The sequence below is a fragment of the Rhinolophus hipposideros genome, assembly GCF_964194185.1.
Source record: "Rhinolophus hipposideros genome assembly, chromosome: 13".
In the NCBI taxonomy this organism is placed as follows: Eukaryota; Metazoa; Chordata; class Mammalia; order Chiroptera; family Rhinolophidae; genus Rhinolophus; species Rhinolophus hipposideros.
Window position 1 is genome coordinate 31,364,353 of NC_138059.1, and position 144,179 is coordinate 31,508,531.

The 144,179-nt window shown below is 40.2% G+C and overlaps 1 protein-coding gene across 2 annotated transcripts; it reads left to right on the plus strand.

The window, feature by feature from the left end:
* The first annotated feature begins 1,017 nt into the window (after positions 1 to 1,017).
* On the plus strand, positions 1,018 to 53,674 carry ANKRD46 (ankyrin repeat domain 46). Of its 2 annotated transcripts, none has more exons than XM_081069992.1 (5): positions 1,018 to 1,189; positions 42,883 to 42,983; positions 45,254 to 45,591; positions 46,802 to 46,960; positions 51,662 to 53,674. In XM_081069992.1, exons 3-5 carry the CDS (start codon positions 45,281 to 45,283, stop codon positions 51,876 to 51,878), a joined length of 687 nt encoding a protein of 228 aa, XP_080926118.1. In that variant the 5' UTR covers positions 1,018 to 1,189; positions 42,883 to 42,983; positions 45,254 to 45,280; the 3' UTR covers positions 51,879 to 53,674. The 2 variants fall into 2 exon arrangements, with proteins under 2 accessions (XP_080926118.1, XP_080926119.1); XM_081069993.1 differs by having other exon boundaries at positions 1,052 to 1,189; positions 46,805 to 46,960; positions 51,662 to 53,673.
* The last annotated feature ends 90,505 nt before the right edge of the window (positions 53,675 to 144,179 follow it).

Consider the following 144,179-nt stretch of genomic DNA (forward strand, 5'->3'; position numbering starts at 1 on the left):
ATAAAAGCAGTACTTCATGAAGATGGAGAGATACAGTTGAATACAAGTAATGAATAGGCTCTCAGATTGTTTAATAAACCAATTAATGAAGAAGAGTGAATTGTATGAACACACTGGGAAAAGGGTGAAATTCTCTGCTGATTTGACATAATTTACAGGTATAATTGAAAATATCATAAACTCAATACACAACCACAAGAAGGACATCCATGACAAATTGCTTAATAAATGTCATTCGTTTGAAGAGTATTTAATATTTGTGATTAGTTACTAATGTTATTAGTTTCTAATAACATTAGTTATTAGAAAATGTGAAATTCCCTGAAATTTTATAATTCTTATATGAAAGAAATTTGATAGAGGTTTTCTCAAGTTTGACAATCCTGAAAATTTATATGACATTTTCAAGAACAAACTGTTAGACTGAGTAATGGCCCTTGAATGGATGGACATGAGATATCCAAGAGGGTGCCTTGGTTGGGTGAGTATACTGGAATTCAGAGGAGCAATGATCATTGTGCAGAGGAAGTCTTCTTGGCTGTCTTCTTAGCTGTAGGACTGGATTTGGTAAACTACAAAAAGAAAAAAAAATTGTTTCCAGTAAATGACTTCCCATCACCTACCACATTTTTAATATACATGTATGTTGCACTTAGTCGGGGAATCCTAAAAAGAGGGATGTAAATATTCAAACAGTTTTTTGAAAAAAAGAAAAACTCAGGGTCATATTTTAGAGCAATCAGTCGTTCGTTGCTATTACTAATGTATCAATTTGGGTTATAGAGATGATTTTACTTAGTGTCCAGCAACTATTAATAAAACTATCCTTGCCTTTGAAGCCTTCATTTAGCTGAGGAGCGGGATGTATATTTAGAAAAGGGCGTGAACATTGAAAAATGTTTCTGGACTCAGATGGGAGAAAACTCTTTTAGGGTTGTCTTCCCCTTCTTCCATGCTGTGCTTTGATACTTTGCCTAATTCAGAGCAGCTGGCTGCCGTGCGGGCCGCCCGCCTCCAGGGGGCGCGCCGGCCACCGCGGCGTGAGGCCGCTCTGGGCCAGCTGGGGTTTGGCTCGTCTCTCCGGCGGGCCTCTCCTCCCTGGCCGGCCTTTCACGTCCGCCCGCCGCGGTCGCCGCCGCCGCCGCCGGGAAGGTGCAGCCGCAGTCACCTCTGCTTGGCCGAGTCTAAGGTACCTGGGACGGGGGCCCGTGGACGGCCCCAGGGTGGAAGCCACTGACACCTGCCCCGCTGACCCCCGAAGCACCGCAGAGCCCAGGCCCGGGGCTTGGCCGAGGGGGCCTAAGGGGCGAGGCCCCCGGGGCTCTCCGCACCTACTCGGCGGCCGGAGGGAGCCGTCAAGGTTGTCGCGAGCCCTGGGGCGGGGCGTGTGCTGCTCTGGAGGGCTGGTGAAGGCCTGCGGGGCTTCTTGTTAGCTTTTGCGGGAGGAGGCTGTGGTTGTCTGCAGGAGGGTGCCAGCCTGGATTTGCCCGCCGCGCGGGCGGGCGTGGGGTGGGCACGCTGGCAGTTAACCCGGAGGTCCGAGCGGAGGCCCTAGCCGGCCTCGGGGCATGAGGCCTGAACGAAACGTGTGCTTTTGCGGCATCGGCACCGTCCGTCTGTGGCACATTATAAGGAACCCGCGATCTAGGCGTAAACTGGAGCTGCTGAGATGTGAGGGGACTGCCCTGAATGGCACCTGGCCCTGGGGTGCGCGCGTTAAAGGACAGCATTTGCCCCTTACTTAACATGCAGTGCTCAGAAGCAGGTTGTTTACTTGCCAGATTTCCAACCAGGTACTCTTCCTCGAGGAAAAGACATATTCTTCAAAACGTTCCACAATATTCAGATATGAACATAATAAGGTAAAAAAATATACCATTGAATAGTAACAGTTCTCGTTACTTAGAAAATAATGGTGGTACCAAGGAGCTCCTAGCTTAAAGAGTGGTAATATCAGTGGTACAGGAATTATAGCAATAACTATCTTCAGTGCTTACTGTATGCGAGACATTGTGCTGAGTGCTTTAAATACGTAGTAACTTTATTTAATCCTTGCAGCAATCCTATGCGGTACCATTTCCATTTACAGATAAGGAAACTGAGGTAGAGAGAGTCTAATTTGTTCAAGGTCAGACAGCTAGCAAAGGTGAGCTGAGATTTGAACCTCCTCTCCCTTACACCGGTGTCCCTGCTTCTGTTGCCTATCCAAACATGTTCTATAAGATTCTATTTGTTTATTAATTTGTTTTGTAGCTTGAACTGATTTCTCTCAGGCTTAATTTTAATGGCTATATGTAAGAGAGTCCTATACCGACTCCTTTTTAGTTTAGAAGGAATTTTTTTTTTTAATTTATTGGGGTGACAATTGTTAATGAAATTACATAATTTCAGGTGTACAATTCTGTCTTACATCATCTATAAATCCCATTGTGTGTTCACCACCCAGAGTCAGTTCTCCTTCCATCACCATATATTTGATCCCCCTTACCCTCATCTCCCTCCCGCACCCCCCTTACCCTCTGGTAACCACTAAACTATTGTCTGTGTCTATGGGTTTTTGTTTCTCATTTGTTTGTCTTGTTCTTTTGTTGTTTTTCGTTTATATACCACATATCAGTGAAATCATAGGGTTCTCTGCTTTTTCTGTCTGACTTATTTCGCTTAGCATTATACTCTCAAGATCCATCCATGTTGTCACAAATGTTCCTATATCATCTTTCCTTAACACCGAATAGTATTCCATTGTGTATGTATACCACAACTTCTTTATCCATTCATCTATTGAAGGACATTTTGGTTGTTTCCATGTCTTGGCCACCGTAAACAAAGCTGCAATGAACATTGGAGCACATGTGTCTTTATGTGAAAATGATTTCAAATTCTTTGGGTAGATACCCAGGAGAGGGATTGCTGGGTCATATGGTAATTCTATTTGTAATTTTTTGAGGAACCTCCGCACTGCCTTCCATAGTGGCTGCACCAGTCTGCATTCCCACCAACAGTGTATGAGAGTTCCTTTTTCTCCACAGCCTCTCCAACACTTGTTACTATTTGTTTTGTTGATGATAGCCATTCTGACTGGGGTGAGGTGATACCTCATTGTAGTTTTTATTTGCATTTCTCTGATGATTAGCGATGTTGAGCATTTTTTCATATGTCTATTTGCCATTTGTAAGTCCTCTTTGGAGAAATGTCTCTTCAGGTCCTCTGCCCATTTTTCAATTGGGTTGTTTGTTTTTTTGTTGTTGAGTTTCATGAGTTCCTTGTATATTTTGAATATTAGACCCTTATCAGAGGCACTATTTGCAAAAATCTTCTCCCATTCAGTCGGTTGCCTCTTTATTTTGTCGATGGTTTCTTTTGCTGTGCCGAAACTTTTAAGTTTCATATAGTCCCATTTGTTTATTTTAGCTTTTACTTCCCTTGCCTTTGGAGTCAAATTCATAAAATGCTCTTTGAACCCAAGGTCCATAAGTTTAGTACCTATGTTTTCTTCTATGCAGTTTATTGTGTCAGGTCTTATGCTTAAGTCTTTGATCCATTTTGAATTAATTTTGGTACATGGTGATAGATAACAGTCCAGTTTCATTCTTTTGCACATGGCTATCCAATTCTCCCAGCACCATTTATTGAAGAGGCTGTCTTTTCTTCATTGTATGTTTTTAGCTTCTTTGTCAAAAATTATCTGTCCATATTTATGTGGTTTTATTTCTGGGTTCTCAATTCTATTCCATTGGTCTATGTGTCTGTTTTTCTGCCAATACCATGTTGTTTTGATTATTGTAGCACTGTGGTACAAGCTAAACTCAGGCATTGTGATACCTCCAGCATTGTTCTTTTTTCTTAAGATTGCTTTGGCTATTCGGGGTGTTTTGTGGTTCCAAACAAATCTGATGATTTTTTGTTGTATTTCTTTAAAAAATGCCATTGGGATTTTGATGGGGATTGCATTAAATCTGTATATTGCTTTGGGTAATATGGCCATTTTAACTATGTTGATTCTTCCAATCCATGAGCATGGAATGTCTTTCCATTTCTTTGTGTCTTCTTCAATTTCTTTCAAAAATGTCTTATAGTTTTCAGCATATAAATCCTTCACATCCTTGGTTAAGTTTATTCCTAGGTATTTTATCTTTTTTGCTGCAATTGCAAAGGGAATTGTTTTTTGTATTTCTTTTTCTGAGATTTCATTGTTAGTATATAGGAATGCAATGGACTTTTGTACGTTGATTTTGTAGCCAGCAACTTTACTGTATTCGTTGATTGTTTCTAACAGCTTTTTGGTACAGTCTTTAGGGTTTTCTATATATAGCATCATGTCATCTGCAAAGAGTGATATTTTAACTTCTTCATTCCCAATTTGGATGCCTTTTATTTCTTTCTCTTGCCTGAATGCTCTGGCAAGGACTTCCAACACTATGTTGAAAAGCAGAGGTGATGGGGACAGCCCTGTCGTGTTCCTGAACCTAGAGCAAAGGGCTTCAGCTTTTCACCATTTATTATGAGATTAGCTGAGGCCTTGTCATAGATGGCTTTTATTATGTTAAGGTATTTTCCTTCTATACCTATTTTATTAAGTGTTTTAATCACAAATGGATGTTGTATCTCGTCAAATGCTTTTTCTGCATCAATTGATATAATCATATGATTTTTGTCCTTTATTTTGTTTATGTGATGTATCACATTGATAGATTTGCGGGTGTTGAACCATCCTTGTGTCCCAGGAATGAACCCCACTTGGTCATTATGAATAATCTTTTTAATGCATTGTTGTATTCGATTTGCTAAAATTTTGTTTAGGATTTTTGCATCAGTATTCATCAGAGATATAGGTCTGTAGTTTTCTTTTTTTGTGTTGTCCTTGCCAGGTTTTGGTATGAGGGTAATGTTGGCCTTATAAAATGAGTTAGGGAGTACTGACTCTTTTCAATTTTTTGGAAGAGTTTGAGCAGGATTGGTATTAGATCCTGTTTGAAGGTTTGGTAGAATTCACTAGTGAAGCCATCAGGTCCCGGACTTTTGCTTTTGGGAAGGTTTTGGATGATTGATTCAATTTCTTTACTGGTGATCGGGCTGTTTAGATTTTCCAGTTCTTCATGGTTCAGCCTTGGAAGGCTATATGTTTCTAAGAACTTGTCCATTTCTTCTAGGTTATTGAATTTGGTGGCATATAGGCCTTCATAGTATTCTTGCATGATCCTTTTTATTTCTGTGGTGTCTGTGATAACTTCCCCTTTTTCATTTCTGATTTTGTTAATTAGTGTCTTCTCTCTTTTTATCTTAGTGAGTCTAGCCAAGGGTTTGTCGATTTTATTAATTTTCTCAAAGAACCAGCTCTTTGTCACATTAATTTTTTCTTTTGTCTTTTTGTTCTCTATTTCATCTGAGCTCTACTGATTTTTGTTATTTCCTTTCTCTGCTGACCTTGGGTTTCACTTGTTCTTTTTTTTCTAGTTCTTCAAGGTGTAACATGAGGTTATTTGGGATTTTTCTTGTTTCTTCAGATAGGCCTGTAATATAAATTTCCCTCTTAAAACTGCTTTCGCTGCATCCAAAAAATTTTGGTAGGATGTATTTTCATTCATTTGTTTCTGTGTATCTTTTGATCTCTCCTCTAATTTCTTCTTTGACCCAGTCGTTCTTTAAAAGTATGTTGTTTAATCTCCATGTATTTGTGTTTTTTCCTGCTTTCTTTTCGCAGTTGATATTCAATTTTAAAGCCTTGTGATCAGAGAATATGCTTGGTCTGATTTCAGTCTTCTTAAATTTGCTGAGGCTGCTTTTATGTCCCAATATTTGGTCTATCCTTGAGAATGTTCCATGTACACTCGAAAAGAATGTATAGTCTGATGTTTTAGGATGAAGTGCTCTATATATGTCAATTATGTCCATTTCATCTAATGTGTTAGTTAGGGCTGCTATTTCGTTATTTATTTTCTGTTTGGATGATCTATCCATTTAAGTCATTTAAGTCACATATTTCCATATCTTTAAGTTTCATTTCTGGAGACTGAGTTGTCTGGTTGCCTTGGTTATTCACAGCAATTACTGATTTATTATTTCTCTTCCTAGACATCTACAGGAGTGGCTTCTGCAACAGGTTGATGGGAAGAGGTCTTTCTTTGTTTTCCAATACTTGTTGGTAGAATGTTTTATTTTCTCTCCGACTGCAGCCTTTTTTTCTCTCTCTGAAACAGTAGTGCTATGTTTTCTCTGCCCTATTCCCGCTTCTCACACAATGGGGGGATTCCCTGGGAGATGGAATTCTCCTCTGTTAATAGTTCGCCTGTGTCACAGGGCGCAGTGTCCGTGTGGGTATGCGGAGAGCTTTTGAAGTTCCAAAGCTCTTCCTGCACTAGATTCAGAGCCTGTATGTTTCAGCAGTTCTGTTTACTTCTGCCGGGATCCGCCCAGATATGTGGGGCCAGGGGCGGGGTGAGTGTGAGAAGTGGTCCAGAGCAATGGCGGCGACCACCACCACCACAGCCAGTCCTGCTTCCACAGCTCCCTCCCTTTTGCCGGAACTAGTTGGGCTGCGAATCTGTTTCTGCGGTCCACAGTTCTCAGAACAGCAAATATCCTGTCCTTTTGATCTGACACTGCTACTTTATCACTTCTGGCACCGGGCAGTTGGGGGTGGGGCGAGCTCTGGGATGGTAGGGAGGGGGCAGCTAGTCTCAGTGCCTAAGGCTTCCGTTCTCCCCTTAGGAGTGAGGGCTTAAACCACCGTTTTTAGCCTTCTTCCCTCAGTCTTTGCTCCGAGGTCTCTGCCATGAGCGTTGGGTTCAGCCGTGTTATATGCTCAGCCCTGTGGGCTGTAAGCGGAGCCCTAGCAGTCCGAGTTGTTCCCTCTCCCGCAGCTGCGGTAGTTCCGGCATGCAGTGAGCTCGGAGCACTGAGCTAGGTATGCGTCCTGTGCCCGCGCGGCTCCATCCCCGCACTTCTCCCTTCCCTCTTCCCTCACTTGTGCAATTCGCCCACCTGGAGGTGAATTCAGTAGTGGGCCTCTTCGTCTTTCCTGTCTGCTGTGCAGGGAGTCCTTTGTGGAGTTATTGTTGTCCGATTAGTTGTCAAGTCCAGGGGAGCTTTACAAGAGGCTCACCTCACGCCGCCATTTTGATCAGCATTTCTCAGTTCAGAAGGAATGTAATGAGAAAAAATGTTTACTCATCAAAGATTATAATGATGATGAAGTTAAACTTGGACTAGGGACCTCACTACTCCAATAGTTTCATTTGAAATAGAGATAGTGTTATTTGGTTGTTAATGAGCTTCATTTCTTCATTATTTGTGTTTCAATACCAGTTTTAGTGAATTTGCAATGTTTTAACAGTAGTGCTCAAAGGGAAGATTTTTTTCAATGACAGTATGATAATATTTTACAGGATGTGGGAAAGGCATTGGAGGGAGACTGAAGAAAAGAGGAATGAAGAGATTTTTGGCATGTTATTTAGAGCAAATTGAGTTAGTTACCATGGAAGATAAAATTTTCACAGTTCTTATCAATATCAGAAGAGAAATCCCATTGTGGGAAGAGGTTGTATATTATAGTATCTCAAATCTCTTAGCCTTATCATGATTTAAGAGTTTGCATGTTCAGCATCCATATAACAAATGTATATTGAGTGTATTCCATGGCCAGGCACTGTTCTAAGCTCTTCTGAGATGCAAGAGTGAACAACAAAAAACAAAATCGTTGTCCTTGTGGAGCTAACATTCCCCTGGTGGAAGATAGGGGTGAAGACAAAAAATAATAATTTTTTAAAATTAAAGTAAAATAAATCCAGTCAGATGGTAACAGCTGCTAAGAAGAAAAATAAAGCAGTGAAGGGTCAGGTGGCATGGTAGGAGTACCAGGGAAGAAGCAGATGCAGTTTTAAAATTAGGAACAGTGTCATGGAGATGACTGTTGAGCAAAACGTGAAGGAGTACAGGACAGCCATGCAGCTCCCTAGGGAAAGACTACACAAGGCAAGTGCAAAAGCCCAGAAACCACCTGTGTTAGTGGAGGATCAGCAACGAGGCCAGTGGGTTTGAGCAGAGTAAGGAGTTGAGGGGTGGAATCTGAGAGCTAACTGGTCCTGGTAAAGACTTTGGCTTTTTCTGAGTGAGGAAGGAGGAAATTTGAGTGAGGAAGGAGGGTTTTGAGCAGAGGAGTTGGGGATTTGACTTTATATTTTTAAACACTCCAGCTGCTATGTTTAGAATCGACTGTGGGGCAAGAATGGAAGCACGGAGACCAGTTAGGAGGTTGGTTTAGTAATCTAAGAGAGAGATGATTGGGGCTTAGAGTAGCAATAGAATAGTAAGAAGCGTTCATATTCTAGATAGAGCCAACAGGATTTGCTGATAGATTGGGTGTGGAGTGTGAGTAAAAGAGTGAAGCATGGTTCCAAGGCCTTTGGCCTGAGCTTTTGAGAGGATGGAGTTGCTGTTTACTGAGATGGGGAAGACTTGAGAATGGAGAGATACAGGGAAGTGGGTGAATTGAGAATCAAGAATTTAGTTTTAGCTATGTCAAACTTGATATGCCTGTTCACGTGGGGTTATTTGAGGCTGGAGTTCAAGGGAAAGGTCCCAACTTGCAATAGAATTTGGGAGTCATTAGCAAATAGATGGTATTTAAAGCCATAGGATTGTATGAGATCTGGTACAAAGAAATAAAAATTGAGCTTTGGGAATTTCCATGTACAGAGGTTTGAGAGATTAAGGACCACAAAGGAGAATGAGGAGGAGAAGGCTTTGAGGGCAGAAGTATGGAGTACAGGAATCAAGTGAAGAGAGAGTTTCAGGTAGGAGAACGTTATCAACTGTGTTTCCTCTTGCTGATTTGACAAGTCAAGTAAGATGAGGACTGTGAAATGACCATTGGATTTAGCAATGCAAAGGTCGCTGGTGATCATATCATGCAAGAGCACTTTCAGGAGAATAGCGGGGTTGGGGAGAAAACCTGATTGGTATGAGTTAAAGAGGGAATAGGAGGAGAGGAATTGGAGTCTGCAAGTATGGCCAACTTTTCAGAAGAGGTTAGCTGTAAATTTTCCATGTATAAATTATGTGACAGCACTGTAGTCATTTCCACAGTAAATTTTATTTCCAGCTTCAGCTACTTATCACTAGACCTGGATTATTTCATTAATGACTGGTGGAAATAAAATAACTACTGCTACTACTGATAATAATAAAGTATTATTAACTTTCAAAATCAATACACAATGAAGCTTGTCCTTTTTACATAATACATTTCAGGGCTTATAAAAGTGCTTTGGTGGAGTGTGTTCCTTTGTTACTTATCTTTGTTCTTAGGTTGAAAATAGAATCAGAGGTGCTACAAAGTGCATTTAAAAACAAAAAAAACATACATATAGAAATTGAGAACTCAGATTAATTTTGAAGTATGCTATGTCAGTAGTATTAAGGACAGTACTGGTGTACATCATTTGTATTGTAAGAAACCACCAGTCTTAGTGAAGGACTAATTAATTCATAAGTAACAAAATAAAATTACACTTGTCTATCCTTATTTGTAAAATGTTGACTAATATTTCATAGAAAGCAAATAATATGGGTTAAATAAGGCAACATGGTTTAAAAAGATAATAAATGCATAAAAAGAGAGTGTAATTTTTATCTGAAGACATGAATTTACGTTCTTATTTCTGTCCTCAGCAAGTCAGTGCTCAGATTCAAATACAAAATAATCTACAAGGCCTACAGTATATACCAGATTTACACCATCTTGACTTTACAACATCTTGATTGTTTCTGTGGTCTTCTCATGTACTTTTTCCATAGCAAATACATTTATCTGTTGCATTCTAAGGATTTTAAATGATTAGATAAAATATTTTGAAGTTTACTGTTATATCTACTGACTTTTTTTTTTTTAATTAATTTTATTGGGGTGACAATTGTTAGTAAATTTACATAGATTTCAGGTGTACAATTCTGTATTACATCGTCTATAAATCCCATTGTGTGTTCACCACCCAGAGTCAGTTCTCCTTCCATCACCATATATTTGATCCCCTTTACCCTCATCACCCACCCCCCACCCCCTTACCCTCTGGTAACCACTAAATCATTGTCTGTGTCTATGAGTTTTTGTTTCTCATTTGTTTGTCTTGTTCTTTTTGGTTTATATACCACATATCAGTGAAATCATAGGGTTCTCTGCTTTTTCTGTCTGACTTGTTTCACTTAGCATTATTCTCTCGAGATCCATCCATGTTGTCACAAATGTTCCTATATCATCTTTCCTTAACGCCGAATAGTATTCCATTGTGTATATGTACCACAACTTCTTTATCCATTCATCTATCGAAGGACATTTTGGTTGTTTCCATGTCTTGGCCACCGTAAACAAAGCTGCAATGAACATTGGAGTACACGTGTCTCTATAGAGAAATGCTTTTATATTTTTGGGGTAGATACCCAGGAGAGCGATTGCTGGGTCATATGGTAATTCTATTCGTACTTTCTTGAGGAACCTCCACACTGCCTTCCATAGCGGCTGCACCAGTCTGCATTCCCACCAACAGTGTATGAGAGTTCCTTTTTCTCCACAGCCTCTCCAACACTTGTTACTATTTGTTTTGTTGATGAAAGCCATTCTGACTGGGGTGAGGTGATATCTCATTGTGGTTTTCATTTGCATTTCTCTGATGATTAGCAATGTTGAGCATTTTTTCATATGTCTATTTGCCATTTGTATGTCCTCTTTGGAGAAATGTCTCTTCAGGTCCTCTGTCCATTTTTCAATTGGGTTGTTTGTTTTTTTGTTGTTGAGTTTCATGAGTTCCTTGTATATTTTGGATATTAGCCCCTTATCAGAGGAACTGTTTGCGAAAATCTTCTCCCATTCAGTTGGTTGCCTCATTATTTTGTCAATAGTTTCTTTTGCTGTGCAGAAGCTTTTCAGTTTCATATAATCCCATTTGTTTATTTTAGTTTTTACTTCCATTGCCTTTGGAGTCAAATTCATAAAATGCTCTTTGAACCCAAGGTCCATAAGTTTAGTACCTATGTTTTCTTCAATGCAGTTTATTGTGTCAGGTCTTATGCTTAAGTCTTTGATCCATTTTGAATTAATTTTGGTACATGGTGACAGATAGCAGTCCAGTTTCATTCTTTTGCACGTAGCTATCCAATTCTGCCAGCACCATTTATTGAAGAGGCTGTCTTTCGTCCATTGTATGTTTTTAGCTTCTTTGTCAAAAATTATCTGTCCATATTTATGTGGTTTTATTTCTGGGCTCTCAATTCTATTCCATTGGTCTATGTGTCTGTTTTTCCGCCAATACCAAGCTGTTTTGATTATTGTAGCCCTGTAGTACAAGGAAAAATCAGGGAGTGTGATACCTCCAGTATTGTTCTTTTTTTTTAATATTGCTTTGGCTATTCGGGATCTTTTGTGGTTCCAAACAAATCTGATGATTTTTTGTTCTATTTCTTTAAAAAATGCCATTGGGATTTTAATGGGGATTGCATTAAATCTGTATATGGCTTTGGGTAATATGGCCATTTTAACTATGTTGATTCTTCCAATCCATGAGCACGGAATGTCTTTCCATTTCTTTGTGTCTTCTTCAATTTCTTTCAAAAATGTCTTATAGTTTTCAGCATATAAATCCTTCACATCCTTGGTTAAGTTTATTCCTAGGTATTTTATTCTTTTTGCTGCAATTGCAAAAGGAATTGTTTTTTCTATCTCTTTTTCTGAGATTTCATTGTTGGTATATAGGAAAGCAATGGACTTTTGTACGTTGATTTTGTAGCCAGCAACTTTACTATATTCATTGATTGTTTCTAATAGCTTTTTGGTGGAGTCTTTAGGGTTCTCTATGTATAGCATCATGTCATCTGCAAAGAGTGACAATTTAACTTCTTCATTCCCAATTTGGATGCCTTTTATTTCTTTCTCTTGCCTGATAGCTCTGGTGAGGACTTCCAACACTATGTTGAAAAGCAGAGGTGATAGGGGACAACCTTGTCGTGTTCCTGAACGTAGAGCAAAGGGCTTCAGCTTTTCACCATTAATTATGAGGTTAGCTGAGGGCTTGTCGTATATGGCCTTTATTATGTTGAGGTATTTTCCTTCTATACCAATTTTAGTAAGTGTTTTAATCATAAATGGATGTTGTATCTTATCAAATGCTTTTTCTGCATCAATTGATAGAATCATATGATTTTTGTCCTTTATTTTGTTTATGTGATGTATCACATTGATGGATTTGCGAATGTTGAACCATCCTTGTGCCCCGGGGATGAACCCCACTTGGTCGTGATGAATAATCTTTTTAATGCATTGTTGTATTCGATTTGCTAGAATTTTGTTTAGGATTTTAGCATCTGTATTCATCAGAGATATAGGTCTGTAGTTTTCTTTTTTTGTGTTGTCCTTACCAGGTTTTGGTATCACGGTAATGTTGGCCTCATAAAATGAGTTAGGGAGTACTCTCTCTTCTTCAATTTTTTGGAAGAGTTTGAGCAGTATTGGTATTAGATCCTCTTTGAAGGTTTGGTAGAATTCACTGGTGAAGCCATCTGGTCCAGGACTTTTGATTTTGGGAAGGTTTTTGATGACTGATTCAATTTCCTTACTGGTGATTGGCCTGTTCAGATTTTCCAGTTCTTCATGATTCAGCCTTGGAAGGCTATATGTTTCTAAGAACTTGTCCATTTCTTCTAAGTTATTAAATTTGGTGGCATATAGTCCTTCATAGTATTCTTGGATAATCCTTTGTATTTCTGTGGTGTCCGTGATAACTTCCCCTTTTTCATTTCTGATTTTGTTAATTAGTGTCTTCTCTCTTTTTATCTTAGTGAGTCTAGCCAAGGGTTTGTCGATTTTGTTAATCTTTTCAAAGAACCAGCTTTTTGTCACATTAATTTTTTCTATTGTCTTTTTGTTCTCTATTTCATTTAGTTCTGCTCTGATTTTTGTTATTTCCTTTCTTCTGCTGACCTTGGGTTTCGCTTGTTCTTCTTTTTCTAGTTTTTTAAGGTGTAACATGAGGTTATTTATTTGGGATTTTTCTTGTTTCTTGAGATAGGCCTGTAATGATATAAATTTCCCTCTTAAAACTGCTTTCGCGGCATCCCAAAAATTTTGGTAGGATGTATTTTCATTGTCATTTGTTTCTATGTATCTTTTGAGCTCTCCTCTAATTTCTTCTTTGACCCAGTCGTTCTTTAAAAGTATGTTGTTTAATCTCCATGTATTTGTGTTTTTTCCTGCTTTCTTTTTGCAGTTGATATCCAATTTCAAAGCTTTGTGATCAGAGAATATGCTTGGTATGATTTCAATCTTCTTAAATTTGCTGAGGCTGATTTTGTGTCCCAATATATGGTCTATCCTTGAGAATGTTCCATGTACACTAGAAAAGAATGTATAGTCTGATGTTTTAGGATGAAGTGCTCTATATATGTCAATTATGTCCAATTCATCTAATGTGTCATTTAGGGCTGCGATTTCGTTATTTATCTTCTGTTTGGATGATCTATCCATAGCTGTCAATGATGTATTTAAGTCCCCTAGTATAATTGTGTTTTGGTCAATTTCTCCCTTGAGTTCTGTTAGTAGTTGCTTGGTATATTTCGGTGCTCCCTGATTGGGGGCATAAATATTGATGACTGTTATGTCTTCTTGTTGTATAGTCCCCTTTACCATTATGAAATGTCCATCTTTGTCTCTTGTTATCTTTTTCACCCTGAAGTCTGTTTCATCGGAAATCATTATGGCTACACCTGATTTTCTCTGGGTACCATTTGCTTGGAGTGTCAATTTCCACCCTTTCACTTTGAGTCTATGCTTGTCCTTGTAGCTGAGATGTGTCTCTTGTAGGCAGCATATGGTTGGGTTTAGTTTTTTGATCCAATCTGCTACTCTGTGTCTCTTTATTGGTGAGTTCAGTCCATTTACATTTAGGGTGATTATTGATATGTGAGGATTTCCTGTCATTCTGTCTTTAGTTTTCTGGTAAGGCTGTGTCTCCATTGTTTCTTTGCCTTTTTGTTGTTGTCTGTTATTTCTGTGTGGTAGTATTCTATGATGTTTCCCTCTGTTTCTTCTTTTATTACAGTATATATTTCAGATTTGGATGTTTTTTGAGTGGTTACCCTTGAGTTTATGTAAAAGAAAGTTTGATATTTAGAGTATTCCAGTTTCTTCAGTACGCTTACTTTCTCTATTCCCATATTCCAGTTCAGGCCTTTACGCTCCCCCTTTTTATGTTTCGGTTGCCACAAGTTGTCCCTGTTGATGGTGGTCTAATAGCCTCCTTTAGTATTTCTTGTAGTGCAGGTCGTGTATTAGAAAATTCCCTCAGCTTCTGGATGTCTGGAAAGGTCTTTATTCCTCCTTCATATCTAAAGGAGATCTTTGCTGGATATATTATTCTTGGCTCATGATTTCTCTCTTTCAATAGTTTGAATATTTGGTTCCATTCCCTCCTAGCTTGTAGAGTTTCTGCTGAAAAATCTGATGATAATCTAATGGGCTTTCCTTTGTAAGTTACCGTCTTCTTTTCCCTGGCTGCCTTGAGGATTCTTTCTTTATCATTGATTTTAGACAGCTTCAATACAATGTGCCTTGGTGAAGGCCTGTTGGGATTGAGGTAATTAGGTGTTCTATTTGCTTCTTGGATTCGAGGATCCAGTTCTGTCCACAAGTTTGGGAAATTCTCATCGACAATTTGTTTGAATATATTCTCTGTTCCCTTCCCTCTTTCTTCTCCTTCTGGTATACCCATTATTCTTATATTGCTCTTTCTGATGGAGTCAGAAAGTTCTTGTAGAGTTCTTTCATTTCTTTTAAGTCTCAAGTCTCTTTCTTCTTCCCTCTGTGTAAATTCCAGGTTCCTATCTTCGATGTCACTGATTCTTTCCTCCATCTGGTCAACTCTACTACCTAAGCTGGATATTTTATTGTTAATTTCTTCTATTGAGTTCTTAATCTCCAGAAATTCTATTTGGTTCTTTTTCAAGATTTCAATCTCTTTTGTAAAATGTTCATGGTGTTCTTTGATTGTGTTTCTGAGTTCATTAAACTGCCTTTCTGTGTTTTCTTGCATCTCGTTCAGTTTTTTCAGAATTGCGATCTTGAATTCTCTGTCATTTAAATCACAAAGGTCCATATCTCTAAGTTCCTTTTCTGGAGACTTTTCACTTTCTTTCTGAGCTATCTTGTTGCCTTGGTTATTCATGGCAATCACTGATTTACTATTTCTCTTCCTAGACATCTACAGGAGTGTCTTCCGCAACAGGTTGATAGGTATGCGAAGAGCTTTTGGAGTTCCAAAGCTCTTTCTGCACCAGAGTCAGAGCCCGTATGTTTGAGCAGTTCTGTTTACTCCTGCAGGGATCCGCCCAGATAGGTGGGGCCAGGGGCGGGGTGAGTTGTGAGAGGTGGCCCAGAGCAATGGCGGCGACCACCACCCCAGCCAGTCCTGCTTCCACAGCTCCCTCCCCTTTGCCGGAACTAGTTGAGCTGCGAATCTGTGTCTGCGGTCCACAGTTCTCAGAGCAGCAAATATTCTGTCCTTTGATCCGACACTGCTACTTTATCGCTTCTAGCACCGGGCAGGTGGGGGCGGGGCGAGCTCTGGGAGGGTAGGGAGGGGGCGGCTAGTCTCCGTGCCTAAGGCTTCCGTTCTCTGCTCGGCATTGAGGTCTTAAACCACCGATTTCAGCCCTCTTCCCTCAGTCTTTGCTCCGAGGTCTGCCGGGAGCGTTGGGTTCAGCGGTTTTATATGCTGCCCCCTCAGCCCTGTGGGCCATAAGCGGAGCCCTAGCAGTCCGAGTCCTTCCCTCTCCCGCAGTTGCGGAAGATCCAGGCGCAGCGGGCTCTGAGCACTGAGCTAGGTCTGTGTCCTGCGCCCGCGCGGCTCCGTCTCCGCACTTCTCCTCTCCCTCCTCCCCGGCTCGCGCGATTCGCCCACCTGGAGGTGAATTCAGTAGTCGGCCTCTTCGTCTTGCCTGTCTGCTGTGCAAGGAGTCCTTTGTGGAGTTATTGTTGTCCGATTCGTTGTAAATTCCAGGGGAGCGTTACAGAGGCTCACGTCACGCCGCCATTTTTTTTTCATCCGGATATCTACTGACTTTTAAAAATCAATTTTTATCTGGAAGATGACAGGTCCTTCAGTCTACAGATTGAAATCTTTTCTTCAACTTTGGAAATTATTCTCTTAAATTTGCCTTTTGTTTTGTCTTTGTTTTATTCTCTGGGAATTTTTCATGGCTTGGCTCTGCGCTCTAGTTCTTATAATCATCTCCCTTGTCCTTTTACACTTTTATTTTTCTTTTGCACATCTTCTGAAGTTAGGCCTTTCCATCACTGATTTGATTTTCAGTGATATTTGTTCTGTTTCTTACTGCTTACAATTTATATTTTAAGTTATTTTTATATTTTTATTTAACATAGTCAATTTTTTTAAGCCAGTGTCCTAATACTATTTTTCCCTCTCACTCAGAGTTCTTAATTTTTTTTTATATATGTTTCTAAAAGCAGTTTTTTTTTTTTTCTATTCCTAATTGGAAATAAATTTTAGTGGTGTGCTGTAGAGCTAATGAACCTATTCTCTTCTAGTGCAGAATTTTTTCATTAACTCTATGGTGACTTTCTTCTGTTAGTCAACCGAACTGTTAGTTCTGTTATTCATGTCTTAAAAGTGAAAGATCTCTTGAGATTGTCATTATACATTTGACCCTTGAACAACACAGGCTTGAATTGCACAGGTCTATTTATAAGCAGATTTTTTTTTCAAAATATACAGTCAGCCCTTCATATCGGGGAGTTTGCATCCTTGGAATCAACCAACCATAGCTGGAAACAGTGTTTTTGCATTCCCAACTAGTTTCCCAACCGCAGATTACCAACCATGGATTGAAAATACAGTTTTTAATCTGCAGTTAGTTGAAACTGTGAATGTGAAGAGCTGGCCAACGGTAGTTAAGTTTTTGGGGAGTCAGAAGTTATATGTGGAGTTTCCGATCAAGATGGCGGAGTAGTTAAATGCTGTGCTTGCTTCCTCCCAAGAGCACATTAAAATTACAACTAAATTATAGAACAGTAAACTGGAGAACCACCTGAAGACTAGCTGAACAGAAGTCCCATAATTAAGGATATAAAGAAGCCACATCAAGACTGATAGGAGGGGCAGAGACATGAAATGACCTGGCCCCACACCCACATGTGACAATTGCAAATTGGAGGGATATCTCAGTGGCAGAAGTTCCCCCTGAGGGTTGAGGGGTCCCAGCCCCACACTGGGCTCCTCAGCTCAGAATACCAGTGCTGGGAAGAGGAGCCCCTGCAACATTGAGCTGTGAAAATCAGCAGAAGTGCCGTATGGGTGAGACAGAAGGCTGCTAAAAACCCAGGCATCCTCTTAAAGGGCCTGTGTAAAAACTCACTCGTTCAGACACATTCACCCTGGGCTCCAGCAGAGGGACAGTGACTTGGGGGACACGGAGGGAGAAACTGAGTTGTGTGGCTTTAGGGCAAGGGCTGGAGGGACAGCCACCATTGTCCATGTATTGAACCCTCCTGCTACACAGCCAGCAGGCAAGCACCATCTTTCCTGTGTTGAGCCCTCCCCACACACGGCCGAATCTCAATCTGCATCAGCCTAGTGAACACCACTCACCCCACCCTGATGACTCCCCGAGACCCTTCTCCACCCAGCTCACACACCATCAGAGGCTCTTTCACTGGTGGGCGGCAGCCAGCCCTGGCCTGCACATTGCTGGAGTTTCAGCAGCAAGTAGCTGGCCTCAGATTGCACACTGTTAGTCACTCTTTCAGCAGCAAGCAGCCAGCCTTGGCTCAGGGATAACCAGAGGCTCTTTCAGTGGCAAGCAGCTGGCCGCAGTCTGCACTGCTGGAGGTTCTTTCAGTGGTAGGCGTCTGGCTTTGGCATGTGCTGCAGTCTTTCTTAAAAGCCTCAAAAGGTCTTCATGCCCCAGGCAGGTGGCGACTGGCCTCGGTGTACTGTGTACCTCTTACTGAGTGTTCCCAGGCTCAGCTTTGGTGCCAAATCAGAATCTGCATTAATCAGGTGAACACCACTCTCCCCACCCTGGTGACTTCCAGAGCCCCCCGCCTCACCCAACTTGTATACTGCCTGAGGCTCTTTCAGGACCTGAGCCTTGTGTACAGCTGGCAGGCAGTGGGCAGAGGGCCTTGGGGCCCCCTGTGCCTTTGCCTGAGTGGACCCAGGCACAATACTGATGGCAGCTGGCCTCTCACACATGACTCCAGATCCAGCACAGGCAGCAACCAACAACAGATTGCTTTGCAGCTCCTACCAGGTAGTCCCAGGCTGGACACAGGCAGTGGCTGACCTTGGCCTGCGTAGGAGCTCCTCCCAAGAGGTCCCAGAACCAGCATTTGTGCTGCCTGGCTTCAGACCACAACAGAGTACCACCTGATTAGCCCCACAAGAGGCACGCCCAAAGGATGGTCTCGGCAGGCACCAGAGCCCGCTGGGGCAAATCCTTTTCCATAGGATCAGCCCCAACACAGCAACTTGTATGCTTTGGTCATGGCCAATCTTCACAGGCAATTAGCCTGAGGGTCAGTACCACTCACTGATGTGCCAGCAGCAGTCAAGGCTCAGCTACAACAGGAGGGCATACACAAGTGATACTTCTGGAACTCCCATCTCAGGTGATCAGGGAGACTGTGCCACTAGGTCCCATAGGTCACCTACATAAGACCACCCTTCCAAGACTTGGAGACATAGCAGATCTACCTAATATGTAGAAACAAACACAGAGATGCAGCCAAAATGAAACAAATATATCCTAAATTAAAGAGCAGGAGAAAACTCCAGAAAAAAAAACTAGGTGAAATAGAGGCAAGCAATCTATTACATACAGAGTTCAAAACACTGATTATAAAGATACTCAAGGAACTTAGTGAGAACTTCAACAAAGAGATAGTAAGCATAAAACGGACATAGAAACCATAAAAAAGAACAAGTCAGAAATGAATACAATAACAAATGAAGAATACATTAAAAGAAATCACCAGCACAGTAGATGAAGCAGAGGATCAACTAAGCCGATTGGAAGACAAGGTAGCAGTAAACACCCAATCATAACACCAAAAACGAAAGAATTTCGAAGATGAGAATAGTTTAAGGGACCTCTGGGATAACATAAACTGCAACAACATTCACATCACATACCAGAAGGAGAAGAGAGAGCGAGAGAGAGCAAGGGATTGAGAACTTATTTGAAGAAATAGTGACTGAAAATGTCCCAAACCTGGTGAAGGACATAGCCATACAAGTCCAGGAAGCTCAGAGAATCCCAAACAAGATGAATCAAATGAAGCCCACACCAAGACACATTATAATTAAAATTCCAAAGGTTAGAGACAAAGAGGGACTCTTAAAAGCAACAAGACAAAGGTAATTAGTTACCACAAGAGAGCTCCCATAAGATGGTCAGCTGACTTCTCAACAGAATCTTTGCAGGCCAGAAGGGATTGGCACGAAATATTCAAAGTGATGAAAACTAACGAACCTACAACCAAGACTACTTTGCCCCACAAGGCTATCATTTAAAATTAAAGGCAAGATAAACAGCATCTTACACAAGAAAATGCTAAAGGAGTTTATCACCACCAAACCAGTATTACAGGAAATGTTAAAGGGATTTCTTTATGAAGAAGAATGGGGAAAAAATAAAAGATCAAAAGTAGGAATAATACAATGGCAATAACTATGTGCCTATCAACAATCACTTTTAATGTAAATCGATTAAATACTCCACTCAAAAGACATAAGGTGGCTGAATGGATAAGAAAAGAAGGCTCATAGGTATCCTGAATACAAGAGACCCACTTCAGATTGAAAGACACAGACTGAAAGTAAAAGCTAGGAAAAAATATGCGAATGGAAAAAAAAAAGTTGGGATAGCAATACTTAATTTCAGACAAAATGGACTTTAAAACAAAGCCTGTAATGAGAGACGAAGGACATTACATAATAAATAAGAGATCAACAAGAGGATGTAACCATTGTAAACATTTATGCACCCAACATAGGAGCACTTAAACATATAAAGCAAATATTGGCTGGCCCAGTGGCTTATGTGGTTGGTGCACCGAGTTCCTAACGCTGAGGTCGCTGGTTTAATTCCCACATGGGCCAGTGAGCTGCGCCCTTTACAGCTAAGATTGTGAACAATGGCTCTCCCTGGAGCTGGGCTGCTGTGAGCAGGCAGAGGTTGGGTTGAGCTGCTGTAGGCTGCTGTGTGCTGCCGTGGGTTGCTGTGTGCTGCCATGGGCTGCTGTGGGCTGCCGTGGGCTACTGTGTGCTGCCATGAGCAGCCGGCAGTGTGAGTGGCTGGCAGCCAGCGCGAGTGGCCGGCAGCCAGCGCGAGTGGCCAGCAGCCAGCGCGAGTGGCTGGCAGCCGCCGAGAGCTGCTGTGAGTGGTCGACCGGTGACTGACTGCCTCAGCCGAGGTAGGGGGAAGCGCAAGGCTCATTATAGCAGCATGGGCCAGGGAGCTGTGTCATACACAAATAGGCTGAGAAACAATGCCTTGGACCGAAGTGGGGTGTGGGGAGGAGGCAGAAGAAGGAGGAAAAAAATATTGACTGACATAAAGGGAAAGATTGACAGTAGTACAGTCATAGTAGCAGACTTTACCACCCCATTGACACCAATGGACAGATTTTTTCAGACAGAAAATCACAAGGAAACAATGGCCTTAAATGACACACTAGACCACATTGATTTAATACAAATTTTTAAAGCATTTCACCCCAAAGCAGCAGAATATGCATTCTTTTCAAGTGCACATGGAACATTTTCCAAGACAGACCACATGTTGGGCCACAAGACAAATCTCAATAAATGTAATTTGAAATCATATCAGGCATCTTCTTCTACCATAATGGTATGAAACTAGAAATCAACTACAAGAAAAAAACTGCAAAACACATGGAGGCTAAAAACATGCTATTAAACAATGAATGGGTTAACAGTGAGATCAAGGAAGAAATCAAAAGATACCTTGAGACAAATGAAAATGAAAACACAATGACCCAAAATCTATGGGACACAGCAAAAGCAGTCCTAAAAGGGAAACTGATAGCAATACAGAGCTGCCTCAAGAAACAAGAAAAATCTCAAATAATTTAATTTTACACCTAAAGAAAGTAGGAAAAGAGCAGTAAGCAAAGTCCAAAGATAGTAGAAGTAAGGCGATAATAAAGATCAGAGTGGAAATAAATGAAATTGAATTTAAAAAATACACAAAATAAATGAAACCAAGAGCTGGTTCTTTGAAAAGGTAAACGAAGTTGATAAACCTTTAACCAGACTTATCAATAAATAGAGAGGATCCATATAAATAAAATCAGAAATGAAAGAGGAGAAATGACAACTGACACCACACAAATATAAAGGATTATAAGAAAATATTAAAATTATTTGCCAACAAATTGGACAGTCTGGAAGAAATGGATAAATTCTTAGAAACATATAATCTTCCAAGACTGAGTCAAGAAGAAATAGAAACTTTGAACCAACCGAGTCCTCCTAATGAAATTGAATCAGTAATCAAAAAATTACCCCTCCCCCCCCCAAAAAAAGTCCTGGACCAGATGGCTTCACAGGTGAATTTTACCAAACATTCAAAGAAGAATTAACACCTATCTTTCTCAAACTATTCCAGAAAAGTCAAGAGGAGGGAAGGCTCTGAAGCTCATTTATGAGGCCACCATTACCCTGATTCCAAAACTAAAGACATTACAAATACTAATGTGTGTGTGTGCATGCACACGTGCGCCAATACCCTCGATGAACATAGATGAACATATCCTCAACAAAATATTAGCAAATCAAATTCAGCAGTACATTAAAAGGATCACACACCATGATCAAGTGGGATTTATTTCTGGAATGCAAAGTTGGTTCAGCATCTGCAAATCAATTAACATAATACACCACATAAACATAATGAAGGATAAAAATCGTATTGTATCAATAGGTGCCGAAAAAACATTTGACAAAATCCAGCATTCATTTATGATAAAAACTCTCAGCACAGTGGGAATAAAGGGCATACCTCAACATAATAAAGGCCTTATATGGCAAACCACAGCTAACGTATTCAGTGGTGAAAAGCTAAAAGATCAGGAACAAGGCAAGGATGTTCACTTTCACCACTTTTATTCAACTTGATATTGGAAGTCCTTGCCACAGACAAGGAAAAGAAAACAAAAGGCATCCAAATTGGAAAGGAAGTAGTAAAACTCATTATTTGCAGAAGACATGATACCATGTGTAGAGAATCCTAAAGATTCCACACAAAAAAACCCAAAATCAGAAACACAAAAACCCAAACTATTAGAACTGATAAATGAATTCAGTAATGCAGCAGGATACAAAATTAATATTCAGAAATCGGTTTCGTTTTTATATACCAAATATCAGGAAGAAAAATTAAGAAAACAATCTTATTTATAATTGCACCAAAAAACACCTAGGAATAAATTTAACCAAGGAGGCAAAAGAAAAAAAAAACTGATTTGGAAAATTATAAGACATTGAAGAGAGAAATTAATGAAGATACAAATAAATGAAAGCATATACTGTGCTTATGGATGGAAAAATTTAACATCGTTAAAATGTCTATAGTACCCAGAGCAATGTGTAGATTCAGTGCATCCCTATCAAAATACCAATGGCATTTTTCACAGAACTAGGACAAATAATCCTAAAATTTATATGGAACCACAAAAGACCCCGAATAATCCCAGTAATCTTGAGAAAGAAAAACAAAGTTGGAGGTATCACATTACTTGATATCAAAGTATACTACAAGGCTATAGTAATCAAAACAGCATGGTACTGGCATAAAAACAGACACACAGATCAATGGAACAGATGATAGAGCTCAGACATATGCTCATACCTATATGGTCATTTAATCTATGACAAAGGAGGCCAGAATATACAATGGAGTAAAGACAGTCTATTCAATAAATGGTGTTGGAAAAACTGGACAAATATATGCAAAAAATGAAACTAGACCACCTTCTTATATTACATAGAAGAATACACTCAAAGTGGATTAAATACTTAAATGTAAGACCTGAAACCATAAAACTAGAAGAAAACATAGGCAGTCAACTCTCTTGACACTGATCTTAGTAATGTTTTTTTTCTAATATCTCTCCTTGGGCAAGGGGAACAAAGTAAATAAATAAATGGGACTACATCAAACTAAAAAGGTTTTGCACAGCAAAGGAAACGATCAACAAAATGAAAAGACAGCCTACTGAATGGGAAAAGATATTTGCCAATGATACATCCGATAAAGCATTAATATGCAAAATTTATAAAAACTCATAAAACTCGACACCAAAAAAACTAACAATCCAATAAAAACATGGGCAGACGGCCTGAATAGACATATCTCCAAAGAAGACATACACATGGCCAATAGACATACGAAAATATGCTCAACATCACTAATCATCAGAGAAATGCAAATTAAAACCACAATGAGATACAACCTCATACCTGTCAAAATGGCTATCATCAGTAAATTAACAAACAAGTTTTGGTGAGTGTGGGGGGAAAGGGAACCTTTGTGCACTATTGGTAGTATTGCAAATTGGTGTAGCCACTATGGAAAACAGTGTGGAAGGTCCTCAAAAGTTAAAACTAGAACTACCTTATGACCCAGTAATTCCACTACTGGGTATTTATCTGAAGATATCCAAAACACTAATTCAAAAAGATACATGCACCTATTTGTTCGTTGCAGTGTTATTTACAACAGCCAAGATAGGAGGCAACTTAAGTGCCCATCAGTAGACAACTGGATAAAGAAGTGGTACACATATACAGTGGAATTTACTCATAAAAAAGAATGAAATCTTATCATATGCAACAACATGGATGAACATAGAGGGTATTATGGCAATGAAATAAGTCAACAGAGAAAGACATACCATATGATCTCATTTATATGTGGAATCTAAAGAACAAAATAAATGAACAAACAAAACATGATGGTTGCCAGGTAGGAGGGAATTGGGTGTCCTGGGTGAAAAAGATGAAGGGATTAAGAAGTACAAATGACTATTTATGAAATAGTCACAGGGATATAAAGTAAAGCATAGGAAATGTAGTCAATATTGTAATAACTATAGTGCCAGGTGGGTACTAGACTAATCCGTGGAATCACTTTGTAAATTATATAAATGTCTAACCACTATGCTATACACTTGAAACTAGTATAAAATAATACTGAATGTCAATTGCAATTGGAAAAGTTAAAAAATAAAATTATTTTACTTACACAAAAAAGGTTATACGTGGATTGTCGACTGTGTGGTAGGTCAGCGCTCCTAACCTCCACACTGTTCAAGGGCCAACTGTACTATTGAATTTGTCCTACCAAATTGTTCAGTAACTTTCTATTAAAGACTTTTAGATTTCATACAAGGAAAATAATTGAAGAGTTGTGTTTTGTGTAGGTATACCATAAAGGACTCGGTTGTGGTATCTTTAAAAGATTTACCTATTTGAAATCATTTTTGGTATTATTAGAACTTAAGTTTATAGTTATATCTTTGTAATACAATCCTTTTTTTCCAAACCAGTAAACAGACATTGGAATGATCAACTTAACTCAAACTTTATATGTCAGTGTCAAAGGAACAGCTGATTTCCAAATTAAAGAGATACTTATTCCTTTTTCCCCCTAGCTTTATTGAGGTATTACTGAGAAATAAAAATTGAATATAGTATTTATGTTGTATAGCATGATTTTTTAAACCGTGTACAATGTGACGATTTAGTTCTTATGCACTGTGAAATGTATAATTTAGTTCTTATACATTGTGAAATGGTTATCACAATCAAGTTTATTAACACATCTATCATCTCACATAGTTACCTTTGTGTGTATGTAGTGAGAACACCTAAAATCTACTCAGCACATTTCAAGTATACAATACAGTATCATTAACTCTTAATCACCATGCTATGCATTAGATCCTCAGAGCTTATTCATCTTATAATTGAAAGTTTGTACACTTTAACCAACATCTTCCCATTTCTCTCACTCTTCAGTCCCTAGCAGCCAATATTCTACTTTTTAGTTTTATGAGTTAGACTTTTTTAGATTCCACAGTAAGTGAGATCATACAGTATTTGTCTTTCTGTGTCTGGCTTATTTCATTTAGCATAACATCCTTCAGGTTCATCTGTGTTGCTGCAAATGACAGGATTCCCTTTTTATGCCTGAATAATATATTCCATTTATGTGTGTGTGTGTGATTTTCTTTATTATTCATCTCTGATGGACACTTAGGTTGTTTGCATATCTTGACTATAGTGAGTAACACTACAGCGAACACGCAGAAATCTCTTCAAGATAGTGATTTCATTTCCTTTGGATATACGCTTACACCTAGGACAGAAAGCTTGTTCTTTTTTTTAGTGCTGTTCAGTTTTTCACAAGGATTATTAGCACTTCCTCTAAAGCAGTTTTTTAGAAACCTTAAGTAATTTAAGCTCTGACTTATCCATCTTTTATAGGTTATCCAATTTGTTGGTGTATAATTATTTGTAGTAGTCTGTCATGCAGGGACTCATGCAGGTCTCAGCTCCCACTCCCCACGTAGGAACGCAGGATATGATGAGGCCAAAAAGGAACACCAACGGAACCATAGATAGGGGAGTCATACCACTATATTCTCGCTGGCGTCTGGGTTGGAGACACAGGAAGCAGGAGCCACATGATCCGCAACCTGCCATCCACTTCTCTCTGCCACTTGCTAACTGCAATCCGTTCTTGCTAGCTTAGCCACCATCTTCTTCCTAGGCCCCATTCTTCTGTTAGCGTAGCCACGGCAGTTATATTAGTGGCCATTGGCTCACTGATTACAGCTGACGGCCAACTAGCCACAGTTGATGGCCATCCAATCACAGTTGATGGCCATTTACTACCTGAATGAGCAACTTTCCACATGAGGACGAGAGCCTGGAAACTGCACTCCTGGCTTTGTCCCCATCATTTTGACATGTATATTTCATATGTATGCGTGTGTGTGTGCACACAGGAAGCATACAGAGTAAGGCAGACAGAGAAAGAGCCAGTCCTTGATTAAACCCCATCTGAAGCTCATATTAACTCTAAACTTTTCAAATACAGGTATCAATAAAGAACTTTTTTTATTAAGACAATTTAAATTAGGTTTTCTGTTACTTAGAAGAAAATATTTAAATGACACAGAACCTACAGTGATCATTACTATTATCTACTGCTATATGTACCTGCCATTTCTTACTAAGAAGTAAAAAAATACTGCTTATGTTACTGTTTCTGCAAAAGACAAAAGTCAAAGAAAGGGTGGGGCACAATGACCTCTATTCAACTGCTTAAAGGAGCAGTTGAATTACTGCTTAGATGGGGCGCAATGAGCTCTATTCAACTGCTTCAAGGAGCAGTTGAATTACTGCTTATGTTACCCTTTCTTTTACCCACCCTTTCTTTGACTTTTGTCTTTTGCAGAAACAGTAACATAAGCAATATTTTTTTCTCCTTCTTAGAAAGAAATTGCAGGTACATATAGCAGTAGATAATAGTAATGATCACTTTAGGTTCTGTGTCATTTAAATATTTTCTTCTACGTAACAGAAAACCCAATTTAAATTGTCTTAATAAAAATAGTTCTTTATTGATACCTATATTTGAAAAGTTTAGAATTAACATGAGCTTCAGATGGGGTTTAATCAAGGATTGGCTCTTTCTCTGTCTGCCTTACTCTTTATGCTTCCTGTGTGTGCACACACGCACGCATATATATGAAATATACATGTCAAAATGATGAGAGCAACTTTAGATGTCATGTTTATGCCATATTTTCAGAAAAAAAGAAGAGAATGTATTGCTGTATCATTTTAAGCAAAGAGTCTTATTGGACTGGTTACATGTCCATGTCTAAATAAACCACTACAGCTAGGGAAATGTAATATGTTACATGGCTTAAAATAACCAGGGCTGACCCCTTCAAAGCATATGGGCAGCAAAGAGTTAATAGTGTTGAGCACTAATGGGACAGAACAATGTAGGAATGGCTTTCTAGGTAGGTAACTAGTCATGTCCACTACAGTGGCACTGGGCATCTGAGGGAATGAAAAACACATAGTTGGTTTAAGATTAAAATGGTACATTTAGTTCATGTTTTAGTATGTGGCAATAATTGACAAAACGTAAAAAGTGGAAACCCAAAGTATGTAGTCAAAACAATAAATTAGCTAAACGTCTCTATATAGCAGAAGCACAAAGTGATGAGTGGAGCTGTAGTTGTTCTGGAAGTGGGTAGTGGCAGCCAATAATGTGGCCTCATTAAAAGAGATCTGCACAAGACAAGACTGGAGTAAGTTTATGGCTTATAGTCAGGGCTCTGGGTACATATTCCCTAAGTATACAAGGAAGCCAAATAAAACTGCTCTTGACTGCTGCCAGAATCTAATGGCTTAAAGAAGTTGGACCTAGCAAGGTGCGAAGATGCAGTCTTACAGTCAGAAACTGAACCAAACTTGGCTCTGTGACTGGATCTGTAATAGCCCCATTGTCACTTGTAGACAAGAGCTCAAACTTACCTTATCTAAGACCTGGTTCTGAACTGCATTCCCAGATGGCAAGGCAGAGGAACTGTATGAGGGAATAAGCATAGGAGGAGGAAGAACAAAAACAAATAATTCTTTCTCCCAAAATAAGCTTACAGCAAAAATTCTAAAATGAATAAAAAAGATCTAGTGCCAAAAAACACACACCCATCCAGAAATATTAGCATTAGGACACACATTCAGTCCTGATGTAAATAAATTAAGAAACCATCCAGCAAAGACTTTTAAGTGTCTGTGCTCAAAGAGAAAAAGGACTCACATTTATTAAAAATGAAGAGTAAATTATGAAACCAAAAGTAACAAAAACAGGCGGATATTAACAACCAACTAGAGCTCTTAGAAATGAAAAGTACAAAGGTTGAGATTTAAAAAAAAAGTGTGATGAATTTGTAGACTCAATCCAATCAGAGAGGATAACTGAATTAGAAGATAGTGCTGAGAACTGCACCTACAATGTAGCACAGAAAAGCATTGTTTAAAAGAAAAGGACAAGTTGATAATTGAGTTTCCAGCATATATATAATACAGTTGAACAGCAGTATTTGAAGAGATAATAAGTTAGAATTGTCCAGAATTCAAAAAGGACATGAGTGCTTAGATTCCATGTACACTCTGAATTCCACACAGGATAAATAAATCCTCCTAAATAGATCACAGTGAAACTGTGAAACAGATATAAGTGAAAACTTGGAGACCAAACAAAGTAAAAAAGACATTCCTTACACAAGGACAATTAGACTGAAGCAAACATCTAGCAATAAAAGATACCCGGGAAACTGTAGAATAGTTTGCTTCAAAGTAACTATTATTTAAGAGTAAAGTCAAAATAAAGGTATTTTCAAATTTACAAAGGCTTAAAAGAGTTTAATACTCACAGATTCTCACTGAAAGAACTAAAGATTGTACTTCAGCCAGAGGAGCAAATCCAGAGGGGAGGCATGGGATTCTTTTTTAAAAAAGAGTGATCTGATTGATAAAATGTTGGTAAATTTAAACTTTTTTTTCCTAAGTTCTAGAAGGGAGGTTGATTTTTTTTTAAAGGTAAAGCTAAAATTCTATAGACAACTCTTATGAAGTGGAGTGTCCTGTGGTGGTTATAACATGTACTGGGCATTGTGTTCACAATAGAATTTTTACATAATTTTAGACTTTAAGAAAAATTATTAGCATGTATGTCAAAAAGTAAAAATAAGCAGTTGAAGAAAAAAAATATAATAGTATTTAAGCCAATACAGAGGAATGAGGAGAATATAGAAAAAAACATAATTGAGAGATGATAGGAAAGAAGAAAAAAAAAACAAAGATAAACAGAAAACATAAAATAGGATAATGGAAATAATCCCAAATAGGTCAGAAATCACATAAAATGTAAGTTGATTAAATTCACCTATGGAAAAAAAATCTTCAAAACAATTAAAAAGCACTTTGTTTCCTATTGTTTACAAGATACATACCTAAAACAAAACTGTACAGAATGGTTGAAATAGAAAAATATCCCCCCACAATGATAACCATAAAAAGCTAGTATAATAATATCATTAATGTCAAATGTTGAGGCAAGGAACATTAATAGGAATAAAGAAGATTGCAGTTTCTGCGAAAACAAAGTAATTAAAAGGATACAGATCTCAAAGAAGAGATGAAACAATTTGAAGATAAAGGAGTTGGAAGATAATGGAATTACATTAACATTGTGTTACCTCCAGTTGACATAGAGATATTTTACAGCATCTGGAAAATTTGTACAAAAATGTGCTCACAACTCATTTGCAGTGCTACTTAATGTATTTTGTGCTTTCAAAAAAAATTCATTTCAATTTTTTTGTTATTTTAATTTTTATTTTTATGTGGTTTGTTTTTAGGTAATATTTCACTGTATTTTTCTGCCAATTTATATTAGTATGACAACGTATGCTTAACACATTTTTATAAGTTTATGTTTCTATTTGATGTTCTGAAATGCTGCTAATTTTTTTATTTGTGATGTATTGAACACTTAATTTTACTTGTTAAAACATGAATTAGGAATTTTAAAAAATAAAATAAGCAGTATTAATGCTAATGTTTCCATATTATATAAAATAAATATTGAAATACGCATACTATCATTTTGCTTTAATGTTGTATTTCTTCTAGCTAGCATGGATCTGCTTATGGAAGGAGTCAATAAATGTTTTATTATTTGTAAATAACTTCTTCTTGGGCATTAAGAGACATTTAAGAAGTAGAGGTAGACATGATTTCTCTTTAAATGTGATATCAATTTTATTGGTATGTAGTTATATTTTATTAGTCTAGTTATATTTTTTGGCCAACTTCAATGAGTGTCTTAATGCCTGTTGTTACCATTTACTCATTAATGCCAACTTCCATACTCCATTGAAAGACTTATTTGAATGCATAGTTTTCATTTGGACCACGCATTCATTTAACTAAAAAAGTGAAAAGTATAGATTGATTACTTAGTATGTGATAGGCACTGCTAGATACTGTGGATCATGTTGAACAAAACAAGCTCCTGCCCTCAAAGAGCCTACATTCAAATGGAAGAGACATATGAGGTCTGACAATTAAGTTCATGAACTTGTTGCAATGATGTTGCTAACCTTTTTTTTATATCAGAGGGATTATTCATTATGAATTGGTACCAACTGTACAAAGAGTTAACCAATTTTTTTGATATCAGAGGGATTATTCAGTATGAATTTGTACCAACTGCACAAACAGTTAAGCAAGTTTACTATTTGGAAGTGCTGAAAAGGCTGCGTGAAAAAGTTAGACAACCTGAACTTTTCACCAACAATTCATGGCTCTTGGCATCACGACAATGTACCGGCTCCCATGGCACTGTCTGTGAGGGAGTTTTTAGACAGTAAACAAATAACTGTATTGGAACACAATCCCTACTCACCTGATCTGGCCCCTAATGACTTCTTTACCCGAAGATAAAGGAAATATTGAAAGGAAGACATTTTGATGACATTCAGGACATCAGGGGTAATACGACAACAGCTCTGATGGCCATTCCAGAAAAAGAGTTCCAAAATGGCTTTGAAGGGTGGACTAGGCACTGGTGTCGGTGCATAACTCTCCAAGTTATCAACTGTAGTGATATTCAGCAATGAGGTATGTAGCCACTTTTTCTAGGATGAGTTTGTGAACTTAATTGTCCGACCTCGTAAATGATTAACTAAATCAGAAAATTCTACATTGATAAGAACCAGGAAGGAAGTAAACAGGGTGATGTGAGAAATAATTTTGGGACATAAGTTCATTTGAGCTGAGACCTGAGTTCTGGCAATGAGCCAGTTGAGTATAGATCTGTCCAGGGGAAATACATTCCAGTAGAAGGAAAAGGAAGTGCAAAGACCCTGAGGCCAGAAAGAGCTTCAACGAACATAAAGGAGTCAAGTGGTGCTAGAGTACAGAGAACAAGAACGCGGTATGGTTAAAGATGAAATTAGATAGGCAGGAGCAAAATCATTCAGTGTTTTGTAAACCATGGTAAGGATTTTGAATGTTATTTTAAATGTATTGGGTTGCCATTCCATTGACTTATTTAAAACAGAAGAATGACATGAAATGATTTACAGTTTTGAAAGATGTTTTTCCTGTGGGGAGAAGTGAATTGTACAAAGGCAAAAGTGGAAATGGAGAATGGTTAGCAGTTTATTATAGTAGGCTCAGTAAAAGGTTATGCTTGGACCAGTGGAGCCACTAAAAAAATTTTTAGCTTGGAAGTGATGTTCAAAAAGCATGAGATGGAGGTGACAGAAGAAAGAATGAGACTGAGAGACCAATTAGGAAGGCAATGGAAAACTTCATGTATAAGACTATTTGTTAGAACCCAAATTAAGAGTGGAGGCAGTGTGAATGGAAAGCAAAAAGAATTTGAAAGAATGGGTTGCTTTCATCATCACCCCTGACCTCCTGTAGGGCAGAAATAATTTTACCTGCTGATACCAAGATGTGGAAATCCTTTTTTAAATTTTTTTATTTTTTTATACACACCTTTCCACACTCCTCGGAAATCCTTTTACCCTTAATTCAGGCTGAACTTTTTGAAGGGGAACTTTTGCTGGGAAACTAAGCAAAAACATTTAGCATCTTTTATTTGTTCATTGCATTATAGTTTTCAAAGTTCTTCTGTAAAAACACTGAAGTAAATAGGGTAGATAGTATACCAATTTTTCAAATGAGGAATGTGAGGCTCTTAGAGATTGGCCACTCAAGACTGTACCTTAGAAAATGGCAGTCAGAACCTAAGATATAAATCTTTGATTGGGATCTGGTTCTCAGTACCTATCGTAAGAATAATTCCTGGTAAATTCACAGAGCACAAATCTGTTAATTCAAGTCTTTAAGTCTGCATTCACTGTTTATAGCAAATAATCACCCAACTGGTTATTTTCCCTAGCTTCAACCTTGTCTAGATTGAGAGGAAAATGGTACTTTTGGGTTAACAGAACCCTGACACTGAGATTTGATCCAGTTCTCAATTCCTTCTAGAAGTTGTTTTTAATCTTTTCCATAATCATTAGTCCTCTCATGCTTTCATCTCTTACGTTATACTTACGCTCGTTGTCCTTGCTCCTATACTTCTTGGTCCTCTTGATGGGGAAGGCCTTTTCTGCCTTGGTAGAAGTGGGAATGCATCTTTCTTGAGGATTAGAAGGAACCAGAAGCTGGCTGAAGAGAGGGAAAGTTGTGCGGACAGATTTCTTCCTGCTTGAGGTAGTCAAAAGAGGGCTGAGAGATGTGAATAGGAGACATTTCATAAGGTGTGAGGGAATGGCAAAGGTCGAAGATTGGAGGTGGTCAGAAGCAGGAGTTATGTGTTAAGATCTGGGTGGTGGAATCAAGTTCCAGTAAGGGTGACTGAAGTGTGGAAATAAAAGTATTTGACATTGAGAAGTTTGCAGAACTCTTGGGTTAATCTTTTTTAAGTGATAAATTGACACACATGAAACCATCAAATAAAATATAATGAAAAACTAAAATTTGAGCCAGAGAAGATAAAACGGAAGTGGTAGAAAAGGCAATATATTTGGTAAAAATATTTTAGATTTATTTGCATTCGTATCACTGGGAGAGACATGCTATAGTACCAGTGGTAAATTTAATACTTACTTTGCACTTAAAAGTTGAATTTGTTTTTGTGACTGTTCTTATTCTTCTCTACCATTTAAGATGGTACACATTTAATAATCCTAGATCATTTTCCCAAGTCCTTAGCTGTGAATTCTGATAATGTACTTTGTTTCATTTATCCAAATACAAGAAATTTATTCTCTCATCTGTTGTTTGAAGACAGTGAAGTCATCTTTTGATAGCATTTTAAAGAACAGTTTTCCTATCATAATTTTCTTTGCTTGACGGTGTGGTTCTCTTGAGTACAAGGACAAAAGTTCAAAGTAGCAATTGTTCAAAGTTAAAAAAAAAAAACACGAAACTCTTCCTAACAGTTTTATAGTATATCATGCCCCTATCCACAGGTCATGTAAAAAATTATTTTTGAAATGCACACATGTGCTATGTTACTCCCAATCTTCTTAGTATTTGTCATAGACCAAATGACAAAATACAGTCATGTACCTCATGACGATAGTTCTGTCAGCGACGGACTACATATATGAAAGTGGTCACATGACAGTATAGTGGAGCTGAAAATTTTTTATCACCTGGTGGTATCGTCGCCAGCCATCATGACGTAGTGTAACGCATTACTCATGGGTTTGGAGTGATGCCAGTGTAAACCTCCTGCACTGCCGGTCGTATAGAAGTACAGACATACAATTATGTACAGTACATAATACTTGATAATCATAATAAATGACTTACTGGTACTTATAATACTGTCCTTTTTTTTGTTATTTCACAGTGTACGCTTTCTACTTATTAAAAAAGTTTGCTGTAAAACGGTTAACGCTGGCAGCAACCGCTTGCATCTCATGTTTACTTAAGTGGGTCTTGATTGCATCATTTCCTTTGAATCTGCTTGATTTTCTCTCATGTTGTACATGCTGTACAGGTGTTTGTAGTCTAGGTGTGTGCTAGGCTATACCATCTAGGCTTGTATGAGTGTACTCTATGATATCTGTACAAAGACAAAATCACCCAATGATGCATTTTTTAGAACATATCCTTGTCACTAGGCAGCACATGGCTGTAGTAAATAGTTTTGAGAGGTTGAAAATAAGGACCAGAAAGAAAATGAGGTTTGTATTTGCTAAATCTAGCAAGTGATTTTATGTTAAGAAAAAAACTGTTGAGAAGACATTTCCTGGAAAACAGCAAATCTAGAAGAACCATGTAGTTATTAAAATTTGAGATCCTTAGTCACTAACCACTCTTTCTTATGTTGGTCACAAGGACCTGGTAGGTCTCTGGGCAGTCAGTAAAAATAGTTCCATGGGAAACCAGTATAGGAATTTGCCAGCCTTTATTCCCATTTCTGAAAGATTCCCTAGAACTCTGAGTACATAGATGCAAACTGAGCCAACTCACAGATCTTCTGTTGTAATAGGAGAGGCTGTGTGTGGGCCAGGTCTCAGTCAGAAAGAAGATTCTTGTAATTCATTGCCCCTCCACTCAGAATTATTGTTCTACTGAAGAAGCTATCAGGACTGTTGATTCAGCTCTGCTTTAGAATACTGGCATTTCCTACTTCTTGCCCTACCTCTTAGGCTCCTAAGTGGCAGCATGAGGAAAGTTCCAGCCAAAAAATACAACTTTTGCCTATAATCCTCTACTTACACGTATTTTTATCCTCATAAACTGGGCTAGAAAACCTAGGAGGGAAATCCCTAGTTCTCTTTCTTGAACCCAGAGCCATTTCTAAGCACATAACTCCCTACTTTCTTTTTCCTGGGTATTACACGATATCTTCCCAAATTAAATTATCCCAGTCCAAAGGAGGGACAATGGGAAAAGACCACAGGCACTCTTTAAAGCCTCAGACACTCCTCTCAGCTCTCTTACTCAGACTTTACTCATTTCCTACCAAAGGTTTAATCCTTAATTCTTATTTTAGTGGAGAGAAAGAGGCAACTTCTAACACCCCATATGGTGGTCCTTTTGCGGCTATACATAAACGGGCCATTTTTAAAGGCTGGCTGGCTACGTTAGTTTCTTAGTCCTGTTTTCAGTCTTTTTGTTTGTGTGTTTTTTATTTTTTGTTGCATATCCTCATTTACCTGGGCCCCCAGAGGGTAAGAGTGAATGGGGTAGGGTGTGGGTATAATAATGATGTGTAAGGAGTTCTTGAATTTTAAGAGTCTACCTAGGCCATAAATGTAGGATCATGGAGCTCTAGACTAGACGAGTGATTTGCAAAGCTCCACACACAATTAGACCACACTTCAAAGAAGTCTTTTAGATCTTCTCTGGGTTGTATAGGGAGGGCCCTTGTCCACCCTGTGTCGCTAGAATGTTTATTTCGCATGAAGGGTGCAGTACATGCTAGTACCTGATCTAGCCCGTTATATAGAATGTGGAAGGGGACAGATTACAATAGAATTGTGAAAACAACTGTTATGTTGAGGATGTACCATATTTTTCTACCATGAATCAGGAATAGGGCTAAAACCTGGGGGTGAGGGGTAGTGTGTAAAGTTGCATATAAAGTTACAACCTCTCTGGTTCTCAGTATCCTTATCTGTAAAATAAGGAGATTGGGTTAGATGAGCCTGGATGACCATTCCAGCTCTAAAAATTTCATGGAAATGTTTGTTTTTCTTAAGATCACAATCATGTGCCTTCAAACTACTTCAGGTGAAGTCTGGTATACATTTTTTGGAATATTTAGAAATAAGGAATAATTTACAAAAGTTGTAGTTCCTGTATTTTTAAATGAAACTGAATAAATGAATAAGAATGTCATTTTTGTAGTACTTTATTCTATGTAAATGAAATCTGATAAGGTGGGTTCAATGAGGTTTAGATTTCGGAATAGGCCCAGAATCATATTTATGCTATTAATTTGCTTGGTAAACTTTTTTAAGGAAAATTTAACTTCATACCTATGCTGAATTTTCACAAATTCAGAATTAGTGAGAATTTTAAGTAACTATGCAATTAAACTGAGAGAAATTTCAGTGGCTCTTTTCTTGCTTTGTATCTGTACTAGATGCTAAAGTTGCACTTGAAGCCCAGGTAGACCACAAGGTGGCAACATTAGGCCATAGAAATGAAGTGTAGCTGTAGCTAGGAAAAAAAAATGATTTAAAAAAAAAATCAAAATAACTTTTTACAGAAGTAACATGTGTGCATGAAAGACTTCAGGTTGACCTCCCAGTGCTTATTTAATGTCTTTATTATTTAATTACAAATTAGAAACTTCCAGAAGTCCCTTGCTAAGAATTTTAAACATGGTAGAATTTACACAGTAAAGATTTTAGAAAATACTGAAAGGAATTAGAATAAAATAAAATATCCAGAATGACCAATATTCCCTTGTGAACAATTAATTTTTATTTATTTTAAGACAATATCTTTCTAAAAGTTGAATTGTAACTAAATGTTAATAATACAAATAAATAATAAAGTAATATGAATATTGCAGGAAATACATATCATACATCCTTCTTTGGTGTTTTTTGATCATAAATCCTTCTTTGGTGTTTTTTGATTTCCTGATGGAGAAAGAAAAATTTAGGCAAGTGTTTTCTCACAATCCCGATGAGTAAGAAATACTTGAGAATAATGAGTTAAGGAATTTAGTCACTTCCTGTAAAGTAGAAGTAGAAAACATTTCCAAATTTTTTATTGTTGTTTTCTCACATTTTAAAAAATTTGCTTCGTATGAGATGATTGCAAAGAGTTAATTCAGAGTTTATAAGCTAGACTAATGTTTCCTGTAAATTAAGAAACATTTCCAGATATTTATTGTTTTTCCACAGTTTAAAAAGTTTATTTTCAACGAAATGGTTCTAAGGAGTTAATTCAGAGTGTGTGGACTAGAACTAATGTTTACCTTTTTATAATTGATGAAAAGGTTTGCTAAACTGATTTCTTATATAAAGGAGAATCTTATGAGAACAAACTTAGTGACTTAATATTTTCACCCATAAAATGAGGATAATGATAATTAACACTTACCTTACAGAGTTTTTATGAGGATTAAACCAGTTGTTAAAGGAAAAATACTTAAACAGTCCCTGGAGTATCATAACTTAATAAATGTTAAATATTATGTATCTCAGATATTGAGACGCAGTTGTTTGCACAGTAATAGCAGATATATAAACAAATCCTTGTTTTCCCTTTTCATTAAGCTTTTTCCCTAAGAACTTCTACTGAGTAGTACCTAATTAGCCTACTTTTAATTATATGAACTTAAACATAATGAACTGGCCTTTCTTACAGTAACATTCTGTAATTCATATACTTCGAATTAAACTCAACTTTACTGCATTAATAAATTTTTAATTATGAAGTAATCGATAGCTTGGCATTGAAGAAATCCCAAAGTTACGAATTTTAGACCCAAATTACACTGAAATGTTGATAATACACAAAATGTGAATTCTCCACAAGTTTAGACAAAAGGTGACAATGTATCTGACCATGGTGTCTGGATCTATTGCAACATTACTGGTATTGCATGTCTATCAATTATTTTTGAGCCTTGAGAGTAAAATTTAGAAGATTCTACTTATAAACTTGATTCTTCAAATGTTCTTCATAGTACTGGGATATCCTGAAAGGATAGTATTCTCAGTTCCTTTTTTAAATTTACTTACTACCAAGCTTTCAAAAAGGGAGACACCTTTTTCCTTCCCAAGAACTCAAAGTAAATAGTAAACATTTGCATATTTTGTGTTTATTTTGGATAGTTATCTCAAAGGTTAAAAATTGGAGTGCTAGCCATATAATCTACGAGAATTCGCTTCCCAGGCTTTTCTAAGACAGTCTCCCGAAAAGCAGATAAATAACGATCCTAAGTGCAGCTTAGTTTAAGATGAACTATAAGGTGAACTGTAAACCAAAACCTTGGAAGTTTTAGAGTGAGCAAAGCAAGCATTGCATCAAGATTGCTGTCACAGTAAAATAATTCACCAATAAAAAAATGAGGCTGGTTCCACAGCCATAATCATAGTCAGATCCATCTGTCACATCTTTCAAATACATTGCCTGAGAATCCATTATGGTACTCAAATTTTGACCAAAAGTATTATTTTAAAATTATCTTAGACTATCTACATTTTGATTGTCTTAAAATATCAATAAATTTGAATCTCTGTAATAGGAAAAATGCAGGGCCAACTTTTTTAATGTGCTAACAAATTCAATAAGAAAACGATGTTACATACAATAGAAAACAACCATTAAAAATTGTAATAGAAGACTGAGAACGTAGAAGGATTTTCACAATATAGTAAATAGAAGAGTTTAACATTAGTATGCATAGTATGAATTAAATACATATATATAAACATAGAGAAAAAATGCTAGCAATCATAGCATCAAAATATAATAGTTATTTCTACCTGGTAGGATTATGGGTAACTTATTTTCTTTTTTCATATTTATTTTCTTACAAAATGTACGATGAACTGTAGAACTAGTCATAAGAAAAAAATGTTACTTGAAAATCCTGTTAAAATGAACTTGAGTGTGCACTCATCAAAGAATCATTGGATTTTTCTATGTGTAGATTTCAAGAAGCAATGTGCCAGCACTGTGTAATCTGCCATGTTGCACAGACAGATGAGACTCGTTTTTTTGCTATCTCGAGACATGGTCTGGCAGGAATTTTTGCAAACAATTGTAAACAAGCAATACATCTTTGTATGAACCATTTTATCCTGATGATCTTGATTACTGTATAGAGGCTGCATGGCATTTGGGAAATATTAGAGACTAAATTGGAAGCCCACTCTGCCATTTCACAGCAGTATGGCCTTAGACTCATTAAACTCTCTGAGCCTTGGAAATTATTTAAGACCAGTCTGTTAGAGAAATAGCTGATGAAGATAAGCAGACTGAAAAAACTTATTAATGTTTTGGGAAGTTTTAAATTGTTGTTAAAATTTTTACTTGCTCACAGCTAGATTTCTTATAGATATTGTCTTTTTTTCCCTTGCCTAATATCTGTGAATCTGTGCAGTGCTTAGGTTTTAAGAACAGTAATTTTAAAGTGCTAATAGTTAGGATTTAATGATTTCATTTGAAGTTCTTGTTTTATGGTTCTTTGAGGTTATTTTATATTTTAAAATAACTATCCTTTTAAAAGAGTAAGAATTAACCAAGTGAGGTATAGAGAATCCAGATTTGGGGGTTCCATTTACTGTATATCATTCTCAGTTTTTGTACGTTTCTTTGATGTTAAAAAATGTAGGCAGTAAGTCTGATAATATATTTCTCCAGCTATGCCATATGTTCCCTGCGTTTTGCTGAAGTGTCTCGTGTTTGATCTCTGATTCAAGTGGCTATGTAGGTAGAGTATAGTCAGTCCATTTGAACCAGGTATGTAGCACTTAGTCTTGCCTTGACCCGTGACCTTTCAAAATGAAAAATAAGTCAATATATTGTATATGGTTGGTGATATTGAATACAGAAGATCAATTTAAAGTTATGGTATAATAAGTTATACTTATTATATGGTATAATAAGTAACTTTAAATTATGGTATAATAAGTATATGTTAAAATAGAACATGTTTTCTCCATTAGTTCTTAACCATCAAGAATACTCTCTTAAAGTTGTGCAGATTGAACTAACATTAACATAAAAGGAAATTGGAAAAGAAAAAGAATATTAACTAGAACTTTCCATAAAGTCAGTGACTTACAAGCTTCTATTAAAATCTTATTTGGATTGGGACAAGTGCTATTTAGTGTAAGGAGCTCTTGTAACTGAGATCTAGGTGACTCCCTTGTCCCAGAGGATGAATGATTCCATCCTTACGAAGTTTCTCAGTCAGTGCCACAGAGCACAGGGTTAGGAGTTTGAAACGCTGGGTTGCACCAGCCTTGTAAGACCTGACCACCAGGGCGCTGTTTTTAACAATCCCAGCATGTAACTCTGAAACAGTCGGAGGACACTGTCCCTTAGGAACCAGGCCATGGTGGACAACCAGAGGCTTTCTGGGGCTTGCCTATTCCCACTATTGACTGTTGTGGTCTTTCCTATGCTGGGAACCAGTTCTCTTTTTCTTTCCTGGAAGTCTCTACTCCCCACTAGAGGTCACCCCAGTGTTAGAAGCTGCTGTTTCACCCGGGAATCAGTGTTCTACTACTATGCGAGCTGTTCTCTACAGTAGAGGACTGGTCTCCCTGTGTCCAGCCTTGGGAGGGTACTAATTGTTATTTTGGGGGTCCTTATACAATTAAGCAGGTAGCTGAAGTGGGTTTCAAACCCAGGCTGTCTGACTCCAGATACATTTTGGATGGAGTAGCCACGCTCTTTTAACAGCCTCTGGCTGTAGAACTACCTCTCTATAGAGTGTCATGCACTCCTAAAAGTAGCCCCTCCAAGGAGAGACAGACCGTATCACATCTGTCTCCCTCCGGCGTTTCCCACCTCTAGAAGCCACCTTCCTTATACTTCGCTTTCACACCCATTCACATGGGAACAGACTCCCTCTGTGAATCTGGAAAGATACCAGTTCACTGTGCGTTAGAGCACATTAGTGCCTCTAACTCAACTTGTGGAATGGTTCTTACGCCTCCCTCACTTGGGTAAATACCAGGGCCTCCATCTGAGCCTTTCCAAATGCTTCCATAAATAACCTCTCACTCTCCTGGTTGCCTGAGGCACCCAGACAAGGGACCACAAAGGAGACCTTGTATTCTTCCTTGTTTTATATGGGGAAATGGGCACCTTCGGACTCAAGTCTTGTTGTCAAAATCTTTAAGCCTCCATACAACCCAGCAATTGCACTCCTGGTTATTTATCCCAGAGAAATGAAGTCTTACATTCACGTAAAAATATGTACCTGAATGTTTTAGAAGCTTTAACATAACAACCAAAAACTGGAGACAACCAGATGTCCTTTAAAAGGTGAACAGTTAAACAAACTGGTGTTACATCCATACCATGGAATACTACTCAGCAATAAAAAAGAAACAGGCTATTGATACAGACAATGACCTGAACAAATCCCCCAGAGAATTATGTTGAATGAGGATTATGAGAATTATGGTTCCATTTATGTAATATTCTTGAAATGGCAGTAATAAAAGTGGAAGACAGAGTAGTGGTTTCCCGAGGATAAGGAGGTGTGGGGGCAGAGGGAAATCGGTGTGGCATGTAAAAGGGCACTCTGAGAGATGTCCGTGGTGATGGAAGTGTTCTATGTCAATATCAATGTCAATATCCTGATCATGATATAGTGCTATAGTTTTGCAGGCTTTTACTGTTGGGGAAACTGGTATACAGGATCTCTGTATTATTTCTTACAACTGCATGTGAATCTATAATTATATCAAAATAAAAAGCTTCATTTAAAAAATCTTTAGTCTCCTTCACCCCTTGGACAATAGTTAATATAATACTGATTTTTATTCACTTCCCTTACTTCTTGAGGGAGCTATGAATAGATTTCTAGTGATTAAGATCTAATTGAGGTCTTCGACATTTTTTTGGCAGGTTTCTAGGAATTAGGTCTAATGCATTTGTATAATAGTTGTTTGAAATCACAAATCTATAATTTGATCAAGTTTATTTTCTTATGGAGCCTTATATTAAAATAAAAGGCAGAAGTATTGCCTTGTGGATTTAAGGGAACATTAGGATTACTGGGGAAGGGGGGGTGTAACTATATAATCTATAATTCTATCTCTAAACAAGATAGAATTTTCACTTATGTCCTTTTCGTAATGTGATCCCTACTATCTTCAGAATAACCCCCCTACATCATTTTAACTTTGAAAATTGAAGCCAGATTATATATTAGAGAAAGACTTTAGTCATGAAGACTCAGCTCCAGGGGTCAGGAGAAGCAAGGAAAATTGAGGCTTTAGGTGAATCGGTATTTGTTCAAGGAAATTGATTAAGTGGCTCTGTGATAGGAAGTTTGTCTAAGTTAGTATTTAAAATCACAGAAAACTAAAACAGTTGAGGAGGGTGGCTATTTTGTATATTATCAGCCATTATGATATTTGTTAACACTATTGTTGGGACTGGTTCTCACATACAGTTTATCAACCCTGGTGTTCACTTTCAACCCAGCACTGATAGCCCTTATGATACAACCTGACTTACATATTGTAAGTGGAGCTTCGTAAAGGACCATTAATTATTTCTTTATGTAAGTTTATTTAAAGGGATTTGATAGCAGTGAACATGTAAGACCAGTTGAAAGGTTAACCTGAATTTCACGTGAACGTAAGGCTTCGCTTCTCAGCTGGAGCTTTAAATTTAGGACTTTATATTCCACCACTTAGCGCAGTACTGGCACATTTCGGTCACACAGTACATTTTTGTTCAAAAAATTAGTAATTGATTTTTTTGTGGTCCATTCTGCCTGCCCCTGATCCCCTCTTCTGGGACCCCTCCAGAGAAGAGTGCAGTGGGACAGACAGAACACTCGCAAAAGTCTCTCAGTGCACAGAGGGACACCTGTGTGCGTTCCAAGGAGAGCATGAACGTGGAGCAGCACCACACTTCAGGAGGAGTGGGGTCAAGCATGTGCGAAAGACTGCAGAGTTGAGCCTGTTTTTCTTTCACACTGGAAAGAAAAGGAGGGACAGTCTCAGAAGGAGATTTAAGAATCAGCCTTCCAGATAGTTTAGAAATATTTTTTCTTAAATGTATCCTGTTTGGTTTAAATATAAGTACTGATTTTTTTCTACTTTTCCTCCCTATTGCAAGTAGCATTTTTATTTTTAAAAGTTCTTTTGTGGGCTAATCAGATCTAGCCACCATTTCTGTGAAAAGTATGCTTTCTGAATTCCAGTGACTTCAAGTGAATGTTCAGAGCCCAGAATTTTTATCTACTGATAGCACATAATTTGATTCTTCTTTTATCTTTCTGACCAGGCTTTCTTGTTTGTGGGCAACAGAACCACTCTTTATTAAGCCCTTCTGTTTTCCTTTTTGATACTTTATTACTCGTCACTTACTAACCTTATAAGTTGATGTCTTATCCATAGATTTTTCTGGAGAATATGTACAGGTCCCACTTGCTTGTCTGTGTTTACTAGAACACAGCAAGTCCTTTTTCACACCACACTTTTGTTATAACTGAATTTTCTATTTACTCTAGATCCTTGCCGGCACATTTCTGGATATCCTGTTGAACCTTCTTAAGAATTCAGAGAAACTGTCAGGTGACCACTGAAAGAAAGATCTAATCTTAAGGCTTACGTGAGTATTTTCTACTGTGGCCTTGGTTTAGGGCAGATTCAGTTCTGTGATCAAGATGAAAAATGTTATCTACCTCTGAGCTTATTAAAGTTGGGGGTAAGGTTAGCAGTTTCTCAAGGACACAAAGAAACTCACACAATACAGCACACTTATTCTTGCTTTAAAAATAGACAAGAAAGCCTTTTTTTACTTAGCCAACATTCAGAAGAATCCCAGTCTGCAAGCCACAAGAATTCTTACTGTGTTGGACCAAAACACCAAGTAGATTGTTTTCATTATCTATTCATACAAAATGTAACAAAAACACATTACATCTTAAAAAGCACTTGATATGTGGTATTTTATTTTTTAAATAGTTCGTGATAACTTTGTCATTTTTATGATCCAACCCAATGAATGCAGTAGGGGAAAATAGGGAGATTATCCTCAAAAGAGAATTCTTGATTATTTTATTGAGTAATTTCATTGTGTTAATTTTTTTTAAAAGCATTATTTAGTGTCATAATCTGAAGTTTGCTTTATCTTGATCTCTGTAATTCTTAATCATAAGTATATTTTCCCCTTATTTAGAATTATCCTTTACAGCTCCTTCTCCCCCTTTATATCCAACAGGTCATTAAGTTGTGCTAATTCTATCTTATATATCCCTCCCCAGTATGCCCCGTTCTCTCTGCACTGCCTTAGATCAGGCTCTCATCTTTTCTTGCCTGGATTTCTGCAGTGACCTACTGATTGATCACCCTGTCTCCAACCGTAACCCCCGCCCCCCAATCTAGCCTCTCCATATTGCCAACAAAGTAATCTTTCTGAAAGACTAATGTAATAAGACAATGCCATTTAATATCCTTCAATGACTCCTTTCCATGGAATTGTTAGGAAGATTAAATAAAATTGATCACGAACCCCAGTGCAATGCCTGGCACGGCACAGCCCTCAGTATGTGTGAATGTTTCCCCTTTGCCCAGAGAACCCATGGCAGCAGCAAAGCTCTAAGTGTAAGGAAGCCCAGGTCTAGAGGGACAGTGTCTCTGCTGGGAAACCAGACTGAAAGAAGTAGGAGCCAAGAATCTCACCAAACTCCACAGCCATGCTTTTCTGAATCCCCTGGAGGTTTGGCACAAGAATAGATTAGTCTAGCATCCAGTTCAGTCGGTGTTCCAGAAAGACAGACTTTGACTGATAAATTACAAGCCGAGCCCATCTGTGACTAAGCTTTTGTAACCTTAGAGTAGGGGAGCGTCTCTGTAAACATCACTCTCTGCCTTTGTGTTTTCTTGTTTTGTTTTGTTTTCTCTTCAGTTTCTTAGTCAAGTTTCTTTTGTCAGCCTTTAACTTTTTCTTAAATGAACGAAGGGGAAGAGAGAGAGAGAGAAACAGAGCCCCACTGAGAGACTAGTGAGGTAGGGAAGTATCAGTGAAAGCGGTGTGGACAAACTGGTGAGCCTCCTTTACGCAAGTGGATGAAATATTAGAGTGGACACAGTTGAGATTGCTGCCTTTGTCCTACCTTTGTATTCCCACACAGACCTGGTTTTTCTCATCTCTCAGTCTTCAGATAATGGGAGTTTGATGAAGCCAGATATTTAGATAACTGCAGAACACAGCAGAATAGAATCAATACTGTAAGAAAGATAGACAATCTGAATTGATTTCATGGTATTTCCAATTTTAACTTCAGTTTCTTGCTTTCCTTATCTTTTTCTTTCTATTAAAATTTGAAGTTTGTGCTGTAAACACAATATTTTTAGCAGGTCCTCATCGAGTGTTGATTAAGTTCTTTTTTTTCATTCTGATTTGGTTAACTTTTGAACAGATAGTTCTGTTTACCATATAGAATATCTCAACTATAATAAGCAAATATGTGAAAGAGAATTACTTTGTTTTAAATAAAAGTATCAGCAATAGCATTTTTTGTGTGTGTGGGGGGTCTGAAATCTAAGGATCACGTATTTATGTCTTCTGACAATGTAGTAAACTTGAAGCAATTATATCTTAATTTTTAAAGTATCTCTTAATCTTTTTACATGATGAAAAGCAAACTGGAGCTTTATAGTAATTTTTTTGCAATTTTAATCCAGCAGATATGAAGAAAACAAGACATTTTAATGGAAAATAAAATATGATAACTCTGTTGTTGTTTCTGTTTGGTGAGATAATTTATTAGAGACAGGAGGCCAAGAAGGATAAGAAAAAGTGTTTCTCTAAATGACTTCATTATCTGGATTTAGTTTGGCTTCACTGAATCTCACTCATCTCATATTTCATTACAGGCATATCCCATCCACCACATCAGAACAATGTCCTACGTTTTTGTAAATGATTCTTCTCAGACTAATGTGCCCTTGCTCCAAGCCTGTATTGATGGAGACTTTAACTATTCCAAGCGGCTTTTGGAAAGTGGCTTTGACCCAAATATTCGTGACAGCAGGGGCAGAACAGGCCTTCACCTTGCAGCAGCCAGAGGAAATGTAGACATCTGCCAGTTGTTGCATAAATTTGGTGCTGATCTTCTGGCCACAGATTATCAAGGGAACACAGCTCTTCATCTCTGTGGTCATGTGGATACTATTCAATTTTTGGTTTCCAATGGACTCAAAATTGATATTTGGTAAGTTCTCTGTGGTTTTGAAGTCTAGTCATTTCTTCCATTTAGTCTCTCAACTAGTGGTCTAATCTTGGAGTCTTTTTTTTTTGTTTCCTCGTTGATCAGTTGAAGTGACACATTCAGAGAGGCATTGAGAACAACGGACTCTTAAGGGAGTGAGGGAACAAGGGGCTGATTTCCAGATTTATGCTGAAGCAGTGTAAATTCTATGAAAGTAGTGGCTAGGTTCTGCTACTAATTGTGTATTGTAAGACAAGGGGAAAAGAAGAAAAGAACTAACGTTTGTTGAAAATCTGTCATGGGCTGGGCACCGTGTTTACTTATGTTAGCTCATTCGTTCCTCAGAATGGTAACTCTTGTGGTATGTGTTATCTTCATTATACAGATGAAATAGTTGAGACAAGAGGGGTTAAATGGCTTAACAAAAGTCACACTGCTGGAATTTGAACCTAGTTCTGCCTGATTCCAAAGCTTGTTTGCCCCCTATCATATTATATTCCATGCTAGCTTCATAATCTCTCTGGGGCTCAGAGTCCTTTTTATACTGAAAATTTAGAGACATAGTCTTCTTTATTTTTTTTAGAGATACCTTCTCTCTTGAGTGGGAAAGATGTTGGGCCACCTTTAAAACTGAGCATGACCTTTAAATTACAGTTATATGTTGCCCTAATTTATTGGTGCATAATGTCCCTAAATCTGTATAAGATAGTAAATGGTTCTGCTACTATTAATGTAAGGACAGTATGTGTTGGGAATTGAATACAGGATTCAGTGTTATTCGGGCTCTCTCTTGTTATCAGTGTTAAATAGCTAGATGTACCAAAGCAGCTTATTTGATTGCTTTAGGGATTGTTTTTTTTTTTTAATTAGACATTTTAAATACAAACACTGTTCCTGTAAAATGTAAATGTCAAATAAGAATAAATCTAGAACTAGACTTTCCAATTAATTTCTGGGAAGATGCCCTCTTTTTCTTTTATGTATTCTCATTTATCTACTCTATTGCCTATAGATTCTTTTTCCTTTTTCCCTAGAAGAAAAAGAATATAGGTTAACTCAAAATTCAGTTTCCGTCTCTACCATTGGTTCTGCTCTGGGTTCTAATTTTGGGTTAATTGCTCCCATGCCTGCTTCACTTATCTACACAAAAAGGCACCAACGATATAACACAACTGCTGCAATGACCTCTTCATTTTTATGACCTTTTTTTCAGCAGTCATCAAGGTGCTACACCCTTAGTTCTGGCAAAGCGCAGGGGAGTGAATAAAGATGTCATCCGATTGCTGGAATCTTTGGAAGAACAGGAGGTAAAAGGATTTAACAGAGGAACTCACTCAAAACTGGAGACCATGCAGACAGCTGAGAGTGAAAGGTACTTAAGATATACTTTTTTAATGGGCAAGTCATTTTAAGTCCCTAGATCTTTTATGACAACTTTGTGAGCTTTATATTTATTTGCTTTCAAGTATAGGGCTTTGATATTTTCTTTGAACTTCATGTAAGCCCTTATGGCTCCAGATTACAATTGAGGAGCTATTAACAGAAAGTACTACGTGCCCACATGCACATAATGTTCTGTTAGCCACTGTGCAAGGCAGCCTGCTGTTTTGGCAGTACAAGGGAGGAGAGGTGGTTAAGAGCTGAATATGAGGGAAGGAAACAGGAGTTTGAGAATTTTAGTACCGGTCACTAAAAGAATAAAATTTCAAAACGGGAGAAAGATAAGTAAGGCTAAGAACTTGGACATTAGAAAAGACCAAAAAGGTAGTTTCATGAGTTGGAAAGTGGAGTGCTGAGGAAAATGAAAACAGGAGAGAAAGTAAAGACAAGATTTAACATGTACACAATTCAGTAATGTGAAAGTGACTTTCATATGAATTGGAACAAAATGAAATTTGGGCTCCTGTAAGTAATTGAAGCTAAGATGCAGTGACTTACAGGGTCTTAAATATCTCATCATTTCTCATCTAGATGCAGTTCAGAACAGTTTCAGGGAGCTCTGAAAAGGTGACAGTTTTTTTCTTTTGGCCTCACTGGCTCAACAGATTAAGTCAGTAGGCCAGACTTTGTTGTATTAGCATGTAGTTTGGTTGACTGTCATGGCATTTCAGCCTTCCAGATTATACCAGGTAAGAAAGACGATGAGCTTACTATGTAGTCTTCTCCCACAAATTTCAGTGGAATATATTTCAAGGGCCCTCATCAGCTGTGGACCCAGTAGATGATTGACAAGAACCTGGATTTAGGATCACATCGACAACTTAGACCATTGGTATCATTGTGTCTTTGAGTTCTAAAAGAAATCCTCTCTATTTTTCATAGTCCACCCTTCATTTGATTCCTTTGTGTCCATGATTGTTTTCATCCCTCTTCATTTGCTGGCTGGTGTACTCCTCGGGGACCACTGATTCTACTCTTAAGCTTAAGACTTTCGTTTAGAATACTTTCAAATACTTATTACTGTCCAACGAAATTAAAGAATTTTACTTCTAGAACAGTGCATACTTCTCATAAGTTACCACTGAAAGCTGACAAGTAGAGAAAATAAGCAGGAAGTCAAAGATGCATTTACAAGCCCTTTTTCTCTCACCTGTATACTTTGGATCGAAATTCAGAATTCCGTACGCAATTTAATAGCATTAAGTTATCTATTATTTGTTATAGATCATGTTCTTTCAAAATAACTTGAAATTTATTTTCATCTTTCTATAAAATAGTAGTAAATTACTTTAACCTTCTTTACCATGAGAAATGTTCAAGAATGTATTTTTGTTTTTGCTTAGTGTATTTTGGAAACCTAGCGTGGTATAATTTGTTAATAGCTAGTGTTTTGGCACCTCTTTATCAGAAATTAATTTTTAATTCTATTTTGCCTCAATTGTGATTACTTTAGAAGTAATTAGTCATTTGAGCAGCTCAGTATGAAATGTTTACTCCTGCTTCTTTCCATTCCTGCCATTTCACTTCAGCATGAGAATTTGTATTGTTTACAGCATTGTGTAAAGCCAGTTCTTCGAAAATTGAGTTAATATTTGTACCAGTTTGTCATATATTGGTTGTCCTGTCTTACTCCTGCCCCCTCAGCGTCATGATAGAAATGCAGTGGTTGAAGCTTAAATTTAAAAGTTTAAAGTCAACATAATTAGTCATATTGAAATGCAAATCAAAACCACAGTGAAATGCCACTTCATACCCACTATGATGGCTGTACTCAGAAAGATGGGCAATAGCAAGTGTTGACGAGGATGTGGAGCTATTAGAACCCTTATACATTGCTCGTAGGAGTGTAAAATAGTGTAACTGCTTTGGAAACCAGTCTGGCAGTTCATCAAAAAGTTACGCAGTGTTACCATATGACCCAACAATTTCACTTCTAGGTATAGACTGAAGAAAATTGAAAACATGTTCTCACAAAAACTTGTACACAAAATGTTCATAGCAGAATTATGCATAATAGCCAAAAGGTAGAAACGATCCAAAAGTCCATCAACTGAAAAGAATAACAAAATGTCATCTGTCCATCAGGAATATTATTACACCATAAAAAAGGAATAAAATACTGATACATTCTATAACATGAATCAACTTTGAAAACATGCTACATGAGAGAAGTCAGTCACAAAAGGCCATATATTATATGGTTCCATTTATATAAAATGTCCAGAATTGGCAAATAGAAAGTAAATTAGTGCTTGCCAGGAGCTGGGGGGAGGGGCAAGGGAAGTGACTGCTAATGGGCAGAGTTTCTTATAGAGGTGATAAAAACACTGTGGAATTGGATAGAGATGGTTGTACAACTTTGTGAATATACTAAAAACCACTGAATTGTGCACATTGAAAAGGTGAGTTTTATGGTATCTGAATTATAGCTCAATAAAAAAAAATGTGAGAAAAAAGCTTGAAGGGATTGGCTAGCACATGGCATTATGGCATAGCTATGTAACAATTAGCCTTTTCTAGAGCAGAAGATAAAGTAAGAGTTTGAATATATTTATTTACAATATTTTCCATTCCGTGAGACATAGCATAATTTCTTAAGGGCCTATAAATCAAGTTGGTGAAAAATATTTATCCACTCCCCCATATAGCCTTGATTTAATTTAATTCCTTTTACTTTGTAGGTACAGTAGGACAAAGACAGTGTAGATAACATATGTACAAAAAAATTACACACGAACAAACATGTCATGCTAGAATCAGATATTTCCTGGGCAGTAGAAAACATTTCATTAAATAGAGTCGCTACATAAAATTATGATTGGCAGAGCTTCATGAGCTCCTGGAGAATGCTCAACTGAATTCTCATTTTACATCTAACTTCTTTGAGTATGAAATCATGTCAACTCGGACATAGTCAATAAATTTCATATAAATCAGAATTAACCTCTCATGAGTTTCTTTATTTATGGTTTTATGTGTTTAAGCCTTCTCAACATTCTAGTCTTATTTTTGAACTTGCTTGAATTTTCTTAAATTTTTGTATTGCTGTATATTCCCACTGTAAAGGTTTTCTCTTATTCAGAGAATAAACATTTTTTTTTTTTTAAAGATTTTTTTTTTTTAATTGGGGAAGGGGAACAGGACTTACTGGGGAGCAGTGGGTACTTCCAGTTTTTTTCCAAGTCAAGTTGTCATTTCAATCTTAGTTGTGGAAGGCGCGGCTCAGCTCCAGGTCTAGTTGCTGTTGTTAGTTGCAGGGGGTGCAGCCCACCATCCCTTGCGGGAGTCGAACCAGCACCCTTGTGGTTGAGAGCCCACTGGCCCATGTGGGAATTGAACCAGCAGCCTTTGGCATTAGGAGCACGGAGCTCCAACTGCCTGAGCCACTGGTCTGGCCAACATCTTTTAATATGAAAAAAAAATTTGGATGTCAAACAGACAGGTGCATTAGGAAGTCAGCTTCCAATAAGAAACCTCTAACACTAGTAAAGGTAAAAGGACCTCTGGTTAACCATGTCAAGAAGTAAAATAAAATTGTAGGTTTTAAAAAAAACTGCCAATTTTGCATAGTGAACGAGACTCAAAAACATTGTTTTATGCTGTTTTCATTGTTCTTCACCCAGATGGGTGGAAGAATATGAAGAGAAGGGGTTTAGGGAGGGTAGTGATGACCTTTTATAAGCAATAGATAGTTGATACATCTGAGTATGTCCGTTGTGGCTTTAATCTAAATGATACTCTGTTATTGGGCCAACATGTTGTGACGTAATTATGGGTGCTGATCCCTTAGAGCTTTGAATTCATCGCAGTGCAGGCTTACAGATACTGAAGTCAGATATACTGTTTTATATTTATAGGAGTCATATTTCACATCGAGATAGCTCTGAAAACCAGAATCATTATTTTTATGGTGTTTGTACTACCTTATTTCAACTAGATTATGACTTTATGCAAAAGAGAAACTTATTTTGTATTATTGTACAAGATTGAACTAAAACCAATGGTGGGACTCTGTTAAGAAGTTTTAATGAGTAGACTTGTTCAAATGTGCAACAGACTGAAGAATATCCATTATTAGAGAATTACAGTCAAAAGAAGGACTTTCGTCATTGGTCCGATTATTGAACTAAACTAATAATAATCCCCCTTTAACTTTAGGATTCACATACTGTCTTTGCTTATTTTCACTAACATGAATTTCCAAATTATGAATCTTTGTTTTGAATTCTTCTAAATTTAAACTAACCAAATGGGTTTTGGTTTAGCATCTGATGGAAACAACTCATTTGACCTACTTCAAGACTTCTGCTTGGGACCTTTTTATTAGAAAAGGATTTTTTAACTTTGCTAAGTACAAAACCAAGACACTTAATCATTATGGTTTAGCAATTTGCAGTTTATCGTCCAGATGCATGCAGATAGACAAAGTAGATTGTCCAGATACATGCAGAGATAAGTAAATCAGTTCATGTGAGAGTATATGTATGTATGTCAGTTTTCTTTTTATGAGTGTTGTGTTGTAGGGTTAGTCTTTTCTAAGTGAATCTTTTCAACAGTTACCATTGTTTTATGTTTTTGAAATGGGTGAAATGTGTTGTTTCATGCCCGTTTCTGTTCTCTGTTTCTTTCACAGTGCTATGGAGAGCCATTCGCTCCTCAATCCCAACCTACAGCAAGGTGAAGGAGTCCTGTCCAGCTTCCGAACCACATGGCAGGAGTTTGTAGAGGATCTGGGCTTCTGGAGGGTTTTGCTCTTGATCTTTGTCATTGCTTTGCTGTCTCTTGGCATTGCCTACTATGTGAGTGGGGTGCTCCCCTTCGTGGAAAACCAACCTGAACTGGTGCATTAAAGGAGCTCATGGGAGACGAGGCAGATAGATGCCTGTTTCCTGGCTTCCAATGTTTCTCAGTTTCTCAAAATTGTTTTCTCAGTGCAAGGCAGTGAGGGCTGTATATTTTTTCTTTCTGCATTTTTATATATTGTAATCCTTTTAGAACAATGTGTAGTCAAGGGTACTGTATCCTAAAGCTACCTCTGACTCAACCTGACTTCTTAGGAAAGCCTACACATAGCCTTGTTTGATAAAAATATGGGAATGACTAAAGAATGTAAGATAAAGGAAGAAACTAGGAAGTCCTTGCTATAGAAACCTTACCATAATATAGGACCAACTAAAGTGAAGTGTTCAAAAAGAAAAAGATTTTCATTAGTTTTGGTTGGTGGTTTTGTTTTGTTTTGTTTTTTGCCAGAGCTTCTTTTCTCTTTTTATTTATGTCCTCTGGGACTAGGGGAGAGGATGAAACATTCAGTTTAAAATTTGAAGTGCTTTTTTCAAACCCTACATAGTAAATCAGTATTGTTGGAATCTGTTTGGTTTATTTTAATACTTTCTAGTCTAGTCACAAACCAAGTAGAACTTTTGAAAGTAAGCTATATTTTCTTCAAAAATAATTGATTTGATCTTATATTTATTTGTTTTTAGGATAATTTTAATTTTTTTTTTTTTTTTTTTTGTTAAACTGCTTTACTTGTTAATATCTGGGAAGAATGAACTGGAGGGGTTTATTTCACTTTTTAATTTCCCCTAGTGTTTATTTCAAAGGTATTCTATTCATCAAAAATATAGTCAGAAAACCCTTTCTAATTCAGTAGTTAGCAGGGAAAAATAATTCTGATATTCAACTGTGACCGTAATTTTGTAATGCTATTATTATTGTGAAAAATTCAGTTCTATAAGCTTGCCGTGTTGTCACCATTGTATCATAGTTCATAATTATTTTTATGTGCAATCCGGTTTAGAGGCCCTGTAGAATTGTAATAACAATCCCATCCATGTCAGTAATTTTCTGATAGCAAGAATGGATGGAGTATTTCTAAGTTAACAATGCTGAACACGATTGTACTGGGTTTCATAAACACTTTATGGATAGTAAGTTTATGTAAATTTAAATCTGGCCCCAAAACTATATTGTAGCTTTCAGCAGTACATTTGAAGTGCTCTTTTGTTACTGATTCTGTTATGTATAAATCATATTCTTGGGTTATTAAAAAAGAGTATGAAGACTTGATAATTATTCATTGGGTGTAGTGAGAAAACTGTAGTGAAAAACTAAATGGTTTTACTTTATAGAACAGAGGCATCTAAGCTACTGCTGATTGAATTGCTAGAATTAGAAATTATAGTTTAGAATAGAATTGGTATTATGGATTCATTTTGCTTCTTGTTATTTTCTCTGTTGCATGTATATATCTAGGGTTGAGGTGTTTTCTTTCCTGTGGTTTTATCCTCTCTTAAAGAGCTGTTTTAAAATTTCCTGATTTACCTGGCTGCATCAGTGTCAGCTCACAGAGTCTTGCTTTCAAGTTAAATTCAAACAAAATAAATCATACTTGGTATACAAACATCAAAAACAGCAGACTTAGAGTGGACCATACTAGAAATCAAAGTATATTCACACTGAAAGTTGCGGAATTAGCTTTACTTTTGTAAACCTAAACAGATATGCAAAATTGGTTAAACATGCATGTAAATATGTTGCATTTTTAAAATAGATGTTTCCTTTTAAGTGGTGATTTCTTTGTATTCTATTCTCTGCATTCAGAATTCATTAACACTACCAATAAATGTATTTATAATCAATCACAATCCATTTTGTAATGTATCATTGTTTTTCTTTTAAGTTTTTGTTTTTTTTGGTAAATAGGTTTCAATTGGCTGTTTAAAAAAACAAAGTTTATTTTCCAAACCTGGTATAATGGGTATATCATGTTTTTTTTTTTTAATTAATTTTATTGGGGTGACAATTGTTAGTAAATTTACATAGATTTCAGGTGTACAATTCTGTATTACATCGTCTATAAATCCCATTGCGTGTTCACCACCCAGAGTCAGTTCTCCTTCCATCACCATATATTTGATCCCCTTTACCCTCATCACCCACCCTCCACCCCCTTACCCTCTGGTAACCACTAAATTATTGTCTGTGTCTATGAGTTTTTGTTTCTCATTTGTTTGTCTTGTTCTTTTTGGTTTATATACCACATATCAGTGAAATCATAGGGTTCTCTGCTTTTTCTGTCTGACTTATTTCACTTAGCATTATTCTCTCGAGATCCATCCATGTTGTCACAAATGCTCCTATATCATCTTTCCTTAACGCCGAATAGTATTCCATTGTGTATATGTACCACAACTTCTTTATCCATTCATCTATCGAAGGACATTTTGGTTGTTTCCATGTCTTGGCCACCGTAAACAAAGCTGCAATGAACATTGGAGTACACGTGTCTCTATAGAGAAATGCTTTTATATTTTTGGGGTAGATACCCAGGAGAGCGATTGCTGGGTCATATGGTAATTCTATTCGTAATTTCTTGAGGAACCTCCACACTGCCTTCCATAGCGGCTGCACCAGTCTGCATTCCCACCAACAGTGTATGAGAGTTCCTTTTTCTCCACAGCCTCTCCAACACTTGTTACTATTTGTTTTGTTGATGAAAGCCATTCTGACTGGGGTGAGGTGATATCTCATTGTGGTTTTCATTTGCATTTCTCTGATGATTAACGATGTTGAGCATTTTTTCATATGTCTATTTGCCATTTGTATATCCTCTTTGGAGAAATGTCTCTTCAGGTCCTCTGTCCATTTTTCAATTGGGTTGTTTGTTTTTTTGTTGTTGAGTTTCATGAGTTCCTTGTATATTTTGGATATTAGCCCCTTATCAGAGGAACTGTTTGCGAAAATCTTCTCCCATTCAGTTGGTTGCCTCATTATTTTGTCAATAGTTTCTTTTGCTGTGCAGAAGCTTTTCAGTTTCATATAATCCCATTTGATTATTTTAGTTTTTACTTCCATTGCCTTTGGAGTCAAATTCATAAAATGCTCTTTGAACCCAAGGTCCATAAGTTTAGTACCTATGTTTTCTTCAATGCAGTTTATTGTGTCAGGTCTTATGCTTAAGTCTTTGATCCATTTTGAATTAATTTTGGTACATGGTGACAGATAGCAGTCCAGTTTCATTCTTTTGCACGTAGCTATCCAATTCTGCCAGCACCATTTATTGAAGAGGCTGTCTTTTCTCCAATGTATGTTTTTAGCTTCTTTGTCAAAAATTATCTGTCCATATTTATGTGGTTTTATTTCTGGGTTCTCAATTCTATTCCATTGGTCTATGTGTCTGTTTTTCCGCCAATACCAAGCTGTTTTGATTATTGTAGCCCTGTAGTACAAGGAAAAATCAGGGAGTGTGATACCTCCAGTATTGTTCTTTTTTTTTAATATTGCTTTGGCTATTCGGGATCTTTTGTGGTTCCAAACAAATCTGATGATTTTTTGTTCTATTTCTTTAAAAAATGCCGTTGGGATTTTAATGGGGATTGCATTAAATCTGTATATGGCTTTGGGTAATATGGCCATTTTAACTATGTTGATTCTTCCAATCCATGAGCACGGAATGTCTTTCCATTTCTTTGTGTCTTCTTCAATTTCTTTCAAAAATGTCTTATAGTTTTCAGCATATAAATCCTTCACATCCTTGGTTAAGTTTATTCCTAGGTATTTTATTCTTTTTGCTGCAATTGCAAAAGGAATTGTTTTTTCTATCTCTTTTTCTGAGATTTCATTGTTGGTATATAAGAAAGCAGTGGACTTTTGTACGTTGATTTTGTAGCCAGCAACTTTACTGTATTCATTGATTGTTTCTAATAGCTTTTTGGTGGAGTCTTTAGGGTTTTCTATATATAGCATCATGTCATCTGCAAAGAGTGACAATTTAACTTCTTCATTCCCAATTTGGATGCCTTTTATTTCTTTCTCTTGCCTGATAGCTCTGGCGAGGACTTCCAACACTATGTTGAAAAGCAGAGGTGATAGGGGACAACCTTGTCGTGTTCCTGAACGTAGAGCAAAGGGCTTCAGCTTTTCACCATTAATTATGAGATTAGCTGAGGACTTGTCGTACATGGCCTTTATTATGTTGAGGTATTTTCCTTCTATACCAATTTTAGTAAGTGTTTTAATCATAAATGGATGTTGTATCTTATCAAATGCTTTTTCTGCATCAATTGATAGAATCATATGATTTTTGTCCTTTATTTTGTTTATGTGATGTATCACATTGATGGATTTGCGAATGTTGAACCATCCTTGTGCCCCGGGGATGAACCCCACTTGGTCGTGATGAATAATCTTTTTAATGCATTGTTGTATTCGATTTGCTAGAATTTTGTTTAGGATTTTAGCATCTGTATTCATCAGAGATATAGGTCTGTAGTTTTCTTTTTTTGTGTTGTCCTTACCAGGTTTTGGTATCAGGGTAATGTTGGCCTCATAAAATGAGTTAGGGAGTACTGACTCTTCTTCAATTTTTTGGAAGAGTTTGAGCAGGATTGGTATTAGATCCTCTTTGAAGGTTTGGTAGAATTCACTGGTGAAGCCATCTGGTCCAGGACTTTTGATTTTGGGAAGGTTTTTGATGACTGATTCAATTTCGTTACTGGTGATCGGCCTGTTAAGATTTTCCAGTTCTTCATGATTCAGCCTTGGAAGGCTATATGTTTCTAAGAACTTGTCCATTTCTTCTAAGTTATTAAATTTGGTGGCATATAGTCCTTCATAGTATTCTTGGATAATCCTTTGTATTTCTGTGGTGTCCGTGATAACTTCCCCTTTTTCATTTCTGATTTTGTTAATTAGTGTCTTCTCTCTTTTTATCTTAGTGAGTCTAGCCAAGGGTTTGTCGATTTTTGTTAATCTTTTCAAAGAACCAGCTTTTTGTCACATTAATTTTTTCTATTGTCTTTTTGTTCTCTATTTCATTTAGTTCTGCTCTGATTTTTGTTATTTCCTTTCTTCTGCTGACCTTGGGTTTCGCTTGTTCTTCTTTTTCTAGTTTTTTAAGGTGTAACATGAGGTTATTTATTTGGGATTTTTCTTGTTTCTTGAGATAGGCCTGTAATGATATAAATTTCCCTCTTAAAACTGCTTTCGCGGCATCCCAAACATTTTGGTAGGATGTATTTTCATTGTCATTTGTTTCTATGTATCTTTTGAGCACTCCTCTAATTTCTTCTTTGACCCAGTCGTTCTTTAAAAGTATGTTGTTTAATCTCCATGTATTTGTGTTTTTTCTTGCTTTCTTTTTGCAGTTGATATCCAATTTCAAAGCTTTGTGATCGGAGAATATTCTTGGTATGATTTCAATCTTCTTAAATTTGCTGAGGCTGATTTTGTGTCCCAATATATGGTCTATCCTTGAGAATGTTCCATGTACACTAGAAAAGAATGTATAGTCTGATGTTTTAGGATGAAGTGCTCTATATATGTCAATTATGTCCAATTCATCTAATGTGTCATTTAGGGCTGCGATTTCATTATTTATCTTCTGTTTGGATGATCTATCCATAGCTGTCAATGATGTATTTAAGTCCCCTAGTATAATTGTGTTTTGGTCAATTTCTCCCTTTAGTTCTGTTAGTAGTTGCTTGGTATATTTCGGTGCTCCCTGATTGGGGGCATAAATATTGATGACTGTTATGTCTTCTTGTTGTATAGTCCCCTTTACCATTATGAAATGTCCATCTTTGTCTCTTGTTATCTTTTTCACCCTGAAGTCTGTTTCATCGGAAATCATTATGGCTACACCTGATTTTTTCTGGGTACCATTTGCTTGAAGTGTCAATTTCCACCCTTTCACTTTGAGTCTATGCTTGTCCTTGTAGCTGAGATGTGTCTCTTGTAGGCAGCATATGGTTGGGTTTAGTTTTTTGATCCAATCTGCTACTCTGTGTCTCTTTATTGGTGAGTTCAGTCCATTTACATTTAGGGTGATTATTGATATGTGAGGATTTCCTGTCATTCTGTCTTTAGTTTTCTGGTAAGGCTGTGTCTCCATTGTTTCTTTGCCTTTTTGTTGTTGTCTGTTATTTCTGTGTGGTGGTATTCTATGATGTTTCCCTCTGTTTCTTCTTTTATTACAGTATATATTTCAGATTTGGATGTTTTTTGAGTGGTTACCCTTGAGTTTATGTAAAAGAAAGTTTGATATTTAGAGTATTCCAGTTTCTTCAGTACGCTTACTTTCTCTATTCCCATATTCCAGTTCAGGCCTTTACGCTCCCCCTTTTTATGTTTCAGTTGCCACAAGTTGTCCCTGTTGATGGTGGTCTAATAGCCTCCTTTAGTATTTCTTGTAGTGCAGGTTGTGTATTAGAAAATTCCCTCAGCTTCTGGATGTCTGGAAAGGTCTTTATTCCTCCTTCATATCTAAAAGAGATCTTTGCTGGATATGTTATTCTTGGCTCATGATTTCTCTCTTTCAATAGTTTGAATATTTGGTTCCATTCCCTCCTAGCTTGTAGAGTTTCTGCTGAAAAATCTGATGATAATCTAATGGGCTTTCCTTTGTAAGTTACCGTCTTCTTTTCCCTGGCTGCCTTGAGGATTCTTTCTTTGTCATTGATTTTAGACAGCTTCAATACAATGTGCCTTGGTGAAGGCCTGTTGGGATTGAGGTAATTAGGTGTTCTATTTGCTTCTTGGATTCGAGGATCCAGTTCTGTCCACAAGTTTGGGAAGTTCTCATCGACGATTTGTTTGAATATATTCTCTGTTCTCTTCCCTCTTTCTTCTCCTTCTGGTATGCCCATTATTCTTATATTGTTCTTTCTGATGGAGTCAGAAAGTTCTTGTAGAGTTCTTTTATTTCTTTTAAGTCTCAAGTCTCTTTCTTCTTCCCTCTGTGTAAATTCCAGGTTCCTATCTTCGATGTCACTGATTCTTTCCTCCATCTGGTCAACTCTACTACCTAAGCTGGATATTTTATTGTTAATTTCTTCTATTGAGTTCTTAATCTCCAGAAATTCTATTTGGTTCTTTTTCAAGATTTCAATCTCTTTTGTAAAATGCTCATGGTGTTCTTTGATTGTGTTTCTGAGTTCATTAAACTGCCTTTCTGTGTTTTCTTGCATCTTGTTCAGTTTTTTCAGAATTGCGATCTTGAATTCTCTGTCATTTAAATCACAAAGGTCCATATCTCTAAGTTCCTTTTCTGGAGACTTTTCACTTTCTTTCTGAGCTATCTTGTTGCCTTGGTTTTTCATGGCAATCACTGATTTACTATTTCTCTTCCTAGACATCTACAGGAGTGTCTTCTGCAACAGGTGATAGGTATGCGGAGAGCTTTTGGAGTTCCAAAGCTCTTTCTGCACCAGATTCAGAGCCTGTTTGTTTCAGCAGTTCTGTTTACACCTGCAGGGATCCGCCCAGATAGGTGGGGCTAGGGGCGGGGTGAGTTGTGAGAGGTGGCCCAGAGCAATGGCGGCGACCACCCCCACAGCCAGTCCTGCTTCCACAGCTCCCTCCCCTTTGCCGGAACTAGTTGAGCTGCGAATCTGTGTCTGCGGTCCACAGTTCTCAGAGCAGCAAATATTCTTTCCTTTGATCCGACACTGGTACTTTATCGCTTCTAGCACTGGGCAGGTGGGGGCGGGGCGAGCTCTGGGAGGGTAGGGAGGGGGCGGCTAGTCTCCGTGCCTAAGGCTTCCGTTCTCCGCTCGGCAGTGAGGGCTTAAACCACCGATTTCAGCCCTCTTCCCTCAGTCTTTGCTCCGAGGTCTGCCGTGAGCGAGCGTTGGGTTCAGCAGTTTTGTATGCTGCCCCCTCAGCCCTGTGGGCCGTAAGCGGAGCCCTAGCATTCCGAGTCCTTCCCTCTCCCGCAGCTGCGGGAGATCCGGGAGCAGCGAGCTCAGAGCACTGAGCTAGGTCTGTGTCCTGCGCCCGCGCGGCTCCGTCTCCGCACTTCTCCTCTCCCTCCTCCCCCGCTGGCGCGATTCACCCACCTGGAGGTGAATTCAGTAGTCGGCCTCTTCGTCTTGCCTATCTGCTATGCAAGGAATCCTTTGTGGAGGTATTGTTGTCCGATTCGTTGTAAATTCCAGGGGAGCGTTACAGAGGCTCACCTCACGCCGCCATTTTTTTTCCCGGGTATATCATGTTTATTATGTTTGCCTTATAGTAGATGCTTGACCACTGCACTATACACCTGAAGCTGAAGCTGAATAATATTGTATGTCAAGTATAATTTAATATATATATAGTCACGGGATATGGAGTACAGCCTACGGAATAGAGTCAATGGAATTGTAATAGAGATATGCGATGTCAGAGGGGCAATAGATTGGGGGAGGAGAGTTATCACTTTGTGAGGCGTGAAATATCTATTACATTGTTTTGTACACCTGAAACTAATAATAGTAATAAATGCTCTGAAACTAATTTGCGTGAATTGCTTGCAGGTTTAAAGTGATAACAACTACCATGATTAAGTACCTCCTAATTATACAGGTCACTTTATTTTTATTTTGGTTTTTTAAATAATGTTTTCAGTTACAGTTGACATACAAATATTATATGAGTTTCAGTTGTACAACATAGTGATTAGACATTTATGTAACTTACAAAGTGATTACCCAATAAATCTACCCCATCTGATACCATACATAGTTATTACAATATTATTGACTACATACCCTGTGCTGTACCTTATATCCTCGTGACTATTTTGTAACTACAAATTTGTACTTCTTAATCCCTTCCCCTTTTTCACCCATCCCTCAATCCCTCTCCCGTCCGGTAACCATCAGAATGTTCTCTGTATCTATGAGTTTGTTTCTGTTTTGTTTGTTCATTTATTTTGTTCTTTAGATTCCACATATAAATGAGATCATATGGTATTTGCCTTTCTCTGATTCATTCCACTCAGCACAATACCCTCTATGTTGTTGCAAGATTTCTGGCAAGATTTCATACTTTTTTATGGCTGAGTAATATTCCACTGTATATATATGTACCACCTCTTCTTTATCCATTTATCCACTGATGGACACTCACGTTGCCTTCATAGCTTGGCTATTATAAATAATGCAGCAGTGAACATATGGATGCACATGTCCCTTTGAAAGTAGTGTTTTGGGTTTCTTCAGATAAATACCCAGCAGTGGGATTACTGGGTCCTTTTTTTGTCTCTTGTTATAGCCTTTGTTTTAAGGTCTATTTTGTCTAGCATAAATATTGCTACACCAGCTTTCTTTTTTTTTTTTTCATAGAATATCTTTTTCCATCCCTTTACTTTCAGTCTGTGTGTCTTTAAATCTAAAGTGAGCCTCTTGTAGACAGCATATGTAAGGGTCTTGTTTTCTTATCCATTTAACCACTCTATGTCTTTTGATTGGAGCATTTAATTCATTTACAATGAAAGTAATTGTTGAAAGATATGTAGTTGTTGCCATTTTATTATTCATATTTTTTATTTTGTTTTTCTTTTTTCGTCTTAAAGAAGTTCCTCTAAGATTGCTTGTTGGTGTTGATGAAGCTCCTTTAACTTTTTCTTGTCTGGTAAACTCTTTATCTATCCTTCGATTCTAAATGATAGCCTTGCTTGGTAGAGTAATCTTGGTTATAGATCCTTGCTTTTCATCACTTTGAATATTTTGTGCCAGTTGCTTCTGGCCTGCAAAGTTTCTGTTGAGAAATCAATTGATAGTCTTAATGGGAGCTCCCTTGTAGGTAACTAAGTGCTTTTCTCTTGCTGCTTTTAAGATTCTCTCTTTGTCTTTAACCTTCGGTATTTTAATTATGATGTGTCTTGGTGTGGGCCTGTTTGGGTTTATTTTGTTTGGGACTCTGTGCTTCCTGGGTTTGTATGTCTGTTTCCTTCACCAGGTTTGGGAAGTTTTCCATCATTATTTCTTCAAATAGGTTTTCAATTTCTGGCTGTCTCTCTTCTCCTCTGGTGCCCCTATGATGCGTATGTTGGTTCACTTGATGTCCCAGAGGCCCCTTACGCTATCCTCATTTTAGGGGGATTCTTTTTTCTGTTTTCATTGGGTGTTTTCTTCTTCTTTATCCTCCAAATTGCTGATTTGGTACTAATCTCCTGTTGATTCACTCTAATGTATTCTTCACTTCAGTTATTCTTTATTTCTGACTGGTTCTTTCTTATGTTTTCTATCTCCATTATTACGTTTCCTATCTCTTTGTTGAAGTTCTCTCTGAGATCATTGAGCACCCTGATAACCAGCATTTTGAACTCTGCGTCTAGTAGATTGCTTGTCTCCATTTTGTTTAGTTCTTTTTCTAGAACTTTGTTCTGCTCTTTTATTTGGGATGTGTTCTTTTTTTCCCCATTTTGTCTGCCTTCCTGTGTTTGTTTCTATGTATTAAGTAGAAGTTTTAATATCTCCCTCTCTTAGTAGAGTGGACTTAGGTAGTAGGTGTCTTGTAGGGCCCAGTGGCCCCTGTGGCCCCAGTGGGACCTAGCTTCCCTGATCACCTGAGCTGGGTGCTGCCAGTGTGTCCCATGTGTGAGTTGTGTGCCCTCCTGTTGTATTTGAGTTTTAGTTGCTGTTGGCACATCACTGGGAGGGATTGAGCCCCAGGCTAATTGGTTGTGAGGACTGGCTGTGACTAAAGTGGATGAGCTGTTGTACAGAGGCTGACCCCATGGAGCAGGATTTGCTTTAGCAGGGCTCTGGTGCCTGCCCAGTCTGCCCTTTGGGTGTTGTCTGTGGAGGTGGCCTGGTGGTGCTCAGGAGTGATCTGAAACTGGCCCCTGGGCATGCCAGCCCTGGGGCTTCCTGGGAGGGGCTTCACCACAAGCCACCTTCAGCCTCCACCTGTGCCCTGCCCAGGGCCACCTGGCATGAGCCACAAAGTGATCCACAGATGTCTTCCACCTACACTGGGCTTGGAAGTGCCTAGGAGCGGCCAAGCTGTGAAGTGAGGTTGGCTATTGCTAGTGGGGATGCTTAGCAAAAGGTTCGGAGCACACAGAGGCCAGATGCTGCTTGTTTGGGTTTGCGAACCTTTGAGAGATTTTAGGAAAGTCTGCGTCATGAGCCAAGACAGGCCATTTGTATGGAAAAGCCACTAGAAGTGGCTTGGGTGGGCCCACAAGTTGGGTGGAGCCAGCTCTCAGGGAATCACCATGGTGGATCAAATGAACATGTCAGCTAGGTGGTTGGAGACCCAGATATGGTGCCTGCCTGTGTCTGCACACTGGGAAGGGGGAGGGCTCAACAAAGAAACAATGGCTTCCTCCAGCTCCCCATACGTCCATGGTGCCCCTTGAGTTGCTGCCCCAGCATTGGAACTCAGAGCAAGTAAGTCCGTCATTGAGTAAGTTTGTTCACGAGCCCTTTAAGAGGAATGTCGGGTATCCAGCCACCCTCGTCTCACTCAGCCACAACCTCTGCTGGTTTTTATAGCCAGAAGTTGTAGAATCTTCTCTTCACAGCACTAGAATCCTGGGCTGGGGAGCCTGGTGTGGGGTTGGGACCTCTCTCTCCTTGGGGTCCCTTCATAGCCAAAATACCCCTCACTATTTTTAACCACCACATGTGCTTATAAGGACCTACCTGTTTCATGTTTTTCTCTCCCTCCTACTATTCTCAAGGTGGCTTCTTCTATATGTCCTTACTGTAGGACTTCTGTTCAGCTAGACTTAGGCAATTCTCAGTGATGGTGGTTCTGTAGTTTAGTTGTAATTTTGATGTGGTCGTGAGAGAATGTAAGCACAGCATTTACCTATTCCACCATCTTGAGCATAAAATATACAGGTCACTTTACATGCCTCATTTAATTTCATCCTTACGTTCCCTCTACCCCCACTACATTTCTCCATTTTATAAGATGAGGGAACTGATACCAGGAGGGTTAAGTAGCTTGTCCAAGGCCAAACAGCTAGGACATAGTGGAACAAGGATTCCTGACTGAGGCTCTATCCCCAGTTATAAGTTCACTTTTTCTTATTCCCCACTATCTGTCATGAATATGGCAGTAGTAGTATCTAGAACCTCGATGGCTGCCGTCTCCACTCCTGTTCCTAAATACTTATCTTTTCTTTCTCCTATAATGTACCATTTCCTCACATTCTCCCAGTGTTACTAACCTTTAAAATTCAAGCTCAAACCCCTGGCATATTCATAAAACCTCCCATAGTTAACCATCTCTGACTGCCCACTTCTGTACCTATCATTTCCTTATCACTTACCGTACTCAATAAGCATGTGTTTTGTTTTTTATTTGTTTTTTTATAGGCTTCATGAGAGAAGGGACTTAGTCCATTTACTACACTATCTGTCCACGGTACAGCCTGTAGAACTCTTTGTACATAAGTACTGATAGCATTACTGTTTTTTACCTGTAGCTACATTTTCTTTTCAGATTAAATAGCTTTTAACCTTTCACATTTTCTCCAACATGCTGAATGTGTAAGCTGTGCTAGTCATTCTTCCACAATATGCCTGCCATTTGATTGAAGAGATTCATAGTCTCATACTGTGTAACTTCTTTACATAAGAGCATGAGATGTTAGAACAGCATAGCTGCTTTTTTTTAACCACTTAGTATACAAGAAGTCCAGGAACAGTATTCACCTGTTGTTTTAACCAGGCTTTAGTCTTGGACTTGTGAAATTATGTATGTATTAAAGTGCTTTCAGCTGCAAGAAATCAAAATCCAAATTCAAAGTGGCTTAAACCATAGAAAGTTTATTGATTTATGTAAATGGAAGTCCGGAGGTACCGTAGACCCCAAGGGTGACTTAATTCAAATGTAGCTCAGTTACCCTGTATTTTTGGCTCTGCCCTGCTGTTTGTTGGCTTCAGCTGGTTTTGAAATGAGTCCAGGGTTTTTAGGCCTCACATCCATTTGTAACCATGTAAAGAAGAAGAAAGAGTCCATCTTTCCTGTTGTTCTTTCGTAGGAAACTTCTTCGAAGCCTCAGGCAAACTTCCTCTATGTTTCCTTGGCTGACATTACATTACATACCCTATTCTCAAACCAACCAATGCCATTTGCTGGTTGATTAGGCCTGGATTGATGAATAGTGATTTGTGGGGTGGGGTTGATAGATTTTATATGATTGGCTTGGACCAATGATTTTAGAAATGATCAGAGGCACTGCTGGCAATTAGTGGGCAGGAGCCATAGATGTTTCACGTTCCACAGCACATGGGACAGTTTAGCACAACAAAGAATTGTTCCACATCATACATGATTCTTGAATGTTCTGATAAGCATTCATATGGGTTAAAAAAAACACAACTGTTTCAGTTATTTAAGCCCCAAACTCAACTTCATTTTACATTTTAAAACAGTGTTTTTATAGTTTTTTTTTATAATGAATTTTCCAAGATAATTGAGGGAAGATTCCACTTTATTTTGTTCAAAACTTGACCAGAGATTTTATGTGTTTCAAAAAAAAAAATCTTGTTATTGACAGCAATGCTACTGCTATATTATCAGTGCTACTGATGAGAATTGAATATGATTAATAATATAATTCTATGTATAGGTACTGATGACTTCATTGTTTCTTTTCGTGTGCTGTGCTCAGCATTACCAGATTGAAATAGAGTTTGTCATCAATTACTTTCCCTTTATTTTGCCTTTATATTACGATTTATATGAAATCACTTTACTGATTTCAGCAATTGTTACTCACTTTTATCTGGGATTTATACTACAGTTTCCCTTATTTAATCATCTTGGTATACCTTTTCCAAATAGTTTATCTTGGAGGGTACACCAGGAAGTAGCATTTCTCAAAGTCAACCAGGGGGAAAAAAGAGGCTAGCATCTGGTTAAACCATGTTTTAAAATTGTTCAGGCTGAAATAATTCCAGCTGTGCTAGATGAAGTAGAACTTTGGGATCAAGCCCATCCCTTTGTGCTCTGAAGTAAATTCAAAACAATTTTCTAAGGAGGATCTTGGCCTTGCCATGGAAACCTCATTGGCTTCCCTCAAAGCACAGATAGCCAGGGATTCTGCTCAGCTGCCTGTCCCGGGACTTTTAGACATCACAGACAGCTGCACAGCCAAGAGATAGGGACCTACATTTACCTGGCAGCAGAAGTTTGGCCATGTCCCACTTAGATGTCAGAGAATACAATCCTTGTTGCCTAATATCAGAAGCTTAGCTGATAATATTTAGAGTATTGCTTGGAAGGTCTTTTAGATTAGCACTGTCCAAACTTTCTACAGTGATGGAAATTTTCTGTATTTGTGCTGCCAGTCTGGTACCTACTTGTCACTTGCAGCTATTTAAATTAATTAAATTATCAATTCAATTCTTCATTAGCACAATTTGAGCCTAAAACCCAACTCCCATTTACATTTTAAAGCAAAACTAGTCACATTCCAGTGTTCATTAGCCACAAAAGTTTATTGCCTTGGTTAGCACAGGTATATAACATTTCTATTTTTGCAGCAAGTTCTTTTGGACAGCAGTGTTCTAAAATCTATCTTGAGCTCAAGTCAGGTCAGTGTACAGCTACATCTTGAACTGGATTATAGCAGTGCCCACCCCGATTGCTTTGGTGAGCTCTTTGTTTTTAAGTGACAACACTATATAGTGCTTATTAAGTCACTTAATCTTCACAAATTGTGATTGTTATCCACACACCTCATAGTTAGGGAAACTAAGGTACCTGAGGTGGTTGGAAAGACATACATGCCCAATGTCTCACAGCTAGTAAATGGCAGAGCTGGGATTTGAACTCAGGCATTATGGAATGGAAGGCTCTTACTCTAACCATCATGCTATGATGCCTCCTTCTGTTTAGTTGTGATTATGCCCCCCAAGGAAGGATTAGCCCCGTGTACCTAAGTACTGCATCTGTTCTAAGGAAAGTTACTGGGGCTGCTGTTGGCACAGCTATTCTTTATGAACACCCCTGAGGAGGAACTTTTGCTCCTTACAACCATAAATAACTGCATTTCTGCTGAGCTTTGCTTCATCTTATGTTCTCTATGAATTATGTAATTGATCAGGTAGAATTCCTCTTTCACATTGGATGCTGAAAAGTTTAATGCCAAATTTGGGTTCCACCAAAAGCACTGTAAGATCTTTATGGTGATTTAATAGAACCTCATTCCTGCTTTACTTGTATATCCTCATCTTTAGTTTTATTTTCTTACTCTAAATGTTCACTTTTTATTTATGCTTTTCTGTAGTACTTAAGCCCCCTTAAATTATGTTTGAATTGTGATGGGGGATAGATAGTTAATTAGAAAGTTATTCTTATTAGTATGAATTGCTAGGACTACCACAAAAATACCTATTAATTTCTGGAAGCTAACAGCAGAAAATGCATTGACCTTTTGCAATTGGAAACAATATCTTGTTGCTTCCTATTCAAAATGCAATTATTTCTGGCATTTTGTAAACTGCAATTGTCAGTTTCCTTTTTTGTGTGTGTCTCTCTTTGTTCCAAAAAGGATTTAAGTTCACCCGAATAAGCAGGGAGTATTCTAAACTCTGGGAATCAAACGTCTCAGCTTGTTCTGTTCTAGCATTCTGATCAGTCATTTGAGTGAGGCCTGATAAATGAACATTAGCAAGTTACTATAATCACAGAATGTAGAGATGGAGGAACATTAGAAATCATCCAGGGAGGGGAAAAAGACCAAGGGGGACTGAATGACTGCCATCCCACAACTAAGACAGGGGCAGAGCCGTTATGTGAATCCAGACATACTCCACTAGTCTCACCTCTACTGCCTCTTACATGTGTCCCCTGCCACCATAGGCAATCCCAAATGTTATTTTAAAATACAAGTAGCTGGTGTTAGGTACATAAAGATAAACTTTCTTGCCAGTTGTGTTCTGTGTACTTTAATAACTTAACCAAAACACTGACCTGTTCATTGAGCTGATATTGACATAATCCAAGGATGTATTTTTCTGTAACTCCAGTCTCCAATTATTTATACACAGGATAATCACCACGAATCTATCATCTTCTCTTGATAAACACTTTAAGTGAGACATCTTTTCACTCCTCACAAAAAATATCCACATCAAATAATGTACTTTCGCTGTAAAGATCTTATACCATGGAAATGCTGTGAGGAAGCCAGGCAGAAAGTTCCTGAGTTTCCATAGCAGGCCTGGTGTTACCATATTTTCACTGGTCAGACATACTGTTTCTTATTAGAATAACCATTTCTTCAATCCCATTGTCTGCTGCATACTTTTAATTCAAGTTAGGACATGAATGATTGCAGGACCGTTTGAAAATTTAAGCCCTGGAGTTACAAAATGCCCTGCTTGGCAGTGTCTAACAAGGCCATTCACTGCCTGGTTCTCTCATGTGTCAAAGATGTCTTGAGTTGTTAATTGAGCTCTTCAGTATGTTTCCTATGTGTACTTTCCCACATCTTTGGGAGCATGGGAGGCAATGAAAAATGTGTGAGAATAGGAGAGTAACCCACACTCACGGTAAAACTATCATTGTATCTGCTTAGGAATCACATATTTAGGAGCGTTCAATAGATTCTTCTCCCCACTTTTTCCCCTAAAGTTTGTTTTGTTTTTAATCTGGGTTATTTTTTCATGTCCAAATTAATATAAGGATCAATTTAGTAATAAGTTGTGACCGAGGGTAATTCCAACTAGAAATGTGTAATAGTAAATCTCCTGAGATTAAAAAAAAAAAAAAGGATACTTTTTTTTTATTTGCTGGAATGATTACAAATTAACGTGTGGATATATTACTTTATGAGTAAATATATTTCAGCAAATTTCAATTGTTTTTATAGTACCTATTTATGTACTTTTAAAATTGTGTGATATGCAGTGTTAGCTCTACAGAATGCTTATGTGTTTTTGTATGTGTCCATAAGGCTAATTCCTTTTGAGAGGTTTAAGAATAATCGTTTGCCTAATTCTCTTCCATCTTCATGCTATAAATTACAAATACTTGTAAATGTGGCATTGCAGAGTTACTTATTTCTTCCTATAATTAGGCTATGAGGTTATTCTCTATCACAATAAAAATTACAATTAATATTCTCTTTTCTTTGGGGATTAATTTGTAAATTTGAAGACCCTGGATCAGAGTTGGCTGGACTGTTTCACTGAAATTTCAGCCCCCAAGAAACAAAAATAGGTTCTGAAATCGTTTCTAGGTCACTGGCACAGAAAGCTGGCAAAAAGCTATAACTGACTTTGGATAGTCCTAGTTAGTACAATTCCATCAGCACAGTCTGTTCTTTTGGACTGTGATTCAAGTTTAGGAGAAAATAAAATATAGGGATCCCCAAATTCTTACTCTATAGGTTTAGGCTTGGGTGAGTCTCCTTTATTTTAGTAGATCCCCTGACTTGGGGGAGGGGAGACATATTTAATCAGTTCTCTATTTCACCTTATTGCACTGTCCACAGTTATTTGTTATTTTAGTTTAAGTTCAAGTTTTAGATCAGACAGTGGAGGCTGTGGTTATGCTAAAAAACATGTAGACTTGGAGTTGATAGATCCCAGCTCTACTTAATATGGACTGACCTCGGTCAACTAATTTAAGCTTTTGGGACCTCTGTCTTCATGTGTAAAACAGAAATAATACCCACCACATAAACTTATACTAAATAAAAATATCTGAGTGATGTGTGTGTGTGTGTGTATACACACACCTGGCCCTACAAGGGCTGATACTGTTGTTATTCCCATAAAGAAAACAAGGCTTAAAAAGTTATGTTTCCGAAGGCCATGAAGTAGACCAAACCAAGTGTCAGTCTAATGCTGGTGATTTTGTGCATAGCCATCAGAACACGTGCTTCTCCTATTAAGTGAGTCACCACATCTGACATTGCAGATGTGCACATCTGACCTGCATTGCACATCTGACCTGGTACTTTATAGGGACTTAGTATTAAGTTCTCCTTCTTTTCTCTTGGCGGATTAAATTATGTGATTTATTGACTGAAATCTAGCTTTTTGTATGGAAATGATTTACACATTATCACACAATTTCTGATTTGCTGTGGAAGCTTTAATAGCGGCTTTATTAATTAAACTCCCATCCATGATTTTTCATAGCAACAGCCTTATAAGAGCTCATAGAACCTTCCAGGCATCGTCTCATTAGCTCTGACAGCCCCTCCTCAGTTAAGGAGCCTCTCAGCCATGAGTAGAATTCAGAGACCTCATCAGTGACAATGCCCAGGCTAGTAAGTGCTGAACCGTCCAATCTCAGGTTTACATTGAGTAGGCAAGTGTACCTTTTTAACCAGTTGTGAAGTTTCAAAATGCCTAAGATTCAAGAGGGTGATTTTCACTGGGTTCCCTGAGAAAAGATCCACATTGGTAGCCATGTTTACTAAATTGTTTCAAAAGAGATTCCTCTAATAGAACTACTCTTAAAGAAAATAGTCACTGAGAATTATGGAAGCTTGTATTTTCTTTCTAGTTGAGCTTTTCTTCTGTTGAGGAAGCATGAATCTTTTCTCTCATGATTTTTGTATCTGCCGTTACGTTGGTGCTGTCAGTTCCCCAGAGCTATGGTGACATAATCTTGCCTAATAACAGAAATGTTTTAATGGCTGAGCTTAGAAATCCACTGTACTTCTTAGGATCTTCAAAAATACATGTTCGTCATGTGAAATGGGAATACACTAGATCCTCAGTCAACAAATCTTCAGCCACTCTGGAATTCCCGTTCTGAAATTCCCATTCTGGAAAGTGGCAGGCCCAGTACCCAACACAAAGGAGCTCTGCCCTATCTTATTTTCCCTTTGAGAAATCCTACACCTTTCCAAGGCTTGCCTGGCCCTAGTCTTGAGCTGCAATTAGAAGAGAGAGATAATGTGGAAAGCTAGCAGTTACCTGTTCTCTGACCCTGACTCAGAGAATGCTATAAATAGAAGGGACCTGGAATTCCCACCCACGAAAATTATGATTCTCTTTGTACAGACTAAATATCTGACCCTGCTCAGAATACGACTTTTATTAAATAGAAAGTCTTATTAGAAAGAAATTATTCCAATTCCAGAGTTACTGAGCCCCTTTTCTCTTGCTGTTTGAAATTCTTTATTGTCATTAATGGAATCCTAATTATTCAGACTGCGGCCTAATTTGGGTTCACTGACTTACAACTACTCTGCTCAAATAATATTCCCAGCTGTGGAATAAATATAGATGGTCAACTTACGTAAAATGTCAGCCTTTTAAAATATTTATGGATATATGATGCTTCTTGATCATTTAATTTGGATAAAATGCCTTGTAACAATGTCAACATGGTGCTTCTGAGTTGCAAGAATGGATACAAAGGGATGAGATGAGATGTCCCACCTTTAGCACCCCAAGGGAAATACACACACAAACATACAAGATGGTCTTCCTACCTCACCATTTACCAGGTTCATTTGAAAATAAACAAGGCACACCTTTTCACAGACACCCTCTATTTGTGACTGGAAGGCAGAATGGCCTGCTAGTTAAACACATGGATCTTGGAGTCAGCCAGACCTGGCTTTGGATCTCAAGCCTACAATTATAGTGAAATGGTCTTGGCAGGTTTCCTACACTTACCCCTAGTCTCAGGTTCATCATCTGTTACATGAGAATAGTAATACTAACCAGAGGCTCAAATGAAATAATGGATGTAAAATGCTCAATGCAAGGCCTGGTAACTCTCAATTATTAGCATAATTACATGATTACTTCCCCTTTAGGCCAACTACTCTCTAGAACCATGACAGCACCCCGAAAGACAGGACAACCTCTGTTCTCTTGTAATTCGTCAGGCCCCCAGGCGCTGGCTGACTGGATTCCTGGATGAGTGGATAGCTTCCGCTCTTCTGTGAGCTTTCATTAAATAATACTTTAATTAATAGCTCGAGAGGACATTGACCACACTCCCTGCCAATCTCTCTGCACCCTCCCTGCAGGAAACCAAAGACATTTGAGGAGCTACGAAACACTTCCCTGTGAACATTAAGAGAGGTCTGAGGGCGAGAACAGGACAGGCAGGCCCTCTGCTTTCCAGGTCCTTATGTTCACTGATTTGGTCCCAGTGCGTAGGGTAGCAGAACTGGGAGTTTTTTACCCTCCCGACCTTTACAAAGGAGGAAACTGAGGCTGGAAGCTTGCAAGGCAACAGACGCAGAATCCAGGCCATCTAACCTCCAGGTCAGGCTCTGCCCTTGGCTGCTATCTATCACCAGTGCGGAGTGTCAAAGGCGGAGAGAGGAGGGACAGAAACGTCAGTGTCCCTGCCAGGTGTGGCTGTCCCTGGCACAATTTCTGTCAAGGAGAGGCATCTCTGAAGCTCTGCAGTTGAAGAGAAAGCACAGAGACCTCCCTGCCGGCCCCTCCTGTCCAGTCCCACCCTGTAGGCCACCCAGGGGACACGCCACCCTCCCTCTTCCCAGTACCTCAGGCAGAGCTCAGAGGACCATCCCCTCCTCTGCCTGGTAGGATGACTTCCACAAGGCAAATCACACCCATTTGATCTTGAACAAAAGGCTGCGAAGGTATCTGAAATGACAACTCCCTGGTGGGTGATGTCATGTTGTTTTGTTTTATCTCCATGGACTGTGGGAATCCAATTTCAGTTGTGAAGAACATGGGCTGGGGAAAAAAGTTACTTCATTCGGAAAATTCCAAGAAGCCATAAATACGGTTTGCAGCTGATGAAAGCACATTCACAGGCAGACAATGGCTTTTGGAAGGAAGAAGCGCCCTCCCAAGAGAGGTGAGAGGCCAGCCCTTCACGCCGCCACCCCGCCCCCGCAGCCCTGCTTCTCCAGGCAGATGTGCTGTGCGCGCTCCTGGCAGATCCCTCAGCTCCTTTCCGCTCTGGAGACGCCATATCCCAGGGGCGTGTTTCCCTGGTTCTCATCCTAAATGCCTCCTGCCAAGCCCATCCTCGAGTATCCTGCACAATTGCGTCCACCTCCCCTCTCATAATCGGTTGACCTGGGTTTCTGAGTTGTTAAAGAAAATTTAAAATAACATTTTGTTTTGTTTCATTTCTTATTCACTTTGTAGTCTCACAATCTCTTGTGAATCCTTTTTGCTTTTCGTATTCTTTTCTTTCTTCCTCTACAACTGAAATAGTGAGAAAGAGGGAGAAAACAGGATGCCATTCTGTTTTACTTTTCACGAGATATTTCAGAGTGTAATTCCCAGTCCAGATCTTCAGCCTTGAGTCAGGAAGGAATAACCACTGCCAGGAAAGATCAGGGGCAGAGAGCCTAGATCCAGAGGCAAACTTTCAAGAGATGTTGCATCCTCTCTCTCTCTCTCTCTCTCTCTCTCTCTCTCTCTCTCTCTCTCTCTCTCTCTCTCTCTCTCTCTCTCTCTCTCTTTCTCTCTCTCTCTCATAAAAACAGTATGAAAAGAATAAAAAATGTTGGAAGACAGGAGAAAGTCTCCCTAACCCAGCCCCTCCTTCCATTGTTGTGTCTTCCTGGCTCCAGGTCCCTCAGTCACTGAGCCCCTCATTCGGTCTTTCCTGTTACCCTTGATCCCCAGCTTTGTTAGGGAGCCCCTCTCACCCCACCTAACTTCCACAGAGTCGCAGCTCCACGGCGTTCCCCAGCTCTGGAAGCTGGTCTCTCCTGAATCTCGCCCACAGCCTTGTATTTGCATTCCCCTGTCGGTCCCCAGAGTCAAAGGTCCCCTTGCATTTAGTCCTGAGAACACGAAGCCTTTCCCTCTGGCCTATGGTGGTCTCCAAGTGCAGGCCCTCAGTCTGGGGTGGTGTCCTGGTGGCCCACTGGCTGCCATCCTACAGGTCTGAGCTGGGCCATCGCTGCGCTCACACTGCCCCATGCACAACAGGCGCCTGTCCTTCTCAGCCTCCTGCCCCTCCCAGTTCCCAGCTGATGTGGGGCTTCAATGACTGTCTCAAGAACCCAAGGAGGAGGCTGTGTTTTTGGGGAGTGCTTTTAATTCCTCAGGCAAAGCATCACCAGATGATAAAAGAACAAAAACACAGCCAAAGCTTCTAAAAATGTTCCCATTAACCCAATTAGTCAAATCCTGAAGGGACCTTTGTCTTATGGGAATTTGACTATATCTCAAATATTACTTGAAGTAAAGGAACCATCATTTTGCATTTAGGAAATGTGGATTTTCAAGCTCATAGGATTTGATTTCTAGGTGTGAGTAGTTTTTCCTTACAGATCAGCACTGTCCCTTAGAATGTGATATATTGTAGTATATAATATACATTATATGTGAATAGTATATATTATCATGCAAGTCACTTACATAATTTTAAGTCTTCTAGTAGCCACATTTTTTATATTTTGTTTTTAAATTATTTTTTTCAGTTACAGTTGACATTCAATATTATTTTATATTAGTTAGACATGTATATAATTTGTGCAGTGCTTTCCCCCCCATTAGTCTAGTACCCACCTAGCACTATACATAGCTGTTGCAAGATTATTGACTATATTCCCTAAGCTGTACTTTCCATCCCTGTAACTATTTTGTTCTTCTTAATCCCTTCCCCTTTTTCACTCAGCTCCCCCACTACCCTTCCCTCTGGCAATCATCGGTTTATTCTCTGTATCTATGAATCTGTTTCTGTTTTTTTTGTTCCTTTATTTCGTTCTTTAGATTCCACATGTAAGTGAGATAATAGGATATTTGTCTTTCTCACTCTGACTTATTTCACTTAGTTTAATACCCTTTAGGTCCATCCATGTTGTTGCAAATGGTAAGATTTCATTCTTTTTTTATGGCAAAGTAATTCCTTTGGATAGATACTCAGAAGTGGAATTACTGGATCATAATTTTTATTTTTTTTTGCTGGTTCAATTTTTATTTTTTTGAGTAATCTGCATGGTATATTACATAATGGCTGCACGAATTTGCAGTTCCACCAACAGTGCATGAGGGTTCCCTTTACTTCACACCCTCACTAACACTTGTTTGTTGATTTATTGATGATAGCTATTTTGACAGGTGTGAGGTAATATCTCATTGTTTTTTTAATTTGCATTTCTCTGGTGCTTAGTGACACTTAGCATCTTTTCATATGTCTATTGGCCATGTGTATGTCCTCTTTGGATAAATGTCTATTTAGGTCCTCTGCCCATTTTTTAATTAGATTTTTTTTGGTGTTGAGTTTTATGGTATTTTAATAAATTTTGGATATTAACCCCTTATCAGATGTATTATTGGCGAATATCTTCTCCCATTCAGTGGGCTGTCTTCGTTTTGTTGATGGTTTCCTTTGCTGTGCAAAAGCTTTTTAGTTTGATGTAGTCCCATTTATTTTTTTCTTTTGTTTCCCTTGCCTGAGGAGAGATATCAGAAAAAATATTACTAATAGCAATGTCAGAGAGTTTACTGCCTATGTTTTCTTCTAGGAGTTTTATGGTTTCAAGTCTTATAATTAAGTCTTTAGTTAACTTTGAGTTTATTCTTGAATATGTTGTAAGAGTTGGTCCAGTTTCACTTTTTTTGCATACATCTGTCCAGTTTTCCCAACATTATTTATTGAATAAACTGTTTTTACTCCATTGTATATTCTTGCCTCCTTAATCATAGATTAAATGACCACATATAAACATGGTATATTTCTAGACTCTCTGTTCTGTTCCATTCATCTATATGTCTGTGTTTATGCCAGTACTATGCTGTTTTGATTGCTATAGCCTTGATAATTTGATATCAGGTAGCATGATACCTCTAATTTTGTTCTACTTTCTCAAGAGTGCTGTGGCTATTCAGGGTTTTTTGTGGTTCCATGTAAATTTTAGAATTATTTGTTCTAGTTCTGTGAAAAATGCCATTGGTATTTTGATAGGGATTGCATTGAATCTATAGATTGCTTTGGACAGTATTGACATTTTTAATGATGTTAATTCTTCCTATCCATGAGCAATAAATATGTTTCCATTTATTTGTATCTTCTTAAATTTCTTTCCTCAGTGTCTAACAGTTTTCTGAGTACAGGTCTTTTACCTCCTTGATTAAAATTATTCCTAGGTATTTTATTATTATTATTATTATTATTAATTATTATTATTATTATTAATTTATTTTTATTGGAGAATATTGGGGAACAGTGTGTTTTTCCAGGATGTCAAGTCATTGTTTTTCAATCTAGTTGTAGAGGGTGCAGCAAACTGGTCCCATGTGGGACTTGAACCAGTAACGTTGGTGTTATGAGAACCGTGCTCCAACCACTGAGCCAACCAGCCACCCACCAACGGCTCAGCTCCAAGCTCAAGCCGTTATTTTCAATTTAGTTGTGGGGGGCACAGCTCACTTGCCCATGTGGGAATCAAACCAACAACCTTGCTGTTAAGAGCTCATACTCTAACCAACTGAGCGATCCATCTACCCTTTATTATTTTTTTTGATGCAGTTGTAAATGGGATTGTTTCCTTAGTTTTTCTTCCTGACAGTTCATTATCAGTGTATAAAAATCCAATCAATTCTGAATATTAAATTGGTATCCTGCTACTTTACTGAATTCATTTATCAGTTCTAATAGTTTATGTGGAATCTTTAGGATTCTCTCTATATAGTATCATGTCATCTGCAAATAAAGACAGTTTCACTTCTTTCATATTTGGATGCCTTTTATTTCTTTTTCTTGTCTGATTGCTGTGGCTAGGACTTCCAGTACTATGTTGAATAAAAGTGGTGAAAGTAGGCACCCTTGTCTTGTTCCTTATCTTAAGGAGAATGCTTTTAGCTTTCCCCCATTGAGTATGATATTAGCTGTGGGTTTGTCACATATGGACTTTATTATGTGGAGGTATGTTCCCTCTATTCCCACTTGGCTGAGAATTTTTATCATAAATGGATGCCGGGTTTTGGCAAATGCTTTTTCTGCATCTATTGAGATGATCATATGATTTTTTTAACCTTCATTTTCTTTATGTGGTGTATCAAATTAAGTGATTTGTGAATATTGAACCAACCTTGCATCCCAGGAATAAATCCCACCTGATCATAGTATGTGATCCTTTTAATATATTTCTGAATTCAGTTTACTAACATTTTGTTGAGGACTTTTGCATCTGTGTTCATCAGGGGTATTATCCTATAATTTTCTTTTTTTGTAATGTCTTTGTCTGGTTGTGGAATCAGGGTAATAGTAGCTTCATAAAATAAGCTTGGGAGCTTTCTCTCCTCTTAAAGGTTTTGGAATAATTTGAGAAGGATAGGTGTTAATTCTTTTTTGAATACTTGGTAAAATTCACCTGTGAAGCCATCTTGTCCAGGACTTTTGTTTGTTGGGAGCTTGTTGATTAGATTCCATTTCGTTAGTAGTAATTAGTCAGTTCAGATTTTCTGTTTCTTCTTAATTTAGTCTTAGAAGATTATACATTTCTAGGAATTTATCCATTTTTTCCAGACTGTCCAATTTGTTGGCATATAATTGTTTGTAATATTTTCATATAATCCTTTGTATTTCCATGGTTTAAGTTGTTACTTCTCTTTCATCTCTGATTTTGTTTATATGGGTCCACACACTTTTTTTCTTGATGAATCTGGTTAAAAGTTTATCAATTTTGTTTATCCTTTCAAAGAACCAGCTCTTGGTTTCACTGATCTTTTGAATTGTTTTTGAGACTCTATTTTGTTTATTTCCACTCTGATTTTTATTATTTTCTTGTACTCATTTTGGACTTTGTTTGCTGTTCTTTTTCTAGTTCTTTTAAGGGTAAGGTTAGATTATTTATTGGAGATTTTTCTTGTTTTTTGATGTACACCTGTATTGCTAAGAATTTACCTTTTAGGACTGCTTTCGCTGTGTCCCATAGATTTGGGGTCATTGTGTTTTCATTTTCATTTGTCTCGAGGTATCTTTTGATTTCTTCCTTGATCTTGTTCTTGACCCATTCATTGTTTAGTAGCATGTTTTCAGCCTCCCTGTGTTTGTGTGTTTTTCAGTTTTTTTCTTGTAATTGATTTCTAGTTTTATACCATTGTGGTCAAAGAAGATGCTTGATATGATTTCAGTCTCCTTAAATTTACTGAGACTTGTTTTGTGGCCTACCATGTGCACTTGAAAAGAATGTCCCATGTGCACTTAAAAAGAATGTATATTCTGCTTCTTTGGGGTGAAATACTCTAAAAATGTATATTAAATCAATGTGTCATTTAAAGCTTCTGTTTCCTTGTTGATTTTCTGTCTGGAAGACCAGTCCATTGGTGTCAATGGGGTGTTAAAGTCTCTTACCATGTTTGTGTTACTGTCAAACTCTCCCTTTATGTCGGTCAGTATTTGCTTTATATATTTAGGTGCTCCTACATTGGGTGTATAAATGTTTACAAGGGTTATATCCTCTTGTTTGATTGAGCCCTTTATCATTACGTAATGTTCCTCTTTGTCTTTAATTATAGCCTTTGTTTTAAAGTCTTTTTTTTTTGTTTTCGTATAAAGATTGCTATCCCAACATTTTTTCATTCCCATTCACATGGAATATCTTTTTCCATCCCTGTATTTTCAGTCTGTGTGTGCCTTTCAATCTGAAGTGGGTCTCTGTAGACAGCATATGTATGGGTCTTGTTTTCTTATCCATTCAGTTACCCTATGTCTTTTTTTAAATTATTAGTTTCAGGTGCACAAGACAAAGTGATACTAGACGTTTATCTTTTATATCTCTCACACTGTGTGAACCTCCCTCCCCCCATCCACTATCCCTCTGACATCGCACACAGCCATTACATTTCCACTGTCTCTATTCTTAATGCTGTACTCCGCTTCTTGTAAGTACATACATATACACACACACACATATATATACGTACAAACTTGTAGTTGACATTCGTTATTGTTCAACTTCAGCTTCAGGTGTACAATGCAGTGATCAGTCATCTACATCATCCCTGAGGTGGTCTCCCTAATGAGACAAGTGTTCATCAGATACCCTACTAAATCTTTACAACATTATTGATTACATTCCCCGAATTAATTTTCAAAACCCCGTGGCCATCTTGTACCCTATATCTTTTGATTGGAGCATTTAATACATTTACTTTTAAAATTATTTTAATAGATACATAGTTATTGCCATTTTACTATTCATACATTTATCTTTTTGTTGTTGTTGGTTTAAAGAAGTCTCCCTAACATTCCTGTAATAATGGTTTGGTAATAATCAACTTTTTTAGCTTTCTTGTCTTGGAAGTTCTTTATCTGTTCTTCAATTTTAAATGATAGCTTTGCTGGGTAGAATAGTCTTGATTGTAGGTCCCTGTTTTTCATCACTTTGAACGTGTTGTGCCAAAACCTTCTGACCTGTACTGTTTCTGTTGAGAGGTCAGCCGACAATCTTATGGGAGCTCTCTTGTAAGTAACTAGTTACCTTTCTCTTGCTGCTTTTAGGATTCTCTTTTTGTCTTTAACTTTTACCATTTTAATTATAATATGCCTTGATGGGGCCTATTTGGGTTCATCTTGTTTGGGACTCTCTGAGCTTCCTGGGCTTCTATATCTATTTCCTTCACCAGATTAGAAACGTTTTTTGTCATTATTTCTTCAAATAGGTTCTCAATCTCTTGCTTTCTCGCGTCTCCTTCTGGTACCCCTGTGATGCAAATGTTCTTACACTTGATGTTGTCCCAGAGGTTTCTTAAACTATCCTCATTTTTTCTTTTTGTTTTGGATTCTTTTTTCTTTTTGATGTTCCAATTGGGTGTTTTCTGTTGCCTTGTCTTCCAAATTGCTGATTTGATCCTTTGCTTCATCTAGTCTGCTGATGATTCCTAGTGCATTCTTTATTTCTGTTATCATATTCTTCACCTCTGACTGGTTATTTTTTATGGTTTCTATGTCCTTTTTTATGCTTGCTAGCTCTTTATTGAAGTTCTCACTAAGTTCTTCGAATATCCTTATAACAATTGTTTTGAATTCTGTCTCTGGTAGGTTGGTTGCCTCCATTTCATTTAGTTCTTTTTCTGGAGTATTTTCCTGTTCTTTAATTTGGGACATATTTCTTTGTTTCCTCATTTTTGCTGCCTCTCTGTGTTTGTTTCTATGTATTAGATAGATCTGCTACATCTCCCAGTCTTGGCTAGGTGGCCTTATGTAGTAGTGCCTTGTGGGGCCCATGGCACAGTCTCCCTGGTCACCTGTGCTGGCTGCTCCAGGAGTGTCTCTTGTGTGGGTTGTGTGTGCCCTCCTTTTATACTTGAGCTTTTATTACTATTGGCATGTCAGTGGGTGGGATTGACCCTCAGGCTGACTGGCTGTGGGGTTTGGCCACAACCACAGCTTATGAGCTGTTGTGCCAGGGACTTAACCCCATGGATCAGGATTCACTCCAGTGGGCTCTGGTGCCTGCTGAGACCGCCCTTTGGGTATGCCACTTGTGGGGCTAATTGGGTGGTGCTCTGCTGGGGTCTGAAACTGACCTTCAGGTATGTTGGTTCTGGGGCCTCGTGACGTGGCTTCTTCTTCCTATCCTAAGTTATAGGACTTCAGTTCAGCTAGATTTCAGATGATTCTCCAGGTTGAGTTTTCTATAATTTAGTTGTAATTTTAATGTGATCACAGGAGGAGGTGAGCACAGCATTTATCTACTCCACCATCTTGTATCCTTTAGTTGCCACATTTTAAAAAGTAGTAAGAAACTTAATTTTAACAGTATATTTTATTTAACCTAATATATCTAAAACAGTAACATGTAATCAATATTAAAAATTATTAATGAGATATTTTATAATCTTGTTTGTACTGTCTTTCACTTTTTACCTTTCAACATAGACTGGCCACATATCAAGAGCTCAGTGGCCACATGTGACTAGTGGCTACTATGCTGGACAGTGTAGTTATAGACAAATGTCATCTAGCATGGGGTGCGGGGGATCCCAATGAGATCTGACCCTAGAAAGTGGGCAGTGGTTCTGAAAACACAGTTGCAGTCCAACAAACCAGAGGCTGTGTGTCTGTCTGAGATGATAAGGCATAACCAGAATCAATCCACGAGGAGTCTGGAGCTTCTCACAGTTTTCACAGACCTGACATGGGGTGGAAACCCTCCACATCCATCTTTTCTCTATAGTTTGTTGGTTCAGTCTGATCAGATCTCAGCTGATAGGCCAGAGGTGGGAAGTTTGCTACCTCTGGAGAAACTTCATTAATTAATTCAACAAATACTTATCAGGCAGCTTCTATGTGCCAGGCACTGTTCTAGAACTTGGGGTACAGCAATGAAAAAGCATTCAGATTTCTGCCCTTGAGGGAGTGGACAGACAATAAAAAATAAACAAAATAATCAGATTGAACAGTATATTAGAAAGTGGGGAGTACTATGAAAACAAAGGAAAAAACAGAATAAGAAAATAAGTGCCAGGGGTGGGGCAAGTTTCTGTATTAAATTTTGTGGTTAGAGTAGGTCTCATTGAGAAGGTGAGATTTTAGCAAGTCTGTATGCAAAGCACTGAAGGAGGTGAAGAAGTTGGCCAGTAAAGCACCCAGACACAACAGTAGAGCCAAGGCCCTCAGGGGCAAGAATGGGCAAGAATATCCCTAACCTGTTCAAGAAACAGCAAAAAGACCAGTATGTCTGGAGAGGAATGAGCAAGGAGGAGAGTATCAAGAGATGAAATCACAGAGGTAGCGTGGTAGGGGCTATGTCATAGAGGGCCTTGCAGGTGATTGAAAGGAAACTGGCTTGCAAAAGGATAGCTGGCAGGGTAGTGGAGTCAAGAGAAAGCTTTTGTAAATATCAACTTTATTGAAGCATAATTTACATTTAATACATTTGAAGTATACAGTTTGAGTTTTAACAAATGTATATATCCTATATGTAACATAATCTCTACAACAATTAAGATATATAACACTTGCATTACCCCCCAAAATTCCGTCATGCCCCTTTATAGTCAATCCCTCACACCACCATATCTCACCGCCTAACCCCAATCAACCTCTGATCTGCTTTTTGTCACTGAGATTAGTTTTGCCTTTTCTAGAATTTCATGTAAATTGAATCATACAGGTGGTACTCTGTGTCTGGCTTCTTTTACTCAGCATAGTTTTGAAATACAGCCATGTTGCTGTATGTGTCAGTAGTTCCTTTATGTCGTTGAATAGTGTTCCATTGTATGGATATATCACAAGTTGATTACCCATTCACTTCCTGTTGGACATTTGAGTTGTTTCCAGTTTGGGGCTATTATGATTAAAGATGCTATAAACATTTGTATACAAATCTTTGTGTGCACATAAAGTTCACTTCTCTTGGGTAGACATCTAGTAGTAGAATCGTTGGATCATATAGTAATGTATGGTTGATTTTATTAGAAATTACAAAAATGTTTTCCAAAATGACTATATACTTTTACATTCTTACCAGCAATGGATGTATGAGTTCTTGTTACTGCACAGATTTACCAACACTTGGTCTTGTCAGTCTTTAAATTATAGATGAAGATTTTTAAAACATTGTTTTAGTTACAGGTGACATTCAATATGATATTAATTTCAGGTGTACAGCATAGTTTGGTTTCATTTTTTCAATAGATTTTTTATTTTGGAATAGCTTTAGATTCAAAGAAGAATTGAAAAGACAGTGTAGAAAGCTCTGGTGTACCCCTCACCTAGGTTTTTTAATATTACCTTTTTTGAGCTCATGGTATATTTGTCAAAATTAAGAAATTAACCTTTGGACAATATTAATAGTCCAACTATAATCTCTAATCAGATTTCACCAATTTTCTCACTAATGTCCTTTTTCTGTTCTAGGATACCACATTGCATTTAGTCATCATGTCTCAGTCTTCTCTAATCTGTGATTGTTTCTGTCTTTACTTGTTTTTTTGTTTGTTTGTTTGTTTGTTTTTTATGACCTTTACAGTTTTAAAGAGTACTGGTCAAGTTTTTTGTAGAGTGTTCCTCAATTTGAGTTTATCTGAGATTTCCTTATGATTCAACTGAGGTTATGGGTTTTGGGGCAGAACGTCCCTGAGGTGAAGTGCCCTTGTCATTAGGTCATATCGTGGGGTAAAAGATAGCAACATGGCATATCACTGGTGGTGTTATCTTCATCACTTGTTTTAGATGGTGTCCACCAGACTTCTTCCCTATAAAGTTACTATTTTTCCCTTCCATACTCTACTTTTTGTAATGCAGTCACTAAGTGCAGTCCATACTCAAGTAGAGGGGATTGAAACTCCACCTCCTTGAGGGAGGGAGTATCTACATGTATTATTTAGAATCCTTCCATAGGGAGATTTTTTTCCCCTTCTCCATTTTTCTTAATTTGTTGCATCATTTACTTTAGAGAAAACTTTCTCATTAAAAGATGAGAAAATAATAGCATATTTGTATGTTGATGTAGATGATCTAATACAGAGCAAAATATTGTGAGAGTTTCTTTAGTTTTTTTCAGCAAGTGTTGAAATGTTTTTTCTCTATTAGAATTTATACCAGCCCTTTGCTCATGTCATTTTAAAGTCCATTTCTACCCATAATTCAGTTTCCTTAGGCCCAGTTGGAGGTCAGAGGGCCTATTAAGGTTGGAGTAGAGATTTCATAGATGGCCCAACCCTGGCTAAGAACTCCTCAGAACCAGACATCAGGCCTTGTTATCCAGTAGAACCTCTTGGTACTTATGGAAGGGGTTGCCTCTCTCCCCAACCCTCATCCTTCCCGCCTCCTCAGCCTACAAATGCCCAGTGCAGGACAAGGATTTCTAGGACTGAGGAAGAGCTCATATTTTCCTTTGATTAAGAAAGAACCAGACGTCTGTCATGGGGAGCTATGGTAGTGGGAGCCCTCTGGAGGGGACTGTGGGGGCTGATGATGACAGTAAGGGAGGATTCTAGGGGAAGAAGGCGGCAGATGGAGCTCCTTGGACAGAACAGTGGGCTCTGTGTTTCTTCTGTCCCCTCATTGGGAGAATGGAGCTCCGAGGACAACAGCCAAGGTTCAGAGCCCTGGCTGGGGGCCTAGGAGAGAGGCAAGTGTGAGCACCCCAGGGCAACGGGATGAGATATGAATGACCTTGGAGGTCCAGGTTAGAAACTCAGTGGTGGAAGAGACAGCCCAAGAGAGAAAGGCCCAGGACAGTATCTGGAAGAGACTTTGGCCACTGCCAGTCAGCTTACCACCCCTATCTTCACCTGTGCAATCCCTACACACAGAAACCTCTCATTTGACCTCTAATGGGGAACTTCAGGCCCACATGCTGGGGCCCACAGGGTGTGGGGGAAGTGGAGAGTATGTTTGTGACAAAGGTGACATATCCTGGGTGGCAGAAATGATCTCCAGGCATGTATTTTGCAGAAGCTAGCAGAATGGTGTCTACATGATGTATATATCTGCAGATGAATCAATCCACACCCTATCGTGCCACCAGAAGAACTGTCACCATTAAAGGGAAGGTGGTAAATTCCCTCTCATTCAGAGAATACCTCTCTCTTCTTAATCAGCTGCCCACGGGTTTCTCATCAAGATAGTAATTCATTGTGCAGGGAAGGGAACTTACCCTGTGGAAATTCCCACTTCCTCCTGAGAACAGTGAGCACAGTGTTAACCTTGGTAAGAATACCCCTGTCCTCCAGGCCTCCATCGACAGCTTTTCTCTTTGGCAGCATTTTGGTTTTCCTTTGGGGCAGCAGCTCTTCTCCCCTCTCTGTACCTGTTTCCATAGAGGCAGGGGTATGTCCTGGCAGAGCACAGTGGTACACCTCTCTTGCTGCAGGGATGGACACATAAGCCAACCTGGGCCAGGCGGAATCAACTTTGGCCGGCACGGCTAGGCTTGAGTCTGGGGCACAGCCTGCCTGAGAATGGAGCTGATGCTGAAAAGAGGAAAGATAAGAGATGAACAGAGTCCTAAATGCATCCTTGGTGCTCCTGGCACCAGCTGGTTTTCTCAGTTACAGAACCAAGCAAATTCCTTCCCTCCCTCCCTGTCCTTCTCCTTCTTTCTATCTCTCTTTTCTACTTATTTTGGCTCAGTCCAGTATGAGTTTGGTTTTTGTCTCTTGTACTAAAATTGTCCCAACAAATACCCTAATGGCATTTCCACTTCACATGTCTATCCAACCCCTCACCTTTCAACACTATTGGAGGAAGGCTTAAGCTCTGTATTTTTTGAAGGGTCATGAGGCTATTGAACCATCCCAACCCACAGCCCCTTTGGTCCCTTACAGTGTAAAATAAGAACATATTTTAAAAACTGAATACATGTAACCTTTTATTATACAATTAAGACAACATTTTTTTTTTATTATAGCAAAGGGGGAAATTACTCATACTCCAGCTACTATTGAGCATTTCCGCTGATTTCCTTGCCAATGTCGCCCCATACACATTTACACAGTGATAGCTCTAGTGCACACAGAATGCATGCTGCTGTTATTGTCATCATCACCACACAGCTATTGTCATTAGCATTTCTCTTTTCCTGTGGTTTTTCAAAGTCTCCATTTTCAGTGGCTTCCATTCATGGAAGCAGAGTGGTTGTGAGATTGGAAAGTAAGTACATCACCAAGAACAACGTAAACCTACTTCTTTAGGTGGGAGCTGTTACTGTGATTAACCATTCTTTTATTTCCAGGAACCCAGCTTTCATCACCTAGAGTTTTACACTGATGCCTGGGCTGCACCCTTAAAGATTCTGATTCAGTAGATCTGGGGTGCATTCCACGAATTTGTATTTCTAAGTGATACCAGCGCTGCAGGTCTCAGAGTATAAAACTCATCTGGGGGCTAAAATGCATTTGCTAGTCAGATGATTTGTAAGCATAATCAAGTGTGAGAAGTCTGGATATAGATGAGTCCTAACTTTCAGTTTAATCGTCACTTATCAAACACTAATTCATGCATCTGTGGCTTTTCAGAAGCCTACATTTTTCGTGGGGGCCAAGTTTCCAAGAGGTATGTGACCTCCAGCTTTATGCCTAAAGCCCCTGGGAACCTCCAGTTTCACATAACCTAAAAAGGGAGAACATTACTGAAGCGTTCCTTTCGCTATTCTCTTATAACCTTCATTCAGTTGGTTAGAGGTTGAGGAGCAAGCTGTGGGGAATTGGAGCCTTCAGTTTGGATTCATACTTATTGAGTGTTGGGGACTATGTCAGAGGATGCAATGATGAATAAACCTTGGTTCCTGTCCTCTAGAGCTGATGGTCAATGGAAAGATGAACACAAAATAAGTAAATGCGACATGACCTGGGAAAGAGTGAGGGTAGAGGAAGTGTGGAGAAGGGGCACTCGGGCACTCAGCTGGTCTTAATGACTGGGGAGGCTGAGCTGAGTTAGTCAGCAGTTAGCCAGGTGAAGGAAGGTGAGAAGGGCATCTGTGGCAAAAGGAACAGCAAAGGTCAAGGCAGGATTTGGGAAACGTCCTGGTGCTATTGGGGGAGCAGTGGGGCACGTGCAGACAACCTCAGCTGAAAGGACAGCTTGGAACCTTTTGTGTCTCCAAGCCCACCGTGGAGCCAGCATAGGACCATTTGGGGAATTTCAAGCAGTCCACTAAGTGGACTGACTTGGTTTCTCTGATTGCTGATAATTGCACCTCAAAGGCAGCACATTTGGTCAATAATTCTCCAAGCCTGGTTTTGGCTTGCACACACCTGGCCACCACATGGCCCCATCAGTAGTTCCTGGAGCTAGAACCACACGTCTGTCTAAGAAAATGTTTTGCATTGGGTTGCTAGTAATAAAGAGCCCAGTGGGTTAAATGAAATACAGACATATTTTCTCTAGAAAATAGCCCAGTGATCAAACTCAAGCACTTCGGCATTCAAATCCTCCATCCTTGATTACAGGGCCCAATGCCCAGCTGTGTCAGCACCACTGGGAATTCCTTAGAAACACAGAATGGGGCCTGCTCCAGACCTACTAAACCCAGTCTGCGTTATAACAAACCCCCCAAGTGATTTATTTGAATACGTGTAATTGGACAAGTTGGCCTTACTATTCATTGCAGTGAAGACGATCACACATCCTGGGGAACCATGGGTAAAAAGGCGTTTGAAAAGACTTGTAGAATGTGGGCTTTCATTAGGTGGATTTTGGGAGGGTCCAAGAAAGCAGGGTTTTGATCTGGATTGGATGCTCTCAGGAAACGAGACAATTCTGTGATGAGGTATCTTACAAAATGTTATCTATAAAGGAGGGCAGACCAGATGGACACTAAAGCTATAACTGGTAAAGAAGCAGCTGTCATTTATATTAGCCAGGAGAGGGAGATGTTTATTGTTTTTGTCTGTACTCAGACAAAATTAGAAGTGCTTTGTTTTGACCAACTCCATCACAGTTGCACAGTGACCTTGTCTGATGTTAGTGTTCTTTGAGATTGTTTATGCCCAAAAAGAGAACATCACGACCAGCGTCTAAGCCCAACATAAAGACCAATAAGACTAAGACCTCGTTGAAAGTGTCAGGCCAGTTTACCAATGTCAGGGCTGTTTTTTCCTTTCAAAATATTAAATATTGAGAGTCAGTGTTTTAGTTTGTGGCTTCCTTTTTTAAGGTTGCCTCATGGTCCAATATGATTGCTAGAGCTCCAGCTATCACATTAGTATTCCAAGGGCAGGAACAGGGGAGAGCAGAGTAGAGAGTACCTTTCCCAGCTTCCTTTAATTTTTTGGGAACCCCCACCCAACTCCTTGCTTTTATATCTTATTGGCTGCTCCTAATTTCAAGAGAATTAGGAAATACAGTCTTTTAGCTGGGCATGTCACTGTGTTTCCCCAAAACAGGTACTTTCAGTAAGACAGAAGGGGAAACTGGGTATAGAGTAGGTTACTGGCAATCTCTCTCAGACAGTGAAGGCTGGGCTCAGGAATGGGGAAATTCCAAGCCCTGAAGGATGTTGAGATTTTATCTTCTCCTTATCAGTATTTAACATTCCTGCAACCAGAATCGGCCAAAACCTTCACAGTAAAAAAGAATAAGCCCGTCTCCAGGGTCTGCAAAAAATTCTTGTAAGGTAGAAATTTGCTTCTCAAGTTTTCCATACCACTGGCTGGGAGAGCAGGAGTGTATAAATACATAAATCAGAATTGGCCCGTGGGAGGGCTGTTGAAACAAGAAAAAAGATGTCTCTGAGAAGAGTCAGTCTGCTTTATTAGGATTTTTCCCATCCTTAGAAAGGATAAACAGTGGGAAGTTATCAGAGCCAGTAAGAAGGAAGCGTGCTTTCCCTTTCATTCCATAAACCAGCACAACTCCCCTGGGAATATACAGTATGGTCATACTAATGCCCAATTCACAGGGACTCATCTCACCCCCACTGCATACATATCCACCAGCTCAAATAGAACTCTCCTTTCTGGGTGTCCCCCAGTCATATTCCAGAAGCCCCCAAAGGGACCCCTCACATCTACCCCATTCATAGTGTGCCAGTTGCCAGGTTCATTGCCTCGTTTAAAACAATTTACTGAGCACCTTCGAGACACCAGGCCTTGTGCTAGACAAGTAAGTCAGGTGTCAACGAGAGACCATCACTGACTGTATACAGCTGACAGCTTATTGGGGGAAGAGACACAATTATCTAACAAAGAGATAATTATAAATTGTGGAAAGGCTATGATAAAGAATCTGACAGTGACCAAACAGGAGGTAGGGTGTTCCTTAAAAATACCCCAAGCATCGGTGCATTCCCACTTCGGGGCACAACTGCTATTCTTTCTGCGAGGAACAAGTTTTCCACTACATATCCCCATGACTCGCTTGTTTCAGCTCTTTGTTCCATGTTCACCTTCTCAATGACGCCAGCCTTGACGCCCACCCCCATTCCTTGAGCTCTCTAGTTCCCGTCCTTGCTCTATTTTCTCCATAGTTTTTCCATCTAACATCTGGTTTATTGACTGTCTCCCCTCCTCTCCACTAAAACTTTGTTCCATGAGATCAGGGGTTTTTGTCTGTTTTGTCACTGCTGTGTCCCCAGTGTTTAAAAACGTGATGTGACAGGGCTTCAGCAAATGTGTGCTGAATGAATGAATGAGTTAGTGAATGAATGAGTAAGCACAAGCAGTCAGGGAGAGCCACTCATGGGATAGCTTGTCTTTTCGGCTTTGCGAAGCTGATGAAATAAGTGCGAAGTTGGTTTGATTTATGACTTGTCTCTACTCCTCTGGCTGCTCTTTTGAGCAGAATGGCTTAGAAAAGCCAAGCATGGAAGTGCGGGAGGAAGACAAGGTGGGAGGCTATTGCAGAAAAACGGCACCTGAACAAGATGGCTGGACGTGGCGCTAGAGGAAAGTGGGCAGCTCGAGAGACATTTTGTAGGTGGATTTGACAACATTGAATTGTGGTGCTGAATGGGACGAGTGTGGGATAAATCCCAAAACTGACCTCTAGAATTCTGGCCTCTGCCACCTGAGATAGGGCAGATGTAGGAAAGACAGGGGTGGGGGAAGCCAAGAGTTTCTCTTGGGAGGTAGTTTCGTCTCGTGCTCTGCCCCCACTGTTGACATTCACAGTCCCCAAGCCCTCAAGCTTGCGCCCAGAGTCTTAACGTTGCCCATAGGTTGGTGCCTGGCCAGGGAAGGCCTGTGGCCCTGCGAGGCTGGGCTTGAGACCTTCTTGAGGAGACTGAATGCTGGGTTCTGCTCAGGAGGTTAGGGGGGTGCCCTTCCCTTCCAGCCCTCACCCCTCTAAGGTCCAGGGCCTCACCCTACTCCATGGGGATGGGAGAAAAGCAGATGTGAGCAGCTCCTGCACTGTCCCACTGCTTCTCTCATCTGCAGCATCCACACTCCAACCCAACCTATCTGGCTCAACTGACTGAAAAGGCCATTGCATATGCCAGTGTCCCCAGGAGCAAGATTCAAATAATCAACAAGCTGTACAGCAAGTACACTGCCAGCCTGGACACCTGTCCAGATGGCTATCAGCCTCCGTCCACCAACATGGAGGGAAGGAGCAGGGAGAAACTGCTGGAGCCTCAGACCCTCCCCAGTGCCCTGAACCTAGCGCTAGATAGACACTTCAAGGACCCAGCCCAGCAGCCTTCTCCAAGGGCTCTGTCCCCAGTTCCAGGGGGACCAAGAGGCCTCTGTTGAGCCCCATGTACCACAAAACGGAGTCCATTTTCCTATAGGTTTGCGTAGTTTCACTTCCTCCACTTTCCGGTCCTGTCCCTACCTTCTGTTCTCCAGATAAGCGCCAATCCCATCCTAACCTCTCCTCCCCACTCCACCTCCTCGTGAAGACTCCCCTGGCTCCTTCTTTTTCTTTGTCTGTGGTTCTCCTCTGGGCTATTAGGCATCTGCATATTTCAGCATTAGGGTGGTGGTGGCAAGCTGACTTTGCAGCAGATAGATCCCATCTGCCACTGTGTGGCCTTGGAGAAGGAACTTAACTTCTCTGTGCCTCATTCATAAATGAGGATACTAGAGTCTACACGAGAGGCTCCTGGGAGGAGTAAATGAAATCCTTTTTTGCAAAACATGCAGCCTGGTGTCTGGGGTGCAGTAGGGACTCCACATAGGTCAGCTGTTGTTATTCTAGTGATAAGTCTCCTTAATACTCGACATCACACCAGGTAGGTGTGATGCACAGTAAGTGCTCAGCAGCTAAATGGGCTGAATCTCAATCTTTACTTGCCTGACATGGGTTATGCGTTAGGGCATTTGTTTCTATTTTTCTATGGGCTTGTCTCATATATGCAGGACTGGAGAAGCACAAAGCTGGTTGATCTCTCATTTCCTTCGAGCCTGATCAGCAAAGAGACTGGGTCAAATTCGCAGATCAGTGTAGGAGCTGGGCCCATCTCCAAGAGTGGAGAGAACATTTCTCACAAAAGTTTTCAATACTCATCCCAATCTTTTTCTCATAAACATCCCCAAAGCAAGAGCAGTCTTTGAGGCAACACTCTGCCTCGAAGACATATTCTAGAAACACTCTCTGAAGATCTTTCAGGTCCCATGTAAACTGTTGTAGAGATTGAGACTCTATCAAAGAGTGGTGAGCATCTCTATGGTACGTGGTCATCATAACACCTCCCTTATTGACCCTGTCCTGGGCTCCAGGGCCTGGACCAGCCATTTTATATACATATCTCTCCTGTCATCCCCATTATAACCCCATTCTACAGGTGAGGAAACCAAGACTTGCCAAGGTTAAGTACCTTACTCAAGGTTACAGAGCTGGTAAATAGCAGGCCCAAGATATCCACACTGTTTTTCCCATCCCAGGCAACACTCCTGCCCCTGGGTCTCTGCCTTTTGTAATGGGCAAGCCCTGGCCTAAATTCCAAGAATCCAGCTCTAAGCTGGTGATGGACTCTTCTGCTGGTACCTTAGTTTCATCACTTTCTAAACAGGGGAAGGAATGGCCACCCTCTCACTGTCCAGGTGAGGGGCTTTGGGTGGGGACAGAAAGAAACTAAAGAATGAAAAAAAATTTTTTTTAATTGATAACTAACCAGCAATTTATATATCCACTCGCCCTAATTCCGGCAACTCTGAATGTGAGAAAAGCATTCAGCCATTTGAAGAGTGTAATTTAACTCATTACAGAGAACAAGCCTGCTGAATCTGTGAGAACTTTCTGGAACTCATATGTCATTTTCACTTTCACCTATTAAAACTGAAGCTTACATTCAGCATTTTAGAAAGCTTCACGGTGCGGAGGCGGCCACAAGCCAGCAGTGCAGACTGGGTCTCAGGCCTGTGCCAGAGGTCATTGCTCTTTGGAAGCAGAGACCAGCTCAGCAAGCTGCAGGCTTGTGCTCAAACCTGAACTTATTTTTAAAGAAAGACCTGCAAAAAAGTAACAATGAACCAACAGAAAATATTCAACATCTGTCATTATCTCACCGCACTGTGAGCTTGGGAGTGAGACACGGCACATTCCGAGCACCGGTGAGGAAAAACTGAGCCATGAGGAAATGGAGTTCCTGGGCTGGGGTGGAGCTGAGGTCTGAAGGAGACCATTTTCCACATCTGTTTCTCTCATAAGGGATCCCTAACTCCCAGCTATGCCAGGTGGGAACCAAACCAGCCCTGGGCCAGGAGCCAGAGCAAGGGCTTACCTGGAAGGGACATATGCTAAGTTCTTGGAACCAAATGTGCAAGCTACTATTTTAATGAGCATAAATTCATACAGCAGGTGCTCCCAGTACCCTGGCTACCATGTTCGTGGAGTCCCTTTTCAAAGGAGGTACAGAGGAGACCCAGTGCACAGGGCCAAGCAGAGGGTCTGTGTGTGTGTGTGTGTGTGTGTGTGCGCGCGCGGGCACCTACATTTCTCAGGAATGAGGATATTTGCATAACACAGATATCTTTGCAGATAGCAGACAAACAGGAAGTTTCAGAACCTATGCCATTTCCGTTCACTGTGAATCAGCAGCCTTTTCCTTCTCAGAGAAATCATGAGAATCACAGGGTACAGAACTGCAACGTGAAGTAGAGGACAGGAGCATAAAGGCCTCCAAAGGCACTTCCTTTGTTGGGGGGCTTCCCTGGACACCTACTGCTCCCTGAACTCCTCAGGCCAGTGCTCGCCACCTACTCAGCTTCCTAGAGGGCTTCAAGAGATGCTCAGATGCCAGCCCTAAATCCGTTAAAAAAAGTCTCCAGCCAGGATGTCAGGGGTAGCCCCACCTCCTAGTTCCCAAGCCCAGGGTTGTATCACAGAGAGGCTTTGGAGTAGCAGGCACACCCCAGACTGAGCACCCAAATACCTGGGATCAGACCCACCACACCCCCACCTCCCACCTCCAACCCCCAGCTCTGCCAGGGAGAAGTTGCTCAGGCCACTTTCCCTTCTGAGCCTTGGTTTTCCAATCAGTTAATTGGGGCTGATAGTGGCTCCTTGCAGGTTTGGGGCTAAAAATACATGGGAAAGGCAGCAAACAAAAGCACAGGCTTTGGGGTCAGATATATGAGTTCAAAACCCAGCTCAATTGTGTACTGACTGTGAGACTAGGCAAATTACCTAACTTTTCCAAGTCTTAATTTGTCCATCTGTAAAACGGAGACAATAAGAATATCTGCCTGCCAGTCTATCGAAAAGGTCAAATGATATACTAATCACTTAGCATGAGCATCGTGTCTGGCTCACAGAAAACTCAAAGAAATGAAGCAGTTTTCCGACCAACTCCTCTCCCTTCTCCATTTTCCCGTCCCACCCAATACTGCAAGATCTGTGAGGTGGGGACCACTGCTGAGCTTCACCATTGAGTGCTCAGCACCTGACTTGGCCTGTAATAAGGTTTAATAAATCAGCTGAATACATGAATGGGTGTTCTTGGTTTACAGCAGGTGCTGAGAAAATATATCTGCACAAAATACATTTCTATAAAAGCCATAGACCAGATCACTGCCCTCGCTGTTTCTGAAATTCCTAAAAGGGAAGCAGTATAGAATTATGATTACAAATATCACAGGCTTAGACAGCTGTCAGATCTAATGTGTCCTCTAACTTCTTTCAGCCTCATTTTCCTAATCTATACAACGGGCACAATAGTAATAACTCACACTGGATTGTTTCAGGGTTAAATCAGATAATGCATGCAAAACACTTAGCTCTCTGCACATAACAAACATGGAGGAATATGTCAGATAAATCCCAGCTTCATGCCCCTAGAAGATGATCTGAAGACTTGAATCTTTTTCAAAAAGACAAGCCTTTGTGACTGGCATGTCTCTTGCCTCATTTCTCTTGGTTCCCTCTTTCCCAACCATATCTTTCTCCCTTCTTAGGCCTAGTCGTCTTTTCTTGTTGAAAAGCTGGTGCTTCTGAAGCTCAGATCCCCTGACTCCTGCAGAGAACAGTGAGCTACCGCTGACCTCACCCCACCAACCAGAGAACGCTGGTCTCTGCAAGAAAAACAGCACTGTTGCCCCTGTGCTTACTCTGGGACAAGGTACTCAGCTCTCTCTTCATGCCATCTGGGCCAAAGTCGCGCTCACTGGCCACTCCTCCAAGACCCAGTGAATGCACAGGCTAAGCGCCAAGGTCTGCAGTCAAACAGCCTGGCTTCGCAACCAGGCTCTGCACAGCATCTCTCAATCTCAATTTCCTAATCTGTAAAATGGGACCAATGCTAGTTAGTACCCAAAGCTGATATTTAAAACATTTAATAACCAGCGTTGGCACTGACCTATGAAATGAATGCCAGCCAGTTCTAGGGCATACTTGCTAAATATTAGCTCTGCTAATCTTTACTGCACACGTTGTTGTGGCTCCTGGCACACTGTAAACACCATAAACATTAGCCACCACTTTTACTGCTTTATGTTTAGCTATGTCACACAGTTCCTAACACAGCCCCCAGTGGAGGGACGTTCAGAGAAGTGGTGGCTCTAGACTGGTCTTGGTCTCTCCCAGGTTGACTGAGGCCCTCTTGCCTCTCTTTGCTCACCAGGAAGTCACCAAAGCATGGGAGATGGGATAGGACCTTGGTCTTCTCTGCCCAACATGAACCATGGTGCATTCCTTTGCTGCCCATAGGTCGCAGCTGTCTCCCACAGGAATGCTCCTTGTAAGTCTTCATCACAGCAATGTCAGGCCCAAATTTACAACACAACCCACGCCAGTGTGTGGCTGACCTATCACACACTGGGGCCCCTGTGTTATCTGGAAGGAACAATCCAGAGATGTTTGCGTGCACATACCACTGGGCAGTTTCTGTGTCCGGCCAGAGGTGCTTCCCCTCATGTTATCACTCCTTGGATCAGCTTTTACAAAGGGTTCCCACAGTATTTGGAGCATGGAGGCAGCCCTCCCCAGCAACAGGAGTTTCAGGGTGAGCATCACCAGCTCTGCTTCCTGTACCCCGATGATACAAAGCTAGAAATATCAAGAACAGTGTGCCCATCTGCCCAAAGATAGAGGTCATCTCTGTTCCCAACAAGGCCCATGGGAGTCCATGTGTGCTAAGGTCTAGGACAGCCGGTCACCCTGAGGCCTGGGATTCCCCCCTGTCTGGGCTTTGACTGTCCGCTGTGCTCCCCTTGTGAGAATTCAAAGCGGCCGTCTCTCTCCTGCCGATCTGGCAGTCCATCTGTGTACTGGGCTGCACACTCGTGAAGCCCTCTCCCATCACCGCATAAAAGCTGTTCCTGCTGGAGCAAGTGTGGACGCTGTCCAGGGAGGGAGATGATTGCACCTCAAGCACTGGCTCCAGGAGTGTAACGAGGGCATGGCTGCCCAGCAAAGGCAAATAACAGAACACAAACCCAAGTGGGATTTTTTGGTAACTGTTCTATCAATGGACTATTTATTTTTTTAATATTGTAAACTTCATGAATGGAACCCAACAGGACTTCATCCATGGAGTTTTCAAGCATCTATACTGTCCTTTGCTATGTGATGACTACGAACAACATAACATAACATTATAATTATACAGCTACCATTTCTTGTCTATAAGCTATGCTCCTAGCTCTAGCGGGTATTTATACATATTCCTTGCCAAAAACCCCAAGAAAGGAATTATAACAATAATAATAATTATTATAATTATACTTTTAATTATAATTACTAATAATGAAACAAATTTTTATTTTAATAAATCAAACATTTATTAAACTTTTCCAACATGCCAGGCATTGTGTGTTCATTGTCTTACAACTAACATCTCATTTGCTCCCTCCAAGAGCCCCATAAGGTAAGTACTATTATTACCCCATTTCACAGATGAGTAATGGGAAATCTGGGACTCCAGCCCAGATCTGCTGCTGCCAGAGCCTGTGAGCTTCCACACTGTAATGTCCAGCCTCCCTTCTCAGCCCTGCTTTTTTTCCTTGTCCCCTGCCGGGGAAGCAGGGGCCAGGCGACTGAGGAACTTCCTGCAGCTGAATGAGCCATGCTCCAGAATGCAACCCCCACCCTTCCCTCAGCAGGTCAGAATTCTGGGGCTGGCTGGATTCCCACAGCCTCCCTGCCAGTCGGTTCAGACCCACGGTAAATCTTCCGTTAGCACAAGTGAAATAATCAGGATGACTTCTGCAGCTGCACCGATAGCTCTGGGTTGGTCACTCAAACAATTGGATTTACTTTGGGGGTTAAAATTAGAGGACCTAGGAGTGAATAATATTAGCAGAAAGTACACAGTTCCTATATACTTCCCCCCTCTACTCCCCATTTTCCCCTACTATTAGCCCCATTCATTACTCTGGTACATTTGTTGCAATTGGTGAATCAGTATTGGTACTTTATTATTCAGTAAAGTTCATAGTTTATATTAGGGTTCATTCTTGGTGTTGTACATTCTGTTGGTTGTGACAAATGTATAATAACACATATCCACCATTTCAGTACTATACATAATGGTCTCACTGCCCTAAAACTCCTTGTGCTCTGCTTATTCATCCCTCCCTCCCCTCTAGTCCCTCACCCCCTACCTCCTGCCTCAATCCTTGGCAACCACTGATCTTTCTACTGTCTCCATAGTTTTGTCTTTTCCAGAATGTTATATAGTTGGATTCATACAACATGTAGCCTTGTCAGACTGGCTTCTTTCATTTGGTAATATGCATTTAAGTTTCCTTCATGTCTTTTCATGGCCTGATAGCCCATTTCTTTTTATCGCTGAATACTATTCCATTGTCTGGATGTATCACAGTTTATTTATCCATTCACCTACTGAAGGACATATTGGTTGCTCCCAGGTTTTAGCAATTATGAATAAAGTTATTATAGACATTTCTGTACAGGCTTTTGGTGTGGAAGTTAATTTTTCAAGTCCTGTGGGTAAATACCAAGGAACACGATTGCTGGTAAGAACATGTTTAGCTTTGCAAATAATATTTTACTTTGGATGTTGTGTGTTTTAATATGATTGCTAAAGTTGTTCTGGGGATTTTCAACTCTTCAAGAGACCTCCCAGGTACAAAACTCCAACAGTCCAGCCTACTCTCCCATCCTGCCTCTCCGTCTCTCCATCCTTCCCCACTCTCTGCCAAGTGTAACTGCTCTCAGATCCGCTCAGCTGGGATTCAAGGCAGACGGCCTGCTTCACACCTTAGCCAGGGCAGAAGAGTAATTGTATGGCTTTTAGAACCAGTTAAAATTCAGTTCCTGCTGAGTGTACACAAAGACCTTATTTATGTCAAGCTAAATAGTTTAGAATGTCAATAAAATTTGAAAGTAAAATTTTGGAGTAATTCTGGAATATAATTGAACTCATTGTACACACATTATTAGATTCTTGAATTTTAATGTACTTCTTTTCTTTCTCTTCCTGAGCATTGTTTGTCTTATTGAATTGCTCCTTCTTCTTCTTGACATATATACCTCTACTTTGAAAAACCACACTTATATTTTATTAGCTCCACAGGGCAGGAGGTTGACCTTATTTGTCTTTGTAACATCTAAGTAAATATTTATTGAGTGAATATTTTGGAGAAAAGTATCTTGTTTTTTCCCTTCAGTATGAACATGTCTTTCCATTGAATCAATCTTTACAGATATATAACCATGAGCATCATTGGAATGTTATTAACATATGATTTAACACATATTTAAGTGTACTATTTACTTCTCTGGGTCACAGAGTCTTGGAGGAGATAATACAGGGCATGAGTTCAACGTCAAGGGCATGACCCTGGGATTCCGAGCCCCCACATCTCAAGCCTTTCTCACAAAGTCAGCAGGCTGTTACTACTGCTATCAAGGTCCTTTGCACACTGTCTCTGGGGGCCTCACAGAGGCCAGCTGCTTCTGATCCCACGGAAATCTCTGCATTCATCTGTGGTGCCTTTTGGGGGACCAATTTATAAAGGAGATCCTGGTGCTTTGACCCACTGGTACTGCACCCCTCTGTAAGCTGACATTTGTTCCCTGGTTTTTCATATTTTTTAATTTATTTTTTGTTATTAAGATAGCATTAGTTAATAACATTATATACATTTCAAGTGTACAACAAGTTCTAATTTGGTATCTGTATACTCACCAAAAGTCTAGTTTTCTCCATCACCATATATTTGACCCTCTTTACCCAGTTTGTCCCTTCCCTACCTTTCTGCCCCTCTGGTAACCACCATTCTGTTGTCTGTATATATGAGTTTCTTTTTGTTTCCTTATGTTTGTTCATTTGTTACTCTTTTGTTTTATATGGCACATGTGAACGAAATCACATAGTTTTTGCCTTTTCCATCTGACTTATTTCACTTAGTATAATACCCTCAAGATCCATCCATGTTGCTGCACATGGTAATATTTCATCTTCTTATGGCTGAATTGTATGTATATACTACATCTGGGTTTTCATTCCTTCCACACTCCTCAAAGGAAGCCTGTTGTGCTTGACTTGTTTAGCTGGTTTGTTTGCTCAACCTCTGGTTCCTTCTACTGAAGAAATGGACCTTAATTTCCAGAAAGCCTTTTGAAAGACTGTCACACTCAAAGTTTCTCCTACTGTTCCAGGTGTGGCACACTGAGATCCTCCTCTCACCTCACAAGAGGGACAGCCCACCCCTCCTTGCTTTGTTCAGGGGTCCTATTTCTGGTGTCCAAAGTCTTGACCATCAACTGCAGTGTCCTCTACACCTTTTCTTCAGAAGCCTTAGGAGTAAGTTCTCATGAAAAGCAAAGTTTCTGTGTCCCTCCCTTCCATTCCAGAATTACTGTGCTGGGCATGCTGAATTGACCCTGCTTTAGTTAGTGTAGGCTGAACTTCTGTTAACAACTAGACTCCAAAATGAATTGACTCAAATACAGTAGAAGTGCATTTCTAAATCATATTATAGGATGTATATTCCAGGTCAGGAGGTGGTTTTATGCTACATGGCGATTGAGTGGCCCAGGCTTTTTCCGCCTGTGGCTCCATCATCCCCAAGGACCTTGAGCCAGTGAAAAGGGAAAAACAACATAGAGGAAGCCTGCTGCTGTCTCAAAAGCTCCTTACCCTCCATTGGCTGGAACTCATTCTTATGGCTGCCCATACCTGCCAGAGAGACTGAGAAATATTGCCTAGCTCTCATCCAGCAAGAAGGGGAAATGGGTTTTGGTGAAAAGTCCACAACCCCTACCACAGACCCCACTCTTCTTTTTCCCAAGTCCACCCTTCCTTACTTTCATGCTTTCGCCCCATTTGTCACTCTTGCAATGTGACATATTGAGAATTTTATAACTCGGGAACAAATACAATCAAGAGACAGACACCTACTACTTCTAAGGAGCAGATAACACAATCTACTCACCAAGGACTAATCATTGCTGTCATAGTGATATGCGCCATGTCCCGGCACTGGTCTGCATTAGTGTTCTTTGAGTTTTTATTTTGTTTGTTTTAAAATTTATTGTCTTGCTGCTATTCATTATCCCCAGGCTTCACTGATGCATACCAGCTCCAGGGGAAATAAGAACCAAACATTAGCAAACATCCTCCCTGAGCACAAATACGTTTCAGAGCTCCGAGCTCAGCATCAGTCTTATGATATTAATCTTTGGATAAGTTCCATTCAAACACATTTGCCTTAATGATATTGCTAATGGGAAAACAGGACCAAAGTTGGGGTTATAGCCCTTAACACTATGGTCCCATAGCTTCTACGCACCCCCCACCCCACTCCCATCTAGCAAGGAACAAGAGAAGTCAAGTTGATTTAGGGGAGCATTGGACATTTATTGGGTGTCTCGTGGAATAATGTGAACTTAAAGCTTGGAGATGGGGTAGGGGCAAAGGGGGAGAGAGGATCAAATGTGGCATCTCCAAAAACTGTGCAGTGGTCCATGGGCATTTGTCCAACTGGAGGTAGCCATCTGCCTCATGGTGAGAAACTCCCCAATTTTTTGTTACCTCAGGTTCCCTTCTCTATTCCTAATTGTTCTGATTGTGAGTACATCCCAGCCAGGGCTTGCCTTTTGCTGTTAATCCACTGACTAACCTCAGCTCATCCTGACACCCACCCTTCACAGTCTCGGGGCTTAAGATCTCATTGGTACTCTTTGGTGTGTGACATTGGTAAGCCCCCCATTTCCAGGTTCATCCCTCTCTACTTTGACAGTCCCCTGCCTGTATCTCTGCCCTAAATTCCCCATGAGAACCTCCTGCTGTTGCCCCTCCGCCAGGATGGCTCTCAGGGAGCTGGTGCCTGGACTCCTCCCTGCACACTGAGAGCTAAGGGCCTGGACACCTCTAGGCACCATCCACCTCCTCCTTGGCCCCTACGTCCATCTGCAGTAGGCAGTGGGGTCAGTTCTTCTATCCCAAGATCCTCTATTACCTCTTCCTGCCCCGACAGCCAGGGACCTCCTGTGTGCTGCCTGACAGTGGAGCCTGCACAGGTCATGAAGGTGATTCCTACCTCATAACCTTCCTTCCTGCTGTTTCCCCAGCCAGGGATTCCTCATCGGTCCCTTTCCATGTCCTTTCTCAAAGCCCCCTCCTCTGTGGAACCTTCTCTAATGAGCCCACAGTAGATTTTCTGAGCTCGCTCTTGTTTAGGACCCTTCGGTTGGGGTAGCTATTACCAGGACCAGTTGAATGGGTCTTAAACAAAGTACTCTACTGGGGCAAAATTCCTAGATTTTCTGCAGGATGAAATGACTAGAATTGTGCTGGAGGTAATAAACTTCCCTTCCCTCTTAGTTAATAGAAGCTTTTAGTCACAAAGGGTGCGGGAAACACTCTGTCTTTGCAGAAGTGGAGAGTGTAGAAATACAGTAGTCCCCACTTATCCATGGGGGATAAATTCCCCCATGGTTGCCTGAAATCACGGATAGTACAGAACCATATATACACAGTCATGTACCGCTCAAGGACTGGGATACAGTCTGAGAAATGCATTGTTAGGTGATTTCATCATCGTGTGTACTTCATAGAGTACACATACACAAACCTAAGTGGTCTGGACTACTACACACCTCGCTATGTGGTATACCACCACTGTACATGTGGTCTGTCATGACTGAAATGTCATTATGATGTGCATGACTGTACCATGGCTTTTTTTTATACATACATACCTGATAAAGTTAGATTCATAAATTATGCACAGAAAGAGATTAACAACAAAAAACAACAAAACAGAACAATTATAAGAATATACTGTAGTAAAAGTTATGTGAATATGGTCTCTCTCTCCCCCTCTCAAAATATCTTGTTGTGCTGTACTCCCCCTTCTTCCTGTGATGATGTGAGATGATACAATGCCTACATATAAGATGAGATGAGGTGAATAAGGCATCATAAGAGTTGCTGAACACAAGCACTGTGCTATCACAACAGTCTACCTAATATCTGAGGCAACTAAGTAATTAATGGGTGGGCAGTGTATACAGTGTGGTGATGCTGGACAAAGGGATGATTCACAACCTGGCTGGCATGGAGCAGGACAGCACAAGATTTCATCACACTACTCAAAAAGGCATGCAATTTCAAACTTATTTCTGGATTTTCCATTTCGTATTTTTGGACCACGGTTGACTGCGGGTAACGGAAACCTTGGAAAGTGAAACCTTGGATAAGCGGGGGACGCCTGCACCAGGCGAATCCACTCTCTAGTGGCGATGGTCAAAAAGAGTGATCATTTCCTGTGTTTTGTGGACATGGTGCGGCCTTAGGAGGTTTGGGTGAATTTTTTATACCAGATGCCTCTAGATGTGAAAGTGTCTCCAGGTGTGGTCCTTAGACCACCTGCCTCCAGTGACACTAGCTGAAATGTAGATTCCTGGTCTCCTCCCCTAAGACCTAGTAAACCAGAACCTCTGAAGGTGGGGCCCAGGAATCTGAATCTTTATGAGGCACTGTCTCAATGGCTTCGCTGTGGTCAGCTGTTCAGCACAGGATGCTGTCACATTGGCCCTTGCCCATGAGGACTTTGTAGCATCCCTGTGGATTCTGGGGTCTCCTGCCTCACTAGCAGAGACCTAATAGCTATGGGTCAAGATTTACCCATGGTTTTGGCACACTGTTATACCATTTGGCCTAGGTGGACATTCTATAAACAATTTGTTGAACTGAAGAGCCTTGAAGGCAGTATTTTGTCTTCTCTATTTCTTTGGGATCACCTCCTAGCACATACCATATTTTGCCGTGTATAATACATGCTTTTTTGCCCAAATTTGTGAGGGAAAAATAAGGATGCGCATTATACATGGATAGTACTAATTCCATATCTATATAAAAGTGTTTAATTCTTTTATTTATGCTTATGTGTTAAAAGTGTAACTCTAGAAATCAATAGCAATATCCATATGCAAAATAATACCCTGGAATACGATAATCAGTTTTGTAGAACTTAGGACGAACTTGCAATGATGAAGAGTTCTTGGCCTTCTATGATGCATAAATACAATAAATTTATAAATGGTACATAAAATTTCCTGTACCATAATATGTTAAAAAATAAATGCTAAAATTCCTGTATAATACAAAAAACAAGTACCTAAATATAGGCAAATAAAAATTTGAAGTAAAAAGTTAAAACAAAAGATTTTTCCCCCCGAAAGTTTGGGCCAAAAACGTGGGTGCACATTATACACGGGAGAGCATCATATACAGCAAAATACGGTAGTAAGTACTCACTGTATCCCAGACAGTAGGTTGATCGATGAGGTCAGAGATCCTAGCCACATCTACAAAAAGAAACGGGAGAGGAGACAGTAGCTTTAGTTGACACCGGCCTCCCTGCTCCTCCAAACATTTCTAGAGGAAGAAGATGTTTTGTTTATGTTCACAGATTCTCAGCTGGGCAGAGACCCTTGGTATGACTCGGGAAAGGCAGATATCAGCACAGGTGCATTCTCTAAAAAAGAGCCAATATTGGTAGGTGAATAAAATTGCCCTCAAGTGTCCTGACAATGGCTTAGCCAGACAGAATTTCTGCACTCAGTTTTGTTTTTTGTCCTCTGGCATAAGGGCCATGTTGACAGTCCTTGGTGTGCTTCCTGGGTTTCTCAGCTTAAAAGGAGAATACAGAGCCCTGAAATATGCAGGGAGGGAGCCCACCAGTCATGGTGGGAGAGATCTGAACATGGCTGAGAGAAAACTTAAAACTTCTGTGAGTAAAACCATTTGGCTTCTAAGCCAAAGACCAAAAGGAAATAAGAGAAAGTTTAAGAGAGCCCTGAGACAATGAGCTAAGAGATAACCAAAAATGAATGGACTCTTGTAGGTAGAAAATACACCTAACACACATTGGACATAGTGGGAATTATTGGTTCATGAGGATTCTTCATGCTTGTGAAAAGCAAATTACCTTTGTTAGTGTCTCAACCAATCAGCAAGTATTTACAGAGCAATACTACTGGCTACCCTGTCTGCTGGGATACAAGTGGTAATCAGAGCAACCCCTACCTTAAGGAGCTTACAGTCTGAATGGAGAGCTAAGACAAGTCCTCTGGAAAGTGAGAACCACACAGGGGATCTCAAAAGCAAGCATGCCAGCTTAAATGGCTAGACAAATTCTTGGAGGAATAGATTCTGGGTCTTACCTTGAACCCTAAGGCTTTAACTTTTCAGTATCTTAAAAGCTTATGTCGGTCAAATCTACGTGTCTTAGTACCTAATTGCAAACAACAGAAACAAACTCTGGCTGGTTCAAAAAGAAAAGAAATTTAGAAAAGTATAGTTGGAAAGCTGAGCTGAGAACCAGCTCAGAAAATGGACAGAAGCCACAAGAGTATGGAGAGCAGGAAGCACCATTGGGTAACCCCATAGGAACAAGCTGGTGAGGTGTCTACTACAAGGCCTAGGATTCCAGGGCTTTCAATTCTAAGTCAGGGGCAGGATCCTGGACCACATGCCTATGTCCTCGCTGCAAGGGAGGCTTGAACACAGAGTGTTTGGAAGATTCTGATTTTTAGCAGGAGGTAGACACTCATTCTTGAGAAGAGGATGAGGAACTCCTGAACCACAGGAAAGAAGTTCAGCTGCAGGACAGCCAAAACAAATGACAAATGTTCACCACACCTTCCATATCTAGTATGGGAACAAAAAGTATGTATGAATGTGAAAGACAACCATTTCTATTTTTATAAAAGGAACACTGCAGAATGGGAATTGTGGAGCTTATCAATACAATAAGATTCTTCTCAGTGGAAATTGGACCTTAGTGGTAAGGGGGACCTTAATGAGTCTGGATGATTGGGATAGATGGTAAAGAGGTGGGGAGGGTCCTCAGGCTAGAAACAACCCAGAGGTCAAAGTTAGGTTGACATGGGTGTGGGGGTCAGGAAGGAGACAGCCTGATCTCCCTACCAAGCCAGCTCTTTCCAGATTCAAGGTCCAACATGAGGAGTCTCATCTTATCCAACATCTGTTTTAGTTATCTTCAACATCACTCAGAAGTCCCATTTATCATTAAGTGAGAAAGGCATCAGCCCTACTCTTTTGAGCAGGTAAATGAGCAAGGCCCACTTTTGACACCCAACCATACCTGGAATAATAATGAGCTGAAATCAGTTGCTATTAATTGCTCAGTGTAAAATTGTTTTCAAAGTGCAAGGTTAATAGGTGAAGAGAGATTATAAAAAATTTAAATATTTTTTTTCTTGTCCATAATATCTCTCACAGCACTCCTTAGAGATAAAAGCAACTATGTTCTCTTAGACCAATGGTTATCAGGTGAGCTTTAAAAAATATTTTAAGGTCCATCCCAGATCAATCCTAAATCAGGATTTCTAAGACAGGAGCTGGGATATCAACATTATTTAAGGCTCCCATGACATTTCAATATATCTCAACTTTCCCTCATATGTCCTTTTGTGGCCTATGAATCCTAAGACTCCATCTTCACTTTTCTTTCTACCTAACTTTATTCTCTACTCTTTTATCCCAACCTGTGAAAAATTTCAAAATACAGAAAAGTTGGAAGAACTAAGCAGTGGTCACTCATATACCCTCTACCAAGATTCTACATTTGTTCACATTTCACTATATGTGCTTTATTATACATCCATCTACCTATCTATCCAAACATCCCTCCATCTAATTTTTTAATACAATTCTAAGTGAGTTGCAGATCTCAGCATCCCTCATCTGTAAACATTTTGGATTGCATATTATTAACTAATGTTTAACATTTGTGGATGGCTATTGTTTTTCAGATAAAATTTATGAAAGCTAAAATTTACACATGATAAGTGTACCACTCAATGTGTTTTGACAAATGCATATCCCAATGTAACCCAAACCCTCATCAAAATACAGAATATTTCTATGACCTTAGAGAATTCCAAATACCTCTTCCTACTCAATATCTATCTCCACTCCCAGCACAACTGCTATTTTCCCCCCCACAGGTAGATTAGTTTTACCTGTTCTAGAATTTCATACAAATACAGTCGTACTGTAAATACTCTAAGCATTTCGTCTCTCAGCTAAAGATTCATTCCTTTTTGCATTTATTAGTAGTTAATTCCTTTTTCTTGTTCATTTTACTCCATTTGTATAAATATATCATAATTTGTTCACCCATTCTCTTATTGATGGATATTTGGGTTTTTCCTCATTTTTAGCTATTATATATAAAGCTGCTATGAGTATTTAATGTTATAAATATTTTAATAGAAGGTTTTTGTGGATATATGTTTCCATTTCTCTTACATAAATACTCATCAGTAGAACTGCAAAGATGTATGGTAGGCATATGTTTAGTTTTACAAAAAACTGGCCAGAGTTATGGTGAAGATGTCGCAGTAAGTAAACACTGTGCTTACCTTCTCTCACGACCACATCAACATTACAACTAAACCACAAAACAACCATTATTGAGAATCACCTAAAATCTTGCTGAACTGAAGCACTACAACTAAGGACATGCAGAAGAAGATGCCTTGAGACTGACAGGAGGGGCAGAGATGTGGAATGGATGGTCCTACGGCTGTGTGTTAGCATTAAAAACCAGGAAGAGTGCACCACTCAGCCCCACAGCACAACTACTATATAAGGCTACTCTACTAAGGTGGGAGATATAGTAGCCCTACCTAATACATAGAAACACAGGGAGGCACCCAAAATGGGGAAACAAAGAAAAATATCCCAAATAAAAGAACAGAACAAAGCTCCAAAAAAAGAACTAAACAAAATGAAGACAACTAATCTACCAGATGCAGAGTTACAAACACTGGTTATAAGGATACTCAATGATCTCAGGGAGAACTTCAACAAAGAGATAGGAAATATAAAAATGGAGATAGGAAAATATGAAAAAGATCAGGTTAGAAATAAATAATACAATAACAGAAATGAAGAATACATTACAAGGAATCAACAGTAGATTAAATGAAGCAGAAGATTCGAATCAGTGATTTTGGAAGATAAGGTAGCAGAAAACACCCAATCAGAACATTGAAAAAAATCCAAAAAAAAAGGATAGTTTAAGAGTCTTCTGGGACAACATCAAGCATACCAACATTCACATTATAGGGGTACCAGAAGGAGAAGAGAGAGAGCAAGGAATTGAAAACCTATTTGAAGAAATAATGACAGAAAACGTCCCTAATCTGGTGAAGGAAAAAGATATACAAGCCCAGGAAGCACAGAGAGTCCCAAAGAAGATGAACCCCAAAACTCCCACACCAATACACATCATAATTAAAATGCCAAAGGTTAAAGACAAAGAGAAATTCTTAAAAGCAGCCAGAGAAAAGCAGTTATTTACATACAAAAGAGCTTCCATAAGACTGTCAGATTTCTCAACAGAAACTTTGTGGGCCAGAAGGGTTTGCCACAAAATATTCACAGTGATGCAAAGCAAGGATTTACAACCAAGATTACTCTACTGAACAAAGCTATCATTTAAAATCAAAGGACAGATAGCTTCCCAGACAAGAAAAAGCTAGAGTTCATCACCACCAAACCAGTATTATAAGGAATTTTAGAAGGACTTCTTTAAGATGAATATATATATAATTCACATATTATTCATGTAATATGTGAATATTATAAGTGTACCACTCAATGTGTTTTGACAAATGTATATCCCAATGTAACCCAAACCCTCATACAAATACAGTCGTACAGTACTTACTGTACGACTATATTTGTATGAAATTCTAGAACAGGTAAAACTAATCTACCTGTGGGGGGAAAAATAGCAGTTGTTTTGGGAGTAGGGATAGATATTGAGTAGGAAGAGGTATTTGGAATTCTCTAAGGTCATAGAAATATTCTGTAATGTATATTATTCATATATGTATGTGAATAATAAAATGGCAATAACTACATACCTATCCACAATTGCTTTCAATGTAATTGGATTAAATTCTCCAATCAAAAGATAGGGGGACTGAATGGATAAGAAAACAAGACCCTGACATATGCTGCATACAACAGACTCACTTCAGATTGAAAGACACACACAGACTGAAAGTAAAAAGAAGGAAAAAGATATTTCGTGAAAATGGAAACAAACAAACACACAAAAAGCTGGGGTAGCAATACTTAAACCAGACAAAATAGACTTTAAAACAAAGATTATAACAAGAGACAAAGAAGGACCTAGTAATCTCACTTCTGGGTACTTATTCAAATAAACCCAAAATGCTACTTTGAGGGATCCTGCTCATCCATATGTTCATTGCAGCATTATTTACAATAACCAAGATTTGAAGGCAACCTGAGTGTCCCTGAATGGATGAATGGATAAAGAAGAGGTAGTGCATATATACAGTGGAATATTACTCAGCTGTAAAAAAGAAATCTTGCCATGTGTGACAACATGGATGGACCTAGAGGGTATTGTGCTGAGTGTAGAAAGTCAGACAATGAAAGACAATGTCATATGATTTCACTTATACGTGGAATCTAAAGAACAATATAAACAAATGTAACGGAAACAAACGCATAGATACAGACAACATATTGATGGTTGCCAGATGGGAGGGGCTTTAGGGGGTTGTGTGAAAAGGGGAAGGGATTAACAAGTACAAATTTGTTGTTACATAGTAGTCATGGAGATGTAGGATATAGTATAAGCAACATAGTCAATAGTATTGTAATAACTACATAGAGTGTTAAATGGGTACTAGATCTATAGGGATGATAGATGGGAGCGGGGTTAGGGGCCGGGTGAAAACGTGAAGGGATTAAGAAATACAAATTAGTAGGTACAAAATAGTCATGAGGATGTAAAGTATAGGGAATATAATCAATAATAAGATAACAACTATATATAGTGCCAGGTGGGTACTAGTCAGGGAGATCACTTCCTAAATTATATAAATATCTAACCACTAGGCTGTACACCTGAAACTAATGTAAAATAATATTGAATGTCAACTCTAATTGAAAAATTAAAAGTGGGTGGGCAATATAAAGAAGAATAAGAGGTTCAAAGTTTCAGATATAAAACAAATAAGTATTGGGGATATACACCGTAGAAAATATAGTCACTAATATTGTGATAGCATGATATGGTGCCAGATGGTTGTTGGACTTATCATGGTTATCACTTCTTTAGCATAGGGAATAACTCTGTATAGAGCCAGGTGCGTACTGTTGAGTAACTATGATATACACCTGAAACTAATATAATTTTGTATGTTAGCTATATTTTCATAAAAATCTTAAGAAAAAAGAAAGAAACTGGCCAGATATTTTTTCTAAAATGTATAAACTGGTTTTTTTATATAGTGTATGCGAGCTCTGGTTGCTTGACATCCGTACAACATTTAATGTTTTCAGTCATCTTACTTTTAGTCATTCTGGTAGGTATGTAGTGGTATATCATTGTGGTTTTAATTTACATTAGCTTCATGATAAATCATTGGAACACTTTTTCACCTGCTTATTGGCTGGTGGTATATCTACTTTTGTAAAGTATTTGTTTACATCTTTTGTCTATGTTTAATAGAATTTTGGTCTTTTATTTTTGAAATTCAACTTGCTAACATTTAGTTAAGGGTTTTTGCATCTATGTACATGAAGAATATTGGTGTGTGATTTACTGTTATTATAATACCGTGTTTCCCTGAAAATAAGACTGGGTCTTATATTAAGTTTTGCTCCAAAAGACTCTGGTAACCACTAAACTACTGGCTGTGTCTATCAGTTTTTGTTTGTCTTGTTCTTTTGTTGTTTTTGGTTTATATACCACATATCAGTGAAATCATATGGTTCTCTGCTTTTTCTGTCTGACTTATTTCGCTTAGCATTATAATTTCAAGATCCATCCATGTTGTCACAAATGGTCCTATTTCATCTTTTCCTACTGCCGGATAGTATTCCATTGTGTATATATACCACAACTTCTTTATCCATTCATCTATCGAAGGACATTTTGGTTGTTACAATGTCACCATAAATAAAGCTGCAATGAAGATTGGAGCACACGTGTCTTTATAAATAAATGTTTTCAGATTTTTTTTGGTAGATACCCAGGAGAGGAATTGCTGGATCATACAGTAATTCTATTCGTAATTTTTTGAGAAAACTCCACACTGCCTTCCATAGTAGCTACACCAGTCTGTATTCCCACCAACAGTGGATGAGGGTTCCTTTTTCTCCACAGCCTCTCCAACACTTGTTACTATTTGTCTTGATGATAGCCATTCTAACTGGGTGAGGTGATATCTCATTGTGGTTTTTATTTGCATTTCTCTGATGATTAGTGATGTTGAGCATTTTTTCATGTGTCTATTTGACATTTGTATGTCATCTTTGGAGAAATGTCTCTTCAGGTCCTCTGCCCATTTTTCAATTGGGTTGTTTGTTTTGTTGTTGTTGAGTTTCATGAGTTCCTATATATATTTCGGAGGCACTGTTTGCAAAGATCTTCTCCCATTCAGTCGGTTGCCTCTTTATTTTGTTGATGGTTTCTTTTGCTGAGCAGAAGCTTTTAAGTTTGATATAGTCCCATTCATTTATTTTAGCTTTTACTTCCTTGCCTTTGGAGTCAAATTCATAAAACACTCTTTGAACCCAAGGTCCATAAGTTTAGTACCTATGTTTTCTTCTATGCAGTTTATTGTGTCAGGTCTTATGCTTAAGTCTTTGATCCATTTTGAATTAATTTTGGTACAAGGTGACAGATAGCAGTCCAGTTTCATTCTTTTGCATGTGGCTTTCCAATTCCCCCAGCATCATTTATTGAAGAGGCTGTCTTTTCTCCATTGTATGCTTTTGGCTTCTTTGTCAAGAATTATCTGTCCATATTTATGTGGTTTTATTTATGCATTCTCAATTCTATTCCATTGGTCTACGTGTCATTTTTTCTGCCAATACCATGCTGTTTTGATTATTGTTGCCCAGTAATAAAAGCTAAAGTCAGGGAGTGCGATACCTCCAGCATTGTTCTTTTTTCTTAAGATTGCTTTGGCTATGTAGGGTCTTTTGTGGTTCCAATAAAATCTGGTGATTTTTTTTGTTCTATTTCTTTAATAAATGCCATTGGGATTTTGATGGGGATTGCATTAAATATGTATATTGCTTTGGGTAATATGGCCATTTTAACTATGTTGATACTTCCAATCCATGAGCACGGAATGTCTTTCCATTTCTTTGTGTCTTCTTCAATTTCTTTTAAAAATGTCTTGTAGTTTACAGCGTATAGGTCTTTCACATCCATGGTTAAGTTTAATCCTAGGTATTTTATTCTTTTTGCTGCAATTGCAAAAGAAATTCTTTTTATTTCTTTTTTTGAGATTTCATTGTTAGTATATAGGAATGCTAATGTATGTAGGACTATTGTACATTGATTTTGTAGACAGCAACTTTACTGTATTCATTGATTGTTTCTAATAGCTTTTTGGTGGAGTCTTTAGGGTTTTCTATATATAACATCATGTCATCTGCAAAGAGTGAGAATTTAACTTTTTCATTCCCAATTTGGATGCCTTTTATTTTTTGTCTTGCCTGATTGCTCTGGCAAGGACTTCCAACACTATGTTCAAAAGCAGACGTGATAGGGACAGCCCTGTCGTGTTCCTGAATGTAGAGCAAAGGGCTTCAGTTTTTCACCATTAATTTTGAGATTAGCTGAGAGTTTGTCATATATGGCCTTTATTATGTTGAGGTATTTTCCTTCTATACCTATATTTTTATTGTTATTCATTCTTATTCTTTTTTTTAAATTTATTTATTGGGGTGACAATTGTTAATGAAATTACATAATGTCAGGTGTACAATTCTGTATTACATCATCTATAAATCCTATTGTGTGTTCACCACCCAGAGTCAGTTCTCCTTCCATCACCATATGTTTGATCCCCCTTACCCTCATCTCCCACCCCCCACCCCCCTTACCCTCTGGTAACCACTAAACTATTGTCTGTGTCTATGAGTTTTTGTTTCTCATTTGTTTGTCTTGTTTTTGGTTTATATACCACATATCAGTGAAATCATAGGGTTCTCTGCTTTTTCTGTCTGACTTATTTCGCTTAGCATTATACTCTCAAGATCCATCCATGTTGTCAAAAATGTTCCTATATCATCTTTCCTTAACACCGAATAGTATTCCATTGTGTATATATACCACAACTTCTTTATCCATTCATCTATCGAAGGACATTTTGGTTGTTTCCATCTCTTGGCCACCGTAAACAAAGCTGCAATGAACATTGGAGCACACATGTCTTTATATATAAATGATTTCAAATTCTTTGGGTAGATACCCAGAAGAGGGATTGCTGGGTCATACGGTAATTCTATTTGTAATTTTTTGAGGAACCTCCACACTGCCTTCCATAGCGACTGCACCACTCTGCATTCCCACCAACAGTGTATGAGGTTTCCTTTTTCTCCACAGCCTCTCCAACACTTGTTGCTATTTGTCTTGTTGATGATAGCCATTCTGATTGGGGGGAGGTGATATCTCATTGTGGTTTTTATTTGCATTTCTCTGATGATTAGTGATGTTGAGCATTTTTTCATATGTCTATTTGCCATTTGTAAGTCCTCTTTGGAGAAATGTCTCTTCAGGTCCTCTGCCCATTTTTCAATTGGGTTGTTTGTTCTGTTGTTGCTGAGTTTCATGAGTTCCTTGTATATTTTGGATATTAGACTCTTATCGGAGGAACTGTTTGCAAAAATCATCTCCCATTCAGTCGGTTGCCTCTTTATTTTGTCGATGGTTTCTTTTGCTGTGCAGAAACTTTTAAGTTTCATATAGTCCCATTTGTTTATTTTAGCTTTTACTTCCATTGCCTTTGGAGTCAAATTCATAAAATGCTCTTTGAACCCAAGGTCCATAAGTTTAGTACCTATGTTTTCTTGTATGCAGTTTATTGTGTCAGGTCTTATGCTTAAGTCTTTGATCCATTTTGAATTAATTTTGGTACATGGTGACAGATAACAGTCCGGTTTCATTCTTTTGCACGTGGCTATCCAATTCTTCCAGGACCATTTATTGAAGATGCTGTCTTTTCTCCATTGTATGTTTTTAGCTTCTTTGTCAAAAATTATCTGTCCATATTTATGTGGTTTTATGTCTGGGTTCTCAATTCTATTCCATTGGTCTATGTGTCTGTTTTTCTGCCTATACCATGCTGTTTTGATTATTGTAGCCCTGTAGTACAAGCTAAAGTCAGGCAGTGTGATACCTCCAGCACTGTTCTTTTTTTTCTTAAGATTGCTTTGGCTATTTGGGGTGTTTTGTGGTTCCAAACAAATCTGATGATTTTTTGTTCTATTTCTTTAAAAAATGCCGTTGGGATTTTGATGGGGATTGCATTAAATCTGTATATTGTTTTGGGTAATATGGCCATTTTAACTATGTTGATTCTTCCAATCCATGAGCACAGAATGTCTTTCCATTTCTTTGTGTCTTCTTCAATTTCTTTCAAAAATGTCATAGTTTTCAGCATATAGGTCCTTTACATCCTTGGTTAAGTTTATTCCTAGGTATTTTACTCTTTTTGCTTCAATTGCAAAGGGAATTGTTTTTTGTATTTCTTTTTCTGATATTTCATTGTTAGTATATAGGAATGCAATGGACTTTTACATGTTGATTTTTGTAGCCAGCAACTTTATTGTATTAGTTGATTGTTTCTAACAGCTTTTTGGTGGAGTCTTTAGGGTTTTCTATATATAGCATCATGTCATCTGCAAAGAGTGATAATTTAACTTCTTCATTCCCAATTTGGATGCCTTTTATTTCTTTCTCTTGCCTAAATGCTCTGGCAAGGATTTCCAACACTATGTTGAAAAGCAGAGGTGGCAGGGGACAGCCCTGTCATGTTCCTGAACGTAGAGCAAAGCGCTTCAGTTTTTCACCATTAATTATGAGATTAGCTGAGGGCTTGTCATAGATGGTCTTTATTATGTTAAGGTATTTTCCTTCTATACCTATTTTATTCAGTGTTTTAATCATAAATGGATGTTGTATCTTGTCAAATGCTATTTCTGCATTAATTGATATAATCGTATGATTTTCTCTGTTATTTTGTTTACGTGATATATTACATTGATAGATTTGTGGATGTTGAACCATCCTTGGACCAGGGGATGAACCCCACTTGGTCGTGATGAATACTCTTTTTAATGCATTGTTGTATTCCATTTGCTAGAATTTTGTTTAGGATTTTTTCATCTGTATTCATCAGAGATATTGGTCTGTAGTTCTCTTTTTTGTGTGTTGTCCTTGCCAGGGTTTGGTATCAGGGTAATGTTGGCCTAATAAAATGAGTTAAGGAGTACTGTCTCTTCTTCAATTTTTTGGAAGAGTCTGAGCAGGGTTGGTATTAGATCGTTTTTGAAGGTTTTGTACAATTCACTAGGAAGCCATCTGGTCCCAGACTTTTACTTTTGGGAAGGTTTTGAATGACTGATTCAATTTCTTTACTGGTGATTGGTCTGTTTAGATTTTCTAGTTCTTCATGGTTCAGCCTAGGAGGACTATGTTTCTAAGAACTTGTCCATTCTTCTAGGTTGTTGAATTTGGTGGCATATAGTCCTTCGTAGTATTCTTGGATGATCCTTTGTATTTCTGTGGCATCCGTGATAACTTCTCCTTTTTCATTTCTGATGTTTTTTTTAGTGTCTTTTCTCTTTTTATCTTGGTGAGTCTAGCCAAGGATTTGTCAACTTTGTTAATCTTTTCAAAGAACCAGCTCTTTGTCACATTAATTATTTTCTATTATCTTTTTGTTCTCTATTTCATTTAGTTCTGCTCTCATTTTTATTATTTCCTTTCTTCTGCTGACCTTGGGTTTCATTTGTTCTTCTTTTTCTAGTTCTTTAAGGTGTAACTAGAGGTTATTTATTTGGCAGTTTTCTTGTTTCTTGGATAGCCTGTAATGATATAAATTTCCCTCTTAAAACTGCTTTTGCTGCATCCTAAAAATTTTGGTAGGATGTATTTTCATTCATTTGTTTCTGTGTATCTTTTGATCTCTCCTCTAATTTCTTCATTGACCGGGTCGTTCTTCAGAAGTATGTTGTTTAATCTCCATGTATCTGTGGTTTTTCCTGCTTTCATTTTGCAGTTGATATCCAATTTCAAAGCTTTGTGATCAGAGAATATGCTTGGTATGATTTCAATCTTCTTAAATATGCTGAGGTTAGTTTTATGTTCCAATATTTGGTCTATCCTTGTAAATGTTCCATGTGCACTAGAAAAAAAAATGTACAGTCTGATGTTTTAGGATGAAGTACTGTATAAATATCAATTATGTCCATTTCATCTAATGTGTCATTTAGGGCTGCTATTTCATTATTTATTTTCTGTTTGGATGATCTATCCATAGTTGTCAATGATGTATTTGAGTCCCCTAGTATAATTGTGTTTTGGTCAATTTCTCCCTTTAGTTCTGTTAGTAGTTGCTTGGTATATTTCGGTGCTCCCTGATTGGGGGCATAAATATTGATGACTGTTATGTCTTCTTGTTGTATAGTCCTTTTTACCATTATGAAATGTCCATCTTTGTATCTTGGTTCCTTTTTCACCCTAAAGTCTGTTTCATCTGATATCAGTATAGCTACACCTGATTTTCTCTGGATACCATTTGTTTGGAGTGTCAATTTCCACCGTTTCACTTTGAGTCTATGCTTGTCCTTGTAGCTGAGATGCGTCTCTTGGAGACAGTATATGGTTGGGTTTAGTTATTTTTATCCAATTCTCTACTCTGTGCCTTTTTATTGGTGAGTTCAGTCCATTTGCATTTAGGGTGATTATTGATATGTGAGGATTTCCTATCATTCTATCTTTAGTTTTCTGGTAAGTCTATGTCTCCATTGTTCCTTTGCCTTTTTGTTGTTGTCTATTATTTCTGTGTGGTGGCATTCTATGATGTTTCCCTCTGTTTCTTCTTTTATTACTGTACATATTTCAGTTTTGGAGTTTTTTTTTTTTTTTTGAGTGGTTACCCTTAAGTTTATGTAAAAGAAAGTTTCATATTTAGAGTTTTCCATTAACTTCAGCATGCCTACTTTCTCCATTCCCATATTCCGATTCAGGCCTTTACTCTCTCCCTTTTTATGTTTTGGTTGCCACAAATTGTCCCTGTTTATGGTGGTCGAATAGCCTCCTTTAGTATTTCTTGTAGTTCAGGTCGTTGTATTAGAAAAATCCCCCAGCTTCTGAATGTCTGGGAAGGTCTTTATTCCTCCTTCCTATCTAAAGAATATCTTTGCTGGGTATGTTATTCTTGGCTCAATTTCACTCTTTTAATAGTTGGAATATTTGGATCCACTCCCTCCTGACTTGTGGAGTTTCTGCTGAGAAATCTGATGATAATCTAATGGGCTTTCCTTTGTAGGTTACCGTATTCTTTTCCCTGGCTGCCTTGAGGATTCTTTGTTTGTCATTGATTTTTGTCAGCTTCAATACAATGTGCCTTGGAGAATGCCTGTTGGGGTTGAGGTAATTAGTTGTTCTATTTGCTTCTTGGATTCAAGGGTCCAGTTCTACCCACAAGTTTGGTAAATTCTCATCAACTATTTCTTTGAATATATTCTCTGTTCCCATCTCTCTTTCTTCTCCTTCTGGTATGCCCGTTATTCTTATATTGCTCTTTCTGATGGAGTCAGAAAGTTCTTTTAGAATTCTTTCATTTCTTTTAAGTCACAAGTCTCTTCTTTCATCCGTGTCATTTCCAGATTTCTATCTTTGATGTCACTGATTCTTTCCTCCATCTGGTCAACTCTACTACTTAAGCTGGCTATTTCATTCTTAATTTCTTATATCGTGTTCTTAATCTCCAGAAATTCTATTTGGTTGTTTTTTTAAAATTTCAATCTCTTTGATAAAATTTTCACGTTGCTCTTTGATTGTGTTTCTGAGTTCATTAAACTGCCTTTCTGTGCTTTCTTGCATCTTGTTGAGTTTTTTCAGAATGGCAATCTTGAATTCTTTGTCATTTAAGTCACATATTTCCATATCTTTAAGTTCATTTTCTGGAAACTTTTCACTTTCTTTCTGACCTGTCTTGTTGCCTTGGTTATTCATGGCAATTAATGATTTGTTATTTCTTTTCCTAGACAACTACAGGAGTTGGTTCTGCAACAGGTTGACAGGAAGAGCTTTCTTTTGTTTTCCAGTACGTGTATGTAGAATGTTGTATTTTCTCTCCAACTGCAGCCTTTTTTTCTTTCTCACACTGTAGTGTTAGTTTTCTCTGCCCTATTCTACCTTCTCACACAATGGGGGGATTTCCTGGAAGGTGGGCTTCTCCTCTGTTAACAGTTCTCCCGGGATAGGGCACCGTGTCCCTGTGGGGATGCGGAGAGCTTTTAAAGTTCCAAAGCTCCTCCTTCACCAGATTCAGAGCCTGAGTGTTTCAGCAGTTCTGTTACTCCTGCAGGGATCTGCCCAGATAGGTGGTGGGGTGAGTTGTGAGAGTTGGCCCAGAGCAATGGTGGCAACTACCACCACAGCTGGTCCTGCTTCCACAGCCCCCCCACCCCCGCCCCCTTTGCCAGAAATAGTTGGGCTGCGAATCTGTGTCTGCAGACCACAGTTCTCAGAACTGCAAATATTCTGTTCTTTTGATCTGACACTGGCAGGTGGCAGCGGGGCGAGCTCTGGGAGGGTAGTCTCAGTGCCTAAGGCTTCTGTTCTCTGGGACAGTGAGGGCTTAAACCTCCATTTCAGCCTTCTTCCTTCAGTCTTTGCTTCAAGGTCTATGCTGTGAGCATTGTGTTCAGCCGTGTTATATGCTGTCCCCTCAGCCCTGTGGGCCATAAATGGTGCCCTAGCAGTCTGAGTTCTTCCCTCTCCTGCAGCTGCAGTAATTCCGGGATGCAGCGAGCTCGGAGCACAGAGCTAGGTCTGCGTCCTGCGCCCGCGCGGCTCCATCTCTGCACTTCTCCCTTCCCTCCTCCCCTGCTCATGCAATTTGCCCACCTATAGGTGAATTCAGTACTAAGACTCAGTCTTGCCTGTGTGCTGTGCAGGGAGTCCTTTGTGGAGTTATTGTTTTTCAATTTGTTGTAAATTCTAGGGAAGATTTCCAGAGGCTCACCTCACGCTGCCATTTTGATGAGGTCTGTTCATTTATTTTTAACCTCATTTTTCTCTGTTATTCAGATTTAATAATTCTTGTTGGTTTTTTCTTTTTTTATATATAATTCTTGTTGACATATCAAATTCACTGACGCTTTCTTCTGTCATCTCTAATCTTCAGTTGAGCCTATCGAATGATTTTTATGTAATGTTGTATTTTTGAGTTCCAGAATTTCAAGTTACTTATTCTTTAATAGTTTCTATTTATTTGCCATTATTTCCTATCTTTTAATTCATTGTGAGCTTATTTTTCTTTACATCTTTGAGCATAATTATAATAGCTGCTTTACCTTTTAGATCTGGTCTACTCATTCTAATATCTGGGTCATCTCAGCATGTCTCCATTGATTGCCTTTTCTCTTGAGTATGGGTTACATTTTCTAGAGTTGAAATATTTAATGATTTTGAATTTGTTCATGGTGAGTAATACACTGTGCAGACTATATTCCGTTGTGTTCTTTAGTAAAATGTTGACTTTTATTATTGTTGTTGTTTTAGCAGGCAGCCAAAGTGACTGAATTCAAACTTCAAACTCTATTTTCCCTCCTGTGGTCAGCAGCTGCATTCTCTGGTTCTTTTAGCATTAGCTTAACTGCTTGGGGTTTGCTCCATTCATGTGTGTCTCAGAAATCAGCCAAAGATTTTGGCTGAGTTTATGTGCAGAATTTGGGGCTTCCTCTCTTTGACTGCCTCTATCCTTTCCTGGGTTTCCTACTCACTGCTGTGGCAGCTCCAAATTCACTTATCGAATTCCTTAAGCCAGTAAGATTTCCAGTTTGTTTTCAAATTATAGTTAGTAGACTGCACACTTGACTGGGGTCTACATATATATATATATATATATATATATATATATATGTGTGTGTGTGTATGTATATACATACATATACATATACGTATATACATATATACATATATACATACATATATACATATATACATACATATATATATATATTTAAAGGAAGCTCACCTAGGGTCATCTTCTTATTCCATGTATCAACAGCCCTCCAGTTTCTGCTTGACTATGGTCATGATTTAATGGCTTCAAACAGTTGGGTTTTATTCTTTGTCCGGAGTTAATCATCGTCATCTGTGTGACGGTTAGTCCAATATGAAATATTATATTATTTTTGGAAAACAGAACTCTATCTTTACTACTTTTATTACTTTTAGAGAGAGTTGTTTGACAATCACTTGTATTTTTTTTTCCTAGCAAGGCTGTAAAATGCAGTAATAGTTAAAATCCTGAACTCTATGCTCAGTTTCTTGGGTTCAAATCCCTTCTCTGACCCACTGTGACTTTATGCAAAATACTTGACTTCACTGTACCTCATTTTTCTCACCTTTAAAAATGGGGATAACCCCAAAGTATTGCCTAATCTTGCTGTGAGGTTTAAATAAATTAACATGTAAAGAGCTTGGAGATGTGCTTGGTTCGTGGCAAATAATAGCTAGGCCATCTTTGCTGGGTGTTATTGACATTTTTTTTCACTTTCCATCTCAGTAAATTTTTTTGGTGAACAGGGTTTGGAGCAAAGTTAATTGCCACCATTTTATAGATATGCAGAATGAAGATGCCAAAATTATAAACTAGAAGTAAAAATTATGGCTCCAGACCTCTTGTTCTCTGTTAATTTACTCAGCTGTCATCTTTCCTCCCTCACCATCCATTACCCTACTTTTCCAATAAAATGAACTTGCCTAAAAATGTTTATCACAAGTGTCATGCACTGGGCTGAGAGGACCCCTAAACCTCTTGTTAAATAAGGACATCTGCTATGAAGCTTTTCTGTCCTTTATTTATATTTGAAATGCTACAACTTTTCCATTGCCTAAAAGAAAAAGCCCATTCTCACAAATGCTTTTCTCCTTGGCCATACACTTCAACCTTGAGTTCATATTCTGAACCAATGACTTCTTCTAAGTGGTTTATTATTAACAGTGTCCTCTAAACTTTATCTAAACCTTGGCCAGTGCAGCTGCAGGTGGCAAGGAATGAGAGCTCGCATTGTCTATTGCTTAGACCTGCACATCAGGACGATTCTGACACTTGTTCCACTCAGATTTTCCCTCTCTACCTCCCACCACAAATCAACTTTTTAAAAAGCCACAGTGGTGGATTCCCCTTTTAAAAATACCTGTCTCCTGATGAGGCTGTGAGAGAAAGCTGATTTGGAAAAGGGCTTACATTCATCAGGGTTACAAAGTTGACCTGAGGGCTGCAGGGAATGCATTTTTTTAAATATTTGAATTCAAATGGTTTTAGGCAGGACAGACACTACCAATATTGGTTATGTTTTGACTGGGTCCTGCAACATTTAGGTTTGTAACCCTTGTAGCAAGTTCTAGAAGAGTCCAAGAAACCCTGGATTTTGGCTCAGCGATTGGCACCTGAGTAAAGGGTCAGAGACCAGAAAGCACCAGCAGTAATAGATTCATATTTGAATATAATCACCAAATGTCACATGGGGTGGCATGCAGGGTCTCTAGTCCCGCTCCCCACGTAAGAACGTAGGATATGGTGAGGTCAAAAAGGAACACCCTCGGAGCCATAGAAGGGGAGTCATACCACTATAGTCTCCCTGGCGGCTGGGTTGGAGACACAGGAGGCAGGAGCCACATGATCCGCAACTTGCCGTCCACTTCTCTGCCAACCAACCTCACTTGCTAGCTGCAATCTGCCTGTCTGCAATCTGTAATCCACACTCCACCATGCCACAACTACACCACACCACTACACCACCACGCCATTCCACTACACCACCCTTTGCTACCTTAGCCGCAGCAGTTATGCCAGTGGCTAATGGCTAACCGGTAACAGCTGATGGCCAACTAGTCACCACTGATGGCCATCTACTACCTGAGCCAGCACCTTTCTATGTGAGGCCGAGAGCCTGGAAACTGCACTCCTGGCTCTGTCCCCACACACCTCCTCAGGCTGAACGCCACTCCTTTACCTCAACCCTATGCTCCAGCTACAGAGTCACAGTGCCCAGCCATTGCCATGCTCTTTCCTCTGTCTGGGCTGTTACCTGTCCTGAACCCCCACCCCTAGTCTCTTAGTTTCCTACTGCTGCTGTAACAAATTTCCACACAGTGACTTAAAGAAAACAAGTATATCCTCTTAGACTTCTGGAGGTCAAACGTCTGAAATCAGTTTCACTGGGCTAAAGTCCAGGTGTTGGCCAGGCTGGTTCCTTCTGAAGGTTCTGTGGAGCGAATCCATTTCCTTCCTTTCTCAGCTTGCAGAAGCCTCCTGTACTCCAAGGTTCGGGCTCCCTCCTTCATCTTCAAGGCACATCATTCTACCATCTGCCTCACGATCAACTTTCTATCTCTCCTGCTGAAGTCAAATCTCCCTCTGTCTCCTTTTCATAGAGACATTTGTGATGACAATTAGGGCCACTCAGCTGACCCAGGATAATCTCCCATCTCAAGAGCCTTAATTTAATCCCATCTGCAAAGTCATCTTGGCCATATACAGTAATATTCACAAGTTCTGGTGATTAGAATTTGGACGTCTTAGAGGACCCACCGACCTGGGAAACCTCCATCTGCCCTCCGGGCTCTGCTCAGACTTTATTTCTCTCCTCTGAAAGGCCTCCCTGATCCCCAACACTGTGTTCAGGGGTCAGACTCCCTGGTGTAGCATGTAGCACACCAGATTTTAATTGTCTTTTTGTCTCCCTTCTCTCAACTCGCAGTTGCTTGTGGGCTGGTATCTCATTCACCTTCTTTCTCTTGGTGTCTCCGAGGTCTGACACATGATAGCTACTTAAGACTAGGATGATGCAAAAGTAATTGCTGTTTTTGCAATTATTTTTTTTTCCTTTTTTTTAAAATTAAATTTATTGGGGTGACTACAATTATTTTTAACCTTTTAAACCTCAATAACTTTTGCACCAGCCTAATATATATTTGTGGGGAGAAAAGTCTCTTTCTGGCTGACAATTCCAGGATGAACAGCCCTGATGAAGTGGGCACAGAGGTCCCCTGATCAAGGTGATAGAGAGGCCTGAAGCAAGCAGGGCTATTGTTAAGCATGCTGATTGGACTGGTCATATGACTCCCCAGTGTTTGGACTCGAGAGCTTTGCATTCAGTGTACAACAGCCCATCAGCAGCAAAGCCCATGACTCCTCAGGTCACCTGTACTGTTCATGCAACTTTCCTGTTGTTCTGACCCCAGAGTCCAACTTCACCGCACCTCCTTGGTGATCTATGATTGGCTCATTTAAACACTGATTAACTTTTAAAAAACACACAATCATTTGGCAAATTCCATCCACCTATCAGAGAAAACATAAACATAAGCAAACATTAACCTAGACACACAGGTTTACAACCCGCAGCTGCCCTTGGGCACGTAGGCGGTGCCAGCTTGCCCCTGGGTCCAGGTAGCTGCTTGGTTGAAGGGAGTGAAGCTGACAGTAATGTGTTTTCAATTTAAGCCAAAAGATATGGGAACGTGACCCCTGGAATGTGGACTTATACATCTCCAAGGTTTACGTATGGCAAGAAACACAAACACATGTACCTCCCAAGGCTATTTTATATCACAGCTGTATGTGGTTATTTCTGACAAGGCAACCTAGTTTTAATTATTTATGCCAAAACGTATAAGCCACTAAAAATGTCTTGCAGAATGGGGGTGCAAAGGGAAAGAAGACCAGAGACCTTGCTAAATCAGGCATCCTGCCCTTTCCTGTGGGCAGCGAGCTTGGGCTGTTCACTGCTGCATTCTTTTGCTGTGTGTTAGAGGTTAAAGTGAGTGGGAGAGACTTCTTTTGTCTGGGTTGGTTAAGAGTAGAAGCAGAGCTGGAGAGTCTGGCCAACGCTCTAAAAAGCATACACTTCTTTGAGACTGCAAGGATAGTGCAGGACTGACCACCCCGCTCCATGGCGTCCACCAGGCCACTTCTGCCATCCTCACCCCCTTAGGTGTCTGGTGCAGGGGGCTGGTCATTCTGGAACTCATAGTCAAAACACTGGTCTTATTGGATGCACTAAAATCGTTGTCCCAGGATGATCCCTCAGCTGGCAGGCCTATTTGCAGAGTCTTTTACTCTTTCCGGACAGTTCAGAAGATGCGTTCTTTCCTTACTTCCCCAAGAATCTCCTTTCCACCCTCAACTCTCCTCTCTCTCTTCCCCTGCTCTGCATCTGTAAACTACTTTTTTACTCTGTTATCTCCTCCATTTGGAGTCCTGTGCTTGCCAGCATTCTGGGTGAGGAAGAAAGACGACCACAGAGAGGGACCTTGGAATGAACAAGAACTGTGATTTGATTCTGACATGTCACATAACTAGCATTAATTATAAAACTGGAATTTCTTTTCTCTATCATCAACCCTGACCTGATTGGCAGTTTAGGGTCATGTCAGTTTAGGGTCAGTTTAGGAGCATGAATTTTGGAGTCAGACAGACCTGGATTAGTAGTGGTTCTGGTATATATAAGCTATATGCCCTTGAGCAAGCTAGTCCACCTTACAACTCTTTTGTTTCCCCATCTGTAAAATACAGTAACAGTGATACCTACCTCACAGGTTGTTATGAGTACTAAATGAGATTGTGCATGTAAAAGGCTTAACAAGTCCTTCCATATATAGAAAACGATCAATAAACATTAGCTGTTGTTGTTGTTAGCAATGATAGGGCGGTGGGTAATATAAGAGCAACAAATAGAAACTGGTTAGAGAATGCTGGTGAATCAATCACTGTGTCATCTCTAGCTCATATTCAGGATAGGTGAAGGCATGTATGGCACATGGAAACCTTTTCTAAGAGCACATGGGAGGTAAGGTCATGTAAGATAGAATTCTGAAAGCTCCCCCGCCAAATACCTCCTGGATCTCTAAGCGAGTGAGGGGAGTCAGAGCTTGAGCCTGCGTTGTTTTTGTTGAGAATATGACCCAAAGAAAAGTATTTCAACAGTAACTGTCACAAGTAGATTTAGTGCCAGAGGAAGAATGCTGAGCCACCCACTAGGGATGGGCTGGACCTTCCAGCTTCATATTGTATATCTGAGGAAAGGAAATGATTCAAGGATAGCTTTAACTCACTGAGCCAGCAGCCCGATGGGGTCAAAAGCTATTTCCCACAGGTATCAGGCCAGAATCTTTAAAGGAGTGATGCAGGGCTGAAGTAACCACAAACAGATCCAGCTGGTTTTTGTGGTGGATAATATTTGTTTAGCATTATGTCCAGATGTCTAGATTGTGAGACACATATGTTGGCATCAGGAAGTGTTTATAAAATTCCTGGTTGAACTCCATACTGGGTTAGGTACTGGGATAAATCAAACTGAAACCAAATTGCAGTCCCCACCCTTGTAAGGAAGGTCTGGAACTAGTCCCAGCCCTTCAAAAAAGTGGACGAGAAACCAAAAGAAGGGAATCATATGAGCAAGAAGGACTCACCCAGCATTCTCAGCTGTTTCCCAATTCCAGGAAAAATGCTAAGTCGTGGACATGGCAAAGTAATCAGGGGTTTTGTTAAGATATGGTTTCCTAGGTGAGCCTAGGATGGTGAGAAAACTGCCTTCCTGGAGACATCTGGCTCCTTTCCATTGCTGGGCATTTAATGAGATACTCTGCTTAGCAACCTCTGTGTAAGGGTGGGAAGTAAACACTCCGCGCTCCTTGCCCCCAAACTGACCCAACTTTTCCTTGGCCTTTCTACCAAACTTAAGCATTAACATTCTCTATTTGGTCATGACTGCCTGTTCTGGCAAAGAAGTAGAAATGATTTTAATGTGGTTTAGTTGATTGGTTTTTTTTTTTTTTTTTTGGTTATTGTTTTTGTTTTGTTTTATACCCCAGTGTTGGCTATAAATTTAGGTTTGTATTTTTAGGTTTGACTTTGGGTAGCAAGATAGAACATGATAGGCCAGGCCAAGAACTCCAGTATAGAATCAGCTCCAGCCAACATTTGCTTTACTTCTGGGGGAAGTTGCACTGTCCTCAGAGGGGAGATGTGCAGAACATATCATTCTTTGGGAAAAGAAGGAGATATAGATAAGAGACTTTTGGATAGGGGCCTCCATCAGCTAACTTAATCTCAACAATGTCCATTTTACATCTGGGCCTCAGAACAATGAAAAAAATTTCTCCACACATGTACTAATATGTTTGAAGCATCTGAAAAATCATTTATCCACAGCTTAATATAAAAGAGCTCCATGACTGAGAAGCTGTTATTTTTAAAATAGTCTATAAATTTCATTCTTCCTTTGATGGATAATAGGTGAAGGGACTGGAAAATAGACAGAGGAATCCACCTCACCCCACAGCACTCCACTTCCCCCAGTGTTTAAACTACTCAGGCAAACTTTCTTCAGCAAACTGAAGATAAGTCTGAAATAGCTGGAGTAACGGGTGACAAAATTTTTCCTTCTGGTAAATCAAGTAGTTTTACAGTCAAACCTTTACCAATAAAGTCACTTGGCACTCCAGAACAACCTTTTCATCAAAGAAATTGCAAAAGTGAATTTGATGTGTTTGGAGTGAGGTTAGAAACATAATATTTGACCAAAACGATAAGATAGAAAATTGAGAATTTTCTGGAGACAGGTGGTGTTGAAAGGTTTCATTTGTGTGGATAAGGCATGTCAGGGAATAAGACTAGAGAATAATATCCTAGAAACAGTGACCCTCTCTGGGTTGATTAAGTTCTCCCACTGGGCTAGCAAGTAGGTGCTGTGAGACTCAGAGTGGGGACTGGATATTTGGGGATGACAGACAATAAATGTTGCACATTTGCTTCCCTACACAGACATTAAAGGGGCCCCAGAAACCCTCTGGTCTACCAGGTGTAGAACACTCAGTGGTTAGGACTACAGGCTCTGGTGTCAGTTGGACTGGGTTGGAATCTTGGTACAATCATGTCTAGCAAATAATTTAATATCTCTCTTTCTTCATCCGAAATTATCTAAACAAGGAGACCTCAAAGGCTCTGTGAACAAAATGATGGCCAGGCATTTGGAACCTGAATGGAAATCCCCAAAATGGCTTCCTTAGGGGGCAGTCATCATGGAGGAGCTCTCGGCCTTTCTCTCTGGGAGCAAGGACTTGTCCTCTCTCATGATAGGCTGGCTCTTTGGAACAAAGCTGATGGGTCACATAGAGGTTCACCGACTACTTCTTCACCAATCTATTTCCTGAAAAGTGGCTGTTAGCTTGGCAATATGCGAGGATTGGTCCAGGAGGAAAGTATGGAAGGCCTGGATCTTATATGCAGGAGAGAAATTTGTGTAGAGACGAGGTTTGAGAAGGGGGAGTCCCAAAGGCCTGGCTGAGACTTCTGCTGCTGCTGCTGCTGCTGGGCTGTCAATGTCAGGCACAGAGTCTCTGAGAAGGAGTAATAGAGTTAGTAGTTGGTTGCTGAATCTTTTGGGACCCTTCACTGTACGATACAGAGGAGGCTGATTCTGTTACTCAAGCAGAACGGAATTTATGACAAAGAAATTGGCTAGCCCATAGAATAAATGGAAGCCTAAAGAACCAACCTGATAGAACAATATCTCAATCTATACTACAGAACTGCCCTGATGAAGAAGCTGCTGCCTTGTGGCTGCCCCACCAAGGAAAAAGACTACCAGCACCGCCACTATTTCTGTCCCATTTCTTCTAAAATGTCTGCTTCCCCCCTTGTAAGCAAAATGGGTTCCATGCATAGCCTTTTTCCTTAAAGTCCTCACTTCCACGTCAAATATAACTACAGTTGGTGGGATCCAGTTCGTATGCCTGGACTCTAATTGCAGAAGAATTTGGGAACAAATATTCTGGATTCTTCCTCAGGAAAGTAAAACTAATAAAGCTGGAATTTCCTATATAGATCAAAGATGGGTTAAAAAGTTTCTGGACAGCCAGCAAACATGGCAATTGCCTATTTCATTCAACCCCTTAGTTAACCCAGGGCCAATGCACACCACCCACCAAAGTTAAGCACAATGTCAACTATAAGAAAATTCTCTGCCTAACACAATTCAGCTCTCCTTCATGCAAGCTTAAATGACTCATCTGCCTACAATGAACAGAACTCATACTCAAACAGTAGTGTACTCTCAGAAGTAAAAAAAGAAACCAAAAAATAATTGAAACCATCTTTTATTGGAGAAAACAGGCATGCAGTGTTTGTGTTTTAAAACCTTTAGGGGACACATTGGTTTGGTGACTAAAGAATTATCAAGTACTCAATGGGTGCCCCCCCCTTTCTGGTTACCTTATTTATCCCTTAATCTCATGCAGGAGAGAGGAGCTATCCCAGAATCATCTCTTCAGCCTTCTCTCAAGAGATACAGGCTTTGGATTCTGGGTGTCACATCTGTAGGAACAGGACCTAGGATGCATTTGTCCAGAGCAACACATTGTGAATGCTGGCTTTTCTGCGTTGGGCAGCCCCTGGCCAGACAACAAAATTTCCTTTCAGAACTCACAATCTCCTAATTCGTCTTCATATCCATTTTTCCCTAAGATGCTCTCTGGAAAATGACCACAGTCAAGCATAAGGGTCGTTCATTCTTATCTGTTTACCTTTGAATCCTGACAGCCCTTAAAGTTCCCACAGAAAGGATATCTTGTGATCCTGTTTGACGATGCTGCACAGAGTCTCTCAGAAAGTAGCAGTGGAACTGGTACTATAACAGAATCCAGTCTTCTACTCTCCCGTGATGTCACCTCTTGTTCAAGGATATTCGCATTTAATAGAGGAGGGAGATTCAAGCCAAAGGACTGAGTCTCCTCTTGTGAAATGTAAGTCACCTTTGAGCCCTCATGCTAAGGAGGAACAGCGTGGCAATTCCCAGGAAGTCACATGGAGGTAATGATGCAGTGAGCGGAGTGGCAACCCCATGGTATCTGTACCTGTATGAACACCTCATGTCCTCCACTCACAAGGGGGCCCATCTGAGTTTCCTCAGAATTTTGCTTTCTGGGTCTTCCCACCCCATGGCTGTGAAGCATGTTTCTCTTTCACTCCTCACACCCAGGGAAATGCTAGCTTTCTCTCTTGCCAGCCAAGTCCAGCTTATGTTACCATCTCAGCTTAGTGAAGTGTGTCCTGGAGAAGGAGAAGAATTCATGGGATTTCAAATTTCCTCCTGTCTAAAATGAGAGAATTGCACTGTATGATCTTGAATGACCTTTTGGACGAGGCTCTGCAGCCCTGTAAGAATGCTAGTAGAAGCGGGATTACCGTGTAGGAGCCACTTAGGAACAGACTGTGAAGAAAGTTTCAGTCAGGGCTGAGAAGCCTGTAGGCAGTGAGCAATCTGAGTTCTAATCTGAACCTGAAATGGGAGCAACAGTCAAGGCTCTGATGCCAACAGCCGAGATGTTCAGACGACAGCAATGGTTTATTCATCACCAAAGGAGAACCTTCTGAGGCTCTTTGGGCTTAGGGATGTCTGTCTTCCTGCTGTCTGCACTCGTTTTTGTTCATTTAATATTTAGAGAGTGGAGAACAAAGCCTATCTTGCCTTGGGAATCCGCCAACCTTTCTCACTGCATTTCTACATCTGTTGCTCCAGGTGTACCTCTCTATTCCGATACTCAGCTGAACAAACAGTGAAAATGTTAACTTAAATTTTCAAATAAACTCTTAATGTGATTATAAGATTAATGCCAATCTATGCAAAACTGTATTATGACCTTATTTAAGCTGTGGCCCACACAGAGTAAGACCAAAATACATGAAAGACAGACCAACCACCAAAAAGCAATTCTATTCAACTTAAGTCCTTTATTTGTGCTTCTTGACACACATGGATGTCAAGATGGATGTCTGGGCAATACTGCTCACAGTCCTTCTCTCCCCTACTATCTGTTTCCTTTGTACCCCACACAGGCTGTGGCTTCTCTTTCCTCTGAAATCTTGGGGACGACTGTCTCCAGTGCTACTCTGTGTACTACTTATCTTTCTACACTTTTTACTTTCTGCATTAAATAAGCTCCAAAGAGCTGGTCCTGCAACACAGAACCCTGGGAGAAGCGAGGGAGGGCAGTTCTTATACATCAAGGCAGTAGTTCTTGAACAGGATCAAATATCTACTGAAGCAGATACCCATTCAACACCCATTTGCACCCGCTTCCTTTGGATCCACTTACTTTCTCATTCCTCAAAATGCTTATAAATTTCTAAATTTGTTGTAGCACTTCAGGGAAAGAATGGAAGATAAGGTGACATCTGTGCGACAGAAGTAGAAGAAATACAAATACCTAAGAACGAAAATTGTTGTGAGTTATTGGTAGAAATTATTGGTGTGAAGAGTAAAAATGAGGGAAGAAAAGAGTAGCAATGATACTGATTGTTTTCAGTCCATTTGCATATCTGTTTACACTGAAGCGAGCTCAAAACTAATAACAATAGCATAACATTTACTGTGTTGATTATGTGCCAGATACTTTACACAGAATGTTCCATTTATTCCTCATAACGATTCTGCAAGGTAATATCCCTCTGTTGCAGGGAGAGACGTTAAGACTCAGAGAGGTTAAGCCATTTGCTCAAGGTCTCACCTGTTAGCAAGTGGTGGATTTGGGATTTGAACCTGAGCAGTCTGACTCAGAGACCTGGCTATTAACTTCTACTCATGCTTTACATATTTTCTTATAAAGAGAGAGCCCCATTTGGGAGGGTGGAGAGAGAAACACACAGAGACGCAAACAAAGTCACAGGCACGTGGGCAGGACTGGTGCTTTCTGCACAGAGAAAGATAAGGAGCTGGGGAAAATCCCACTTATCATAAGACACATTACTGTAGGAACCGCTGCACGGGCACCATCTTAGTCAGCAGAGACTAACCGCTGCAATAAACGACCCTAATAGATGAACAGCTGAACATAAAAAGTTTATTTCCTGCTCATATAAACTCTAATCAGATGGTCCTAGTCAGACAGCTCTCTTGGCTTCTCCTCCATACAGTGACTTGGGGACGTAGGCCCCTGCCCCTTAGTGATACAAGGTGGAAAGAGAATGAGGGAAGACACACTGGCTACTTAACCATGTCAGCCAGAAAGTGCCACATCACTCAGGCTCATATTTCACCAGCCAGAATTAATCACCCAGGGTGGGTTGGGGGGCTCAAAAATGTAGTCCCTGGCTAGTTAGCTGCTTCTCAACAGCCACTCTATACTCTGGAAGAAGACCAGGATTTTTCAGGGGTTAGCTAGCCATTTCTATCACAAGCACACTTGAGAGAGAGTGGAAAGTGATATGATAGCCTGGCCAACACTGGTGAACGGCGCCTGAACTTCGACACTATATTGGAGTGCACTGGAAGTGGGATACTCCAGGGACTTAGACTTGGTGATTTTCTTAAGGAGTGGATCCGGGAGGTCAAGCCCATTTCCCAGCATCTGTGGCCTGCTGAATCTTGGGCTCCTCACTTAGATTGGGGTCTGTCTTAGTATGCTATCCAATGTCACTGAATTTGACCCCAAAGACAACCTTGCCAGGGAATTGGCTTCCGAGAGCACAAGCATCCTTCCTGTGGTTTTAGCGAGAATCAGTTGTCTGGTCACATAACTTACTGAGATTTTTAATAAGTTATTATTGACAGTCAACACTGGGAGTCCAGACAAGATATATTGAATCCCAGGATCTAAATATGTGGGTTAAAGACATTTACAGAAAGAAATTGAATAAATGCTGCTGTTAGAATAGAAAGGGGTCAGAAAAAAGAGGGTGGACAGATTCTTAGAAAAAACAAAACAAAACACCAGGCTGTTCTCAGAGTCGTATTTCAAATTCCAAGTTTTTATGTCTTTTTCCCCCTAAATTTTCATTAATTATGGCTCATGTGTCCCTTGGAAGTTTGTTAATATTATTAGTTTTGGAAAGGCGTTTCCTGCTCCTTTTCCATATGTGACTATTTATTTAGTCAGCTGGTTCTCATTTCTGAGTGTAGGTTCAAAGGTCCAGCTAAAGGATAATGGGCTGAAATGTCTCAAACAAAACTTGAATAAATAAATAACTTTGATATTTGTTTTTCAGGAGTGGATGAATACAGTATTGAATCCATTGGGACAAACCTGGTTTCTCTTTAGGAAAATGCCCCTAGATGGAAATAACAGTGGATTTGAAAACTTTTGAGTTGCAGATTTTCTGAAATGCCAGCACTCTTTCTGTACATAGGACACTTTGAACTTGGAAAATGGTCTATAACAACTCTTCAAATTACTCCTCAGAGGAAACCTGCAAAATTTCCCTTAGTTTCCAGAGGCTCTGGAAAGACAGACATCTTTCCCAAGGTCACAGGGAAAGCACAGAACTTGGAGATCCCAAGTCCCAATTTCTCACTCTTCTGATCAATCCCACCTTTATGAGGTGACTTTTCTTACCAAATAGCCAAAAGGACTGCAGGGTAGACACACAGACCTAGTGAGTTGCTATGAGTACTTTTACAATAATTGTAGAAACTTCTACTTGATATTAGTGCTCAGTGCCTGTTGTGTGGGGTCTCCTGCAGGGTCTCTGCTTCCACTCCCCACATAAGAATGCAGGATATGGTGAGGCCAAAAAGGAACACCCACGGAGCCATAGGTAGGGAAGTCATACCACTATGTTCTCACTGGAGGCTGGGTTTACACGACATGCGACCTGCTGTCCGCTTTGCTGCCAACTGACTGACTCTCCTCCACTCTCCTCGGCTTCTTTCCGTAGCCGTGGCAGTTATATTAGTGGCCAATGGCTCAACTGTTACAGCTGACGGCCAACCAGCCACAGCTGACGGCCATCTACTACCCGAGTCAGCACCTCTCCACATGAGGCCGAGAGCCTGGAAATTGCTCTCTGGGGCTGTGTCCCCCCACTCCACCCCTACAGGTTCTTGCCTCATAATCTATGCGACAAGCATCTTCCGCAAGGGTCCCTGTGCCATATTAGCCTATTGACATCTACGGACGAAAAGAAACAGTAGTCTTAGGAACCAACAATGGCAAATGCCTTCCATCTGGGAGGATACATGCTAGCTTTTCGTCCTGGGAAAGGAGGGTCGCTGCCACTGGCACCTTTCCCGGTTTGTAGTACCAGACCTTTATGGCAGTGCTTGGGGTCCCTTGCATAGTTTCAACATGTAACAGTACAGGAGACCCCGTAATAGGCCATAGTGAGAGCACATAGTTTCCCCGCAAAATCATCCCGGTATCGGGACCTCCGTATACTACAATCACTTGCGGTGGCCACTCAGCCACCAACCCTGGCGTCACTTGTAAATCATGAGTCACACCGGCCCCCCATGGGGCTATCAGGCCCAACCATCGACAGTGGGGGCTTTTTGCCAGGGCCAAGTCCATTGCTGCCGTTCCCCTGCTTTCAAGCATGTGGGTGCTGGAAGTAAAATGTTTCCATTTCTGCCATAGCCTGGCTTTACCAGAGTCTCACTGGTGGTAACTTGTAATTGAATGGGAGCGGCCCTTCGATGTAGCAGAGCTTCTACTGGTGTGGGACCTCCCTTCCGTGGTCTCTCATTCAGGACTCTCAGGACGTCCCATAGACGCGAGGCCCAGTCATGCATCGTGGGAGGGTGTTTTGACACCTGGAGGCCTTGCTTCAAAAGGCCATTATAGCGTTCAATCATGCCAGCTGCTTGTGGGTTATACGGAGCCTGAAACAACCATTGCACGTCCATCCTGGCAGCCCAGCGCTGCACTTCCTACCTCGTAAAATGGGTACCCATCACTTTCAATGACTTACATAGCTCTCACAGCTATGTAAGAGCGACCACTGTATGCCACAGCCGGACACGGCCAAGCAAACATCAACCCCATAGCAGGGTCCACTGCTGTGAATGCATTCATAGCATTGTGGGCCTTCGGCAGGGGTCCAACGTAATCCACTTGCCAGAGAGTGAGAGGCACCCTCCCTCACATAATCTGCTGTGTCTCCCAGGGGAGCCTCCGCCTTTGGGAGCTGTCCTGGGCACAGAGGGCATAGTCATAGCAGGCATCTGCTATCTCCTGCCACTTCAAAGTCAGACCCCAGCGTTTGCTCACCTGCCACATGGTTCGGCTTCCAGCGTGCTGGAATTTCCTATGCAGCCAATGGGCCACATCAGTGGCAGGAGACCGTTCTAACCATCGGACCAGTGCTAGAGCATCTACTTCATCATTACCTGGGGACACTAAGGGGGAGTGACCTGTGACATGCATTAGGGTTACCTCCTTTCTCTGCCCTAGGTCCCAGAGGTCCTGCCACATGGCTTGACCCCACAGTGGACGGTGTCCTACCAACCAGTTTTGGTGTCTCCACGTAGGGAGCCACAACATTAGGCCCCGGAACACCACCCAGCTGTCAGTACAAATAACTAGGGGCCCAGGCTCATGGCTGATTACCATCCACACAGCCCATAATTCAGCCCACTGGCTACTCTGGCCAGTCCCAGTATGAAACCAAATGGTGTCCGTTTTGCGCTGCACACCAATAGCCGTCCAAACAGCTGTAGCCCCTCGGCTAGAACCATCGGTAAACCAGGCATCCTCAGGTACTGGGGACTGTCCTTCTTTGTAGGGCGAGGGCTCCAAGTCCTCCCCTCTAGGCAGAGCGCTTGGCTCAGCCTGGGCCACAAGCTTCACAGGCCCCAGGACCTATTGTAGCTCTGTGCTCAAAGGGCTTGAACCAGCGGTGCTACGCTGCTCCAAGTAGGCACCCCACTTGGCGAGGGTGGTGGTCTGTGCCACCCCCGTTTTGGGACCCTGGGTCCACGTACGGACCCACTCCTGGACAGGATAGGTTGTTCGAACCAACACCCATGCCGTTCCTGTGATGGCTTCTGTGGCCACTAGGGCTGCATACACAGCGGCCAGCTGTTTCTCTGTCAGAGAGTAGCAGACCTCCTCTCCTTTCCATAATTGGGACCAAAATCCCACTGGCAACCGGAGAGGCTCCTGCCGTTGCCAGAGGCCCCATCCGTATCCCTCTTGGGTTACGTGAACATCAAGTTCAAATGGGCGGCCAGGGTCCACTACTTGCGGAGCCTGTGCCTGCTGCACTGCCCGTTTTGTGGCAACGAAGTCTCGCTCTATAGCCTCTGTCCAATCCCATGAGGCCCCCTTTTTTATCATATTGTACAAGGGCCTTGCCATTTGTGCTAAATGGGGTACAAACGCCCGCCAATATCCTAGCAGACCCAAATATGTCTGCAGTTGGGAGACCTTGGTCGGCCGGGGAAAGGCTTGTATCTTATCAATAATTGCCTCAGGTATAACCTTTGTCTTACCCGACCATACAACACCCAAAAACTTGACAGATAAGCCAGAGCCTTGGACCTTTTCCTCATTCACCGCCCAGCCGCGTGACTTCAGGTGGCGGAGAAGAGAGGGGTCTGCTTGCTCTAAATCAGAAAGAGAATCTGATGTTAATGGAATATCATTGACATAATGAAACAAGGCCAGAGAGGATGGGCGATCCCACTGTGCCAAATCCTGGGCTACGAGCCCGTGGCAGATAGTGGGGCTATGCAAGTATCCTTGCGGAAGGACTTGAAAAGTCCACTGCCGCCCGTCCCAAGTAAAAGCAAACTGCTCTTGACACTCAGGTGCAATGTCAATGGAGAAAAAAGCATTGGCCAAGTCCACTACATAGTGATATGTCCCCACGCAGACAGTCAGACGATCCATCAAATCATGTATCGAAGGCACTGCAGCATGCAAGGGTGGTGTCACCTTATTTTACTCCCTATAGTCCACAGTCATTCGCCAGGTCCCATCTGGCTTCTTGACAGGCCATACTGGGGAGTTAAAGGGACTGTGCGTTGGCCTCACAATATGTGCCTTCTCCAATTCCAATATTGTACTACCGATCTCCTCCTGTCCTCCTGGCAGGCGGTACTGTCGCACTGTAACCACGCACCGGGGCTGTGGCAACACTTGAGGAGGGTGGTGAGCATGCCTGCGTGTCACCGCTTTCACCACCCGGATCTGGAGACGGAACTCGCTTACTGACGTCTGTAAGCTGAGGCCATGTAGCACGTCCACCCCTAGAATATACTCCGGAGTGGGGGAGACATAAACCTTGTAGGTACGAGGGGGAAGCCTTCCTATACCCAGTGGTAAGGAAACGGCTTTCACAGTCACAGTCTTTCCCCCGTAGCCATCAATGCAGATTGCTGGTCAGGGGAACAGTTCTGGGTTCCCATAAACAAGACTGCAGTCTGTGCCAGTGTCAACTAGGGCCAAAACCCTCTGCACATTAGAAGGGGACCAATGTATGGACAGTTCCACGTGGAGCCTCCTGTCCCTGCTCGTTCCCTCTGACTGGGTACCATGGCCCCTAATCAAGCTGAAAGGAGTCAGCCTTAAGCGGCTGCATGAAGTCCTAGAGGGACACGGGTCACGCTTTCCCAGACTTCTCCTTTATGCTTCTCCAGAATTGTTGTTTCAGACACAACTGTTTCCAAAGTTCCAGCAGGAGTGCATTGGGTTTTCGGTCTATTTTCTCCCGATTGACCCCTGCTGCCACAAGATCACGCCACATCTGTGCGCGTGTTACTCTCTGAGGCCCGTGACCTCGCCCGTTTACCTTTGGTTTGGGCTTCCAGGTCTCAACTATGCGGACCTCCTGTCTTAACTTCCTTCGCCTCCAGCTTTCAACATCCCCTAGGGTGGCCATGGCAGTCGTAACTTCATGGATCCGTCACCCTACATAAAGTGTAAGAATAGCAACCAAGGATCCAAAAGCACTCGCAGGTGCAGTATCCAAAACCAGATCTCTCATGCTGGCTGTAAAAAGCTCGTCATCCGGCCCCTGCATGTTAAGGATAAAAATAGCATTTCTCATACCCATTTCACGAATGATTTGTGTAAGTTCCGTATATGACTGACATTGACTCACAGTGTCTGGCAGCTCTCCAGCCTGTCCCCATACTGTGCGTACCGCAGCAGTGAGCCACTCCATTGGAGTGTGGTTGCCCTGGTCGTGGGCCAACCTATGGCAGTTCTGTAACCTTTGTCACAGGGACGGATGCAGTGTCACAAAGGCTAGTTTTTCCATCTCGCTTGGGGAAGAGAATGCTGTCTGCCCCCTCATCCCCTAAACGTTGTAGCCAAGTCGAGACTGGCTCTCCAGGGCACTGTCGGTACTGCCTCCCCAGCTCCTGCAACTCAGTGGGAGTGTAAGGGGTGTAGGTTGTGAACTCAGTCACAGCTGGGTTGCCGGCAGCAATGCCCCCGGAGCCCAAAGGTTGCTCACCTTTTACCCTTTGCTTCAAGACTGGCCGGGCTTGGGGGTTGGGAGCTACATTGTCTCCACTCCCTTCCTCCACCTCTGCCTCAGAATCTCCACAGTGGGGTCCCTTTTCTAACAGGCGGACCCGAGCTTCCAGTGCCTCCTACCGGGACACCTGGTCCGGCACCTGGGTCATTTCATTAGGCGCATTTTCCATGTTGAGACTCAAGGCCATGAGGAACATCCAGCCCACGTGGCCAACTGTAGCCTTCTCCTCCTCCGGCTACTGCTCAGCCAGAGCTTACAGGGCCCTCTCCACGCTGGCCGGAGAGCCGTCCATGTCCTCCCACCCCTCTTTGGAGGTCTAACTCCTGAGAACAGTGGCCACCGGACACCACACATTGTGTGGGGGCCACATGTCCTCCTGGCCAGAGTGAGACTCCATTCCTACCTGGTTGAAATCTTGCTTGCTGTGCCAGGTGTCTGAGTGGGTGGCCTCCGTGTAAGATGTCCACAACCCTCGGAGCCTAAGGCTGCATCAGATTACCAAAATGAAGGCAACGCCGTCCATGACCAAGAGCGTGGTGTGCCAGCTGGAGGCTTGAGTCTCCCAGGCAGACAGTGCCTCCCGCTCTTGGCGTGGCTCGTCACGGGTCTCCCAAAGTTGAATTTTTGTACGCATAAACTGCTCCACCATCCTTTGCTGAGTTTCAGCCAGCACCATACCCTGCTCACTGTGCCATTTGTTGTGCAGGGTCTCCTGCGGGGTCTCTACTCCCGCTCCCCACATAAGAATGCAGGACATGGTGAGGCCAAAAAGGAACACCCACGGAGCCATAGGTAGGGGAGTCATACCACTATGTTCTCACTGGAGGCTGGGTTTACATGACATGCGACCTGCTGTCCGCTTTGCTGCCAACCGACTGACTCTCCTCGACTCTCCTCAACTCTCCTCGACTCTCCTCCACTCTCCTCCACTCTCTTCCACTCTCCTCGATTTCCCTCCATAGCCGCGTCAGTTATATCAGTGGCCAATGGCTCAACGGTTATAGCTGACGGCCAACCAGTCACAGCTGATGACCATCTACTACCTGAGCCAGCACCCTTCCACATGAGGCCGAGAGCCTGGAAACTGCTCTCTGGGGCTCTGTCCCCACAGTGCCTTAGTCAGTATTGTATATATTAGCAGTCAAGTTAAAAGGTCTCCACAAAGCAGATCTTTCCTTTACTCAAAACGTTCCTTTACCTACCAGCCTCATTCCTCTGGCTCCATCTCTTCCCTCAATGGTGACATCTCCCTACATCTATCTGTTGTGTTAGTACTTTAGCACTCTTCCAATGCTTCCTTCCTCCACACAACTTTCTCCAGGCCATCCATTTCCCTCTCTGTACAAACACAGCCAATCTGAGTAGATGGGGCTCAGGCAGAGAGTGGGCTTAGGGGCCCAAGCTCTTGTGTGTGCCAGTGTCCAGGTGTGAGCCTTGGTGGGCCAGGAGAGGCTCGGCTGCTCCAGCAGGTCAGCGGGACACAGCAGAGTCTAGCATGGCAGGAAGTCACGACCTTGGACTTGGACACAGAGGCAGGTAAAACTGAACCAGTGTTGGTGTCAGAGGTAGCCATAGAGCAGATATACCTGCAGTGTCATGAAAAAGGGCTCTTTGGACATGCAATCAGAAATCCTGCCTCTGACAGTTGCCAGTTGTGTGACTTTGGACACCAATGCCTTAACTTTTCTGAATCTCAGTTTCCTCGTCTATAAAAATGGAGGCTACAACAATATTAGCAAACACTTATATAGCTCTTAATATATCCCAGATGTTGTTCTGAGCACTTTACATACATCAACTCATTTAATCCTCATACAAGCACTCTAAAGTGTGTTTTATCATTAGGTTACAGAAAGGGAGGCACAGAGTTTACCAGTTACAGAAAGGGAGGCACAGAGTTTACCAGTTTACCCAAGATTGTATGGATTGTGGTGGCTGAGCTGGAATTTGAACCCAAGCAGATTGATTCTGGTATCTCATAGGGTTGCTATAAGCTTTATAAAGTTCCGAGGTGTCAGTACCTGGCACAGAGTAAACAATAAAGATTCAGAAACAGGGCGGCCAGTTGGCTCAGTTGGTTAGAACGCAGTGTTCATAGCACCCAGGTCGCCAGTTCAATTCCCACATGGGCCAGTGAGCTGTGCCCTCCACAACTAGATTGAAAACAACGACTTGACTTGGAGCTGATGTCTCCTGGAAAAACACACTGTTTCCCAATATTTCCCAATTAAAAAAAAAAGAGATTCAGAAACAAAACAGGCTTGATGTGGGAGTCACACAGGGATGGGGGTCAGACAAGAGTGTGCTGATTGGCACATGTGGAAAGCCAGGCAGGAGGAAGGACAAGAAGTAGGCTGCACAGACAGACCCAGTGGGATCCAGGGTTTGAACTAGGCCCAAGGTCTCAGCCCCAAGGTCTCAGCTTAGCTGTTACTTCTTCCAGGAAGACTTCCCTGATCTTGCATGATTGAATTAGCCCCCCACAGCACCCCTACCTAGTATATCCTTCAGCTTGGGGACCAGGCTCCTCCTGTTGCAGCACTTGCCACACTGCACTGTAATCACTCTTCTTCTTCTTCCCACTGTGGCTCAATGGGAAGGTAACTGTGGCCTGCTTACCTGTGTGCTTCCAGCACCTGGCATCTAACTTGACATGTAGGAGGTCTCAAGACCTCTACTTGGATAAAAGATTGAATAAACAAATTGGCACAAAGGGTCACCCGACAAGCAGACTGACAATATTCCTGGCTCCCATCTGAGCATTTAAATTCTCACAGCATGAGCCTCTCTGAGAAGTCTGCCTAGCCTTCTTCCCACTCCAGTTGTGTGTGGGGGGCGGGGCGTCAGGGTGGCAGGTCGTCAGGGTCTGTGGGGTGTTTGGATGGACCTGCAGCCAGGCAGTAGACAGCTTCGGACAGCTAGGCTAAATCAGAGCCTGAGGGAGGATCTGTGAGCAGCCCACTTCCACTTTTAGGCTTCTGTGTCCCGTCTGGCCCAGACCCCAGCAGTCCTGGGAGAGTGACCAAACAGCTAGGAATGGCATGTTGGCTAGTTATCCTTCCGGAGCAGGCTCCTCACCCATTTAGGATCCCCTAGGTCTCCCCAAGGCAGTTCACATAATGTCTGGGGAGAGTATACCACAGAAACACTCCTCTCAACTCCACTCACTCCTCTCAACACTGCCTCATAAATGGCAGCTTTTCTTACCAAAGCCCATCCTCAGCAAGGCTGGCATTGAGGGTACCCACCCCGGCTCCAAACAGCCCACCTGCACCCTCTTTTCTCATTGACACTGGCTCTTCCTGCTCCTTCCAAGCCTGGGGTGGGGAGAGCAGCTCTCTCAGGAGAGTCTCCATGGGAACCTCTAGGGGAATTCCAAGCCTCATGTACTGCCTACTGTCTGAACTTGGCCTCTTTCACTGTTGCTCAAGAACTGGCATACGGATTGGGAGGTCAGCACAAAATGCCTTGATTTTCTTTCCCTAGCATAGTCACCCTGGCCAACCCCCCGTGCTCAGAAATGCCTTATTGTGTAAGCAGGGAACAGGCAGGCCAAGACTCAATAGATTCTGGCACAAAGTGTAAAATCAATGTATAATCACCTAACAAGCCCAAGGTCAAGTTTTATGGTTTTAATTTGCAGCTTCCCTCAGGCCAAGCTGTTTCTACAAAGCAAGGCAGGTAAGGGAATAGACACCAGAGCACAGGGCACGATTTCCAAACTTGACCCTTCCCAGTTGGGAAAACTCTGAGCTTGGGACTTGTACTGCCAACCTGTACTCTTTGCACCTCCTGTTCTGGATGCAGATTATAGGAGGAAACACAGGTCAAAGGAGTCATTGTGCCCGAGAGATCCAGGTGACTCTTGTTGGCAGAGATAAAGGACTTCCTGCTAATCTCTTCTCAGGAAAATGCAGTGCAGAGAACATTCCGGGCAGCTCTCAGATATCCCACAATAATAAAAGTTCGTAAATGAGATTGTTGTTTTGACATACAAGAAATCATGAAGCCAGAGGCTGAGTAAGGCTGACTGTGCAAGCTGGCGTGGTGAAAGCATGGCCTGTCTCCAGATTGCTCTGGATGGAGGGTGGATCAGGCCAGGCTGTGGATCAACTGGGTGGGCTGCTGTGTCCTGGGCGTGGTCTGAGGGGAGGTGGAGCATCATGATACTGCAAATACTCAGGGCCCAGCCCCAGTTCTACTCCCAAGACCTCTGCAAATCACTGACCTGAATGAAAGGAAACGGTAGTATCTGCTCTACTCTCAGGGTTGTCAAGAAGTTTGAATCAAGTGAAGGAGGAGTGGATGTGACTTTGCCAGCTATTAAACTATTGCTTCTTGGCTCTAACTCTGCTTCCGCTCTGTGATGCTGGGGCTGGGATTCTGCAAACCATGACCCTTCTTTGCGAGCTGCTCCCTGTTAGACACTGCCAATGGGGAGTAATAGTTGCAGGACTAGAGTGAGATAAGCAAGGCCCCTAAAGTGCAAAATGTAAGGAGGCACTTACTCTCAGCTGTGGACCCTGCCCCTCACGACCCTACTGAAATGCCCAGGGAGATTCAGACCAAATGCCACTCCTTACCACCTGCAATTTAGAAACATGTACCTCAGTCTCGCTTATGGAGAGCCAGCTTCCTGAACATTCCTGGATTACCATTTTAATGATTTAAGTTTCTGTTTTTTCACCTCCAATGATAATAGACAAGTTGTTTTTAATCGGCAAAGGAGTATTCAGGGCTTCAGTTTGGCTGCAGAAATTCCTGAAGGTAGTGGGCATGGGGAAGTCCTTGCTTCTTCTCTCTGGAGGAGGTGAGCCTTGGTTCAATGAGAGGAGGACAAGATGATTTAAGTGGCCTGGATTCTGTTGCTGTCAGTGTCATCCATGTGCCCACAGCCGGCCTACACTGGCCCCGCCAGAGGAAAGAAAGTCAAGTAAAGTACAGATGAGCAGTGAGTAAGGATGGGCTTGGAAGAAGGATTGAAAAGGAGTCCAAATTGCTGAGAATGAAAAACAGTTGCCTGGAGTTCAGAGTTGTCCACCAAGAGCCATCAGCCATTCATGTGGGTGTTATTATCCCCAGTTCCAGTGAATCCATGATTCCATCTGGTTTACAGAAAACAAAATCTATAGCTAATGATTTTGTTCCCATAATAACACTAAATGAACAAACAACATCTTTAGCTCTGCTTGGAGAAAAACTCAGACCATTCTAATGCAGTAATGTTGAAGCATGAAACTCACTCTCTGATTCACCTCTGCCTCCCTTCCCCCACACCTACTGCTCTAACCAGTATTGACATAACAAGTGCCAAATCATCAAGCTGTTGATATTATGCTCTGGGGCATCTTGGGTACAATGGCCACATGATCTTTGTGCCTGTATTTCACCTGGGGCCTAACTCAAGCTAGCCAAACCCCACAAACAACAGCTTCGGGACAGAGAACAGAACATGCAATTGATTTTTTTTTTCCATGCAAGAAAATGATAAAAAAAAAAAAAGACCAGTAGCTTTCAGAAAGGTTCTTTATCTTACACTGTTTAACATGTAATTTAGAAACATACTCTTAACTGTAATACTGTGTTAGTTTGCTAGGGCTGCTATAAAAAGGTATCACAGACTGGCTGGATTAAACAACAGAGTTTAATTTTCACTATTCTGGAGGTTAAAAATCCAAGATCAAGGTGTCAGCAGGGTTGATTTCTTCTGAGGTCCCTCTCCTTGGCTTGCAGATGGCCACCTTCTCCCAGTGTCTTCACGTGGCATTTCCTTTGTGTGTCTATATCCTAATCTCCTTTTCTTATAAGGACACCAGTCATAGTGGATTAGGGCCCACCGACATGACCTCATTTTACCTTAATTACCTCTTTAAAGATGCTGTTTCCAAATATACTCACATTTTCAGGTATTGGGGGTTAGGACTTCAACAAATGAATTTGTTGTGTGTGTGGTGGGGAGACACAATTCACCCCATACCAAATACTATTGATAATAATTGCAGTAATACGAGCTAACATTTCCTGAAGGGTCACCTTCAGGAAAGTATTGGGCATTCCAAGTATTTGGAATTGTACCAACGACTCAACTCAAATTTAATTTTTAGAAACAGTTTTATGTGATAGGTACCATCATTCTTCTCATTTTATAGATTAGTGATGAAGGATTTAGGAGGTTAAATGACTTGCTCAAGGTTACATTACTAAGAAGTATTGAATCGGAAGTCTGAAGTATAACATAATGGGAACTTAGGTTTTTCCAATTCCAAAGAAGTCCAAGTTTCACAGGATTATACAACTATTTAGCTTTTCAGCAAATTAATGAAAATAATTTACTAACCTTTAGCACATATACATTGAAGAACTAAGGTGAAGCACCTTTGGAAGCGAAATAATGCCCTGGGTATTTCAAATTTTAAATGAAGAATATAATATATGCTGTTTCTGGATGATATCTAGTTTCACAATTGAAACTAAGCAAAAGAAAAAGAAAAGCAATGAATAATTGAACGTTATTTGTTGATGTTCTTGGCATTGCATTAGAAAACAAATAATGATTATCCATTTTGGAGAAAACCCCAGATCTCAAGACTGCACTTTATGCTATGAAATTTGGACCTTATACAACGGCAAGTACAAAAACTAAACTGAGTTGGTAAGATACATCGTTGCTTATTTTTCTCTACTTTAAATATAAAATTATATGATTTTATTGATAGGCTAGACCTATCCCAAGATTATCTGGTCTAATTCCATGGAAGTACAGAGTGGTGGGGAAATGATAGAACGTTGAAGTCATTAAGAATTTCCAGTCTTACGGGGGACGTCATCAAAATTGCAGCGTGAGGTGAGCCTCTGGAAAGCTCCCCAGGAATTTACAACAAATTGAAAACTCTAACTCCACAAAGGACTCCCTGCACAGCAGACAGGCAAGACAAAGAGTCTCACTACTGAATTCACCTGAAGGTGGGCAAATTGCGCGAGCAAGGGAGGAGGGAAGGGAGAACTGTGGAGACGGAGCCGCGAGGGCGCAGGACGCAGACCTAGCTCAGTTCTCTGAGCTCGCTGCCTCCCAGAACTACCGCAGCTGCGGGAGAGGGAAAACCTCAGACTGCTAGGGCTCCGTTTATGGCCCACAGGGCTGAGGGGACAGCATATAACACAGCTGAACCCAACACTCACGGCAGAGACCTCGGAGAAAAGACTGAGGGAAGAAGGCTGAAAACAGTGGTTTAAGCCCTCACTGCCACAGAAAATGGAAGCCTTAGGTACTGAGACTAGCCACCCCCTCGCTACCCTCCCAGAGCTCAAACCGCCCCCACCTGCCCGGTGTTAGAAGCGGAACAGTAGCAGTGTAAGATCAAAAGAAAAGAATATTTGCAGTTATGAGAACTGTGGACCACAGGCACAGATTCACAGCCCAACTAGTTCTGGCAAATGGGAGGGAGCTTTGGAAGCAGGTCTGGCTGTGGTGGTGGTCGCTGACATTGCTCTGGGCCAATTCTCACAACTCACCCAGCCCCTTTCCCCACCTATCTGGGCGGATCCCTACAGGAGTAAACAGAACTGCTGAAACACTCAGGCTCTGAATCTGGTGAAGGAAGAGCTTTGGAACTTTAAAAACTCTCTGCATCCCCACGAGGACAAGGTCCCCTATGATCCAGGCAAACTGTTATCAGAGGAGAATCGCACCTCCAGGGAATCCCCCCATTGTGTGATAAGCTGGAATAGTGCAGAGAACACATAACACTACCATGTGGGAGAGAAAATAAGGCTGCAGTCGGACAGAAAATAAAGCATTCTATAAATACGTACTGGAAAACAAAAGAAAGACCTCTTCCTATCAATCTGTTGCAGAACCCACTCCTGTAGATGTCTAGGAAGAGAAATAATAAACCATTAATTGCTATGAATAACCAAGGCAACAAGACAGGTCAGAAAGAAACTGAAAAGTCTCCAGAAAATGAACTTAAGATATGAAAATATGTGACTTAAATGACAAAGAATTCAAGATTCCAATTCTGAAAAAACTCAACAAGATCAAGAAAACACAGAAAGGCAGTTTAATGAACTAGAAACATAATCAAAGAACATGAACATTTCACCAAAGAGATTGAAAATTTAAAAAAGAACTAAGTAGAATGTCTGTAGATTAAGAACTACATAGAAGAAATTAAGAAAGAAATAGCCAGCTTAGGTAGTAGAGTTGACCAGAGGGAGGAAAGAATCAGTGACATCGAAGATAGAAACCTGGAAATGACATGGATGGAAGAAGAAAGAGACTTGAGACTTAAAAGAAATGAAAGAACTCTACAAGAACTTTCTGACTCTATCAGAAAGAGCAATATAAGAATAATGGGCATACCAGAACGAGACGAAAGAGAGAAGGGAACAGAAAGTATATTCAAACAAATAGTCAACGAGAACTTCCCAGAATTGTGGATAAAACTGGATCCTCGGATCCAAGAAGCAAATAGAACAACTAATTACCTCAATCCCTACAGGCCTTCTCCAAGACACATTGTATTGAAGCTGTCAAAAATCAATGACAAAGAAAGAATACTAAAGGCAGCCAGGGAAAAGAAGACAGTAATCTACAAAGGAAAGCCCATTAGATTATCATCAGATTTCTCAGCAGGAACTCCACAAGCCAGGAGGGAGTGGAACCAAATATTCAAACTATTGAAAGACAGAAATTATGAGCCAAGAATAATATACCCAGCAAAGATCTCCTTTAGATATGATAAAGGAATAAAACCTTTCTGGACATACAGAAGCTGAGGGAATTTTCTAATACATGACCTGCTCTACAAGAAATACTAAAGGAAGCAATTTGACCACCATCAACAGGGACAAGTTGTGACAACCAAAAC

What these genes read in the sequence shown, in the direction of transcription:
- ANKRD46 (XM_081069992.1), top strand. Translation starts at nt 45,281, where the DNA reads ATGTCCTACGTTTTTGTAAATGATTCTTCTCAGACTAATGTGCCCTTG. An exon ending in GGACTCAAAATTGATATTTG is followed by an intron (nt 45,592 to 46,801) that starts GTAAGTTCTCTG and finishes CCTTTTTTTCAG; the next exon opens with CAGTCATCAAGGTGCTACAC. An exon ending in CAGACAGCTGAGAGTGAAAG is followed by an intron (nt 46,961 to 51,661) that starts GTACTTAAGATA and finishes TTTCTTTCACAG; the next exon opens with TGCTATGGAGAGCCATTCGC.